This window comes from Oryza brachyantha, chromosome 6 (assembly GCF_000231095.2).
Source record: "Oryza brachyantha chromosome 6, ObraRS2, whole genome shotgun sequence".
In the NCBI taxonomy this organism is placed as follows: Eukaryota; Viridiplantae; Streptophyta; class Magnoliopsida; order Poales; family Poaceae; genus Oryza; species Oryza brachyantha.
In genome coordinates, this window is record NC_023168.2 from 15,865,454 (window position 1) to 15,987,349 (window position 121,896).

At 42.7% G+C, this 121,896-nt stretch overlaps 8 protein-coding genes, 1 non-coding gene and 1 pseudogene across 9 annotated transcripts; 4 read left to right on the top strand and 6 right to left on the bottom strand.

Moving 5' to 3' along the window:
* Positions 1 to 12,955: 12,955 nt before the first annotated feature.
* Positions 12,956 to 16,391, top strand: LOC102705731. Its single transcript, XM_006657031.3, has 6 exons — positions 12,956 to 13,102; positions 13,218 to 13,320; positions 14,822 to 15,179; positions 15,255 to 15,705; positions 15,830 to 15,873; positions 15,975 to 16,391. Exons 1-6 carry the CDS (start codon positions 13,066 to 13,068, stop codon positions 16,020 to 16,022), a joined length of 1,041 nt encoding a protein of 346 aa, XP_006657094.1. The 5' UTR covers positions 12,956 to 13,065; the 3' UTR covers positions 16,023 to 16,391.
* An 11,376-nt stretch (positions 16,392 to 27,767) lies between these two features.
* Positions 27,768 to 32,399, top strand: LOC102706017 (probable LRR receptor-like serine/threonine-protein kinase At1g14390). The gene is made up of 7 exons (XM_040525413.1): positions 27,768 to 29,257; positions 29,762 to 29,895; positions 30,733 to 30,976; positions 31,056 to 31,264; positions 31,347 to 31,396; positions 31,591 to 31,711; positions 31,853 to 32,399. The coding sequence occupies exons 1-7, from the start codon at positions 27,982 to 27,984 to the stop codon at positions 32,087 to 32,089; spliced, it is 2,271 nt and encodes a 756-aa protein (XP_040381347.1). The 5' UTR covers positions 27,768 to 27,981; the 3' UTR covers positions 32,090 to 32,399.
* A 5,467-nt stretch (positions 32,400 to 37,866) lies between these two features.
* Positions 37,867 to 41,813, bottom strand: LOC102706013 (LRR receptor-like serine/threonine-protein kinase RGI5). Its single transcript, XM_040525179.1, has 2 exons — positions 38,966 to 41,813; positions 37,867 to 38,497 (listed from the first exon to the last, which is right to left on the bottom strand). Exons 1-2 carry the CDS (start codon positions 41,811 to 41,813, stop codon positions 38,112 to 38,114), a joined length of 3,234 nt encoding a protein of 1,077 aa, XP_040381113.1. The 3' UTR covers positions 37,867 to 38,111.
* A 24,714-nt stretch (positions 41,814 to 66,527) lies between these two features.
* LOC102706292 (dehydrogenase/reductase SDR family member 12) lies at positions 66,528 to 70,135 on the top strand. The gene is made up of 10 exons (XM_006656131.3): positions 66,528 to 66,739; positions 66,881 to 66,942; positions 67,442 to 67,561; positions 67,672 to 67,771; positions 67,881 to 67,961; positions 68,122 to 68,171; positions 68,315 to 68,465; positions 69,233 to 69,289; positions 69,376 to 69,497; positions 69,584 to 70,135. The coding sequence occupies exons 1-10, from the start codon at positions 66,725 to 66,727 to the stop codon at positions 69,786 to 69,788; spliced, it is 963 nt and encodes a 320-aa protein (XP_006656194.2). The 5' UTR covers positions 66,528 to 66,724; the 3' UTR covers positions 69,789 to 70,135.
* TRNAG-GCC lies at positions 69,871 to 69,941 on the bottom strand. The gene has a single exon. It is a non-coding gene; the product is annotated as a tRNA-Gly (tRNA).
* Positions 70,136 to 72,205: 2,070 nt separating the features above from the next.
* Positions 72,206 to 73,388, top strand: LOC102706571 (syntaxin-125-like). The gene is made up of 2 exons (XM_006656132.3): positions 72,206 to 72,723; positions 72,810 to 73,388. The coding sequence occupies exons 1-2, from the start codon at positions 72,280 to 72,282 to the stop codon at positions 73,293 to 73,295; spliced, it is 930 nt and encodes a 309-aa protein (XP_006656195.1). The 5' UTR covers positions 72,206 to 72,279; the 3' UTR covers positions 73,296 to 73,388.
* A 5,802-nt stretch (positions 73,389 to 79,190) lies between these two features.
* LOC102706850 (glucan endo-1,3-beta-glucosidase 8-like) lies at positions 79,191 to 81,076 on the bottom strand. The gene is made up of 2 exons (XM_006656133.2): positions 80,715 to 81,076; positions 79,191 to 80,629 (listed from the first exon to the last, which is right to left on the bottom strand). The coding sequence occupies exons 1-2, from the start codon at positions 81,059 to 81,061 to the stop codon at positions 79,531 to 79,533; spliced, it is 1,446 nt and encodes a 481-aa protein (XP_006656196.1). The 5' UTR covers positions 81,062 to 81,076; the 3' UTR covers positions 79,191 to 79,530.
* An 892-nt stretch (positions 81,077 to 81,968) lies between these two features.
* On the bottom strand, positions 81,969 to 82,824 carry LOC121054723 (annotated as a pseudogene).
* A 13,402-nt stretch (positions 82,825 to 96,226) lies between these two features.
* On the bottom strand, positions 96,227 to 97,965 carry LOC121054753 (UDP-glycosyltransferase 90A2-like). Its single transcript, XM_040525348.1, has one exon. The coding sequence runs from the start codon at positions 97,910 to 97,912 to the stop codon at positions 96,449 to 96,451; it is 1,464 nt and encodes a 487-aa protein (XP_040381282.1). The 5' UTR covers positions 97,913 to 97,965; the 3' UTR covers positions 96,227 to 96,448.
* A 13,758-nt stretch (positions 97,966 to 111,723) lies between these two features.
* On the bottom strand, positions 111,724 to 113,306 carry LOC107304361 (UDP-glycosyltransferase 90A2-like). The gene has a single exon (XM_015838136.2). The coding sequence runs from the start codon at positions 113,275 to 113,277 to the stop codon at positions 111,814 to 111,816; it is 1,464 nt and encodes a 487-aa protein (XP_015693622.2). The 5' UTR covers positions 113,278 to 113,306; the 3' UTR covers positions 111,724 to 111,813.
* Positions 113,307 to 121,896: the final 8,590 nt, after the last annotated feature.

Below are 121,896 nucleotides of genomic sequence, written 5' to 3' on the forward strand. Positions count from 1 at the left end.
TAACCGGGGCACCCCAAGGCAAGGTACTCGGTCAGATGTAACCTTTCTGAAGCTGTTCATCCACTTGCTTCTTCACTTCTGTCATCTCATTGGCTGCCATTCTATAGGTTCTCTTATAGATCGGTGCAGTTCCCGGTACCAAGTCGATACGGAACTCGATCTCTCTTTCTAGCGGCATCGTCATGAGATCATCTGGAAAAACCTCCGGAAACTCACAAACCACTGGCATGTCTTCCAATTTCTTCAGATCTTTGACTGTTTCCGAGGATTGCTCTTCGGCTTCCATCTGATTCAAACTGGTCCCGATATGTCACAACTTCACCGCCTTCACTAGTTAGGGTGACGCTACGCTTGGCACAATCAATCACCCCTTGATGCTTGGTAAGCCAGTCCATTCCCAAAATGACATCTAGGTTTTTGGATTCGAGAAGGATGAGATTGGCTAGAAAGGATGTCCCTTGGATTTCTATGGGCACATTAGGGCTATAAAGATCCGAAATCATACTATGCCCTGGAGTACTAACCTGCATCGGGTTTCTTAACTCTTCCCTTCTTAACCCAAGCATTCCCACAAACTTTTTTGAAATAAAAGAGTGTGTAGCAGCAGAATCAAAAAGTACTGTAGCAGGTACGGAGTTGACAGGAAACGTACCCAGTATTACTGTCACGCCCGGAGTTTTATCCTAAGCCTAAATCGTGAAAAGAAATCCGTAAATAACAATTGGCTTAATTAACTCAGGAAGAATCCCTCTAAAAGGAATTAATTCAATTAAATCGAGGCTCGCAAATCGACTAACAGGATTTAAATTTAAATTGCAGAAGTATAAAATTTGGCCAAACAAAATAATTTAAAATTCGGCAAAAGTGGGGTTTTCCTTTTTCCCTCCTTTTTCCTTTCTTTTTCCCTTCCTTCTCAAATTGGGCCGAAGTCCAATTTTCCTCCCTTCCTTTTCTTTTTCCTTTTTCTTTTTCCTCTCCTCCTTCCCGGGCCGGCCCAGCCGAGCCGGCCCACCTTCCCCGCCCGGCCGGCCCAGCCGAGCCGGCCTTCCGCTCCGGCCTCCTCCGCCCGCGCGCGCCTCCGCCTGGGCCGCCGCCCGGCCCAGCTCGCCAACTCGCCCGCTCGCTCGCCCGCGCTCGCGGCGAAGTCCGTCTCGCCTCCCTCCTCCCCTCGCGCCACTGACAGGTGGGGCCCGCCTGTCAGCGACCGAAACCCCGCCTCCGCGCCAGCTCGCGCCCGCGCCGCGTCGCGCCGGCCGAGTCCGCTGCCGCCCCGAGTCCTCCGCTCGCGCCGCCACCGCAACCGCCGCCGCCGAGTTCGCCGCGTCGCCGACTCGGTCTCCACCGGCCGCCCCACCCTAGCCGGCGCCACCACCCTATAAATCCCCTCCCTGCCGCCGCGTCGCCGCTGTTTTCCCCTCTGCCACCAAGCCACCGCTGTGCCCCGCCGTTTGCCGCCGACGTGCGATTGCGCCCTCTGCCGCCCGTCGTCGCCGTCCAGCCGCGTCATCACCTCCGCCTCGGCTTTGCCGACCTTCCGCCGGCCCTCGTCGCCACCGGTGGTCGCCGAGCGTCGTCGCCGCCTCTTCGTCCCTCCCGCCGCCGTGCCCGTCGTCTCGACGCCGTCGGCCGATCTCGTCACCGCGCGTCGCCAGCCGCCGCGCGTCTGCGTCATCACCTCCGCCCCGTCCTCGCCGACTTGCTGCCGTCCTCCGTCGCCGTCGGTGAGCCCTCCCCTCCTCTCTTCCTCTGTTTCTTCCACTGTCGCTGGGTCCCCTCGCCGCCGCGGCCCCCCAAGCCATCGCTGCCGGCGCCCGCCATCGCCTCCACCTCCCGGCGCCATCGCCATTGCCCCGGACCGTGCGATGCCGCCCGTCGCCTTGCGTCGCTCGTCGCCGTCGCCCCTCCGCTTGCCGCCCGTTCCCACCTTTTGCCGCACCGCCGCGCTCGTCGCGTCACTGCCGTCGTCCTCCCTGAGCCGCCACCGCCCTGTTGCCGAGCCGTCGCCGGCCGTCGCTGCCTCCGCGCTACCGTCGAGGCCGTCTCTCCTCTCCTCTGTCGCTGCCACTTGGCCGCTCCGCTCGACTCCGCCGATCTCCCGCTCCCGGCCGCGTCGCCACCTCCGCCGCGGTCTCTGCCTCCTCCTCGCCGACGCCGTCGTCGCCCTTCGGTCGCCAGTCGATGTCGCCGACGTCGACGCCCTCGCGCCGCCGGTCATTGCCAATGCCACCTCCCCTTTCTCCTCGGCCCTCGCCGTCTCCGCCGCTCCCGCCGCCGCTGCTCGCACCGCCGATGTTCCCGCTTCCCCGTTGCCGTCGCCATTCGCCGCCGCCCGCCGGTTCCCGCCGCTCGTCGCCGGGCGCCGTCCTCCGCCGGTCGCCGTCCACCGCCGCCCGGGCGTTGCCGCCCCTCTCCCTCTCCCGGCCGGACCCCGCTCCCCTCCTCTCTGTCCCACGGTCGCCGACCGACGGGTCCCACCTGTCAGCCGTCGGCCGTTCCCCGCGCCCGCCTCCTCTCTCTCTCCTCCCCGGGCCCGCGTGTCAGCCGCCCACCTTCCCCTCTCTCCCACCGACAAGTGGCCCCCACCTGTCAGCCGTCAGCCTCCTCTCTCCTCGCTGACGTCAGCAGCCCCATTAATTGCGCAATAATTGATTTAGGACTTTTCTGTTTAGCTAAAAAACCCAGAAAACTTCTAAAATTCATAAGTAATTCATCTAGTCTCCGTTTAGGTCCATTCAAGTTTCATTAAATCCAGAAAATTGCCAAGAATCCATTAAAAATAGTTTCTTTCTCTGTTTCAGTAGTTTTTTAGCATGTTTTTCTTGTTTTGCCTTGTTTGTCGTAGGTTTTGACCCCGTCGAAGCGCCGTTCGTTCTCGAAGTCGTCGCCGAAGTTCCTCGTGGGTCTAAGCAAGGCAAGTGGCACCCTTCTTTGATCATATTGAACCTATGATTATAAAATCCCCCGCTTTTACATTCAAACGTGCATTGTTTTATGCAAATCTATTTACTTTATTTATCTATTGGGCATTTACCATTATATCCGTTGATCCCCATTTATTATTGTCATCCCAGGGTTAATTCGACTAGTATTAGGGTTAGTCAATGCTTAGCCATGCTTAGTTCAACTAGCTCACCAATTATTATTTAATTATTGTTGCACTTTGGTACACCTTCAATGGTTGTTATCATTATTCATTTTCCGAGGTGGATTAATACAACTAAAATATTGCTTATGGTGGGCAGTGGGTGCATGGTTTTGAGAGTCGTGCCCATGGCAATTAAGGACCGGTTCTCAGGAAACCCTGAAGGTCTTACACGTACTAACCACAAGCCAGAATGGGCAACGGTGAGACTCGTAATCTAGCTTGTCCCTATTCGACGTACCCAGGCAAGGGTAGGCGTGATGGAGTATGGACGGGCAATCGTGGTGTAACGAAAGCTTCTCCTGCTTCCGGATCTACCAAGGCACAAGAGGGGACTGCCCGACTTGGTGTAAAGGAGGGGGTGAAACCTGAAGTGTGGTGCGATTGTCTAGGGAGGGCTGGGTGAAAGGTCTTATCATGGTTTCTGTACTGAGGTATCGTGGTGATACGTTGGGGCATGGTAACATGCTTAGCAGCCATGTCCTGTGGGTAAAGTTGTACACCTCTGCAGAGTAAAACTATTCGAATAGCCGTGCCCGCGGTTATTGGGCGAACTGACAGATTCACTGGGATTAGTTGAACCTCTTTAATAATTTTGGAACTGGTTTGACCCTGCGCAATGTGGTGTAACGTTGGCAGTGGTTTGGGTCTGTCGCAACGTGGTTTAACGTTGGGCAGAGGGTTGACCCTGTCACTACGTGGTGTAACGTTCGACAGTGGTTTGGGCCTGTTGCAACGTGGTGTAACGTTGGACAGTGGATGATTATTTTAAATGTTACTTTACTTTTATTTCAGTCTATTTATCCACTGTTTTGCTAAATTACTGCAGCTTTGTGCAATTTAACCTTAGCCTATTCCTTGTTACCCTATTGCATTCATTATTCTCCTCTCTTGGGTGTTACTTGTTAAGTACGGTGGTTTGTACTCAGCCTTGCTTAATTTTTCCCCACCAGAGCAAGTGCCAGAGCCTGTGTCAGAAGAAGGTTATTCCGAAGGTTGAAGTAGGGTTCAGTCCGCCATCGAGAGTGCCTGTGGTGTGGAGCCGTCTTCACCAGCTGAAGCTGAAGATTAGATGGTTTAGTTTGTTTTTGTTTTTTCCGCTGCATTTCGATAGATAATTGTTTTTATTTGTTTTTAAGTCGTGGAACTGTGTATTAATTTGTCATAGTGTGTACTCGGACTGATGCCTGGACCGAGATTTAATACATGCTATTGTTCAGAAATTTGGTGTAAATTTCTGGGCGTGACAATTACTTCTGGCGCAACCTGTGCTTCTTCTGCAGTGGCGTGGTTGACACGGGCTTGCACGAACCTCTGCCCACTGCGCTTCGGCTTCGGGCACTTGTCGGCAAAGTGACCTGGGTCGCCACAGTTGTAGCACACCCCAGGCTTAGAACCCGTATCCTTTCTAGCTGGAGGAGGCTGAGCTGTTGGTGAAGATGCATTCTGTTGTCGGGGAGCTGGTGCAGGGAGCGCACGTTGTGGTGGAGCACGTTGAGACGAACCACTGTTGTTGAAATTATTGGGGTTGAAGGGACGGTGCTGGCGGACAATGAAGGTAGATTGCCCGTGCTGCTGATTTTGAGGATGAGGGCCGGTGCGGAACCGGGGCTTCTGCGGGTGCGGCTGGTTGGACCTAACTTGGGAGGCCTTCCTTTTCCTGTCCATCTGGAGGTGCTGGTCCTCCTAACGGATGGCCTTGTAGACCAGCCTCTCGAAATCAGCATAGTCGTCCGAAAGCAACTGCTTTTTCAACTCGTCGTCTAAGCCTCCAAGGAATTTCTCTTGCCTTTCGGCATCAGTGCAAACATCCTCGGGGGCATATCGCGCTAGGCGATTAAACTCATGGAGGTACCCTGTCACTGTCTTGGTACCTTGTTGCAAAGCGCGAAACTGACGCTTCTTCTGTGTGACTATCTCGTCAGGGATGTGAGCTTTGCGGAAGTTGAGACAGAACTCCGCCCAAGTTATTTCCGTGGTAGCAGTGCGAATAACCAGGAAATTATCCCACCAAGCAGAGGCGGGACCCATCAGCTGGTGTGTGGCGAATGAGACTTTCTCCTGGTAAGTGCACTGCAGTAAGTTAAACTTCTTCTCAATGGCATGGAGCCAGTCATTTGCCTCCATGGGGTTGGTGGTGCTTGAGAAGGTTGGGGGACGGACGCGGAGGAACTCTAGCAACTTCGACTACACCGGGGGTGGTCCATGCTGCTGTTGGTTGTTCTGGTGCTGGTTCAAAAGCTGTTGTAGCACTTGCTGGTGTTGCTGTTGCTGTTGTTGCATCTACTGCATCATGAGGGTGAGCATCTGTGTCTGGCTAGCGAGGATCTAAGCGAGTGACGGGTTCTCTGGTGGAGGAGGTGGGGGAGGTCCTCCGGTGCTGGACTGGTCGGTGTCGCGGTTGCCGTTGCGGGTGTTTACCATCTGTAGGAGTGGGAGGGAACAGAAAGAGAAAGAAGCAAAAGAAACGGCTAAGCAAACAGGGGCTTTATTTAATTAATGAACCGTAACCCCACTACTGCTATGGTTCACCACTAGCCCCAAGCGAAGCAAACCTAACACACCAAAACTAGCGCACAACGACTAAGAACGAAGGTCAAGATGACGTCTAGCGTGCGGAAGGAGAGCGACGGTCGATGGCAGAGGTGGGATCTTCTTCCTCGTCTTCAGAACGGCTCCTAGAGTTGTTGGGGAGACCGTCTTCGTCTTCACCAGAGGCGGACTCACTGCTGCTAGAGACTGAGACGGTGCTATTGCGGTTTCTTGCAGTGTTGAAAGGGGAGACACCTTCCTCGGGAACCGGGGTCGGAGACGTCGGCACCATCTGCATTAGTGGTCTTGGTTCATAGGGGTATCCTGCCGTGAAGGACACTTTTGCCAATTCTGCCACAAATCCAGCCATTCCAAGTCCACGATGAAACAAGGGGTGGTTGGCCATCTAAAGAACACAAGGGTTTATAATCAATCGATGCAAAATTTTGTTTCAAGATAAATAAATCATAAAAGAGACAAAGTAAATTAAGTTTTACCCGTAAATCAATTTACTCACGCTTTTCAACCAATGGGGGTTTTGTCTTTTTAAATGACTCACTCTTTTGAAAAGCACTAACCCATTTTAAAACACTCTGACTTTCGCAAACAATGCACAAACATGCAAAGCAGTGGCCTCCTAGGGTTTCCATTGAGCTGATCCTACGGTCAAAGAAGTCTCTGATACCAACTTGTCACGCACAGAAATTCCTCACACGAATTTCTGAACTTAATTGTGTATTAAAATCCCTATCCAGGACCAGCCAGAGTACACAAAAAGACAATGTTGATTACATAACCATTGTTCTTAGAAACAACTGAAAATAACACTTATTCTAACGAAAATGCAGCGGAAAGGAAGATAGACTAGCTCTAGCGGGTACGGCTCTAGTCCAAAGGCAAAGCTTCGACGGTAGGCCAGCTCACTCCTGAGAGTCTTCTCCAACGGACTCAACCTCTAACTCTGAAGGAGGAAATTGAGCAAGCCTGAGTACAAACCACCGTACTCAACAAGTAGCATGGAAAATAGGGTAATAAATGGTGCATAAGGATCAACAAGGACAGCCTTAGGGTTAGTTGCAATAAAGCAGCACTTAAATCAATAACAGAGAACAAACCAAATAAAGGTAATAAAATACGTTAAAGGAAAAGTAAATAACAGTTGTAAAAATACTACAACACTGTCCAACGTTACACCACGTTACGACAGGCCTAACCACTACTCAACGTTACACCACGTTGCAGTAGTCCCAAGTGAAAACCAGTTTACCCAAGTCATTAAAGGTTCACTAATCACAGTGAAGCTGGGAGTTCGCCCGTAACAATGGGCACGACTATTCGAATAGTTTATACTCTGATCAGAGGTGTACTACTGTACCTACAAGATACGACTGCACTACACTTGAACGTGCGCCGACATACCATCATGGTATACCGGAAAGGAGACCGTGATAGGACCCGTCACATAACCCTCCCTACTTAATCGTACCGTACTTCAGGTTTCACCCCCTTCTTTACACCAAGTCGGGCAGTCCCCTCTTATGCCTTGGTAGATCCGGAAGCAGCAGAGGCTTTCGTTACACCACGATTGCCCGTCCATACTCCATCACGCCTACCCTTGCCTTGGTACGTCAAATAGTTCGAAGCCACGCTCCAGATCCCACCTTACCCATTCGGCATGTGGTTAGCACTTAATTACTTCCAGGGTTTTCCGTGAATCGGTCCTTAATTGCCATGGGTGCGACTCTCAAAACCATGCACCCACAGCCCACCCTTATCAATATTTTAGTAGACATTAACCCGAACCGGGTGAGGAATCATTATTACAGCTATTCTGAGCTAATCATGATTATTAAATGATCCCATGAGCTACTTGATCTAAGCACGTCTAAGCATTAACCTAGGCCTAACTCTAGTCAAGTTACCCCGGGTCTTACATGAATAAAGTTGGATAATCAACGGCATAATAATAAGGATTACCCGAGAAATAAATACAGTAAATACTTTAATTAAAACAATGCATATTTGAATAAATAAAGCCGGGAATTTGCAATAATAGGTTCAATATGATCAAAGATGAGTGTCACTTGCCTTACTCTGGCCCCAGGGGTACTTCGGCGATGTTCTCGAAATAAACCGGCTCTTCGGTGGGGTCCGAATCTAAGCGACAAAGCATAAAAATAAATAAAACAGGCACAAACTCTACTGAAACAGTAAAAGAAAGTATTTTTAATGGATTCGTGACAATTTTATGAATTTAATGAAATTTTGAATGGACCTAAACGGAGACTAGATGAATTACTTATGTATTTTAGAAGTTTTCTGGGTTTTTTAACTAAACAGAAAAGTCCAAAATCAATTATTGCGCAATTAATAGGGCTACTGACGTCAGCGAGGAGAGAGGGAGGCGCGCCGATAGGTGGGGTCCACCTATCGGTGAGGGAGAGAGAGGGGAGGAGGGACTGACACGCGGGCCCGGGGAGGAGAGAGGGAAATGGGCGGCGGCCGGCGACTGGCGGGTGGGCCCCGTTTGTCAGTGGCCCCGAACAGAGGAGGAGGGAAGAGCGCAGCCGGGAGGGGAAGACGGCGGCGGCAGCGAGTGAGCGGCGACGACGAGGACTGACGGCGCGAGGGCGACGACGGCGACGGCATCGGCCGGCGACTAGGGGGCAACGACGGCGATGGCGGTGACCGGTGCAAGGCGACGAGTGGCAGCGCATGGTGTCAGGGCGATGGCGACGGCACACGGGAGGTGGAGGCGGGCGCCGGCAGCGGCGGCACGGCGACCGTGCGGCGACGGCGAGGTGAAGACGGTGGCGATGGCGCTAGGGCGGTGCGTCGGTGGCAGCGAACGGCGCGTGCGTGCGACGGCGACACGCATGCCGGCGGCGGCGACCGAAGAGGAAAAGGGGAAGGAGAAGGAAGGGGGGATGCTCACCGGCGGCGACGGAGGTGGCGGTGAGTCGGCGAGGAGGAGGGACGGGTGACGGCGAACGAAGCGGAGGCAACGACGGTGCGACGGAGCGCGCACACGCGCAGCGGCGATGACGACCTCGGCGACGGCCCCTGGAGAGGAAAAGGAGGGAGAGGGAGAGCGGCGTCGGCTCACCGGCGACGGGGAAGGCGGCGGCAGGTCGGCGAGACGGCGGGACACGGGGTGACGACCGGCGGTGAGGGTGGCGAGGCGCAAGCGGCGAGGTCGATTACGGCGGTGGAGGAGGAGGGTGCGGCGGTGGTTTGGGCGAATGGGAAAAGGGTGGCGGCGGCGCTCGAGCGAGGGGGTTTTAAAGGGGAAGAGACGCCGGCTAGGGCGGGACGGCCGTTTGGGAGGAGTTCGGTTCGGTCACGGGCGAAGGAGGTGGCGGCAAACGCGGCGGCGGTTGCGGGCACGGCGGCGCGACGGCGCGACGGAGTCGGACTCGGCCGGCGCGGAGAGGCAACGCAGACTTCGGCGGTGCGGGCGAGCGGGCACGGAAGCTGGCCGAGGCGTCCCGGCCAGGAGGAGGGGAGGGCACGTGGGAGAGGGGCGGCCTGGGAGGGAGGTGGGCCGACTCGGCTGGGCCAGCCTGGGAAGGAGGAGAGGAAAAAGAAAAAAGAAAAAGAAAAGGAAGGGGAGGCAAATTGGACTTCGTCCCAATTTGGGAAGGAAGAGAAAAAGAAAGAAAAAAGGAGGGAAAAAGAAAAGCCCCACTTTTGCCGAGTTTTAAATTAATTTGTTTGGCCAAATTTTATACTTCTTCAATTTGAGTTTAAATCTAGTTAATCGATTTGCGAACCTCGATTTAATTAAATTAATTTCTTTAGAGGGATTTTTCTGAGTTAATTAAGCCAATTGTTATTTACGAATTTATTTTACGAATTTAGGCTTGGGATAAAACTTCGAGTGTGACAGGGACTCGACCCGATGGGCGCGTGTGGTTAAATTTTTGCCCGTGGGTACACCCATCCGTAACCCAAAAATCTAATGGTTAGTAGTTGTGTCGGTGATATGTGCCCGGGGTAGGCCATATGAAGGGAACATGTCGCCCAACACATTACCATGTTCTTTTCGATGAAAGTAAGGTCAAAGTTGAATTGCAAGCCTTAACCTACAATCCTTGCTACACACAAGGAGCTGTCCTTGACCACGCGACGTGCCCCAAGAGGGTCGGGTCCAGGACCAAAGAGACAGACGCCTTCTGTGTACCAGGGGTTAGGTTGCCCGACCCCTGTCCTCTCGCCCCGCGTGCCACAGGACACATGACGCAGGAGGCTCCCAACGTATGACGCCCTGCCACCACATTTAATGGTACTTTGTTACCCGTAGGGCACCGCATTGAATGTGACGTGCCTGAGACGCAGTAAGTCATCTGATGGGACCGACAGATGTGACGGCAGACCAGAGGCATGTCAGAGCCCGCATGCACCTGCCCTTGGCAGGGGATGTGATTCGTGTCAGCCTCATCTCGTTGACCATTAATAGGAGGTTTTTCTCTCTCTCCCCCAGAGAAGGGCGAGCGCTCCGCCTTCGAGGCTCATCATCATCGACAGTCGCTCCGTGGAGGCGAAGGAACTGCGAGTCTCCAACATTAAATGAAGAATGACGTGGGTCGTCCTGTCCACGTCACAACAGGACGTTACCCACAACGCGATAAGGCACACGCCATCATCGCACGTCCTTAGATTTGATGGGCACTAAATGTCCACCAGAGATTGTTTTATTTTTTCCCTTAGAAGACAGGTCTAGGCACCTGTGGGAGCCCCTTACAATATAAAAAGAGGCACTTGCCGAAGGAAAGAGGAGAACTCCCTCGAGCAGACAACCAACAAGGGCTTAGCGCGCTTCGTCGAGCCCAGCTAGGGTATAATTTCTTGTGCCCCAAGCAACCACACATATGAGTAGAGTATTATGCTTCTCAGCGGCATGAATATGTATACTTTGCTTGCGTCTCTATCACACCCGGGGGGCTTGACCCTCTCCGTTTCCTAACGCTCACACTCTCACTCGCACCCCCAGTCCGAACCAACAAAGGGGGCTGCGGCTTCCTGCTAGAGGAGTTTCACTCTCCGACAAGCTAGGTTTTATATTTTACCCATGAGTAACGTATGCCTAACCCCAAATTCATGTAGAGCTTGATTTTGGTATATATCTCATACATATTTTCAATTAATCCATTAAAATCATAAACTTCGATGAAATTATGCTAGCTTGTTTATAATTTGCATAGCTCTTTTAAACCACTGACGATAATTTTATAATTTATTGATTTGATAGTCTTTATTTAATTATTTCTATATTAAGATATTAGTTATATAAAACCCATTGGATACCCACCGAGTATACCCGCGCACGACGGTCATGGGAACGGGTAGGAGGGTCTACCCACCAATCATATCGGATATCAATTGGGTGGGCAAAAGCATGTATCGTGTCGGGCACAAACTTGCTAGACATGCCTGACCTAACTCATTGCCATCACTACATCTATGGATCAATGTACATGTTTTATATATGAGTTCAAATTTATGAATTTATAATGTGGAACAGAGATATACTTCCTTAGTTTTTTTCATTGGATGCCGTTGAGTTTTGGACGTGCGTTCATTCGTCTTATTTAATTTTTTTTGTGTAAATATAAAAATTATATGTCATAGTTAAAGTAAGTTAAGTAATAAATAAAATCACAATAAAAAAATTAATAATTATGTAAATATTTTGAATAAGATAATTGACCAAACTTAAACCTAAAAACCAACGACGTCAAATTGAAAATGTTACGGGAATCAGGGGGTGTTTGAATCCCTGCTGTTTTTTTAGTCATTGTCACATCGAATGTTTGGACACTAATTAGAAGTATTAAATATAGACTATTAATAAAACACACCCCATACTTTGGACTATTTCGCGAGACGAATCTATTGAGCCTAATTAGTCCATGATTAGCGAATGTGATGCTACAGTAAACATTTACTAATCGTGGATTAATTAGCCTTAAAAATTTGTCTAATAAAATAACATTTATTTATGCAATTAGTTTTCTTATCAGTTTATATTTAATACTCCTAATTAACATCTAAACATTCGATTCGATGTGACAAGGGAAAAAAAAAGGCACTAGATCCAAACGTCCATTAAAGTAAGTCCTCAAAGTAAGCATGCTCTTCTTATCGTGCAGAGCTGCTCCTTGAAATTCTCCTCCACGAGAATACCTTGCAGACACGTGCAGTCACTAGTCTGTTTAGGCCGTATTCGGCTCGAGGGGAAGCTGGCTAGTTATTCGGCATAAAAAACATAACGATAGATTAGTACATGATTAATTAATTATTAATTATTAAAAAAATATAAAATAGATTAATATGATTTTTTAAAACAACTTTCATATAGAAAATTTTCGTAAAAAAATACACCGATTATCAGTTTCAGAAACGTGCTCGTGAAAAACGAGAAGGTTTAGATAACTTGCCGCCTGTGCCGAACGCAGCCTTAGTGCGTAAAATCAGACCTAGCCAGTATTTGAGAAAGGTAATCTAGACTTATGGAGTAAATAGTATAGATCGGCCGTGTTCATTGGCTAGCTATTCCTCTCCCAAATAATACACACCAATTTACCGATAACACTCTGTCGGCAAAATAAAGATGGATTTAAACGTTAATGTTAAAAAAGAAACCACGATTAAGACAGCCCAAAACAATAATAAAATTTAAGTTTTAGAATTCAAATTTTGACGATGGCATATCCATTTTTAGAGAAAAAAAGATGGGTCTTGAGCTGCCCAACGCCCAAACCGTAAAACAGTTCACAATTATTTAAAAAAAAGAATCCAGTAGAAAAATAAATAAAACACAGCGTACTATACCAACTCCATTACTTGGGTAGGGCACATGGGTCCTGATTACCAGCTAATTACACAGAAACGGGCCCACGGCCCCTTAAACCCCCCTTCCCATCACACTAATAACAACGCCATCTACGCCCCACGCACGCCACGCCCTCCCGTTCGAAATTTCCCGACTCCGCCAAGCCCGCCTTTTCCCGCCCGCCCGCCCCGCGATTCAAACGGCACGCCCCCACCCCTCCCCCCGCTCCCCCCTTATTCGAACCGCACGCAGCGCATCCCTCTTCCGGTCTTCCCTACCCCGTGTCACCGACACGCGGGCCCGCACGCCAACGGCCGCGCGCTGGGGCCCGCTCGTCGACTGCTCACGGGCCACGGCTCCTCGCGTGTAGGCTTCCCCCCTGCGACGCGCGGGGTGTTATTTATACGTGGGGATTGGCCGTCCGCCATTTTCCCCCGTCTCGAACGCACGCGAAGTTTCTGGAAGGCTCTCCATCCATCCACCCCGTCCGCATCGGCGGTTTCGAATTTGGGTTGAGAGGCAGGCGCGGCGGCAGATTCGTGCCCCGATCGAGTTCATGGCGACGGCTTCCGGCGATCAGTCGGCGAGCGGCGGTATGTGCCGTGGTTTTTCTTTTCTTTTTTTTTTTGGAGAGGGGTTTAATTCAGGTGGGAGATGCCGTGCGGGTGGTTGGTCGGTGGTGATGTGTGGGGGGTTTTGGTCGTGCAGGGTCTGCGGCGAGGGCGTCGAAGCTGCGGTACCCGCTGCGGTCGGCGAACCGGGCGAAGGCGGGCGGCGATGCTCCTCCGACGAGCGCCTCCGCGGCGCGGAGGTGTGTGCCTCGTACTCGAGCGTGCGATTCCTGTATTCGCCTGAAATTTAGGGATGTTGTTTGTGGAGTGCTTTCTTCACTTGGAATTGCAACGATTTCCCGTCATGCTTAGTCAGTCACAAGGAACTTCCATCAAACGTTTTTTAAGATGCCAGTCTTTGCTCGAAAGGTTCTCATCTAGTTCTACGTAGCATCTAGTACTTACTCCGGTTATTTTCTATTTAATACAGTTAACTTTTAGATCTATTGACTATTTGTCTTATTTAAACTTTTTGCGTAAATATGTAAAATTATAAGTCATGTTGCAAGTTAATCAAATCACAATAAAAAAATGGTAGATGCAAAAGTTAACAACGTCAAATACCTTACTTGTTGCAAAACAAAGGTCAGTAGGTCTGAATTAGGTGTGAATTTTTGTTGTGTGCATTAACGAGTTGTTCAAAGAATTTATTGTTCTGGAATATGCAGTACAGATTGAATTATATGCAAACACATTCTGTTCCTAATAAGAAACTTCAGCATAGCTAATAGATGTTTACGTTGTCAAATGGATGACGGATCTGGAAATAGTTTGTTAGACAAGACATACTTTTTCCAACAATAACAAACCGTTGAATGGAACACTGTTGATGCTATGTTATTTGTGCAACACTGTTGATGCTGCAGCTAAAATCTGTTCACAAGGGAAAGTTGGTGCTAGTTGGTTCCATACTTAAAGGTTACACATAATCCGCTTGGATTTTTATTTTTAGAAATAGCAAGCTAGAATTTAACTATTAATATCAATGTTACACATGCATAAATCTAACATCAGCTGACAAAGAAATAATACAGCTAAACACAGTACTAGAATCACAGAAACTTTCCAAGGAAACTCTTGTCAACCCACTTGCCATATTCTAATGCAAATTTGTTTGTTGAGAGGCTGGTAACCCAATGGTCCATATTAAAATTGCGTGTAAACAAGCTGATTTTGAAAGGATAACCAATACAGTTTCTTTCTACTTCTTGAACCATCTTTGGATTATGATTAGTTAAAATAATGGAGCAAGTACATCAAAATTGAACACAACCATAAATGCTTGGGCACAATATTGCTGAATTCAAAACAAAGTAAAGAAAATACATTTTACCTTGAATACATTTTCTCTCTTCATTTCTAAAGTTCTATAATATGTTGCTTAGGTCGTGTTAATATCCATCTTTGTGTTTGCATCTCAGTATCTCACCTAAGGATATAGTGTTATCCCATGACTTTCATGGTAGTCCTATATAGTCTGTTACGGAGGTTTAGCCATCACAAGATATCAATAATTCTCCAAGTTTCTGTGGGAAAACAATAGGCCAGCATACAGATATGTATTACTTAGAAACTAAGCATCTCATGGTTTGGTGCTATGTCAATGCAAAATCGACTAGCAACTTAATGTCTCTCAGGAACTATAAAATTTGCTGGGTACTAGCTCGGTCTCTAATACCACCTATAATCTATTCCTTACAGAGCAAAACCATCTTTGGATGTCAGCAAGAGCGTGAGTGGTCTTGATCTTTCTTTGGTGAAGGAAAATCCAGCCAAACCTCCACGGAGGCACTCAATACAGACCAAGCCAGGTGCTAGTCCAAGGCCAACTCCTACAGGAACTATCACTCCTGTGTCATTGGTTCGATCAAGGAGATCTGATATCCAAGGGAAGTTTGATACCCCCATATCAGAAGTTTCCATGTCGACTGCAAGGCGTAAGTTCAGCACTCTGTCCTCAATCTCATATTGGATGACACAAATCAGGCTTTCAGAGGCTGCCTCCAAACACTCTATATCATTGGGCTTCTTTAAGCTTGCCCTTGAATCAGAATGTGAGGTGAGCATCATGTGATCATTTCTAAGCAGTTCTGTTTCTTTCATTGATCATATTATCATGACTGCGTTTCTGCAGCCTTTGGATCGTATGAGAGAGGAGCTAAAGTCCTATGTGGTCCGGCATGGCCTTGCAACAGAGTTGGAGGAACCAGTGAAGGATATTCTTCAGGTTTACAATATTGTGGAAGATTTTGATAAGCTGACGATCACTGTAAACTCTTCAGAGCAGCCGAAAAAGACTGACAAGGCTGCTCATAGTGCCACCAATGTGTCACCCAAGGGTAATCTGAAGCCAAGGTCGTTGAATTCTGATGCAGCTCCAAGTAAGGAAGCAACAAAGAACATTCAGAAGAAGGCTGATGCAAAGGTTAGAGGCTCCTACAACCGAAATCCAGCCAAAAATCCTCCTGTGAAAGAAGCAATCTCCAAGAATGCTGGTAAGAAAGCCAAGAAGCAGGTCAAGGAGCAGCAGGAAGATTGCAATGGAGGCAGTGAGTCTTTGCCAGTTGGAACAGATCAAGAACCTGGTAAGTGCCATAATGTCTTCTAGATTTCCTTGTAGTTATCAGTAACTCTGTATCACCCCTGTAAAACCCCTAGAATCGCTATTTTTTTCTTTCGCTGGTGTGCTAATGGCAAATTATGTTTCAGTTGATGCGGTGAAGGAGATTACGAATGAAGATAAAGAGAACATGGTAAGGAGTGTGTAACAGCAATTGAGATAAACAATTCATTTTCTGGGAAAAAAAAATCTCACTATACTTTGTCTTGCTAATCATTTCACTTGTTCTTGTAGGGGGCCAGTGAAATGCCAATGGATGTTGGCATAGCCCAAGAAATCTAGAACAGCCAAACCGACTTCAGATTCAAACTTTTTTAATCGCTGGATATGAAGTAGAGTGTGTGGTGCTTGCTTTTCTCTCTATTTGTTCATATGTTGCTGGATCTTGTCTTTCTTATTGTCAAAACAGGTAAAGGGTTCTTTTAAGTGTGTAGTATGGCTTGCAGGGGTGGATGGTTGCTTACTTGCTTGTACCCCTTTATTAAGTTTGCAGCTCTGAAATTTTTTCAGTCGTGCATCTGGATATAATTGAATTCTTTATTTGTGTGATATTCTTGTGAAGAAATTCCCTCCTGGTCTGTGTAGTTTTCTCGTATGATACTGACATTGTGTCAGAGCATGGTATGCATATAATCTTCCAGTGCGTGTGTACTCTGATTGCATATTTGCAAATGGCAATCAGGGAACGAATTCTATCCATGTGTCCGCACGTTCTATGCTGCGAGCGTGCGATCACGTGGAGTCTGCCTGCTTGTATTATTGGATCTGTCATAGAATCCAGAGCAAGTCCGGTTTTCGTATTGATTAACTGCAAGTTATAAGCAACGTTTCTTTTGCCTGGGTTCTGGTTTGCAGCTTTGCATGAGTGATTATGATCTGTTCCTCTATCTCTAGCAGCATGCAGTTTTATCTGTAACTGTAGGTATTTTCATTTTACAATTCTGAAGTGATTAATGTGTTCCAACTGCATAAGATGCTGGCAAAGATGCCCATCTACATCACAATTAGTTGCAACATCACAGCACCAACTATATAATCGACCTGTGACTTGTGGTAGCATTCCCATCACATATGTGGGTACGTACGACCGGCTATATCTAGAAATAGTACAAGAAACTATTTCTTGTCATATCATATAAAGCCCTTGTTTAGTTTTCAAAATTTTTTTTAAAAATGTCACATCAAATTTTTTGACACCTTTATGACACCTAAATAAAGCATTAAACATAGATGAACCAAAAAATTAATTTCATAGTTATGGAAGAAATCTTGAGACGAATCTTTTAAGCCTAATTAGCTCATGATTAGTCATAAGTGCTACAGTAACCAATATATGCTAATGATGGATTAATTAGGCTTAAAAGATTCGTCTCACGGTTTCTAGGATAGCCGTGAAATTTGTTTTTTTATTCATGTCCGAAAACCTCTTTTGATATCCGGTTAAATATTTGACGTGACACTTCTCTCAAAAAATTTTTCAATCTAAACACCACAAAAATAATACTCTGAATCTATACAAAGAGTATCCCTACCGCCCAATCACTAATCCATTATTGTTTCCGGTGAACTGTCAAACACATAAAACTACAGCATTTTCTTGTGCAAAACCCTACCACTCTTACCTCTTAGCAATATACTTCATCTATAAAGTAGAGATTGAGAATGAATGATAAAAATATGGTAGCGATTCATCTAACACACCCTCTATTTTTAGCTATCATCCATATGGAGTGAGAGAAATTTTAAATTTGGAGTTTCTCTCTCCTTACCATAAATAGGATGCAAGACCTATTTCTTAAATAGTATATGTTTAAGAAAATGTATAGTTGATATATATCAATAAAATATAGTTGGATATGATATGGATGATTTGTTGGAGTACAAATAGATATGAAGGATAAATATTTTTTGGATGATAACTCAAATAGAGATATGAAATATCTAATTTAGATGGGCTGTTGGTATGGTCTTAAACAAGCTTTGGTGGGCATTCGGTCAGATCGAAGAATTCGGTCTCAATTTTTGGTCAACTAAAATTTCAGTCATTAGGAACTCATAAAGAATCAGTCTTCAGAAAAAAAAAGACCAAGCAATTCGGTCTTAGTCCGGACCATGACAAAAAAAATTAACGATAATTTCGCAGATGCAAATAAATAATAAATATTTTCAACAATTTTATAGCACAAAAATCATTCAAAAAAATCATGAGTGCAACAAATAAGTGCGGCGGCTGCCAGCCTAGGGTGAGTAGCGATGTGAAAATTGGGGTCTACGAAGCTGCATTTAGGCTTCTTTACTTCATTCACTCTATCTGGTTAACTGAGAAACCTGACCAATTAACCGAACGAAATACTGACTAAGACTGAGTTTCTTGGTCTTGGTCCCCCGTTTTTTCAATTCGGTCTTTTTTTTCCACCCCTACCGTCGGTTCCTTGTACTACCTCCATCTCATAATAATTTATTTTTTGATTTTGTTTTCAAAACTTGACCATTTGTCTTGTTTAAAAAGTTATAAAAAACTTTAAAAAATTAGTCACGTATAAAGTAACATTCATGTTTTATCATTTAGTAACAATAAAAATATTAATAAAAAAGTTTAAATAAGACAAATAGTTAAAATATTATATCTAAAAGCTAAAAAAATGAACTTACTAGGAAAAACTTTCTTCACTGTCATCTCGTTTCTCCACCTAAGATTAGAGATGACACCAGTGACATGTGTTTTTAACCGTACTGCTATACTGTAGAAGCTAATACAGGTTGTACAAGATTCTGACAATTGTGCGAGACAGGCAACGACAGGAAGCATATGTACCTTGCTGCTACACAAAATGACACAAATCATAATTGGTGGTCGCGCAGAAACAGATGCAACGATGCAAAGTTGAAGCAACAAAACAAATTGGTTAGGTAAGGTATAAGAACATCAGTTCAGACAGCGGCAAAAACCATCTATAGAATTTCTCTATATCCACTCCAATAAATATACATATGATTGACTTAAATCGATTTTCCACCGTTAGATATAAATATCCAATGACCTAAAATAATTAGAAATGTCTCTCTCCTGCAGTTCTACACACTGCAGTTCTACACAGGATACACCCCTCTAACCGCATCCTCCAGGCCGTTAATTAATCCTCTCCTCCGTTGTCCTCCGCACTGTCTCTTCCCACGAGCAGATCCCATCCACCGTAGGCCGCACAGATGATCCCGTCCGCCGCCAGCCACACCCACGCTCTTGTCCGCTGCCGCTGGCCGCCCCCGGCGCTCCCAAGCCGACGCTCGCTGCCTGCATCGGCCGCACACAGCAGCCACACTAACGAACATTGGTTGTACGTGAAATCATCCTGTATCGCCAATAATTAACCATTAGCTGATCGTCATCCCAGAATTGCGCACCCTTCTTTTTAGGTTCCCCAAATCATTAGCCAGTTCTTCAATCTGTTCATAAATGTTATGTTCTATTTCTTGCTTGCGTCTCAGATATCATGAATTATTTTGTCTGTTTTAGGTCGTGAGTCTGTTAATCTTTTTATGCCTCATCTTTTGGAGCTTACCAAGCCTGATCGGTCCCATTTCTTCATTTCACAATTCCCAATGTGATCCATCATCTCCCTTGGAATGAGTCAATTATCATTAGCCGAGAAATAAGGAGTTGATTGATCTACGTTTAGTTATTGCTCATCACGAGGTGGTCAGCTTCATTCCTTCCTTGTTGTAATGATATTCCTTGCTCTAATGCTGCTTATTTATCAATTATAATATATAAATATAGGGTCTTCTTCCTCTATTCCCTTGCTGTAATGTTGTTTACTTATCAGTTATAATAGATAATTATACCCTTTTTTTGTTGCAAGCATGTATGTAGCTATTATTTTTTTTTTGTCTCTAGCCAAACTCATCCCATGACGGACAACGTATTGATAATCTATTTATCAAATATTATCATAATGATTGGTTCAATAGTTTCGTGGATTCCACCAGCACACCTTCTAAAATTATGCAAATTTAAATGAAGCTTTAATTTCTGGAAATATCCTAGAGCTTAGGCTTATGTTTTTCTACTAATAATGTATGGCATATAAAATATTAAAAATTATGCCGTATTGTAATGTTGAAAAATTAAATTTATATTAATTGTAAGCATCTCTCTATATATATAATGTGTTCAATTTAATTTGTAATGGTCTCAATGTACCTTGTACGAGCACGATGACTAGTTAAGGGAAAGGAGCGAGTTAGGTTGCTGCTGCATATATACTTGCTCTGGAATTCTCGGTGTTCTTCGCTGTTTCCTTTTGTTACTTACTCCCACCGTCTCAAAACAAATCAACTTTTCAGTTCTTAAATATAATGTTTGATTGCTGTCTTATTCAAAAAAAAATTTCGATTAATAATTTTATTTTTATTAGATTATAAACATAAATAGTACTTTATGTGTGACTAATTTTTTTTAATTTCTTAAAAAATTTTCAAATAAGACGGATGGTTAAACGCTCGACACAAAAACCGAAAAGTTGATTTTTTCGTGGTACAGCGTGAGTATGTTCATTAGTCATTACAATACATTTTTTTCCACAAAATAGTTTGCTCATTTATTTCTAAAGTGCTTCTTCGGGTTAAAGAAATTTTATATGAATTCCATAGAAAAATAGTTCAATTCCTTCGTTTTTCCTCGAAACGAAATGTAGGGTAGTACCGTAGTAGTAGTATCTGTTCATGAGTTCATCGATGGTTTGTTCATGATTCGTTATTTTTCTGCAAGTCCGCACTAGTGCAGAACAGCAAAACTGCAGATTGTGCAGCCGTCAGTGCTCGGAGCCCACCATGTTGCAGGCGCAGGGCATGAAGGCAGACGTACACTGATGATGGGGGAGCCCATTGATGGCACTGGGAGCTTTTGCCGGTTGATGATGCAAGCCTGCAAAATAAAAATTGACATGGGGGTATCCTCATGTCCTTTTAACCTTAATCTGATCTTCCTGTGACTCATCAGAATCGTTAACATGCCCACATTGTCATGGTAATTTGCACACTTGCACTGACCTACTACTACTCCTACTAGTTAATCAGGTAAACCTAAAGAAAAAAACACAGTAACATACTTATATCTAAGATATTTTAGTCCAAATTACCAACAGATAATCCATAGAGAGCGATGTACATATCGACATCACACAGACAGGAAAAAAAAACCCAGAATTATGATAGCAAGCATATGGTGATAGGATGACTCACATGCCACATCACCATCACCATTAGTTGTTCTGGGGATCGAGTGGCACACATCCAGAGCACCCATCACCACTAGAGAGTAGAGACGAGGAGAAAGCGTTCATCCACGTGATCCCCCGGATTCCCAGTCTCTCCTCCCTAGCGCCAATCGATAGGGCTCGTTGATTCGCTTTTGATTATACTTATAAATTAAATTTAGAGTTAATTTTAGAGATTTTTCATCGCATTTAATCTTTTAGCGTTTACTTTTAAACCATTAGAAATATACATGTTAAACTTTTATTCACAGGTTATTTTCTATTTAATATATCGAGTGTTTTTTGGTTCGAAAAGCGAACGGATGACCCCTAAAGCCATATGACATTATTCTGTTCCTCATCTCAATCTACAGATGGATGCGCCGTGCCACCGTGGAGGTGGGCCCCACAGCACGCGTATGGGCAGAAAGTGCCGCGGTCCACGTCAGCGGCACCGACACCAGCACCGAAGTAGCTCCAGCTTTTTGGCCCTTGATTGATGATTGAGCCGGACCACGATTCCATGACCATGAGGGATGATGGTCTCCATGTTGGAATTCTGGCGCTCTAGGTCTTGGGTGGGGAGTGACACGTGGGGTCCACTAGTTTGAAAGGATTTTAATGATCGGTGGTGCGGGTGACGCGTGTCAAAGACAATGGGTTGATGCTGTGTTCTGTTACGCCCGTCTCGATAATTATTTATGACAAGATAATAAGAATGTAAACTAAAGTCAGATGAGTTTTATTAGAATAGAATTTAAATTCCTTTATTTAATATCTTGCCAAGTCAACAATTTTACTGACGTGACACGCTATTTAATATGTATGACATCTCCTTCGACGTACATTGAGACTAGTTTTAAATACGGCACTGTTTATTGTTCATGATATGCCGGGTAAAGTTGGACCGGACTATGGAGAGCGATAGACAGTAATGACAGTGCAGTGAAGCAATCGTGATGTCAGCGGGGTCTGCGTTAGGTGCTGTTTGTTTTCATAAGTTCTAGGAATAAAATTTAGTTCTAGAACTAAAACATAAGTCTCTTTTAGTCCTACGCTGTTTGTTTGGAGGGACTAAAAGGGACTAAGACCTTATTAAATGACCTACTCAATAGTACACAGCATGCACATATAACTATAGATTTAGAGTAGTAGAGTAGGTGCATTATAGGTATTTAGTCCCTTTTAGCACCTTCATTAGGGACATATGGACCTAGATAGTTTTAGTCTCTTTTAATCCCTTCTATTTGGTATTTTAGGGGCTAAAAGGGACTAAAGTGAAAGGACTTATGGATTAGTCCCTCCAAACAAATAGCCCCTTAGTTTCGGATGGTTTTGGCGTATGTTATCCGGCGCGGATAAAAGTAGATGGATACAATTATCTATACTATGAACCTATATTGAAATCTCTACTGACAGTAATTTATTTTATCTTCACATATTTAATCAACTCATATTTGTCACTTTGGTACAACATTTAAGTGATATGTTAGCCCATAAAATTGTGAAATGGTTTTTCATTGAGAACACATATTTCAGTCATCCATAAATATGTCTGGATAATTAAAAATAACATGATAAAATCATGCATTGAGAATGACGGGTTTAATGAGCATGTGATTGAGAAAATTATTTGTGTAATATGTGAATATAACTTTTACTTAATGACTGAAAAATAAACAATGATAAAAATCCTAAATTTAATTTTAAGATTAAAATTTTAAATTTTAACTTATAATCATAAGCATAACCGAAAAGCCATTACTCCACACGAATATGGTTGATTCGTCGGCTGAAAGACTGTTGGAACACGCTTGAATCAGGAACTCAAATAGACATTACTTCACACGAATGCATATATCTAATGGCCCCGAATACTCATAAAGACGGTGGCTACTGATAAATTTATAATTTTACTTAATCCAGCAATGAAAACATATAACTCTGTATACCGCTTATATTCATGCTTCTGCTTAAGCCAAAATTTAAAATTTTCACATTAAATCTGGAATTGATTTTGAGAATTTTCTTAATCATAGTTTATTTTTCAACCGTAACTTTTTAATAAAAAAACACACACGTGTGTATATATATATATATATATATATATATATATATATATGATTTTTTAAAAAAAACATACTATCACCCCCATGATATTTATCGATACTAGGTGAAGGGGTCATTTTTTTTTTCTTTCTGAAGGAAAAAATCAAACGCCATATTTTTGAATAGAAAATAATTTACGAATAAAATTTTTATTTACACGTTTTTAGCAATCTAAAATTCAAGGCTAAAAAATAAACCACAATAAAAAACCTAAAATCAACTTCAAATTTAATGTTAAAAATTTAAATTTTGGCTTATAATCATAAGCGAAAGAACTCATTTAACACTAGGCTTCTGATGTGGTGCTAGCTGAGTAATTGAAGCAAACAACCATCATTCATGGCCGTGTGCAGTCAATCACCTCCTTCATGGCGTGGCAACCAAACAGTCCTGGTAAACCTACGCAGCAACAGTCCCATACCATAAAGTTCCTGTAGCGCATTAATCAAAGCAAGTAATTTGTAATAACGGGTTCAGAAGTTAGCAGAGACTCACGGGCTCAATTCAATTCAAACGCCGTGCAGGGTTACAGTATTAAACAATCAGGGGTATGAAATGACGGGTAAATATTAAAATAGAGATTGGTTGACTGAGTTTCTGCTAGTGGTAGACTTCTAGTATTGCTGAACGCCGAGTGACCAATTTTTAAATTGCAACAGGCACGGACAGAAACTGCAAGGGGGCATATTCATTGGTATGTTTGCAGCCGCTCAATCTTAATTACAGCAGTTTATTTTAGTAATTAGTCAAAGTACATTTGGTAACGGCTGCATGTGGAGTAACCGAAGTCACAAGTACCACAATGGATTAGATTCCATTCTGGTTACATGGAGTATGTACCATCCTGAGATGGTACAGTCTACCAATACTCCATCCGTTTGTTTAACTGAATTGATACTGATACTAATAAATCTGAACTAAAATAAACAATTTAAATTAATCAATAAATAAATTTTGTCATAGCTAAAAGTCATATATCATGAAATTGATGGAGTAACAATTTCTACAGTTTCTCGCTAATAAATTCAGAAAATAAGACTAAATAAAATTCTGTAAACATTCAGTAACAAAAAGAAAGTGTATCAACTATCAAGCATGGATGTGCATGCAAAACAAAAGGAAACTGGATTGTTTTCGAACCAGAGATTGTCACTGCCACCAAACTATGCCGACAAATTAATACCGTTGGTTGATTGGTCGTATACATACACCACCGGTATAATAGCTACTAGCTATCTCTGCATAGTAGATACAGCCAAACAGATCTGTTCGTTCTTTTCCCCGTCCGCGGAACCGATGCGTAAGTAACCAACACATGCCACGATCGATGGCATCTCACCAAATCCACTCAACTTTCACTTGTCTTTGCATGGCTTGTAGCCAAATGCAATGGCCGGTTGCTGCTTGATTACATGGATTGATCCGGCTAGCCATATTTTTCGCTCCCTCAACAGATAAAGAACGAAAAAAAAATATAGACATATTCTCTCTGTTTTATATTCTAAAATATTTTGATCCTACACAGATCAGCAAATATATTTCATTTACGTGTCTAATTTTATTACATATCTAAGAAAAATAATAAAAACATTTAAAAGATAGATGATGATGGAAAGGTGCAACCGGTTTGACGGACCCAGCCAGCAGTGCGCGTGCAGCGACGGGCGCACTTGCGAAGCCTAACTTTTCGACGAAAGGTGGCAACGTCATAGCGTTCAAACCCTCAAAGACTGCACTCGATTGACCCGTAGCATCCAAGTTTGGTTAGGCACACTCCAAGCCGATGACTTATTTAGCGTCCTTCTCAATCATTATTCGTGCCACGATCTTGAATGTACCTGGCCGTTTCTCAGTTTCGTCCAGTTTAATTACTGTGGAAGATTTTCAATTTTTGTTTTTCCGTATCGATGCGTGGACATTTTTTGTGTGGATGGAACGAGATTTGGAGGAGAGGCAAAACGATAAATCTCGTCAATCTAGCACAACTGATAGAGAAAACATTTGTTTGTTGTGAAGAAAATAAAATGGAATGCTATATACTTCGCTAGACACATTTTTGAAGAAATCCGTGCCATTTTCTATACTCCAGGAGTCATCTTTTGACTTTTGAAAAGAAAATAGCAAACAACATATTTACAAATGATAAATAATTTATGAATAAATTTTTATATATATGTTTTTAGCGATATAAAAGCAAATATTAAAAAATAAGTTATGATAAAAGATTCACAAAATCAAGTATAAATTTAAGGTTAAAAAAATTAAATTATGACTCACAATTATAATCTGAAGAGAAAAAAAAGATGAGCCCATTGTGAATGTGGTGGCGTGTCCGAGTAAACCATCGTGGTCGGGTGTCGGTGGCGAGAGACACAATGAGGGGACAGCAATGAGAAGAGAGGGGTGAGAAGAGAGGGGTGGTTGTTTTGGTTTTTTATGGAAAAAAATCTAATGATATATTTGTAAATAAATAGTTTATGGATTAAACTTTTATTTACGTATTTTTAGCAATATGAAAGTCAATACTGAAAAATAAATTTTAGTGAAAAACACTCCAAAATCAACTCTAATTTTAAGATGAAAAAATTAAAATTTGTCATATAAGTATAAGCAGAAACGAAAAGATTAGGACTCCGTGCAAACCATTGCATTGTATAGGTGTCAAAATGTTTCTCGCCACCACCAAAGCAAGGCACATAACGAGCAAGGAAGGCAGCAGCAAGTTGATTGGCAGCATTGTTGTCACGACCGCAACTGCGTATAACCTAAAATTTAAATTTTAGAATTTAATTTTGAACTTGATTTTATGGTTTTTTATTATAGTTTCTTTTACATATTTCGCTTTTGAGTCGCTATGGATACGTATATAAAAGTTTTATCTGTAAATTATCTTTCATTTAAAAACATGTTTTCACTTATTCTTCCAAAAAACGAAACGATGGGAGCCGAGATCTCCACACCTCTAGCCCATAGTTAACATGCATCATTAACACGAGCCACAAGGATGAGGTGGTAGCTAGTCTCCACTATTGTTCTCCAGCACCATCGTCAATTTTAGAGCAGGTGACAGATCTAGATTCTACGACCTCTGTTCTAAAATAAACAAATTTTTAAGTTTTTATAGAATTTTTAACTCTTCGTCTTATTTAAATTTTTTTATAATTAATATTTTTATTGTTACTACATGAATACTCTACATATGATACCCGGAAGTTGTTTTTTTTTTTGGAACAACACCTTCCTATATACGATATCGCAGTAATCTTTCCATTGTACTAGGATCTTTGTGCTCCTAGATGGGGGGGGGGGGGTGATGTGAGGTATGTTCCACGTACACACCGTTTAGTCATTGATTTTAAAGATTACGTTTTTCAGTTTAAGATATATAGACAATGATTATATACGACTTGTAAGCCGTTCGATGGAAACAACGGCTACATAGAGTCTTGACGATCACAGATGGAAACAAAAGCTGCATCCATCTCAAATGTAACCATGTATATGTATTAATGTTAAAAAAACCATAGTGCCTTTAATAAAGAGGAATTGATGAATGTGAGAAGATAGATGGTGTTAAAATGAGAAAAAAATTAAATCTAAAATAACTGATGTAATAAATATAATTGTAAATAATAATATAAATAATTATATTTTGATATAAGATTTAAATCTTAGAAATAATTATATTTTAGTACTAATCGAGCATAAAAAAAAACAGTCTTAGACCATGGTCGGCGGCACCTGTTACTAAGGCTGCGTTCGGCTTAGGGTAATATATCCCGCGTGAAAAACATAATAATAGATTAGTACATGATTAATTAATTTATTAATTACAAAAATTTATAAAATAGCTTAATATAATTTTTTAAGCAACTTTCCTATAGAAACTTTTCGTAAAAAATAAAAATTGCTATGCGTACGTATGACTTAATTGATCGACGGCTACAGTGCCACTCACTTGACCTCTTTTGTCTAATCAATGTTTGCAATTTTTCAGTTGTTCGTATGTAGTATAGTTGGGTCGTAAGTATAGCTGGACTGGTAAAAAATATACCATTTATTAGTTCGGAAAACGTACGTGCGAAAAACAACAAAATTTGAGTTAGGAATAAGGGAATGAGCACAGCCTAAATTATAATCTCTTTTTTTCTACGTGTACTTTTGCCAAACTGCTAAATGTTTATTTTTAAAATTTCTAAAAAGAAAAGTTATCTTAAAAGTCATATTAGTCTCTTAATTTTTTAACTAACAATTACTTAACTAATTATATACTTATCGCGTTTTCCACGTTAACAAACAAACAAACGAGTCAGCTTGATACAATAATAATACGCGGGGGTCATGACTCATGAGTCCTGGTGTTCCGCACCGCACCCTGGCGCAGTGGCGCCTACCGCTTAGCCGCACCCGTCACCGCCACGCACATGCCATGCCACCTCGGCCCCACCCGCCAGCCACACGCCGCCCAGATGCGATCCACGCCGCCGTATCACCGCGCCGCCACGTGCGACCCCCGCGGAGGAGGTGACACTGACACGGACGGCCCACCCGACATGGGGCCCACGTGTCGGTCACACATCTGGCGGCAGCGTTGCACTCGCAGTGGAGTGTTACTACTAGTCTCCCCACTCCTGCGAGTTTGGCTGGCAAGCACTCGACTCGATCGCTCGCCGCTCGCCTCGCGCGCGTCGGCCATGGCCACCCACACCACTTGCCTCTCGCCTTTCTCCCTCCTCTTCCTCATCCCACCAATGGCCAACTAAGCACGCGCTCTCGGTTTCTGTCTAACCCTGTGTTCGCCATTGCTGACCAGAGTTCCAAGCTTCTTTTTTTTTCCTTCGATTGCTGGGTCGCCGTACGCCGTTGCCGCGGCGGGAATGGCTTCCTGTTCGTCGTACGGCGGGCGTGTCGCAGTGGTGCTCGTCGTGCTGCTGCTATGTGTTTCCACGCTGGCGGCAGCGCAGCCGCTCATGTCGTCGCAGGCCAAGACGCTGCTCTGGGTGCGCCGCCTGCTCGGGTTCCCGCCGGCGCTCGACGCGATGACGGGGGCGCCGGACCTCTGCGCGCTGCCGCCCACGCCGTCGCTCACCGTCGCCTGCGCGGGCGGGCAGGTCACCGAGCTGTCCGTCCGCGGCGGCCGGGAGCCCGACGCGGCGTGGCGCACCGCGCTGCCGGCCAACTTCTCCGCCGACGCGCTCTTCACCACGCTCACCAGGCTCCCGGCGCTGTCGCGGCTCTCGCTCGTCGCGCTTGGCGTCTGGGGGGAGCTCCCCGGCGCCAAGCTCCACCGCCTCCAGGCGCTGCGGGTGCTCAACCTCAGCTCCAACTACCTCTACGGCGCCGTCCCCGAGCACTTCTCCCGGATGTACTCGCTGCAGAGCCTCGTGCTGTCCCGGAACCGGCTCAACGGCACCGTGCCGCTGCTGTCCGGCCTCGCCTTCCTCGACGAGCTCGATGTCGGCCACAATAGGCTCGGCCCGGCGTTCCCCGATGTGGGGAATGCGGTGGTCCGGCTGGTACTGGCCAACAACAACTTCACCGGGAAGATTCCGGCGGCGGTGAGCTCGCTGGGACAGCTCCAGTTCTTGGACGTGTCCGGCAACCGGCTGCAGGGGTGGATCCCTTCCTCCATCTTCGCGCTACCGGCGCTGCGGTACATCGACCTGTCTCGCAACCAGCTCGCCGGGCAGCTGCCGGCGAGCACGGCATGCGCGGACGCGCTGCGGTTCGTCGACGTCTCGGACAACCTGCTCGCCGGGGCGCGCCCGGCGTGCATGCGGGGCAACTCGTCGGCGCGCACGGTGCTCGACGCGGGCAACTGCTTCCGCGACGCCAAGCTGCAGCGCCCGAGCACGTACTGCAACCCCGGGGCGCTCGCCGCCGTGCTGCCGCCGACGCAGGGGAGCGGAGGCGACCAGGGAGGCGGGAAGGGCGGCCAGGTCGGGATGGTTCTCGGCATTGTCGGCGGTGTCGTCGCCGGCGCGTCGCTGATTGCGCTTGTGATGATGGCGGTGCTGAGGAGGGCGAGGAGGCACCACCCAGAGGCGACCATCTTGCCCAGGTCGCCGCTGGCGACTCCGGCGAAGAAGGCGGCGGATGGCGGCAAGTCTCCGGCCAAGGTGACCCAGAGGATTGTCACTCCGGCTGATAAGAGTAAGAGGAGAAATGCAATTTCTTTGCTTAATTCGTTTCATTTATTTGTTTATTTTGCTTCATGCTTCAATTAGTACAATGTACTTAGTCTTAGTTCAATTAATTATGAAAAGGGGACACAAGATTATGCATGGGCTTCATTGAAAGGTATATGATTAGTGATAGAAAGGGGAAATACAAATAACTGAACTACCAATTAGAAGCAATTAAGATTAGTTTGTATTGCATTTTTTCTGCTTTGAATAAAGTTTACCCACTTTAGTGAGGTAGTAATTAGGTAGCTTTGAGTGAGCTAGCTAGTGTGGATCTTGCTTAGACTATGAGTTCTGAAGCATGGGCTGGATCTTATTCCTTAGATCAAAGAAGACTTTGAGAAAGTAAAAGTGGCAAAGTCAATTATCAAATTAGAAAAAGAAGAAAAGAACGAGGAGCAATGGCTTAGTGATCACTTAACAATCTTTTTTATTCTTTTTTGGCTGGCTAACATGATGTACATTGTCATAGGGCATGCATCACAAGCTGCAAGGGTGAATACATTGGAAGTGCCAGCGTATCGTGTGTACACACTTGAGGAGCTCCAAGAAGCAACCAACAACTTTGGTTCATCAAACTTGATCAGCAGTTCTCCTGTTGCAAAGGTATGCAGAAGTGAATCACTTCGAGCTTCAAAGAGGGAAACAAGACACGAAATGCACATACAAATGCTATTCTATTTGTAATAACCATTCAAAGAACAGTATGCATTTCAATAGTAGATTGATATGTGCCACTCACATTTTTCTGCCTTTGTTTTCCTTTTGAGTATATTTTGAACATGTCTATTTGCTAGTAAACTCAAATGGAAATTGTAAAAATCCATCTCCATCTTTTCAAACGGTTCACTGCAGGCCTTTGCATCTCAAGTCATAATGGAATAGAGTATACTTTAAGAATTTGGATAGCAAATCTTTTTTTTGTCACACTTTATACAATGAACAAAAGGGTTATGGACCAATATAAAAGAATGCATTTTTATTGGACTTAACCTTTTGCAACTAAGAACCATGGCACCCCCTGATTACTTTTAACCGTCAAGCAATTACTTTAATTTTAAATTTGAGGCATTGTAATTAGGATATAATAGTCTTCTCCCCTAGTATGTACAAAACTTTACATAAATGCACTTGTCTCAAGTATCATTTTTCTTCCAGTACATGTTGAAGGCATCATCTATACATTAGACATGCACTATTTTTGCAAAAGAGAGAAAAAACATACATACTGACTCACATTACCTTCAGGCTTCCTTTTTGACTGGTTTCCACAACTTTAGCTATTTATGCTTGTTTTGTTCATTTCCTTTTAAGTACCTTGCCACTTTTGTTTTTATCATCTATTGACCTCTGGCCATATTTTCAGCACAGTTTTCTGCTAGAAAGTTATGCTGGGACTAATTTTGTTCTTTATGTGTGCCTTATTCTCCTTTTTGCTGATAGTATTACAACGGTCAGCTTCAAGATGGTTCGCGAGTGTCACTGAGATGCCTGAAGCTGAAACCGAAGTATTCTCCTCAGAGCCTGACCCAATACATGGAGATAGTCTCTAAACTTCGACACCGCCATTTGGTTAGCATCATTGGTCACTGCATTGTTGAAGATCAAGAGAATCCTAATATTGCTAGTTCAGTATGCTTCGTTGCTGAACATGTAACAAATGGATCCCTAAGAAGTCATCTAACCGGTAACTATAGTTTATGACATTATGCACTATCACCAGATATCTGCAAGTATGTGAATTCATCTTTCTACTGGATGTGCAGAGTGGAGGAAGCGTGAGATGCTAAAATGGCCGCAACGTGTTTCTGCTGCTATTGGTGTTGCCAGAGGGATCCAATTTTTGCATGATGTGACTGCTCCAGACATTGTTCATAATGATCTAAGCATTGAAAATATTCTTCTGGACAAGACACTCACTTCCAAAATTAGCAACTTTAATCTCCCAATGATATCAACTAGCAAGAATGGCAAGGTAAGTTCGATATATAAATTATTGGGGAAGCTCCTAATTTGCCCACCTTGACAGCTAAGTTGTAACCATGTTTATCTTTCAGATATTCTCAGAAACCCCATTTGCCATATCTGAAGACAACGATCTTGGCAGGTACGGTGTCCTTTTAGATGGAAAATGAAATCCCCACTTGCTAAACTATAACAGTTGACAATTTTCCTGAACCTAAATGATTGGGTGTTGAAACTCGGAGATGCCACCCAACCTACCTTTCAGAATTAATGACAATCTGATTAATCTTCTCAACTTGTGAACTAAAATGATTATGATTGTTCCTGTGTTTTCAGCGTGCAAAGCACAGAACAAACGGACAAAGATGACATCTACCAGTTTGGACTAATTCTTCTAGAAGTAATCACTGGCAAGCCAACAGGGTCCCAAAATGACCTGGATTCCCTGAAAACTCAGGTAAACTGAGAATGGTTTTCACTTCACAATGAAGCACACCTCAAACCAGCAAGCACTCAAAAACTTTTTTTACTGCTACACTCAAAGCAAGATTATCACTGCCATGATTCTAAACCTGTGCACCATGGTGTACTCTCTCAGATAAGTGAAGCCATAGCTGAAGACCCAGACTTGCTGAAAGACATGGCCGACCCGGCGATCCGTGGCACGTTCGCCGTCGAGTCCCTGAGCACGGTGGCCGAGATAGCACTCAACTGCACTGCCAGTGACCCAAGCAGCCGGCCCTCCATGGAGGACGTCATCTGGAACCTCCAGTACTCCATGCAGGTGCAGGACGGGTGGGCAAGCAGCGAGAGCCTGAGCCTGAGCACCAGATGACAAGGCAACATACACATGCAAATTCACTTCTGAGTCGAGGAAAAAGATGCAATTTCACTTTCAGATTGGTTGCGATTTTGCTGTGCAGCTGTGTGGCGCTGCTACTTCCTTGTGTATAGCAGTTTTTTCTTTCTTTCTTGTTGCTCAAATTTGTAGCGTTCCAGCTAGAGCAATTAAGACCAAAACTATTGGACCAATATTACTTGATCTGGCCATCTGGGGACAGCATTTACAGCTCGACCAAACGAAAGTGGGCACATGAATTCATATGAATTCCATAGGAACCGACGAAAGTTAAGGATTCTGTATACCAAACAGCATCACCTATGTTCCAGCACAAATCACTTTCATAATATTTGCAGAAGACGCCATGCAAATTAATAGGAGTAACAACCAACACGACATTAAATAAAAACTAAACCTAAGTTTTGACAGCAAGAATCAGTCTGTAAGATAAGCATCCATTTCAGCAAATCCTAATTATCCATCCACGCACAGTGTACCCATGATCTGCGAAGGCAAGCTAAACCGACGACTGATGACTAAACAGTTAACGGAAGGTAATGGAGTATGCCCTAAACACACGACTTAATTAAAAACGATCTTCATCCAGGCACCACCGCTTAGGCGGCGCTGGAGAAGGATGGTGTGGCAGCAGGGTCAGCGTCGCCAGAGCTTGAAGCGGCGGCGGTAGACTCCAACACCTTCATGGCCGCAGTAGCCTTTGGAAAATTTGCTACTGGATATTTTGTTATTTTCCCGTGTTATTTCTCTTCAATTATAACAGAAATTATAAAATAATATCGCTAGTGTTTATTGGCTAATTGCCACTTTTTTGCTGGACCCTCCGGCCACTGTCTTCTAGCAAAGAATACAAACCTAACAAATACGGTGTCTTCTAGCCCAAGAGCATATAACTTGCCCTCTACCAAATTTTCCTAAGAAGCTTTCACCTTTGCTACGTGTTCGACGAGCGCAGGGCCGCGGTCGCTCATGGCCCCATAAACTGAAGGACCCCAAAATCTATCACAAGGGTTTAGCCTGTCTTTTTTTTTTCTTTTGTTTATGTTTATCGACTAAAATTTTAACCTTAAAAACATGTATATAAAAATTTAGGACTTCTGTAGTTTATTTTTTAGTCTTTAATTTTAGATCGTTAACAACACATATATAAAACTTTTATTTATATATTATCGCTTAGTTTTTTTTTATGAAAAAGCCAAACGAAGGGCCCATATTTCTAAGTTTTGATCCATGTCGGTTGGTGACATATGTTTACTACGTCCTGTGTATCTCACTTCTATTTGTATTTTAGGACATCCATTTACGGAAGAAAGCCCTGGACGAGCGGGAACAACGGGTCGCCAGGAATCTGCATATCAGAAAGGAAGGAACATTTGTAAGTTGCGATCGAACCTTCAATAAGACAGCAGAAATGCAATGCTGTCAAACAATATCAACTCGTAAGGATTCAACAGAAGAAAGAATTCCATATTCCATAGAAATCACAGTTAAGGTGGCTGTTCAAATATTGTCACATCCCAAAGCACCGCACTAGTTCCTCTTTAAATTGTACGTTCCTCTTTAAAGCACCACATTAGTTATAGGAGCTAAAAACCTAGAAATTGACATATTAAATATTAATCATAGTGAAAGAATAATGACAGTCGGTCTTTCTTTGTTATTATTAGTCCTAGATGTACAACGTCAGATGGAAATCAGTAACAGCACAAAGCTGGCATATACATGTACAACATCTGGAACAAGAGATATTCGGAACAAGCTTAGTACAGTTGAGAAGTGAAATTTTCTTCTGTTGGTTGTCTTTCTCTCTGTATGTTTACATATTCGTGTCTTGATTAGCTAATAATCCTCATAAGGATTTCTAACTAATATACACAGGCACAACTAATAATAGCAGGTAGTAAACAATTTGGCACGCTAATCATATTCACTAATCTTGTAATTTTTCTAGATAATAGAGTTTTTATTGAGCTATATCAATTTTATCAAGGCGATATAATTATTCTGAGAACATTTCTAGCCTCTGCATAGCTGAGATGCACATAGCCCAACACACCACCAGAAACACAAAAACAAATAGGGGCATTTATAAATTTGCCACTGGTTTTTTTTCTAAATTACAAGGATGCACTCGAACGACAGTTCTAGTGGTATTTTTATAATTTTTTAGTGATAATTTTACAATAACATTTTAAACCAGTGGTAAATTTGCAATTGTCTCAAACAAATATAACATAAGTTGGTAAGGACCATCAATCCTAAGACTAGATTGCCACTCATGTCTTTAGGTAAAACACTAACCGACCATATTCTCCAAATGTTATACGCCACCACCACCAAGTTCTGCGTACCAGGGTTCTGAAGAATAACCCATGCACAGAACTAGTGGATAATTAAAAAAGTAACCTGCAAAGAAAAAAATAATCTTTTTTATTAAAAACTGCATCATTTGCTACGTAACCAGATCTAATCTTGTAAATCAAAATAGAAAACAAAGCACCCTCCACCGGTTCGACTTTTCACTGCATGATCTATTTGACTTAGTTATAGTTTTTAAAATTGAAATTTGACAACGGAAATTACTGGGGAATGCTGTATGTTGGCACATAAATGATGATTTGCGAAGCACGTACAGAAAGCAGAGTAGGAGTTCCGTTGTCGCAGAAGCTACCCCGAAGCTAATCTAGACGAGTACTCCCTTCCCAAAATAAACCAATTTTTCACTTTTTACTTTTCACTTTTTGACTCTTCATCTTATTCAATTTTTTTTGCGATTGATATTTTTATTTTAATTAGATGATAAATCATAAATAGTACTTTACATGTGACTAATTTTTTTAAATTTTCTAAAATTTTTTTAAATAAGACGAATGGTTAAACGTTGGACAGGAAAACCAGAGAATTCGTTTTTTTACAGAGAGTACCAGATCAGTCGTGTTGTTTGTCAGTTCAAGTACTATCTTGCTACAGACCATAAGGCCCATCAGGCCCATTAATTCACAAATTCATAACAGCCCAAGGAGGTATTCAAATTCCCGACCATATCAATGCAGTATCTAAAAGAATAATATAAAAATGATATCTTAATTCACAAATTCTAAAGAGCATCCCAACCACTCATCTATCCTATGAATATTACAAATTGAGCTCCAACAGAATGGTCATCTATCATTTATGTTTAGATATCATCCATATTAGGAGAGAGAAACTTCATATTCAGATGATCTCTCTCCATCCTCCAAAGAAATACAGAGGATGTCACATGTGGATGATCTGATAGAGTATAAAGAGATATGAAGGATGAAACTATTTTAGATGATCATCTAAATAAAAATATGGATGATCAAATTTAGAGGAGCCGTTGAAGATGCTCTAACAGCCTAAGGATGTATTCAAATTACCGACCATATCAATGCAGTATCTGAAAGAATAATATAAAAATGATATCTTGCGTTGACCATTTCTATTTCTAAATTTAATTGATTTGTATTTTAACATATGACATTATTGATTTTTGGCATATGTCTAACCATTCCTCTTATTTAAAAATTTATGAACATGTAAGTTACAATTAAAATATATTAAGTAATAAATTCAATCAGAAAAAATAATGATAAATATGTAAGTTTTTTTTTAAATAAGATGAGTGGTAAAAAACATATGATAAAAAGTCGTATTATCTATTAAAATACAGATATGATAGTTTTCTTTAATGTCTATCAGTGTTGTATTCAAGTCACCACTAAAAAGTTAAATTGACAAATATGAAAACTTGAACCATTTTCATAAGAATATTATTAGAATAGTAACTGCTTTAGGCTGATCTTGAGGAATTGAAATCCATTGTAGTCTTAGTTAAAACTGCACATTAGATACAATATGCAATCGTAACCATCCATATTTTTTTAAGTAAACGGCTAAGATCTATTGCTACATTACACAGTATCTTCTATTTATAAACAGTACCACTTAAAATTTAGATCCTTAAATTTACGCAATAGTGATAGTGTGACTCCTTATACTAGAGTCCCACTGAAACCGCACCGGGTTTTCAGCCCTAAGGCATATACAGTCCAAGCTACTCGATGAAGGAGATTTAACCAAAAAAAAATGCCATGTAGGACGAAGATATTTCCCCCATAATGCACATGGTCCCACAAACTATTTTTTATTTCTTTTTCTCTCTCCGTCTCTCCAGAAAACTCCCCATCTCCTCTCCCTCTCCCGGCTCCCGGCGGCATGGCGACGGAGCTTGACGGCGCGGGTTGGCGGGTGTCTTTATTTCTTTTCCTCTCTCCTGGCTCCCGGCTCCTGGCATTGGCGGCGGCGCACGTCGGGGTGGCGCTCAGCGGCGGCGCGCATCGGGGGGGTGGGGGGCGGCGCTCGGCGGCGACCGACGGATCTCGGCCGCGCGCGTCGGGGACGGACCTCGGCAGCGGCTGGCGGCTCTCGGCGGCGCACAACAGGACCAGCGGGCGCGTCGGGGGGTGGGGACGGGGCGGCGCTTGGCAGCGGCCTGCAGATCTCGACCACGACATGTCGGGGGCGGACTTCGGCGACAGCTCGGCGGCTCTGGCGACGGCGCTCGATGGCTCCGGCGACGGCGCATCTCGGCCAAGATCTAGCAACCAAAGCTTCATCCCTCCACTGCTTTTTGGCCGGATCTAGCAACCAAGTTCTCTCTCCTCCCTGTGCTGCTGCTTTTTGGCTTGAAGCACCTGTGACCTCTGCAGGATGCGTGAAGCTTCATGAGGGCACGGTGCATGTGGATGTGGCGAGTCAGAGGTTCTCGCCACTTAGTAGCAATGTGCGTCCCTAACCATGACCACCCGTCACCATCTTCAATTCGTCGAGTTGACAGGTGGAATGACAGCAGTATGGGCAGGCATGGCACGTCGAGTCGAGTCCGAGCTCACTGCTCACTCACACGTAAGCCTGCCAGTAGATCGTAATCCAATCCAAATCCGTTTCAATCTATTTCTTTTCTAATTAGTCTACCAAATCAACCCATACCAATTATTCTTCATTGGGATCTAAACCAAACCAATCTAACTTTGACTTTAGTCCAACCCGCACTAACCCATTTGGTTAAAATGGATTTAATCCACTCTTGCAAAATAGATGCACTATTTGATATGTATAAACTCGGACCTAAAATTTTAAAACTCACGTTTACACTATAAAAGTTTATCAAATTTGACTAAAATTTAGTGAAATGATCCGTTATGTATAAAAGCAACTTTGTGCAAATTTTAATCGATTTCTACATATGGGTCCTACGTATATCTATTATTTTATCCATTAGCTATTCAATTAAAGTATCCATTTACCCTCTACGGGGTAAATCTATTTAGAATCTAAAATAACCTAATCAAATTCAGTCCATACCAATCTACAATCCATTTACACTCAACCAAACACAATCCAAATTAAAACCAACTCATTTAATCCATTAGCCAAATTAAAACCAACCCATTTAATCCATTACCATGCCTACTCACGCGGCCACCCAGCAACCCACTCCCAGCCAACGGCGAGAGCTTGACGCGTACCCCCGTGGGCCGCAGCTTCGGCTCCGTATATGCCGGCGTCCAGGGAGCACGGAGACGGCCGGCGATCATGCATGGGTGATGGGCCTGTCTATACTTTTCCTTTCCAGGAGTTACCTGGCTTACACTTGCAAATTGTAGGCTCACATCTCATCAGATTTTTGATGTTTCAGATTTCTGTAAACCGAAAAAAAAAATGCACAGGTGATGTATTGCAGGAGCAAACAAATAAACCGTGAGAATTCTGCGCATTTCAAAGTTCACCAAAATGAGCGCCGCGACGCCATTTGGAGCTGTACAAGAAATTCTTTCTTCCCCTAACTGAAAGCTAGCTAAAGGCTGCACCTCATCAAAATCCTACTCCTCCTTTTCCCCTTGCTGAGCCACTGAATTCTCCAATCTCCATTACTGCTTCTACACAAGCAGCATTGTTGATGATGATGTTCATGTCAGCCTTGCTGGCTCCCGGGCTTGATGAGCGGCTGCTGGGAGATCTTGCCCCACTCCTCGGGGGGGCACTTCACCTCCTTGAGGAAGGCCACCACCTCCTTCATGGTGGGCCGCTCCGCCGGCGCCGGGTTCACGCAGAAGATGGCGATGCCCAGCGTCTGCAGCATCTCCTGGACCAGCTGGTCCGGCATGCCGCGCAGCTTCGGGTCCAGGATGTTCACCGCCGGCTCGTAGCTCCCCATCTTCTTCTTCGCCCACTCCACGATGTGGAGGGAGTCCCCCACCACCGCCTCCACCGCGCTCCGGCCACTCAGGACCTCCAGCAGCACCACGCCGTAGCTGTACACGTCGCTCTTCTCCGTGATCTTCGTCGTGTAGCCGTACTCTGAAAAAACGGGGAGATTGTATGTCAAGACAAATTTCTTGTGTGGTTAAGAAGATCAACGTAATTTTGAGCCAAGCATTTCAGGCAACAGCTTCCAAGTCAATAATATGCTTCAATGGACATACGAGTAGATGCTTGTGATTTCAGAAACTTGTAGCTGGGTAAGTACATTGGCAGTTAATAGCTAGTCAGAGCGATCGGTTTCACCTGCTTAAACTACAAGCAATCAACTAGTCATGGTCATGGAGACATGGAATCAGAGCAAGGTTAAGATTACTAGAAGCAAAGCAACTGCAGGTCAAAGATTCTTTCTTAGATAACTGCATTACCCAAAGAGTCATTAAGCTATGGCATTAACTGTTGCTGTCTTTGTACACTACATTCTACTACTACTCATGTGTAGATTTTCAAGAAAAAAGAGCATGCAGATAATTGATAAATACAATATTAGAAGCAGAAATGACTTGCCTGGAGCAATGTATCCGTACGAACCGGCGATGCGTGACATGGCATGATGATAGTTGGGGGAGTTCATCAGCTTGGCCAGCCCAAAGTCAGCCAAGTACGCCTCATACTTCGAATCAAGAAGTATGTTGTTGCATTTGACATCCCGGTGGAGTATCGCCGGGACGCAATCGTGGTGCAGATAGGCCAGCCCTTGCGCTGCCCCGACAGCGATCTTGTAACGGGTATCCCAGTCCAGGCTCCTGTTATCCTTCAGGAGCTGCTGCAGATTACCATTGGGGATGTAGTTGTAGAGCAGGAGCTTAACAGACTTGTTTGAGCAGTAACCAAGCAGCTTGACGATGTTCCGGTGCCTGATGTGCCCCAATATCTGAATCTCAGCAGCGAACGCGTCGATCGGCTCCTCCTTTGACGTCTTCCAAAGCTTCTTCACGGCGATGATCTCCCCGTTCGGCATTTCAGCTCTGTACACGACACCTGAGCAACCTTTGCCAATCACATTCTCATCTCTCAGGCACTCCAAGATGTTATCAACGCTGAAGTTCAGCTTCTGGAACGGCGTAAATGTCCACGGGTGCGAGAAGTCATCGCCACCCGCAACCGACATGCTCATCGCCTTCCTGCCTGCAAGTGTTCTGCTCCTGTTGATCAGGATCCAGACCACAACGAGCAGCAGACTGATCGAGCCCAGGACCGCACAGACAAGGATCACGGTCTTGACAGTCTTCAGCGCTGTCCGGCGAACCATGTCCGAGGCGCAAGTGTGCCCATCATAGGACTCACATAGGTTGGGGTTGTTGATGTAGGAGCTCGACGACAATGTCTTGAAGAACGGCGTCACCGGGATTGCACCGGAGAAGTTGTTGTACGAAATGTTGAGAGATGTCAGGCTGGTGAGGGCGCTCAGCACCGAGATGCTACCATACAAGCCATTGCTAGAGAGATCAAGTGACTGCAGCTGCGTCAAGCTGGACATCTCGTCAGGCAGCTCGCCGGTGAACTTGTTCGAGCTGAGGTCGAGGCTAATGCTGAGGCTGGACAGTGCACCGATCTCCGGCGGTATCGGACCGGAGAAGCTGTTGTTGCTCAGCTCCAGCATGGTCAATTTCTGCAGGTTCCGAATGGACTTGGGCAATGGCCCAGACAGCATGTTGCCACTGAGGATGAGCTTGTTGAGGTAGCTGAAGTTGCCAAAGCTCGCCGGTATCTCGCCGGTGAGCTTGTTCATGCTGAGGTCGAGCTGCTCCAGGTTCATGAGCTCCCCGAACTGCGGCGGGATGACCCCCGTGAAGCTGTTGTTGTGGACGTCGAGCAGCTCCAGCACCGTGATGTTGGCGAGCTCGGCCGGGAGCCCGCCGGTGAACTTGTTGGAGTAGAGGTCCAGGAACACCAGGTTCTGCAGCTTGCCGATCTCCCTGGGTATCTCGCCGGCGAGCTGGTTCTCGCCGAGCCGGAGGCGGACCAGCGACGCGCAGTCGGCGACGCTCGGGGGGAGCTTCCCGGAGAGCGCGTTCCCGAGAAGCAGCAGCTTGCTGAGTTTCTGCAGCGCGAACACCTCGTCGGGGATGCCGCCGGCGAGGCGGTTCTTGGACAGGTCGAGCGCGTACAGCTCGGTGCAGTTGCCCAGCGACGGCGGTATCGTGCCGGACAGCGCGTTGCCCCAGAGGAACAGAACCTGCAGCGCCTTGAGCTCCCCGAGCTGCGGCGGGATCGCGCCGGCGAGGCCGTTCTTGTCGAGCTGAAGCGCCGTGAGGCTGCTGCAGTTGCTCAGCTCCGACGGGATACGCCCCGTGAGCTGGTTGTCCGACAGGTGTAGCTGCTCGAGCGCGCCGAGCCGGCCGAGCGCCCCGGGCACCTCGCCGGTGAGCCGGTTGCCGGACAGGTCGAGCACGACCAATGCCGAGCAGTTCGACAGCTCCGGCGGGATCCTCCCGGACAGGGCATTGCCCCAGAGCAGCAGGCTGGTCAGCTTCTGCAGCCTCCCGAGCTCCGGCGGTATCGGCCCGGTGAGCTTGTTCATATGGAGGTACAGGTTGCGCAGCTCGGCGCACCCGCCGAGCGCGGCGGGCACGGGGCCGGACACGCCGGTGTCGTACAATGCCAGCGTCTGGAGGTTGAAGAGGTTCCCGAACTCATCCGGGATGGAGCCGGACAGCGCGGTGGCGGCGGCGCCGAAGACGGTGAGGTTGGAGAGCGCGCCGAGCGAGGCCGGGATGGGGCCAGACAGCCCCGGGTTGCCGCCGACGCGGAACTGCTGGAGCGCGGTGAGCGCGCCCAGCGACGCCGGGATGGTGCCGTTGAGGAGGTTGTCCTGGACGCAGAGCACCTGGAGCGCGGAGAGGTTGGCGAGCGAGCGCGGGATGGTGCCGGTGAGGCGGTTGGAGTTGAGGAGCAGGTACTGGAGGCCCGACAGCGCGCCGAGCGCGTCGGGGATGTCGCCGTAGAGCGCGTTCGACGAGAGGTCCAGCACGCGGAGCGCGGCGAGCGACGAGTACGCCGGCGGGATGGCCCCGGAGATGTTGCAGGTGGAGAGGTTGAGCAGCTGGAGCGACGACAGCGAAGCGAGCTGCGGCGGGAGCGACGAGAGGTTGAGGAAGGTGTTGGGCAGCGACAGCGACACCACCCGGCTCTGCGGCGAGCACGTCACCCCCTGCCACGAGCACGGCGTCGCGGCGGAGGGGTCCCACGACGGCAGCACCGCCGACGGCGCAGCCGGAAGCAGCGACAGCAGCGCCTTCCCGTCAGCGGACAGCCCCTCCACCGGCCTGACCGCCGCCACCCCCAACACCACCACCACCACCACCAGCACCGCCGCGGCGACCTCCAAGAACCGGCCGCCCCGGTGCGCCATTACCCCCAACCGATCAAAACAAAACCCCCACAAGAACCAGATAAACAAAAGACCAAAACTTTCCCCACCTCCCCTCTAATCTAGACCTGCGAGTGCAACCTCACGACATGAGAGAACCTTGCTTGCTAATTACAAAAGCCCCAGCCGAAGGCCTGATGGCGAGGCATGTGTGGGGGGGGGGGGGGGGGGAGCAATACTAGTGCGTGAGGAACCCGCGAGGCAGGAAGACGACGACGACGAAGAAGAAGCAGCAGCACTGCAGCAGCTTGCTTTGAGCTGGAGTTGCTTGCGCCTCACCCCAACTCGCATATGGAGATCGATCCGCCGGGCAAGAAAGAAAGACGAAGGCGTCGTCGCTGCCACTGCCTCTGCTACACTTGAGCCTCACTTCACTCTCCTTCACTTCACTCTGCTTCACCAAGAAGCATTAGTAATGTGTTTTGCCTAAACCCCCCAAGTTGATTAGGGTTAAAACCTCGGTGGATTTGGTGTTATTGCGCGTCTCGGGGGGCTGGAGGAGTACTTAATGGAGGCTATGAGAGATCGTCTCAGATAGGTCGGGGCCTAGCTGCTGCTGATGATGATGAGTGTGTTTAGTTTTTTAATCGGAGTCTTGGGCACTTGCTGCTTGGACTTTTACTGCTAGTGTGAGTTTTTTTTTTTTCGTTTCCTGTTCTTGCGAGAACAAGTAAGCCGCCTCGTGAGTGTGCTTTGGAAGGATTTATAGAGGCGTGCTCGGTTGATTTAATTAAGGGTTAATTAGATTTGTGCTATTATAAAGATGTCACTCTAGAAATATGTCAATATAATTCTTCCTCCCTTAGAAACATGTCATTTTATACGCCATGAGAGCATTTGGACCCACATGCAAACTAATGTGTTTTCGTATTGACCAAAATACCCCTAATACTCAATGCTAGAGATGGCACGTGGCTGAGCAGAGTAGACGTCAGGCTGAGCAGAGTGGCCGGAGTCAACGGCAGCAGGTGGATAGCTATCACGGCGACGACTGTGGGTGGCCGATCCTCCCTATCCGGGACGCTGCCACCGCTGACCCAGAAGCATTGACCCTCTCCGGATCTCCCCGTGCGAAGATGAGCATGCCTTCTCCAGATCTCCCCATACAAAGCCATGGCCGACTGGTGGAAGCGACAGCGACGATCGTGACTGGCCGGTGGGGGCGGGGGCTGACCGGCAGAGGCGATGGCGATGACTGTGATTGGCTAGCATGGTGTGGCATGAGGGCGGCCAGCGGCCAGCGCAGCGACCTTTGGATTCGACGGCGGTGGCCAACCAACGCGACAACGACTAGGGCAGTCGACCGGCGCGGTGATGAGGATGGCCGGGGTGTGGTTAGGGGCATCCCTTCCTCTATTACAAGAGAAGAAGAGATGGAACAAGGGTATTTTAGCTGATAGGGAAAAACATTGGTCTATATGTGGATTCAAATGCTCACAAGGCGTATAAAATGACATGTTCCTGAGAGAAGAAGAATTGCAATGACATATTTCCAGTTAGGTGAACTGTAATGACATTTTTTTTAAACTATTATATTTGTAATGGGATGAATCTAATAAACCCTTTAATTAATTACTGGCATCACAAGGGGTAGATAGAACTTCAGCTGAAAAAGTCACGGTTTTTCTTGTGTAAGTATCTAGGAATGAATTTGTTGTTTGAGGATTTTCCTTGTACAAAAATTCGACAGTTTGATTTTCTTTTGAAAATCTTGTTCGAAATTTAGACCGGACAAAAATTTATTTTTAAAATGGAGCATGAGATTGACACTAGGCTTCGAGCTGAGGGCGTGTTCGCAAGTGACACATAAGGTAAAATTTTTCTTTTTTACATGCACATGCTTCCTAAATTGCTAAATAATGTACATCTTTTGTAAAAAAATAAAAAAATATATGAAAGTTGTTTTAAAAATCAGATTAATTTATTTTCTATGTTTGTAAAAGCTAATGTCCAATTAATCGTGTCTAATCATTTTATTTGTTTTACGTGTCGTATTAGACTCATTGGCACAGACAGCTGCGAACGAGCCCGAGGTTCTCCATCTCTTGTTTGGTTGTAGCGTGTGTACACAAATAACAAGCATGATGGTTTGGGACATGTTCCTCTTACTTACTTCTTATTCATGACATGGTCACTCATATATGGGTCCCACATCTCTTAGGCCCATATATCAGTGACCACTTCAGAGGAATTAATATTAGATGATCTCAATCTAATGGTTCTTACAGTTGAGAGAATTTGATTGGCCCTCTGCATTGCAATGGCCAATATTTTGGTGATGATTCCATATTACTTTCCATGCAAAGGTAATATTAAGGCTTGTTAGTTTTGAGAAATTTTAATGCATAGAAACAAAAAAGTAAAGAAATACTACCTCCGTTTCATAATGTAAGATGTTTGACTTTTTTGCTTGCGACGTTGGACCATTCGTCTTATTTGAAAAATTATAAAAATATCATTTATTTTGCTTGTAACTTACTTTATTATCAAAAGAACTTTAAGCACGACTTATCATTTTTTATATTTGTACTCAATTTTTGAATAAGACAAATAGTTAAACATTGCAACCGAAAAAATCAGGCATATTACATTATGAAATGGAGGTAGTAGAAATTTGTTCACACATCAATACATGGAGATTTTCCAAAAGATTTGGATAAATGTAAAATTTCATGTGTTTTCTCTTAGCTTTTGAAAAGAAACAATTCTTTGGTTTCCTATACTTCGTTCTTAAAAAAACAGATATCACTCATAGAAATAATCTTTTATTTGACGTGGCATAGAAATAATCTTTAGGGATAGAAATCATTTATTCTTCCTCGAAACCCAAACAAGCCATTTGTTTCCACCAATGTATAATCCTATTAGACAATCCTAGTATTCTCTAGGGCAATTAAAAAGCTCGAGGCCTGCGAGTAGCTCGAGCTCGAAACAAGCCGAGTTTAAGCCTAAGCCTAAACTCGCAAGCTTTGCCGAGTTGCGATTGAGTTTCTAATAAGTTTGACTATGCATAACTTATTGTTTATTGATAAACTAATATATAAATACATTAGTATGTATCTAATAACATATATCTATATTGTTACCTTGTCTAATGTTTAATTAATATGATTAACTAAAAAATAATTATATTTATAAAGAGATTGTCAGTAAAATATATATTATAGTGGTGACTACCAAACGGACTACTGAGCTCAAGCTCGATCGAGCTCAAATTGAGCTTGCTTAGAAGCTCGAAGGTGGAATAGGTCCAGCTCAAGCTCGAGCTTGAGTAGACAAGCTCTCTCGAACTCAGCTAGTTGACATCCCTAGTATTCTCCTTGCCTAGGATGAAACTCACCTGATCACCCCTATCAGCTGGATTCTAAGGACTGCTTGGAAATGTAAGATTGAAAAACTGGATAAATAGGAAAAATACGGTACTTTTGACAGATGCAAGTGTAAATCAGAGGATTGCAAAGAAAAAACCAATAATAGTCATTTGAATAGACCGTGTAAATTACATGAGATAGATAAACTCAAATGAAATTGTTAAGAGTTTTGAGTACTTGCTAACTTTTCAGCAAAATCTACGTGCATTGTGCCTTTCCTTAGAAATTTCATAGAGTTCCTTTGTTTCAAAGAGTTTCATAAACAGGAGAAAAAATCCTACAGGATTTGAATCCTATCAAATTCCCATACAAATCCTTTGGTCCAAAGGGACCCTAAGTAGCAACCAAAATTCACATATGATCCACCAAAAAGACTTTTCTCCACTAAAAAAAGATTATGTTCCCATACAAATACAAACTTGTAATAGACATGATTGTGTACGCTCCAAAAAGTATTTGGAGGTACTTCTCGCATGTTCCATTTTTTTTGCATGATGATAAACCTCTTTACGAAACTTACACCCTCATATTTTCACTTTCGCTTATGCCTATAAGTCTAAATTTAAATTTTTAAACTAAAATTTAGAGTTGATATTTGAGTTTTTTTTATCATAGCTTACTTTTCTAGTTTTTGATTTTAGATCGCTAAGAACACATATATAAAAATTTTATTCATATTTTTTTTGTTTGTAAACTTTTTTCTATGGAAAAGCCAAAAGATGAGTTCGTTTGCAAATATGTTTCTTTGCAACTATGATAGTAGAACATTGAGGGTAATTGTAACATTGAGGGTAATTGTTAAGTTTGGCTTTTTTTTGAAAAAAAGAAAACAAGACATATTTGCTTTTAAAAATAATTTATGAATAAAACTTTTATATACGTGCTATTGGCGATATAAAAACCAAAGGCTAAAAAATAAAGTTTAATAACAAACCTAAAATTAACTTTAAATTAAGATTAAAAATTTAAATCTTGACTTATAAGTAAGTATAAGCACAAGAAAAAGATGGGGGTGTATGTTAACTACAGTTAACAGGAAAGATGCAGGAGATCATGGCGACAAACACGTGAAAACCTCCCTAGTGACAAAAGGCATTGGTGTGGGGGATTGCATCCGGGATAAAATCTTACTCGGGCAAACCTAGGAGAGCCGTCAGCCGTGCCATGTGAGCTTGGGGCTAGCCGCACCCCCTTGTCCGTTCTCCAACCTTGGGGTGGGGCCTACATGTCAGCCTCCCTAATCGAAAAGAAAAAATGAGCCTTTCCTGTTGTGTTTAGGCCTTGAGGAAAGTTTCAGTTTCGCCTAATAAAAAGAAGAGAAAAAGCTTCTTGGTTTGGTCATTGCTAGACCTCCTTCCCTTTCCATATCCATGGCCGCCAATCACTGGAGAGCATAGGTCAAACCAGGGTTTGCTTAGATATCACGAGTGGATGAGTGATTATTGGCCATTGTTGGATCAAAGAAAACATGGGGTCCTACTAGTAATACCGTCTTCTAAACTTTTAGTCTTCTAAAAACATACATGTGTGGTTGTTTGGCTTTTGAAAAATCAAACGGCATATTAACAAATAAAAAATAAATTGTAAATAAATTTTTTATGTACGTGTTCTTAGCGATCTATAAGTTTGGACTAAAAACAAACTAAAGTGAAAAACCCTAAAATCTACTCTAAATTTAAGGTTCAAAATATGAATTTTGGTTGTAAATATAAGCACAAACGAAAAAGATAAGGTGACACCATTTAGTTACAACGGGGTAGTATTGTATCTGAAAAAGCACCGGAAAATAGGGGTTGTTTCTGCTAATTAAGCAGCACACTTTCACTAGATTGCCTTTTATTATTGCCATTACAAACTGCAATTGGGCTGTGTAGGCTAAATGATGCTCCGTCAACCCATTTTTATAAGATGTCCATGTGTAAATATTGATCAAGTAGACATATATACGCATATTTAATGTAATTAGTAGTTATACATATATTCTTATGCGATCCTTAACTACTCTCCCTCTGTTTAAGAGGGTAAGGTGTTCTGATTTTATCGTAAACTAAACTTATGCAAGTTTGATTAAGCTTATTAAAAGTTAGTAACATCTAGGGTTCTAAATTAATTTCATTAAGTATAATTTTTATAATATATTTGTTTGGTGTTAAAAATATCATTATTTTTCTATAAGTTTGCTAAACTCATATTAGTTTGGTTAATTTATCATAAAAACAAAACACCTTGCCTTCTAAAACCGAGGAAGTGGCACTCAAGACGCTAATAGCAACCAAACCTACTGTGATTGTAAATGTATTTCAAATTTTTATTATAAAGTTGTAAATACATCCCGCGACTATAAATACGTTCTCCTGCGGCTAGTAATAAATATGTTCCCCTGTGACTCTTAACGGTAGCAAGAAATTAGGTGTATGTATGTGTTATTTGGTATTTGGAAGTATGGTTAATTCTGCGTTTACTTTTCGTACAGTGGATGTGTTCGCAACTTCAGGATGCCGTTGGGCTAATTAGTGCACGCAAGGTGAGAAAAGTCATTAACGCATCATTATTTATGTGTTAGCTGTTATAAACTTGAAAAATATATTAATTTAATTTTTAAAGCAACTTTTAATATTTCTTTCTGCAAAAGCACATCGCGCTTAGTAGTTTGGAAAGCCTATACGCAGAAAAAACAAATAAAAGGGCTCAGTTATTACTCGTGAATGCCAGGGGCGTCCGGGATCCCGTGCGAGGTCGGCGACCGCATAAGGCCTCCAAAAATCATGGTGCCTAAGGTTTACAAAGTCGTACTAACTATATGTAATTGTTTTGGGTTTTTTAATTAGAGATCAGTCTAAGGCCGTGTTCGGGCAAGGGGGCTTAGTTAACTTATGTGTGGCATGGAAAACATAGTAATAGATTATTACACGATTAATTAATTATAAATTATTAAAAAATATAAAATAGATTAATATGATTTTTAAAACAACTTTCCTATAGAAATTTTTTGTAAAAAATATACCGTTTAACAGTTTGGGAAACGTGCGCACGGAAAATGAGGCGGACAAGTTAACTTACATGGGGGCAAGAACGCGGCCTAAGTTGTCTTATATAACAAGTATATATCAACGGTTTAGCTCTTCAAGATTGTATTCCACAAGAAAATAAAAGTCCGGTCTAAATTCTAAATTTCTTGAAGCGATATGAGTGTTTTCCTAATACAACCATTGCATAAGCGTTATTAGTTTTTTGTTTTGGTACTCGACATTAGGCCTCTACTTGGTGCTCTTCTGAACTGGGCCTAATATTTCACGGGACGCTGCAAGTGAATGCGCCCCTAATCCAAACCTATAAATGTTTCCTAAGCATTAGAACAAACCCAGTCCTGCCTATGACAGAAAATATTACTCTCTCTCTCTTTTCTTTTGACGCCGTTGACTTTTTATTTATATTTGACCCATCATTTTATTCAAAAATTTTGTCCAAATATACAAAATTGTAAATAATACTTAAAGTTACTTTGGTAATAAACCAAATCATAATAAAATAGTCAATAATTATATAATTTTTTTGAATAAGATAAATGATCAAACGTAGATCAAAAAATCAACGGCGTCAAAAAAAATCAGAGGGAGTATTAGCCAAAGGTTCATTGGGATAGTTATGTAGCCATTGACATAATTTTCTAAGGGAAATTATGTATCATTTAGGGGTGATTGTTTGTCTTATTCAAAAAACAATAGTCGTGGTAGCAATAACCAATCAACATTATCACTCGATGCATATGATAGAACAATATAGGGAAAACTCCATAGATCTATATATCATTGGCGGATAAGTTTTTTCACCAAACCAAGGATAGCCAAACTCCCCATAGTCCATTTAATTCTTGTACTAATATCGTCTTAGGAAACAATAATGTAGGGATTTTATCTGCATGAGAACGATGAGTGGTTGGCACACTGTGTGGTGGACCGACCCATTCATGCACGTCACACGAAACAAAGGGATGACACCATAACTTTCATAAAAAAAACTGTCTCAGAGACAAAATATGATACTAATATGACAACGTATAGATGAAATGAGTAATTGATTTTTCTCTATAAGTTCACATTTTAAGGTACGCAAGAGAAAAAACGAAGGGCCGGGCCTTTGGGTTAGCAGCCCCAGAGACCAAGCAAAAGCCCATGGGTACCCATCGGGATCGGCAACAACCAGCCCAACCCTCCAACCAATAACCTAAAACCGCTTATCGTTAATCCCAACTATGCAAATCCCTAAACTCCAACTAATTATCACATTTACCCTCCAAACCTAGGTCATGTATTCATGTTCACAGCCAGTTCCCCAAAACCCATGGGCACTATGGACAATACACAGCACCTGGGGTGAGATTCCTTGGGAAGGGCAAAAATTTGATGATATTGGGAGCTAGGCAAGCAAGCAGGCTGCCTGCTCATCTCATGGGGGAGTGTGTTTAAAGTAAAAAAAGAGGTTAATGAGAGAGAGAGATGGGAGGCAAGCAAGCACCCATTTCTAAGTTTTGGGATTCTTAAACGGTGATTAAATTTTTCCTAATACACTCCCTCTCTCTCATGGGTCATCCATCAGGCACAACCCCATTGGTTTGGTCTAAAGTGTCACACATGGGGTTGTGGTGGATGCCTTTGTTTTTATTTACTGTGCTTTCCTCTTTTTTTACTCTGTTCTTTCTCTTTTCTTTTCTTTTTTACCATGGTGTGTGTGAAGAAGGGTGAAAAGGAGAAGAGGGGTGGTAATTGTGCACAGGAGACTATGGGAGGTAAAGAAATTGGGAGCCTGGTCAGGAGGTGAGCTTTCCAAGGGGGTGGAGGTGGGTGGGTTTGGGGAAGTGGGTTAAAGAAAGGAAAAATTGCTGCAATTTGTACTTGCATAATGTGTTTGCCTCTTGTTTTGATGCTTTGTGTGTGAAGTTGGTCATCATCATGGAAAAAAATTGATGTGTAAAATATTCTTCTGATTAATTGATAAACTAAAGTGTTCAGCCTAGTTCAAGAGAAATCAGTCACCTGAAGCATTAAACTGCAAGATGATAAAAACTTGGATGAATATCAAGATTCAAGAATGCTATCGATTAGTGGGGGAAAATGTTTGACATGGTATGAACTATGGAATGAATTGTTTTGTTATAAACCACACAGTTATATCACCAAAGTTCGTGTCAAACCTATATTGTAGTAGTACATGACAGGTGGGAATTAATCAAATCAAATGGTGGGACTACTAATAAACAGTAGTTTCAGCAAACATAATAATGTCCATAAGAAGGAGGACATGTAGTCCCAGAAAAGAACATGATGGGGGAAGAAATAGGGAGGGGTAAAATAATTTAGATTGAATGGACGTGGAAAAAGAAAGTAATTTTTGGACGGGACCTATAGCTCGTAGCCCGGCGTGTCTGGCATCTAGAGAAATATTTTAGCCCGAAGTGACATTTTTTTAAGGTTGTTTTTATCCTTTTCTGGCTGTACCCGCACGGGACAAAATCCCGGGGCACGGGATGAGTTCTGGGCCATCCGATTAGTGGGCTGCATTGTTGTCTCTAATGGTGCAAGACCCGACCCGTTAATGGTCTAGTAGACCAGTACCCAGTGGACACTCCCTGCCGCCGTTGTTTTCGCTTTTGCTTATATTTATAATCTAAAATTTAAATTTTTAAATTTAATTTGAAGTTGATTTTATATTTTTTAATCATAGTTTATTTTTTAGTCTTGACTTATACATCATTTTTTTATTTGCAAATATATCATTTAACTTTTTTCTTCAAAAGCGAAAAGATGACCCCCATCAACCAATGCATCGTTGAGTTGCAAGATTCGATCAACCAAGCCACAGGAAGGGGATGAAATTATTCCTATGTGCCTGAGTATTCGGTGTCTTTTATCTTACTAGTAATATACCCATATATTGTAACAAATTATATAATTGATGATGGATTGCACATATCCATAGGGAAAATATATTTTTATATAAATCATTTGATTTTTTCTAGTCTTTTTTTTGTTAAAAACAGTGGTTTTTTATGTCATGGGGGTGGGTGTGTAAGAGAACGAAGGTCTCCGCTTTTAAGTTGGAGAGATTATTTTTGAATTGTTTCATATGTTGTTCTTGAGTGTACAAGACATAAATTGATGTTGGTCATGTTCTTTTGTTGGTTTCGTAACCGGCGCGTAAAACATAGCACTGGATTAGCATATGATTAATTAATTATTAGCTATATAAACTTAAAAAAATAGATTCATATGATTTTTAAGTAGCTTGCCTATAGAACTATTTTGCCAAAAAAACACATGTTTAGCAGTTCAGTGAGAGCAGGTACAATAGCAGGCTATAAGCCAGCTATAACCATATTTTAAAGAGATAAGAGAAGAGATATGAGCTACTAATTTGTAGCCAACTCACACGGGCTCGAAGACAAAATTTGTGTATGACATGTGCGACCATGTATTGATGTTTTGTAGATAACTATTATAATTGGCTATTAGATTGACTATAGACAAATTGGAGCCAGTGGCTATACTATTGAACATGCTCTAAGGATGCTTGCAGAAAACGAGGGAATATGAGTTAGTAAATTGGGGTAATGTACTCGGTCGTTATTGGTCTAATTGTTTGTTGTCAAAGTGCATCTAGGCCCACCGCCACAAATCTATTTAGTGATTAATGGCAATTATTAACGAGCATTAATGTTCATGTGAGTTATGTTAAGGATAAGATTGGTCCTCGTGAAGGTGAAGTCGTTGCAATGCCCGTGTTGAAAAGAGAACAAAATCGTTAAAATTGTGTTGTGATTTTTGAGTCATTAGGAATATCATTCTACGAAGAGGGTTGTTTTAATGAAATATAGAAATTCACTGCTTGAATCTTTTTCAAGTGTCTCTCTTTCTTTTTGAAGTCGTGTTGTGCTCACTCGAAGTTACAAAGGGAGCTTTGGAACTTCTAAAATAGTCTTGTGTACTTGGATTTCGGTTCTGTAAAATCGTCGGAAGTTCTGAAGAGTTGTGTGGCCTGAGTTTCAGTTCTATAAACCATTGAAAGTTTTGAAGGTCTCTTTTGAAAGTTCTGAAGAGAAGTAAAATGCTCCGATGTTTCGAAGGCTCCCTTCAGAAGTTCCGAAGGATTGTGGTCACTCGATTTCGGTTTCGTAAAATGGTTGAATAATACTTAATTAATCATTCTCTAATGAGATACCTTCATTTTGTATGATTATCCTGTTTTTCCATCACTTTCAAACCCAGCCATAATACTTAAAATCAAAGTAAGAATTAGACCGTTTACGACTATATAAGGATTCCGAGAAAAGCTACCGCCGCCGGAATCTCTTCTAAACACGGCCTTAATTTGGGCGATACATGGACGAGGCAGAGACGCTGTCGGTGGCTAGCCGAAGCCCCAAAATTAACCGGCACCCGACCCGGCCGTTCTGACGACGACGAGCTTAAACATTTGGGCGATGGTCGTACGGCAAAAGCCTTGGGAAATCCGGAGGCGCACGTGAGGGCCGCGTGTGGCCACCTTGCTAATCTGGTCGTCTCGTCGTCGGCAGCCCAGCTGCCCAGCGAAAGAGGAACAGCTGCGCCTCTCCCCCATCCCCACCCACGCCGCCTCGCCTCGCCTCGCCGCCCGGCCCCTCCTCCCAGCAGCTGCACGAGGTTTCACGCAGCTCTGTTAATTTTTTTTACCCTTCACCGTCGTGGTTAACCAGTACTTAATTACCCTGATCTAATACTACTTCTGGTACGGCCGTGTGCCTGTGTCAAGTTGCCGGAGTAGTTTATTAGTTAGCTGCAGCATCTATCAAGTGATGCTGAACTGCGTTTGCGTATGCCCCATCCATGAAGTAGCTAGCAGAGAAAATTCAGAACATGATCATGCGGCTGCAGTACGTACCATAATGTCATGAAGTGTGTAACACGGCGATAATGGCAGTACTGAACTGGAGATCGAAACAAACAACAGGACATGCATGCAATAACACCGCAGCTGGTTACCCTTGTTACCCTGCACAAATCTCGGCGGAACTGATTAATCAAGCCGGCCTAGTCGATCGTCGATCGATGCATTATGCATATGCCTCGATGTGTGCCGGACGATGCAATAGTACTGCAATATATATATATATACGCGTGAGCATACTATGCAGTTAGTCCACGACGCAGCCCAGGTGTAGCCAATGCAGCACATCGCTCCTCTTCTACGGCAGGAATCAAACCAAGTCCACACCTACAAAACGCACAAGTGGTAGCTACCGCTAGTAATTGAAATGCACTCTCCCTCTCCCTCCCCTCCCTCCCTAATAGAGTGATGCAGTTTTAACCTAATAATTTGGTTCACAATGAGTATGTATTTTAGGCTAAAGTTCACTATACCTCTTTAATGAAACTCCCTCGATCTTCAAATATAGACATCCTTCCTAGTACAAATTTAAACTATAAACTATAAATATTGCATTGTTTCGGGACGAAGGCAACAATTATCTTTTTCTTAGGCCATCCTCGATATAAGTTTTATGGACACGATTACCTAGAGTGACATGTTATCTAAAAAGTTTGAAATTAGGATAAAACACCCCTATCTCAATGCATAGTTTCATATATTATTGTTTCCTAGGTTACATGTAAGACATAAATTGTCTAGATAACAGTGCATAGAAGGTTTTATCTCCATAAAACTCATTTTATCTCTCTTCGTTAACACTTTGCCACATCATCAAAAATGTCTACATTGACATCCTATTTATTGCCCATAAAACTCCCATTGAAATTAGCCTTATTGTTTTAGCCCCCAACAGCATTATCTCTTTTTCTTTTTTTACTACCCCTTGTTCTCTTAACACATAAATTTAGTGCGTAAGTACAGTGGTTAACTCAACGAGCGGCGCTAATTAACAGTAATTATCCGGCAAGGCGCAGGCAGGCACAATTATTAACTCCACTTTTACTCCTCGTCTCCCAATACCGGCGCAGTGTGTACCGACGTGGCAGCGCCTGTTTTTCTATACAGATTGGGAAGAAACCAACGATGGCTAACTAGTTAATTATTTAATTCTTTGCTTATCTAAAGCTGCATCATAAAAAATGGATTAGTGGGAGTACTTGAGGCATCAGCTAGAGCAAACCAAGAATCCAACCCTATTATTTATACAGGATAGTAGCATTACTAAATTAGTTGGTAATTAAGCTAGGATTAATTGTGCTAGGCAGATAGTAGAGAGCTGCTTAATTGGGCTCTCTAAGCTAATAAGCTAGCAAAGCATCAGTGATCAGTATCCACTTGGCTTCATGTGTAGCTAGTTTGCTAGCTAGCTAGTCAAGCTATGGATTAATATAAGAAATGGTTAAGCATGTATAGCTAGCCATGGACAGCATGGAGCCCCAAACCCAAATGTACGTTCTTGCCTGTAATTATGCAGCCAGGGTTTGAAACGGGGCAGCATCATATCCCTCTGCAAGATTTTACTCCAACTTTTCCTGAAGTTTATGCATCGGAGTCACAAGTAAACACGCTGGCCGGAGTAGTTTTATTTTGTTTTGTTTTGTTTTTGGGTGAGAGGGGCGATTGACACCCTCATTTTTTTTTTATGTTTATAAGCTAAAATTTAAATTTTTAACTTTAAATTTTAAATTGATTTAGGTTTTTTTTCATCGTAGTTTATTTTTTAGCTTTGATTCTTAAATTGCTAAGAGCATGTATATAAAAGTTTTATCCACAAATATTTACAAACAAAAATAATTTATACATAAAAAATTTTATGCTTATTCTTAGCGATCTAAAATACAATGTTGGAAAATATACTTTGGTAAAAAAACCCTAAATCAACTCTAAATCTAAGATTAAAGATTCAAAATTTGGTTTATAAGTATAAGCATAAGCGAAAAAGTTAATAATTATAGCAAGCACAAATACTGTTCTTTCAAAAGATAATACTCAATCCGCTCCATATTATATAATTTTCTCGGTTTGCCTAATGTATATGTTTTGTACAAATGTCTAGATTTATTAGCATATAAATAAATATAGACAACGCTAAAGTCTTATAATATTGGACATAGTTAACATATAATTATATTGTATTGTAAAAACCGTCAGATTACCTGATTAAGGATAAGAATTTAGGAAAGCCTTGGGTTACGGCTGTTAATAACTCGCGGTCTTGGTCGCTCGATGTGTAACGATCTGGTAATAATTCGGACTGTACAAAGACTACAAGTACTGGGCTCCTAATTGGCCCGGCCTTATACTTTCAGCCCAATTGAAGACTAGAGGAAATATGGGCCGAGCGAGAATGAGAATTCTAGTTGGTGTCTAAATTTGGGATAGTACTTCTCGATTGTATCATTGTATTCGCTGCAATTAAATCTTGGTAACAAGATATCATATTATTATATTCTGATGAAAGAAAAATATATGTTTTAACAGTTGGATTCAACGTTTCATACTTGACAGCAAAATGTTCCAACGGTCATTTTTCTATGTTTCACAATTTTTTGAAATATTTTAATGACTTCTCTTTCACCACAACTTTGTGTTTCACATGTGGTTAGCTAAAACATATGATTAACCCTTTTTATATTGCAATAAATGGTTTTTCAATGTTGCACACGGTATTATTTGGATGTTTCAATACCTATTCCATAATGCTTCACTAGTTCATTTGCAAATGTTACATATGGTATCGTAAGAATGTGTGAACAAGTATTTTATGTTGTTTCAATAATTACAATTTGACGTTTCAAACGTGATATAAAACTGTTTCAATTAAGGACATAACCATACATTTTTTTCCAATTTAAAATATAATTATATGGATCCTGTTGTAAAGATTTAATTACAACGAATATAACATTGTAATCAGATCATAGATCGAATAAATAATTTAGAAAAAATATTTATAGCTTGTTAAAAAGGCTTACAGAGAGCATAAAAGGGTGGAGAGAGAGCTAGAAGCTGTCTTGAGGAAGCACACCAATACACATACACCAATCAATACGTGCAAAAGTAGGAAGCACGCCAATACACCAAATACATGCAAAGGCAGAGCAAGATGTCACGGAAGAGAGAGCGAAAGGAGACGCTGTTGCACGGGATGGCGTCTGATTTTTTGCATTTTATCGGCCGCCCCATCCTTAATTGCATCCCCTAGTTTTGTTCTTCCAAACATTACGAATGTTTGACAATAGAGAGCGAATGAAAGGGGCCTGCTAGCTGCATATATAAGACTCCACAGCTACACTACACCGCACAATTTTCTCAAGAACGAACTGGTACCTATACCATTTTCATTAAATAGTGTAGGAGAAAATATCTATATGCTGATTCTCGTCACCTTCGAAAGAACGAACTCCTACCATTTGATTATGGAAATGCTAGAAAACATTATCCTCTTGGAACAGCACCTGCTGATAAATAAGTGTATTATTCCTAATACCTAGGTATCAGGCCTATCCCGTTGTAACCGTCTACCATTTCGTAGCCTACCTCATTTGATTAAGTCTGAAAGTTGAGAATATTTTGTCTATTTGACTGAGATTTATTGATTCTACAAAATTTCAAGCTTAATTTGTACCAAACGGGCACTCAACTTCACTAAGGATCCTAGTCATGCTCTGTCACCGGATGGTTACCGTTAATTAAAAGTAATACCCTAGCCCACGTACTGGTAGTTTTCCAGCCTATACGTGTGTTCTGGTTTAAGTTTCGGTTCGTTAGGCCCAAGTATTTGGTTAGTGGGATTAGCTCACATGTAAAGTTTAGATATGTTGGATTATATATTTGTTTCACCTAACATAGTACCTCCAGATTAACCCTTTTACATGAATTAAGGACGAAAGTGTAAGTGTAGTGCTATATGAACATGGGCCCATTGAACATGTAGAGTGGAATCAGAGCCTCAACTCATGCGGCATAGGTGTTCATATGTGGTAACCCGTAGAGGTACATGTTGTAGCGTCGTGCCACCGAGAGAGATCCTGGGTATTCATCTGCCGAGTAGCTGTAAGTTGTTGAGGACATTAGCTCTAAATGGGGAGAGTGTAATAACCAATCCGTTGGTAGTGTTTCAGTCCGTATGTGTGTTCTCGTTCCAGCTCGGTCCTTTAAGCCCAAGTGTTCGGTTGGTGAGATTAGTCTTACATGAAATATTTAGATACACTAGCAAATTACCCGTGTGTTACAATAAAATTTTATATTTTAAAAATATCATTAATATATTATTATCAATACGTTATTATCAATTATCAATTAAAAGAGGAGGCCCACGGCCCCAAAATACAAATTTATAGATAAATTTAGCCTATAGACCCAACAACTTACAACATAGGCCCAACAACCTAAACTCTAACCCTAATCCTCTCTTTCTCTCCTCTCCCCCACCCACCCCACCCAGCTGCCGCCTCCTCCTCTCCTCTCCACTCCGTGCTTCCGGCGCCAGCATTCCTCTGCTCCTCTCCTCCCCCGCCCCGGCGCCGCCGCCCCTCCTCTCTGACGCCGCCGCCGGCCGCACTGTTTCTCAGTAGGGAGCTGGCCTGCGGGAGTGGCCGGTGGAAGGCTGCTCCTGACCTCCCAAGGGCGCGCAGGAGGGGGAGCCGAGGGGCCCGATGCTGGTGCGGACAGAGACGGAGATGGGAAGGCTAGGATCGTTGGGGCGGTACGAGAGACGGAGCGCTGGGCCGGAGGAGAAGGCAGTGGAGAGGTCGAAGTGGAGCTCATGGGGGTCGCCACCGACGGAGAGGCCGGACTGGAACGGCAGCCCGAGCCCCGAGCACCCCGATCGGCACCTTGGCCCGCATCAGCGACCGGTCGTCGTCGCGGAGGCTTGGTGGTTGGTGCGGTGGTGGCGGCTTGTGGCTCGTGCAGTACAACAGCACGACCCGGCAAGCAGCAGGCGAGGGTGCGAGGAGGCGAGGCGGGACCGCATGAGCCGGCCAGCCAGGAGCGGCCGAGGCCGCCGAACGCGAGCGGGGACGCCGGACCCACCTGTCAGCAATGCCACCACTGCAAACTTTATATTAGTAAAGATTGGGGCCACCTTATATACTCAATTCACCGTAAATATAGTGCTAACACTTTTTACATGAATTGAGAACGAAAATATAGATAGATGCTATATGTACGTGGGCACAAAGTGGTAGCACTTTTTATATTAATTGAGAACGAAAATATAGATAGATGCTATATGTACGTGGGCACAAAGTGGGCCATGTGTGTTTGGGGCTTTAGGTCTTGCATTAACTAAGCGGGCTACTTCTACAAGATCCCTATCCCATGGTTGGTGTGCGATCTTTTCTCCTGATACTTCTCAACCCTAGCATGAACTATTTTTTCCCCATGGCTTCAACCGACCTGCATTTGGGTCCTCTTGAAAGGAGGTTCTCTCACCATCTTCATTCTCTATCTAAGTTATTTTTTCATTTCAGAAATAGTATACACGATCACTACAGAAAGGTAATGGAAATAAGTTGAGATGATTTGTGAAGGAAATCCTCTCACATGTTGGGTATATATGGACATGGTTGTTCATGCCACTGATATAAGTGTTTTTTTGGATGTTGTGATGCATCAATTGCACCCACTTTTGATTCCGTGCCATTATTGCTTTTAGTAATATAGTGGTACATTTCAATTCAGTTGTTGCTTCATGTTGTATTTCATTCACCGATACAAAGGTATGGCTTCAGCAGAACCCATGTAAGAGTATCTCTAAGAGAATGATTAAATGATTCTCCTATACTAAACTGTAACAATTATATTGAAATAATAACTTCTAGAGACTATTTATTTGACTAGCTAGCTAGGCCATATGAATGGCTAAACTTGCTCCGTCAACGACCAAATTTAGCAAGTTTCTCTCCCACATAGCTTGATGGCTATATGTGGGTCTCATAAGGATGAGTCCATACTTTTGGCAGAAATATAGAGAGTTTAAATAGATAGTATGTTGAATATGTTAGAGTTTCTAAAATTAGCCATTAGGATTTAGAGAACGAGGATGATGATTCTATTGAAGCGCGCACCAATTTAGAGATATGATCTTTTCATATTAATGGTTAAACTAAGTTTTAGAGAGATAAATTTTAGTCATGCTCTTAGAGATACTCTAGTGGAGCTCATGAGCCTAGAGAACGAGTTACTGAGTGACAAGGGGCGAAAACCATGCTATGTACTTAGCGCATGTTTGGTTCATGCCTATTTCTAGACGTGCTATTTGTTTGGCAATAGGAAGAGTTGGCCATCGTTAAAATTTTTTGGCAAAAATGGCTAATCCTTGCCCCCTAGCTATTCAATCTGTCCAACTTATAGAGTTTAAACTTTGTCCCAGACATTACTGTGCTGAGGACTTCTCCCGAGTTCAAAAAACACACGGTAAGAGGCCTAAAACACCCGGGAAAAGATGTTCCTGTGCGTAGCACCCGGCAAGGGTCGCCCGGCCGGGAGTACACATTTTTACCGGCTACGCATACGAGTGGTCTTCACAGAAAAACTCCGGGAGGTTCAAAACTTTACGTAGTGGCAGTGCGAAATACACCCGGTAAGTTTCAACAAACGACACCGTGGCTCCGTTTAACAGCGAGAGAATCATGCGTATGTTTTCTAGATGGATTTTGTTACAATGCTCCAAACTTGTTTAGACCCTCCATTACATATTATTCCGATGGATAGTACGAGCCTTACCTCGTTAGTGGTAATAAAACATTAAAAAGGAAAGAGACAATTATGTCAAGCTACTATATAAAGTACTGTATCCAATATGGCAAGTAAGTGTCTACATTTTTAAATTTCAATTTTATAATACACAGAAGTACCTAAATTTAAACCTAAACTTTGAATATATAATACAAGAAATTTAAATTTAAGATCAAATCCATTAGGAAAATTGATAAGATAGGACATGAATATTCAGAATATGTAGTTCAAGTGATTATAAAGAAAATTCAAATGTTTTGAAAGCCGAATGTTACTTTATTTCACTTGCACGTTTATAATTTGGTAACTTGTGTGCATGTGGCCACATCCCACATTTATGCCAACCAAGCCATGTTGGGAGTGTTTTAGTACACACCCGGCATGTGAATTAATCTTGCCCTGTGTTTGGTGTCTAGCTCCCAGTAACATAGTCTGCTACTAGCTAATATGCTACTCATCCTCACTCTCTAAATTCTGGCAAGGGAGGATGACAAGAGGATCCCACCCACGTGGGACCACGGATAACAATTTTGTTAGTGGGGGATGAGTTACCAGATTTAGCCATTGAGGACTCAACTTTAGTCATTTAAATAGCATGGCAAGTCAAATAGCCACTCTATTGAAGGATATATTTTTTTTTTGCAAAATTACTAAATTTAAGTATGGCAAGTGAGAGGCCAATCTCTTAGAGATGCTCGCGATTAATAATTTTTTACATGTTTGACCATTTATCCCATTTTAAAAATATACAAATATGTAAAATTGAAGTTATAATTAAAATACATTTGGTAAAAACTACAATCACAATGAAATAAATGATAATTAAAGTTTATGTTTTTTAAATAAGAAGAATGATCAAATATGTCAAAAAGTCAACCATATTATATATTAAAATACATACGCAGTATATGGTTGCATTATGTTTATTTTAGTGGGACACTCGGTAAACATTACAGACCTGGTTTCCAACATACAATTACCAATTTGTTTTCTAATTTTGGTAAATAAAAGCATGTCATCTAGCAAGCATTTAATGAACACCACATATATCTCGCAACGGTGCCACTCAGCAGAGACCACAATGATCGGATGGGCTAGGCCTCACTTGCACAGGACTACGGAGAAGGTATGTGAGCGCTGCTGGCCATTTGGCAGCAGAAGGATGTTACGTCGTGAGTTTTGCCGTAGCCAAGAAATAATTAAATAATATTCTAAAAATAATTTATTTAATTAAAGTTCAAGAGAAAACTCAGTGTATAAATTTAATTAATTAACTGAAAGCTTTTTGGATGTTCTAAAATGTCCTAAAAGCATTTTAAATGATTAACATGATTTATATTTAAATTGCAGTCAATAAAATTTGGCTCAAATAAACTTAATAAAAAACGATAAAATTAGAGGCAATTTTTTTTTCTCCTTTCTTTTTCCTTTTTTTTCCTTCTTCCTTTCTCCCTTTTTTCCTTTTCTTTTTTCCCTTTTCCTTTTTTTCCTTCCTGGCCGAACTCCCCTATGCCCCTTTCCCCTTTGCACGATCTCTCTTCCCCTCCTTTTGGTCCCACAGCACCCACCTCCCCCTCTCCAAGCCGTGACCAACCACCTCTCCACCTACCTCTCTATTCTCTTTTTATAGGAGATGGATAACTAGATTCATCTCTAGCTCTCCCCTATAAATACCCCCACAGCCTTGTCTCTTTTCCCCCGTCCCCCTCTCCCGTGCACCTCCAGCAGCGAGCAGCAGTGCAACCGTTCGCCAAATCCTTCCCCTGAATCCCAGGTTCGCATATATTTTATTCTTGTGAATCAATCTAAATTAATCTACCGTTTAATTGTTTAGGTTTCCTAGCCGCACAGCGAGGAGCAACCACAATCCGTCGTTGACCTCTCCACCAAACCTTAGGTTCGCATACGTTTTACTCATGTGAATTAATCTATTTTCGATCTACTGTGTAATTACTTAGATTTTTCTAATCTATTAGCTAGCGTGAGATTGATCTGTAGTGCGGACTTCAATTTCGTACGCGTAGGTTGGTTTTACGTTAACGTAGTTTAATTTTAGTTTAGCGAGTCGTTAAATCTCGATTTAACGGGTCATACAATCCTGTCGTTGTTCTGCTAACAGTTTACGGGTTCGCGTTCCGGATCTTATTCGTTGTGTGAATCTCTGATTTGTGCACGTTTTAGTTCTGTTTCGCAAGTACACGTGCTGTTCGCAATTTTCTCGAGACGTCGTCTCCTTATGCAAACCGCGCTGCCGTCCCGCTCGCCGATCCCGAGCCGACCCGCTCCCTCTGTTCGGCCTGTCTCCCCTGCTCCCACCTTTCCTCCCTCTCTTTTCTCTGGGTCGGCCCAACTATTTTCTCGGCCCAGCTCGCTGCCGCCTCCCCCTTCTCTCTCCCCTCGCACCGCACCAGGCTGAGCCAAGCCGGATCAATTCCCCGCGCGGCCGAAGTTCTAAAGACCTCCCTCCTCCTCGAAACACCGATAGGTAGGCCCCACCTGTTGGATTCGTCTCCCCCCTTGGCCGGAACCGCTCTCCGCTCGTGCGCGTGGTCCACCACCGCACCGCACCACGCGCTGCAAATGTCGGCGTCGTTGCCGCCGTGCCATGCGACGTTGCGCCGTTGTCGCACCGACGCCGCCACTACTCCCCGGCTGCCGTCACCACGGTTTCCCCCTCCCTCCATCCTGCTCTGCCACCCCACGCACGCGCCACGCCGCCAAGCCGTCATCGCGCGTCGCTCCTCCCTCCCCTCCCCGGCCACGCTCGGCGCCGCCTTGGTCTCCCCTCTCCTCTTTCTCCCCTACCCTCGCACGCCGTCACCGCGCTGCCCAGGGTCATCGCTCGTCGACTCTCTGCCGGACGTCACCATCGCCGAGCTCCGTCCGCCCACACCCGAGCGCGCCCGCGCCGCCGGTCGACTCGCCACCGCGCCGCCCTGATCCCTCTCCCTCTCGGTCGTGTCTCCACGTCGACTCGTCGCCGTCCTCCACCGCTGCCGCTGTGCCGCGTCACCTGCTCCGCGCCAGCACCCGCGTCACCGCACTCGCCACCGAGAGCCGCCCCCTCGCGTGCCCGTCGCCGACTCGCACCACCACCCATCGCTGCCCTTCATCGCTGCGCTGCCCGCCTCCGCGCCGCTCAGCCGTCGCCCATGCCCGCTTGGCCACGCACCGCTCTACTCCCTCCGCCCGCGCTTGCTCCCCAGCTGTCGCGTAACCCCCACGCGCGCAACGTGCCGCAACATTCAACCGTCGCCCGCACATCCCGGCGCCGAGTCCCGACCGTGCCACTAACCACCTTCCCGCCCTACGTGCTGGCCGCCACTATAAATCCCCACCACCCCGCGTCGCCGCCCGCTTTCCCTTCCCACACCCGAGCTCCATCGCCTCTTGCCGCCGATCGATCTCGCTGTCCGCCGCCGGGATCGCTTGTCACCGACCGTCATCTCGCATCCCGCCATCTCACCGAGTCAACGCCGCCCTCAACGCCACCGGAGAGCCGCCCCACGCTCCTCCCCCTCTTTTCCTCTTTCCGCCGCCGCCGCGGAGCGCCCCTCGCCGTTGCCGGGCGTCGTGGGCCAACGGCCGTTGTGGCCGAGCCGCCGTCGGCCTCCGCCGTTGTCGCACCACTCCCGCCATCCTGTGTGGCGCTTCCCATCATCGGGCACCGTCGCCGTGTCGGTCGCCGTCATGCACCGCCACCCACCGCCTCGCGCTGCCTCCGCTCGGCCGCACGCCACCATGCCGGCCGCATTGCCTCCGCGCCGCTGCGCCAACGCCCTCGCCCGCACCGCCTCCCCTCCTTGCGCACGCCGTTCACTGTCACCGTCGTGCGCCGTTGCCGCCGTCGGCCATGCGCCTCCTCCCTTCCTCGGCCGCCGCCTAACCGTGTCGCTCCTTAGCGCCGCCCCTCGTCGCGCCGTCAGTCGTCGCTGCCGTTCGCTGCCGTCACGCCGACGTCGCCGGCCGCCGCTCGCGCCACCGCCCCGCCTCCTACCGTGCCGTTCGGCCGAGCGGCTGTGCTCTTCCCTCCCTCCTCTGCTCTCTCCCTCTGTCAAGTGGGCCCGGCCCATCGATCTCTCTCTCCCACCGTTGGCCCCACCTGTCTGTCCCTCTCCCTCTCTATCTTGTGGGCCCTGGCCCGTCAGTCCCCCTCACCTCTCTATCTCGTGGGCTCGCCCCGTCAGCCAAATTCCCTCTCTCTCCCCGTGGGCCCCATGGCCAGCCCCTCTCTCTCACCCCGTGGGCCCCCTTTGTCATTCTCCTTGCCCCGCTGCCAAGTGGGTCCCCTCTGTCAGTGTCCTCTCTCCTCGCTGACGTCATCACCTCCAATAATTGCGCAATTAATGCAATAAGGTTTTCTGTTTAGTTTAAAAACGTAGTTAAACCTCTAAAATTCATAACTAATTCATCTAGTCTCCGTTTAGGCCCATTCAAGTTTCATTAAATCCAGAAAAATGCCAAGAATGCATTAAAAATAGTTTCTTTCTCTGTTTCAGTAGTTTCATAGTCTATTTTTCTTGTTTTGCTCTGTTTGGCGTAGGTTTTTTGCTTGCCGAAGAGCCGTCCATTCTCGAAGTCGTCACAGAAGTTCCTCGTGGGTCTGAGCAAGGCAAGTGGCACCCTTCTTTGATCATATTGAACCTATGATTATAAAATCACCCGCTTTTACATTCAAACAATGCATTGTATTCAAATGTATTTACTTTATTTATCTATTGGGCTATTACCTTTATATCCGTTGATTTCCATTTATTATTGACATCCCAGGAATTTGACTAGAAATAGACTTAGGAAATGCTTAGCCATGCTTAGTTCAATTAGCTCACCAATTATTATTTAATTATTGATTAGACTTTGATAGACCTTTAATGGTTGTGATCCTTACCCATCTCCCGATGTGGATTAATGACAACTAAAATATTTCTTATGGTGAGCCGTGGGTGCATGGTTTTGAGAATCACACCCATGACAGTTAAGGACCGGTTCTTGGGAAACCCTGGAAGTCTTACACGTACTAACATAAGCCAGAGTGGGCAACGGTGAGACTTGTAATCTAGCTTGTCTCTATTCGACGTACCAAGGCAAGGGTGAGTGTGATGGAGTATGGACGGATAATCGTGTTGTAACGAAAGCCTCTGCTGCTTTCGGATTCACCAAGGCACAAGAGGGGACTGCCCGACTTGGTGTAAAGGAGGGGGTGAAACCTGAAGTGCAGTGCGATTGTCTAGGGAGGGTTAGGTGAAAAGTCTTATCATGGTTTCCGTACTGAGGTATCGTGGTGATACGTTGGGGCATGGTAACATGCTTGGGAGCCATGTCTTGTGGGTAAAGTTGTACACCTCTGCAGAGTAAAACTATTCGAATAGCCGTGCCCGCGGTTATTGGGCGAACTGACAGATTCACTACGATTAGTTGAACCTTTTATAATTTGATTAATCTTGGAACTGGTTTGACCCTGCTCAATGTGGTGTAACGTTGGCAGTAGTTTGGGTCTGTCGCGATGTGGTTTAACGTTGGACAGAGGGTTGACCCTGTTGCAGTGTGGTGTAACACTGGACAGTGGTTTGAGCCTGTTGCAACGTGGTGTAACGTTGGACAGTGGATGATTATTTTAAATGTTTACTTTATCTTTTATTCAGTCTATTTTATTTACTGTTTTGCTAAATTACTGTAGCTTTTGTGCAATTTAACCTTAGCATATCCTTGATATCCAATTGCATTCATTATTTTTCCGCTCTTGGGTGTTAATTGTTGAATATGGTGGTTTGTACTCAGCCTTGCTTAATTTTTTCCCCACCAGAGAAAGTGACAGAGCAAGTGCCAGAGTTCCAGTCAGAAGGTTGTTCCCAAGGTTGAAATGAGCCTCAGTCCGCCGTCGAGAATGCCTGTGGTGTGGAGCCGTTATCGCCAGCTGAACCTGAAAATTAGATGGTTTAGATTTTTTTTCTTTTTTCGCTGCATTTCGATAGATAATTGTTTTTATTTATTTTTAAGTCATGGAACTATGTATTAATTTGTCATAGTGTGTACTCGGGCTGATTCCTGAACCGAGATTTAATACATGCTATTGTTCAGAAATCGGTGTAAATTTCTGGGCGTGACAAAGGATCAGCTGAATTCACAGGGGACGGTAAGTTAGGGCCGTACGAAGTTTCCTTCGTCCATTCTGAGGATCAACGGATCAGATCGTGCGCTAGAGTATTCCGTGCTACGGTATTTTGTTACGGTATTCTGCTACAGTATTTTGCTACAGTGCGCCAGACTAATTTGAGCCATCCGTTTTGTATCTAATGGTGATATATGCAACTGCCAAAGTTACGATTACTATAACAACTTTAGCTGATCCGGATCCCATTTGGCACGCCTGTTTCAGGTGCACGCCAGGGAGGAGACTGGAAGAAATTGCTGTGCAACACGGGGAGGGTCCATGTACGGTTGAACACGACGAGGAAACAAGCTAGTCAAATATAGTCAATGGGAGTGACGAAATGCTGTCACGGCCTGGTGAAGGAAGCTCGAAATGCTGTCACAGCCCGGCCCATACCGGCCCAACACTGCCCCAACGGCACCGTGCCGGAGACGACCGAGGAGGAGGAGGAGGCGTGGCGAGGCCAGCCATCTCGCGCGGCGCACAATCGGCCAGCGAGGCGGCCGCTCGACTCCTTAGTCCCGCCCCCGCGCTTTCCTTCTCCCCCTTCCTCCCCTTCTTCTTCCTCCCCAAGCCTGGACCTTCCAGAAACGCGCAGTTGAAGAACCAGCGCCTTCGCCCAGCGACGGGAGCCACAGCATTCGGCCCGGAGCTCGGGAAGGAAGATGTTCATCCAGAAGGTGAGGAACGGGAGGATGGTTTCCGGCGTCCGTCTTGTCCCACTAATTCGTGGTTCGCGCGGAGATTCGGTGTCTTCTTGAGTTCTTGTATGCGTGCCTAACTTTGTGGGATTGCTTTTTTTTTTTGGGGGGCAAGCGCAGGCATGGAGGACGGCGGCGTTCGGGCTCTACGGCTTGACGCAGTTCACCAAATCCGGCTTCGTGTAAGCCTAATCTCCCGGCCAATCGTCTGGCCAATTTCCTCTTGTTTTGGTTTATCTAGCTCTCGCAATTTCGTATGATTTTGTTTCGGCATCAAACGAGAACTTCCTTTCTTGCAATCCCTCTTATGTTGGACTTGGTATCCATTGTATATATTCTGAATTTTTGATAGAAATGAACTGGCCATTGTTGATACGTGACTCATTATATAGGTATTATGCAAATTGTGAATAATTCTTGAGTGCCAATGTCCCAAGTAGTACAGACTACAGAGAACCCCTTTCCCTGGTACAGGAATTACTTTAGTTCTCACTTCAGCAAATGGTATCAAAAGATTTTAGTTCTTGTGATCTGCAAATGGGGAATCTATAATTTGATTGTAGCAGACCAACAGATTTCACTTAAATTTGGTATTGAATGAAATGCTGTCAAAGGACGCATTATTGACACCATAGTTGCTTTCTTTCCATGTTCCGTACTAATGAAGATTCATTTACTCAGCGAACATGCAAAGAAATTTAGAGAGGAAGATATGCTGATCAGGCTGGATGGGAAAAATTGCCTTGTAACTGGGGCAAATTCTGGCATAGGTTTTGCAACAGCTGAGGGCTTGGCATCACGGTATGAATTTATGTTTTATCTACTGTGATGATTTGTTCTAAACATGTTAGATTCTTGTGACAACATGTGATTATGTCATGTCACTGTAAACATATTTTGTATTCTTCCAGTGGTGCTACTGTTTATATGCTTTGCCGTAACAAGGAAAGAGGGGAGACTGCTCTTAGTCAAATACGATCCAAGACAGGCAACATGAATGTTCATCTGGAGGTACATGAAGCTTCAGAACCGAATTTCTGCCCGTAATTTTGCAAAAAACAGTGGTGATGTTATATGTAATTATGCCTAAACTAACACAGTAATTGTTATCGTGTTGCAGATTTGTGACCTTTCGTCTATTAGTGAAGTCAAATCATTCGCAACAAAATTCTCTTCAAAAGATAAACCACTTCATGTCCTGGTGAGCTTTGCCTCTTCAAAATTATTTTGTAATTTCTGCTTCTTGTCTCTAGCTGTAGCTGCTTTTATGCTATAGCCATATAATTCAGTGAAGTTTTTTAACAAATTACATTAATTATGTCATGGAATAACCAGCTGTAACAGATAGGATATTGTTATAGGTTAACAATGCTGGCTTACTAGAGCACAAGCGTGTGACGACACCAGAAGGGTGCGTGATACTCTGTTGTGTATTGTACTTATTACTCCCTAGTTTTTTTCAAACTTACCTGTCCGTTTATAAACCCTATGCACATTGTACATCATGTATGCTGTTATAACTTAAAGTGTATTTTAATTTGAAACATAAAATAGGTTGGAGCTTAATTTCGCGGTGAATGTAGCAGCAACATACACTTTAACAGAGTTAGTAATGCCACTGTTGGAGAAAGCAGCACCTCATGCTCGTGTCATTACGGTTTCTTCAGGAGGAATGTACACTGAGCCATTGGACAAAGATTTGCAGGTAAATTTGTTCTCTATAGTCTATACCCTTATTCCTCCCTTGAACAGAAGAAAAGTGTGCAAAGTAAGTGTGGAAAGGAAACTTAATCATTACTTGTTAGTTTCTAAGTTTGCACCTTTGTTGTTTTAGGACAAAAATAGCTAAATTTGCCAAGATGGTCAACTAGGGCCGCGTTCTTTTAGAGGGTGGTAAGTTAACTTACCCCGGCACGGAAAATGTAGTAATAGATTAGTACATGATTAATTAATTATTAATTATTAAAAATATAAAATAGATTAATACGATTTTTTAAAACAACTTTCTTATAGAAAATTTTTGCAAAATATACAACGTTTAGCAGTTCGGGAAGCGTGCGCGCGGAAAACGAGAGAGATTAGTTAACTTACGGGGCAACCAAACGCGGCCTAGGAGGTTAGCAAAAACAAAGACAATAATGTAGTGGGTGGAACACTTGTAATACAACAATTCACTTTGTGATGCAGTATTTAAGCATCTGCATTTATCTAGTTTTTGAATTGATTATCACTGAAAACGAATTAACTTTGGTGAACTCCAGTGAGTTTTGTACAATTGATGTTTTCCCTTGTTATTTCTTCTCACTATAATGATGTTATGACCTTCTTACACATGTCTGTAGAAATGGAAACCATATGAATCTTGCAGTGATGTTTGTTAGTGAAAATGAAGTAGTGTGTGAAAACTAAATCTTTTACTTCTCATCATGAGACACTGCAATAATATCCCTTTCACTATTGTTTATACTTCAGTTCAGTGAAAGCAACTTCGATGGGACACAGCAATATGCTCGTAATAAAAGAGTTCAGGTTTGTAAACCTTGCCGTGGTTTGTTTTTCTCAATGCAATTCTTTAGGTGGTTGAAAAGATATCACAATCTTGGAACTTCATTCAGGTTGCACTCACCGAATGGTGGACTGAGAAATACAGAAACAAGGGAATAGGTTTCTATTCGATGCATCCAGGATGGGCTGACACACCTGGAGTCTCCAAGAGCTTGCCTGGACTTTCAGAGAAGTAGGCCTTCTGCTGTCCTGACTGCCTGTTTTGATCCATCTGCCATAACATCAAACCATAAACTTGTATTACATTTTGTGTGTTAGGTTATCGGGAAACATGAGATCAAACGAAGAAGGTGCTGATACAGTGGTCTGGTTGGCTTTGCAACCCACGGAGAAGCTAACCCCAGGGGCTTTCTACTTTGACCGGGCTGAAGCACCAAAGCATCTGAAGTTTGCTGGGACTGCAGCTTCGCACGGGCAGATAGGCTCGATTGTTGATATTCTTGGCTCCATTTCTGACCTTTAGGGCAAAAGGATAGTAGCTCGATTGTGGATATTCTTGGCCTTGGTTCCATTTGTAGGATGCAACAAAATAAAAAATGGAAATTTGCACCAGCCGGGAATCGAACCCGGGTCTGTACCGTGGCAGGGTACTATTCTACCACTAGACCACTGGTGCATTGATGGTTAGGAAAGTTAGGTCATTAATACAGGTTCCTATTGGACAGTGGATAGCAGGATTTTTATTTTTTCAATGTCATGAGTGTATTATAACCAAGGTTAATTTCCCACTATCTACGGCTACAGATGTTTGAGCAGGATCTAGCTATTTGTTTTCGTATACAATTTATCTGCTATAGCTTCATTTAGTCCGCTATAGCCTCGTTGATTTATCCAACTATTAGCTGTTTGAGAAGATCAATTACTAAATATCTCATCCCGCTTTTCACTAATCATAACTATATATATTTTGTTTATACCCTCAAAGTATCGCCGTTAGCCTCTATAGCCTTATTTTCCGCGCTATTAGCTTTTTGAGGAGACCAATTATTACTAAATACCTTATACCTTATCTGCTGTTTTAAAACAATAATCATAAACACTGCACCTCCGTTTCATATCATAAGATTTTCTAGTTTTGTCTAAATTCATCGAATGATGAATATATATAATTTATGTATTTGTCTAGATTTATTAATATTCATATGAATCTAGATAAGTCTAGAAAGTTTTATATGGAGAAAGTATACCGTGGTGCGACATGGCTCGATAGAGAGGAGCCAAAGGAGGAAAGGCTGAGGGAAATGATTGCTTGGGGAGAAAATAAGGAACGGTGAGCTCGACTAGCTGGCGGTGGGGGATGGTGGGACGGTGAGCTTGTGCAGGATGGTCATGTGATGTGAGCTTGGGAAGCTGCAAATGGTGTACCCACCACTCTTTTATACTTTGTATAAATTTTGATCTATCCTACATATATCTTCTTTCTTAATAATTGGTTATCTATATTCATTGGATAATATCTATTTAGTTTGGATACGAGTAACCTCTTACTGTAGCCTAGGGACAGCGGAGAGAGTGAAGAAGTTTGAGGGAGAGCGGTCAGGCCGTGGGCTGGCCGGTACAAGAGTGAAGGCGGTGGGAGAGAGGGAAAAGGGAGGGAGTTGGTGGCTTGAGGGGGATTAAGGGAAAAAAGGTACTCAGAAGATTTAGAATTCTATCTGATTATTTTTAAGACGTTTTGGAACAGAAAAATTGTGGAAACGCGAGAATTTAGAATTATGACATGGTTTGCACACTTGGATAATTCTATTGGATGCGACCTTTGACAGGGAATCAAGGGAGGGGAGCCAAATTAAAAAATTTGGACTTCCAAACAAAGAAAAAAAATATTCTATAGGTTTGTTTGAAAGTTTCGAGGAGTGGAATTGAGATCCTTTTGGCACACTAAACCTAATTAAAAACAATAAACAATGAACATAAGTTTCTGAAATTACGTTTTAATTAAAAATAAGTTTTTCGATGCAGTGAAAATCGGGTGTTACACCAAACAATTTGACTTCCACCAGTTATGAAAAGATAGATGACTCTGAATATGCGTACATTAATCATAGTTTAATTAATTCTTTTTGTTACCACTTACATAAGTCAAATTCAAAAATACATGTTCGTGAATCAATATATCACTTTTTAAATTTATCTTATCAAGTATTTTTTTAATTCTGTTGTAACTATTTAGATAAAATGTAAAATTAATGGAACATCCCCTCGAGCGATTAGAATTTATTTCCGGCTTGTGACATAGCCGATGGTTTCATGATAGAGCAATTTTAACATATTTGAGATAAAATTTGGTACCTCTTAATATCTTAGATACTAGAAGGTACCAAATTTTATATACTCTCTTTAGTTCACAACGTAAGATTTTCTAGACTTGTGTAGATTCATATAGATGCTAATGAATATAGACATATATACAAATTATATACATTCATCAATAGAAAAATCTAGACAAGATTAACACGTCTTACCATATTAAACGGAGGTAGTAGAATATAGTGGTATCTCATGATACCTCCTCAAGGTATGCTCTTCATAGTATGCTGCACACAGTAATTGCTTCCTTAACAAAGGAAGTCACTAGTCAAAACATGATCTCGGCTATTGAACATGCAATTATATTTCTGTGGATCAGCTATTCAGCTTGCCCTGCAGTGTGTGTTGTGAGAACCAGCGTGACTAACCGAAGACAGGCACCACCTGCTGTACAAATGATTGGAGAGGAGACACACAAAGAGAGAAAGAAACTACGAAGAACGACGCGATCGAAGGCCGTGCTGCATGCATGCCCCAAATAGGCAGAGCGAGGCCCTACACTTCATGTCGATTACTAGTTTCATGGACGGACTCCATATATCCTTTCTTGGGAGCTCTCTCACCCATCGCCATTCTTTCAAGCTCCCGTGCGTCTGTCGGCCTCGACCGTCTCCGTTGCTGATCGGTCGGCGGCGTCGGTCGAGATGAACGATCTGTTCTCGTCGAGCTCGTTCAAGAAGTATGCGGACGCGAGCCCGGCGGGCGGCGGCGGCGGCGCTGCCGACATGGAGGCCGGCGGCGAGGGCGTGGTGAACCTGGACCAGTTCTTCGAGGACGTGGAGGGCGTGAAGGAGGACATGCGCGGGCTGGAGGCGCTGTACAAGCGGCTGCAGTCGACGAACGAGGAGACCAAGACGGCGCACGACGCCCGCGCCGTCAAGGCCCTCCGCTCCCGCATGGACGGCGACGTCGAGCAGGTGCTCCGCCGCGCCAAGGGCGTCAAGGGAAAGCTCGAGGCCTTCGACCGAGACAACGCCACCTCCCGCAAGGTCCCCGGCTGCGGCCCCGGATCCTCCACCGACCGCACCCGCACCTCCGTCGTCGCCGGCCTCGGCAAGAAGCTCAAGGACATCATGGACGACTTCCAGGTAAACACTACAGCATACCAATCATTCTCAGGTGATCGATCCACGCTTGCCATGAACACGCGGCGACGACGTACGTACGCACGCAGGGGCTGAGGACGAGGATGGCGGCGGAGTACAAGGAGACGGTGGCGCGGCGGTACTACACGGTGACGGGGGAGAAGGCGGAAGACAGCACGATCGAGTCGCTCATCTCGTCGGGGGAGAGCGAGTCGTTCCTGCAGAAGGCGATCCAGGAGCAAGGGCGCGGGCAGGTGATGGACACCATCTCGGAGATCCAGGAGCGGCACGACGCCGTCAAGGACATCGAGCGCAGCCTGCTCGACCTGCACCAGGTCTTCCTCGACATGGCGGCGCTCGTCGAGGCGCAGGGCCACCAGCTCAACGACATCGAGAGCCACGTCGCGCACGCCAGCTCCTTCGTCCGCCGCGGCACCGTCGAGCTGGAGGTGGCGCGGGAGTACCAGAAGAGCAGCCGCAAGTGGGCCTGCATCGCCGTCCTCGCCGGCATCGTGCTCATCGCCGTCCTCGTCCTCCCGGTGCTCGTCAACCTCCGCATCTTGACGCTCAGATGATTCATTCAATCCATTCCCATCCTAGCTAACTCCGTGTCAAACTAATTCATTTACTATTTTCCCCCTTCAAGTATGCTAATTTCGATTTCGTTTAAAAAGGCGTACATGTTTTTTATTTTTTGGTTTATGAAATGTTTTTGGTTAGAAGTTGTAGTGTTCAAAAGTTTGTAAACCTTCCTGACTGAGAAGTAAGAAGGCAGTGAAGATGTATATTACAGTGATATAACATGCATGCATGTCCCGATGAAATATGGTTTTGTTTCTTTTTTTTTTGATGAAACTAAACTGGTTTCTGAGACTGAGATCAGTAAAGTGAAACTTCTAGCTAGGAATTCTCATGTTTGATCAACGTTCTGCAGATTCGTTCATTAACCACTAATCCACTACTCGTATCGACCCTTGCAGGCAATTGCAGAAAATTAGTTGTCCAATCTTGCATCAATAATGTGCGTTAATGCAGTGCGTCCGGCTTGTTCTTAGGAAAAAACATTAGGCCATTTCATTAGCTAACTCCTGGATATGAAAACTAATTAATGATATGATAGTTATCTAGATACATATTAAAATATTAATACATTGGTCCTCCTATTCTCTCAAAAACTCCTAGGAAGCCACATATTACAACTGATTACGAATCTGCATATCGCTTATCTCTTTCTCCTCTCCTCTCCCTCTCGAAGTCACAATAAATATAAGGTTGTTTCTAAATCGCACAACACAATTTAACATAAACTCTATGGCTAATAGATGAAACCGTGAAATAAAACTATCAAGGTATTTGTTTTATTCATCAAACCAAACTTTTTGAGATGATGCGGTAGTTTTCAAAACCATAAAATAAAACTCCCCACTAGCAACAACCATAAAGCATTAACCAACATTAATGTCCACAAAATATGATGTGCAAGCTAATAATTGGAGAAAGGCAAAGAAACATATATGTCTTGTATAAGAAATAGTTTCTACATAATATCTAATAAATAATGAGAGAGTAATATCATTAAATTCAAATATGAGCTAATACCGTGTGCATTAAAATAGTAATGTGTAATAATATTTTCTCCTTGATGTGTAGGATATGAGAATCATGACCAGTACCTTGCATTGCGATTGTCCTTAGGCCTGTTCACTACCATAAAATCCTTAATAGTTGATAGCTCATAGGTGACAGTTTATTTAAAAAACAACACCTCTGGAGCCCCATGGGATGTAAAAATATTAAACTGATATCTTGGAGCAACTTTAAGTGCTGGTTTTATAAAAAAAACTAGTAACAATAATATTAATATCAATTTTTATAAAGAGCTAGCACCTATAATATACGATAGTCATCGGTATTTTTAATTAACTAACACCCATAATAAATTGAATGAGCCGATGGGGTACGTAGGTATTTCTTTTTTGCCACGCTGTCTCCTGTCCCGTCCTGTCCGCCTCACTCTCCAATGTCTGTCACCGTTGATGCCACTCTCTTTACCTGATAGCAGTAGGTCAGGCAACGACAGAGAGTGCCAATGTCAGTGGTTGTCTCAAATTCTAGCGAGCAACCGTCACGGTAGGAACATTATCTTCGTGATTGTTATTCATTTCCTAAGTTCGTGAATCAAATCTTTGGCTCGAAGCGATGAATGGAGCCATGCTTGGTCCTTTTTTTGGGCACGTGAACCCCATAGGTGATTGGTTTATTGGTGCGGGGCCACTATTAGATGCGACATTTAATTAATGTGTTTATGATATAGATAGACAGAGTGAGATATATAAACGTGATACTATAGCAGTGAATAAAAAAAAGAATGTCCCTATTGATGCCACCTTCGGGGTGTCATATGGGAATACGACAACTATGAGCTATTTCCAATTGGCACCTCTGGGGCTTCTTGCAGTAATGGTTCATTTTAGATGAATAAATAAGCTACTTGTTTTACGTAAGCACACTTTTTAAACTATAGTGTTCACTTGTTAAGTCTATAATAGAGTATTAAATTAATCATGTTGCTCCACCTCATTTTGTGTGCCAATTATAAGCTCAATTGAGGTCTTGTTTAGTTTGCAAAATCTTTTTACAAAAACTTCACATCAAACTTTTAAACACATATTTGAAGTATTAAACGTAGTCTAATTACAAAACAAATTTTAGATTCCGCCTGGAAAACGCGAGACGGATCTTTTGAGTCTAATTAATTCATTATTAGCACATGTTGGTTACTGTAGCACTTATGGCTAATCACATCCTAACTAGGCTCAAAAGATTCGTCTCGCGATTTCCTCTATAACTGCGTAATTAGTTTTAATGTTCATGTATATTTAATGCTTTATTTAGGTGATCAAAGATTCGATGTAATATTTTTAGAAAAAGTTTTTAGAAACTAAACATGGCCTGAATATGTCAGATCAAAGTCACCCATCACATTGTATTGTATGAAGCCTATACTAACTAGTACTCCCTCCATCCCATTATACAGGGCGTACTTGCCCATGACATAGAGACCAAGGAGAACTCAACGGTTTGCTCAGTTCATTAGAGACCTGTTGATGTCAAAAACTGATTTGATAACATGTTACACACGAAGGCCTAAGGCCTAAGAATCTCTTCTTAGATCGCTCCAGTGCAGGACCTAAATTATTAGAATGCGCAGGCGTGCCAGTCAGTTTGATCCTGCAACTGATAAGATAAAAATAAAATAAATCGATCGGCTATCAAGTCGATAGACATAGAATCCATCCGATCGGACATTGATGTAGCAGCAGTATTTAGCTAATAGGCTGAACAATGGGCCATGGAAAGCTTGGATCGGCTGGTAATCCAATACGAAATGAATAATAATTAAATAAATAGTGAATCATGTGTTACGATCGACAAAAACAACTAACGTGTAAATCTTATAAGCCGATGCAACACAAATTAATTACTAATCTCAATAAGCAAAGCCGATTGGTTCAGAAATAATGTGCAAAGCCGATTGATTAAGAAATAATGCAGATGCAATCGACTACTCTATTGATATAAATATAATAAGCATGTAGGTTGGCAAAATCGTCGGCTATAATCAACTGATAGTCGAATAAGACCTATAAAATATCTAGCCTAACTTATTGGAAATAATCTAAGAAGATCAAACCAAACCGAGATAGTTCAAAACTACGCTTAGCAATATCAAACTAGATACTAAACCGATCTAGATTGCTATCAAGCCGATGAGCCGATAATTGATAACTTATCGGCTGATACTCTGACAAAACGATGAGCAAGATACATCGACCAGATATAAACTATTTTATAAACACAATCTAATAGATCGGACCAAATCGAGACAATATTAGATTGAATATGTCAAATAACAAATATCAAATTGACCTAAATTACCCAAGTGGTCAACCAGATCAACCCAAGATACATGAGTAAATTAAGCTAAAACTGATATGATAACTAGCAATCGTGCAACCAGATTAGAAGATCGAACTGAACCGAGACAGTTCTAATCTAGCCGATACGATTACTAGGTGCCGATGGAACGTAGGACTTACCCCTCCGCCGGAGATCAAAGCGATGCGGCCCATGTCAGGTGCCAAGTTCTGCCGGTGATGAAACCTCGGTGAGCAGGGTGGCGATGCGCCGAAATTTGTGTTGGATTTGTGTATGTCAATGTAGATGATTTTACAATAACTCCGGGCATATATATTTATACTCACGGGTGGATAGTAGTTCATGTTGGACACGCCACACGATTCCTAACAGATAAAAAGAAATAACAAATCCTATTTGGACTCTAATTCTAGTTTCCATTGGATACAACACACGTTTCCTAATAGATAAAAGGAAAACTCCTGAACTAACTCTAATTAATAGATAAAATTAAATTGTCATGCATTGATCTTCATGATTCCTTGTGAATTCGGACTCTTTTGGATAAGATTTTAATTCGCTGGTTGCACCTTTACTTAACCAAATCCAATAAGAAATTTCACCAAATTTTGTTATTAACAAGATCACTTGTGCATTCATCAGCCTTCACATCCTACATGCAGCTATGCCCACAACTAGCGCTGTCAATGAGCCGAGCTCGAGCGAGCTGGCATGTTCAGGCTCGAGCCTAGATCGAATCGAGCCTAGCAAACCTTCGAGCTGTTAGACAGGCTCGGCTCGAGCTTGGTTTGAGTATATGATATAGATATTTTGATGATATTCGTAAATAAAAATAATAATTTTAAGTCAACTATATTAAATAAATTATAAATAAGATTTAAAATTAATATATAATACTAAAAAAATTAATTTATTATTTAAATATATAATAATTTATTATTAATCTACTATTTTACCAAATAAAAAATAAAAATAACATATATAGGTAAGCTCGTGAGAAGCTCGAGCTCGGCTCGAGAAAGCTCGCGAGCTTTAGACCAGGCTCGAGCTTGGCTCGTTAGAATCTCGAGCCGAGCTCGAACCGAGCTTGAGACGAGCCGAGCTCGAGCAACTCACGAGCTTCGAGCTTTTTTGACAGCCCTACCCACAACCAACTGATTATGCGGTACCATGATTTGCTTGCTCCACATGATGAAACCCATTCATAGAGCCATGCACATCATGGATGAAATTTTGGAAGGCACCATGGACAAAAATTTGAAACCCACATAGATGGAAATTTGGAAGGAGCCATTACAAAAATGTGAAGGAAATAATCTGGTCACCACCTTCTCATATTAATATGGACAGTCATCCCTCGCGTGATTCATCATCATGGAAGGTTTGGATTTGAATTAACCCATCAATTTGGATGAATTTGATGATTTAGTGGAAGGTGCACCTGACTTGAAGTACGATTTCATTTGGGACTCCGGCAATAAAGTTGTTTATGGTTTTATCTTTATTTTTCTCTTATGGACTCTATGTTTCTTCTTTTCCAATATGTACTTGTATGATGGTCTAGTTTTTTTATTGGTGGACAGATGAAAACGGTGCCAACAAGGATAACAACCACGTAGCTAGAGGCACAGATGCAGCTGAAGCTGGTGGCAGGCACGTTTCCAAGATCAAGTTGAAGCCACTGTTGGTGTTAACAAAGGAAATGTTGTGCTTCAAAGTGAAGTTACCACTGACAGAGGTAACGTGATAATGAATCTGACACAAGTAATTGCAACTTTTTGTTGCTCCTATTTTTATAGGACAAATCTAAAGGCCTTAGCATGTAGGCATGCTTGTACTGTGCCATGTATAGTAAAACACGAATGGCTTATGTTTTGTTTTTCCCTTTGTTGCTTGCACATATATATATATATACACACGTACTAAGTCAATATTCACAATCTATAGGCATCAATATAAAGAGGAAGAGGCACTACCATCTTGAATCATATATGTCATGTCTTTGTCAAGATTAGATCATCACATGTTGATTGAGGGAGTGACAACGTTTATTGCTAATGATAGAGTGGTGCCATGGAGAGTTGTCCAACACATTTGTCAACATCGTTGGCCGTGTAAGCTTGCATGAGATCATTTTCCGTCTACAGCCGCATACGAATGGCGTGGAGACAAACTATTCGTGCATAGCCGAGATCGATGTGTGCCTGTTACTACATGCAGACTACATCCTCGCATAGTGCTCCGGCATGGCGGAGCTCCTCTTGAACATATTGCTGCGTGCGGGTAGCGTGGTACAGAGTGATTGCGCATGACCGAACTCCGTATGTGCCTAGAGCCGCATGCATCGAATGCTTGTCTGCTGCATGATTAGTGTCTGCACTAGGGCCTCCTTGGGCATGGTCTACTTTGTTATGACCATTGTTGTCCTGTATGATGGGAGATGCTTGGAGCATGAGCGAGAGTGAGATGGAGAGGCTAGGAAGTCAGGCATTTAAAATAGCCTAAGGAAACAAAGAGACATGCATGTATATCTTTATTGTTGTATAGAACAAAATGCATTGAACTGGAGAAAAGGAGATGACGCCTTCTATATCAGGATGGAGCAAAAATTCCTATACGTCCTATATAATGGGATGGAGGGAGTACTATAGAATTATTACTTGGATCAGTTTGCCTAGATCGCCTATAACATCTCCAATTTAATTTTCTACCGAAACACGCTAAAATAAAAGAGAAGAGAAAATTAAGCACATGTACACCTTGCATGCATAACTTACAATTTCACAACATATTTGTACACTAAAAAATGGGCGATTCAATTCAGAACACATTTGTCTCTCTATGCATGTATGACACGCTCGTACCCTGTCCTCACACCAGAACCATCAACACTGCTAGCAACGCTGCAAAGCTAATGACGACCGGTGTCGCGATATGGTTGGCGGCACTAATGACTTGGATCGGGAACAAGCAGCCATGCGCGGAGGCATTCTTTTCGGTGATCTTGGCGAGGCCGTCGAAGTCACAGGCGCGCACGTCTTGGTCCTGCATCTGGAAGTACATGTTGAATGCATAGGAGATGTTGCTCTTCTCATCGAGGCTATTGCAAGAGCAACCATAGCCGATCGCTGTGCAGTCACCACTAGCACAGGCGTACTCAATGTTGCCCGGAAGCTTGGACTTGTCCTTGGCCTCATCGTCAAACACACACCATTGTTTTGGGAGGTACTGAACAGCAGGAACGGCGGCGAGCAACTTGTCGTTGCCGTGGCCGGTTAGGTCCATTGGGAACTTAGGCTTGCCGTCGTAGGTGAAGATGCCCCAGTGCCGCTCGAAGTTACCAGGGAGGATGCTCTTCATGTCCTCATCGAATAGGCCAAACATGTAGACATCCATCTTGCCTGGGCGGAGCGGGGTGCCTTCCTCCTTAGCAAGCTTCTTCAGGAGACCGTCATAGTAGCGTCGTGCGAGCTTGATGTTAGCGTTCTTGTCACCATCCGTTGGCCAACCGACCTCCCCAACGACAACCTTGATGTTGGGCACACCGGCCTTCTTCATCGCGGTGACAAGTGTGTCAAAGTTGGCGTCGAACACGTTGGAATAGCTGATGCCACCCTTGTCCTGGATGGTCTTGCCACCATCGATGAAGGCAAACTCAAATGGAAAGTCGTCGCTCTGGTACAGGCTGAGGAATGGGTAGATGTTGACGACAAAGGGTGCCCCTTGGTCATGTAGGAACTTCACCATGCCTGTCATGAGGTCCTCGATGTCAGGCCGAAAAACACCAGAGGACGGCTTGTTGTCCGGCGAGACGTACACATCGGCATTGAGTGGGACTGTCGCCTTCACCTTGCCACCAATACCAGCCTCGTTCAATGCCTTTTGGATGTTCTTTAGTGCCGGGAAGGTTGTCTTCATGAACGATCCATTGTACGCCTTGAGAAATGGCTCGTTCCCGACAGCGACATACCTGCTCGATCAATCAAAAGCATGATCAAAATCATCAACTATGACCATAGAGAAACACCTTTGTGTAATGCATGCGGCATGCCTACTTGATGTTGAGCTTGTCGCCGTAGCTGGTGACGTTCTCCTTGACCCAATCCTTGGCATTGCCATAGCTATTCATCGTCTCCAGCATATTGTTTGGGATACCGAGCATGACCTCGATGCCGGAGTCGATGAGCGCGCCGATGGGCCATGGGTCAGCGTCGAACAACTTCACCTTGGAGATGCCGTTCTCCTTCAACATATGTACAACAGACGATGGCAGCAGTGGATGCGACAGCTGCGATCCCCAATTCACACCAACGTCGATGACAGTGGCCATGCTTTCATGGGATGCCATGGCGAGTAGCAATAGCACGGTCGCGCCGGCCGGCAGCCGTAGAGGCCAATCCATGCCGGAGTCGTTGTCTTTGGCCTCTCCCTGTTTTGGATTGGTGGTAGCTCGAAGATGATTGGATTTGGTGGTGTCCGCGAGCCGCGTCATTTCCCCTCTGATGGAGGAATGGAGAGGAGAAAATGGCGGGTAAAACGGTTGGAATTTGACCACAAAGCATGGAGGAAAATCTTTTCACCTATATACCTTTGTTTGACCACATCAACTTTATGTGACAAAGTGAAACCATCATATATTTACATGCCCACATTTTATTTTTTGACAAACAACACAAATAATTGAAAACTGGTGGCAGCAAATGATACACATTTGTATTGTAAGAATAACATACATGTTCCTTTGTGAAAAACATAACTATATTTTTACTTGGATTTGGTTTTTCTGAATTTGATTTTGTATGTTTGTAGGGTGATATGTGATATAGTGAGTTATATTTTCTACTCCCTGCATCTTATTATATGAGGAACTCCTTTTTTCTTTGTCTTGGTATATAAATTGCACCTCCTTAACTTTGGTTCAATGCATCTAGGTTCATACAACATGTGCATGCAAGCAATAAAGACATGCATGAATATCTTTTTGTTTGGTTAACCTCTAAGTGTCTCACTTTCTGGCCTCTCCATTTCACTCTCACATACTCCAAGCCTCTCTCACCATACATGATAGCAGTGGCAATGGATGAGCAGACCACGTCAGAGGAGGCCCAAGTGCAAACGCGAGCGGGTGACAGACAAGCACTCGATGCATGTGGCACCGGGCTCATACAAAGTTTGGTCATACTCGATCACCACATATCCATGCAATTCACATGCAACAATATGCGTAAGTGGATATCAACTATGCATGACGATGCTATCTACATTTGGTAGTAGGTGCACATGGATTTCGGCTATGCGTGAAGATTTCATCACGACGCAATCCGCATGCAGCTGGAGGCAGAAGCTAACATAACATGAGCTTACAAGACCAATGATGGTGAGACTAATGATGATGGTGTCATGCGCGCTAGATTCGAAAGCTTCATTAATTCCACCTCCAATTTCTACATTGTGCCATACGCGAGGGACAATTATTCATGGCACCTCCGTACGTATCATTAGCAACAGACTTTGTCACTCTCTCCGTCAACATGCCATCATCTGGTCTTGACAAACACATGTAATATATGGTTCGTTTTATATCAGAAGAGTAATGTCCCCTGTTGAATTTGATGCATACAAATTGTTAATATTGCCTTAATAGATATGTGCATAAATATAAGAGAGCAATAACATAAAACAAACAAAACATGAGTTATTCATGGTTTACTGTACATGGCACAGTACAAGCATGCCTACCTGCAAAGGCCTTCAAACTTATCCAATTAAAATACGAGCAATAAAAAACTTGCAAGTACTTGCATCAAATTCACTGTCAGCGTCACCTCGGTAAGTGGTAATTTCAAACTGATCCACGACATATCCTGACCGGTAGCGGCTTCAGTTTAGTCCACGACAGGTGCACTACCACCGGCTTCAGCTACATCTATGCTGCTAGCTGTCTGGCCACTTTGTTAGCACCTTATTCATCTATCGGATGATCATCAAACAAGTACAGAGTGGAAAGAAAGAAACCTAGAGTACATAAGGGAAAAAATAAAGATAAAACCATGGACACTTCATTGTCAGAGTCCCAAACGAAATCATAGTTTAGACAGGTATACCTCCCACGACATCATCAATTTCATCCTAATTGATGGGCTGATTCAAATCCAAACCGACCATGATGATGAACTACTAGAAGGTAGATAAAGAAAAAAACGAAAAGGAGAAGTGAATTGTGAAAAATGATGGTCTATATAAATATGAGAAGGTGATGACTAGATTAATTAGTGCCTTTAAATTTTCGTGGTGATGCCTTCCAAATTCCATTGAAGTGGCTTCCAAATTTTCGTCCAAGATGCCTTCTAAATTTTCTTCCATGTCATGCATGGCTGGTTGCATGACTCTGTGAATGCGTCTCATCTTGTGGGGCAAAGCAAACCGTTGATTTTTCCTTTTGTGATCACACATAATCAGCAGGTCGCGAGCACAACTACATGCAAGATCCGGGCTGCATGCAAGGCAAGGAGGCTGATGAACGTACATGAACCGACGTATTTGCTTTGGTTTCTATATCATGGATTCGTCTTGGTTTCTATGTCATGGACATGTACGCCTTCTATAATAGGATAATAGGATAGATGGAGAGAGCTCCTACGCCATTCGTTCCAAGATATAAGGTGTAACTATTTTTTCTCTGTCCTACAATATAAGTAAGCATGAATTAACTAGTATATCATATTTTTCTAAATTTGATTTATTTTAAATTATTCACAATCAAATCATCCAATCATACTGCATGCATGCACACATGCACCAAGACAATCTAACTTTATCTTCACTTTTATATTGGTAGTAGTTACGTCTTATATTTTAAAACAGATGGAGTACTATTTTATCAAAATATCTTATTATTTATTGGACAACATGCAAGAAAACAATGTTTGCATTTTCGAAAGGCTTATAATTGGTTTTCCATTTTTGCTTGTGTTTTCTTTTTGTTCACCAAATAAATGGGTACTAGCTGTGTGTTTTTTTTATATTTAACTTCGTTCTCTTTTATGTATACGTTTAATTATATGTCTTATTCAAAATTTTATAAAAATATTAAAAGTTGATAAGTCAAGATAATTATAAAACATATTACAATAGAAGAGATAATATTACCTAATTTTATATAAGCGGAATAGTCACACATAGATCTAAAAGTTAACGGTGCCGAAGGAGAGTGTTTCTTTGAAAAATACTCTTCCAGTTAAGCTGGTTACAAATCATGATATTTTCTTACTTGGTCAAGTAATAATCCATCCCTCATGAGGACCCTGCATATACGAATGCCCACTTCATATCTAGCGGTCGATTTTTTATTTTCGTTGGCATGTTTTCTATTCTCCTAAACAATATGTTTTATGCCAAAAAATCTATATAAAAGTTTGTTGGAATACTTTTCTAAAGTAAAATTTTAATCATATAGCACTTAAATTTATTCTCTTGCACCCCTAAATAGTTATCACAGATTCTAGATAAGCAAGAAAAAACTCAAAAGCATATGAGAAACGATCAACGCCAAAGTGAGCTGAAGGGAGGAAAATGTGTCGACAAGGAAGAGAATATATTTGGGTTTGTGTGCACGAATCTTGGAATGTTACAGTATGATGGCCTCCAACCAATTATAACTTGACCATGGTCCGATGCAGATCATATAGTAATCCACATATGTCGAAAATATACTTCATATATAATCCTGCATTGGTGTGATGTGTGTGTGGGGGTTAGGGGTACAGAGAAGAAAAAGATGATCACATGAAACGAGGTATCTCATTATCGAATAAGTAGTTAGGTATTAGCTAGCGTAAATTTGAAAAATAAATTAATATAATTTTAAAATATTTGTTTGAAAATACACTACCTTCGTTCTAAAATTAGATTGATTTTCTATATCTTCTTTGCCCTCAAATAAATTTTATTTTTTAAAAATCATTATATCAGAGTTTATAAAAGTAGATAATACATACATTGTTGTAGAAAAAAGTGGAGAATGGTTGCATTAATATTTGATAAAAATGATTGCAGTACATAAAGTAAGAATGGTTGATTGTTATATCCCTAAGAACACTTAGATGTATATTTACTTAAAATTATTTTTTAATTGCTAATAAACAATTTTATTTTTATGTTTAATAAAACCAAGAAGATGAGAATCAAACAATCCTATCTTTTGACTTTGGGTCATGCTTATAACCCAATATTTAAATTTTTAGCCTTAAATTTGAATTGATTTTGAGTTTTTTCACTGAAGTTTATTTTTCGGCTTTGTCTTTTAGATCGTTATGAACATGCATATTCATAATTTAATTTTGCTCGTAAATATGTCGTTTTTAGAAAACCCTAAACACGACCCGAAGCAACTATTCATTGCGTTGACTTTTCTGCGAACAGTATACAGCATTTCTGGCTGTAAGCTCAGCCACGCCAGACGACTGTCAAATATATCATGTTCTTATCGGTTAAGAAACGCAACCCTCACTTGATCGTGTTGACAAATCTAATATCAACGCTTTCCAAATCGCTACCACTGTTAGTTTTTAAATCATACTTCTCTTTCTAAAACAAATTGAATAGCCAGCTAGTACACATCGCAGCATACATGCATCTGGCAGTATTTCTCAACATAGCTTAGGATGCATTTTAGCCACGCATTAATCATCCATAATCCTCATTGATTAACTGTTGGTACTGTGCTCGTAGGATCGTAATAGAGTAAAAGAACTACTAGAGAGGTGATACCAGAGGGGGTGAATGGTAGCTAGATAAAAAACCAAATCTTTTCGCGAAAACAAAAGATTACCTTCACAAAAGCCTTACCGAAGCCTCCGGTCGCACTGCGCTTATGCCACCGGTCAGACTGACGTTATATGACCGATCAGACCGCTCGCATAACCTCGGTCAGACTGACGTTGAGTGGTCGGTCAGACCGCCCGCATACCTACGGTTAGATCGTCGCGATCCTAGAAAAACGCCGATCGACAAAACTTCAAGATGTAGATTGAATCTCTCGACTTTTAGATCAACCAGTGTTTACAAAGTGCATAGAAAGCACTCCTAACCAAAACTTTCGATCTAATATCGAAATAGAGTCGAAATCCTAACTTTTTCTTTCAAACGGCACAAAAAGCCCACCGGGGACATACCCCCGGTACCTATTTATAACCTCGACGTGGGTATGCAAGACCCACGTATCTAGCATGAATTAGGACTTTCAATCTCGTGGGAAACATATCCTTATCCGTAACTAACCATATCTCTATCTCTAATACAACAAATCTTCTCAAATCCGGACTCTATCCGAACTCAACTTCCATATCCCATACGGACACAATATCTCCATCGTATGCCACATGGAATCTTCACCACCACGTGCATTGAACTCTAGCCTAAGTACCCCGCATGATATCTCGACCGCCAGACGTCAACTTATCTCCAAGTTGACTCCCGATCCATCACCGGCAACACTCTCCCGAGGTATCAAGTCACCTACACATGAATCAAACAAAGAAACCATATTCCGACACCAAGCTATCTCCAACTTGACTCATGATTAGCAAAACAACAGTACTCATACGTATAGAAACCACCTAGAAGTCGAATTCACGAAAAACAAATCCGAAACCGAAAGGAAAACCGAAAACTAAAACTTTCGGGGCTGACCTACCTGTCTGACCACCCAGTTGTCTGAAAGGTCTGACCGCCCATATACCTGCGGTCTGACCGCCCGGTCAAATATCCCAAAAACATTTATCTCGTAAACCACCAATTTGTTCATCACAAAACATGTAGATCATTCCTTGATCTTACAATCTCCCCCTTGATGAACACATTGGCAAACACTTCAAAATTGTTTATTGTTTTTGTGAAGAAACTCTAAAAAGCATTTAAAAGAAACATCTTTCACTTCTGAAAAGAAAAAGAAATTTCCAATTTTTTTCAAAAACATGCTCTCTCTTCCAAAATTCTTCTCTCCCTTTTGACAATGATTTCATCAAGTGTAGAAATTATGTCCATTAATGTTTAAGAGCTTAACATACACATAGCATATCAAGTCATGTGTTGCAATAAAAAGAAGATGAACTCATCTATAATATAGCAAGCATGTATTAAAGTATAATCATGAACCAAAGATTGTGCAATTAAGTTCAACTCAACAATAAAAATTCATGATTTCAAACGATTTATAATGCAACACTGTTACAAGCACATAGATTGAAGAATAAAAACTAGACATATATACCTACTGTATTTATCACTCTTTCTCAAATTAGCCTTAGCACAAAATTACCAAGAGAATTTTTAACACCTTTTTTCTATTTGAGCCTTTTTGCTCATATTTTTTCTCAATTATTCTGGGCACGTCCCTATCGTCAAGACTATCCAAGGATTCGGCACCTATTTTTTTTCTCACACATCGAATACGTCCTTGTCGTCAAGACTATCCAAGGATTCCGTATTCATTTTTTTCTATCATATTTTTATTCTCTTGTACAATGAGCAATTTAAAAGCTATTTGAGGAATAACAAATCAATGAAGCATATATACAAGCATTTGTAAATCAAACCATATGCTACCATCAATATTGCATAATTTCTTAATTCAAGTATAGAATTTAAGTGTCATGCATCATATCCCTTAAAAGCAATATCTAAGTTTCATAAGGAGACTAGAATACATACAGACTATACTAGATACAAATAAACCTTCATAATATTGCTAGCATGCACATGAAATACCATATGTATAAAACAAAGCTCTCTTGGTCAATTTTCTTATTGTTATTTTTGTTTGATAAAACCATGAGGTGCAAAACTCCCACTCAATCCATGCCAAAAGGATGAATTATTCCCAATTCTCTATGAAGAAAAGCAAAGCGAGAAGAATCCAATGGTTTAGTGAAAATATCAGTAAGTTGTAATTTTGTATCCAAAAATGTCAAATCAACATCTCCTTTCTCAACATGATCCCTCAGAAAGTGAAAACGAATATCAATGTGTTTCGTGCGTGAGTGTTGTACAGGATTCTTAGCAATGTTGATAGCACTAGTATTAACACAAAAGAGAGGTATTTTCTCAAAAGTAAGACCATAATCTTTCAAAGTTGATAAAAGCCAAAGAATCTGTGAACAACAACTAGCAGCAGCAACATATTCTGATTCAGTAGTAGATTGAGAACGCTAGACTGTTTCCTAGAAAACCATGCAATCAATGAAGTACCAAGAAAATGACATGTTTCACTAGTACTTTTTCTATCAATTCTACACCTAGCAAAATCAGCATCGAAATATCCACTCAAGCATATAGAAGATGATATAGAATACCATATACCAAACTCAAGTGTATGTTGCAAATACCTCATTATTCGTCTGACTGCTGGACGATGCGAAGCACGTGGAGAAGCTTGAAAGCGTGCACACAAACACACAGCAAATTGTATGTCTGGTCTAGAAGCAGTTAGATACAGCAAAGATCCAATTATACTTCTATACTCCTTTTGATCAACTACTTCTCCATCTTCATCAGGATCCAGCACAGTTGTAGTACCAATTGATGTTGAAATTGGCTTGCAATTCTCCATCTTAAATCGTCTCAAAAGATCCTTTGTATACTTCGTTTGATGCACAAACATACCTTGAGGTGTTTGTTTGATTTGTAACCCTAAAAAGTACGATAACTCACCCATCATGCTCATCTCAAATTCTCTGCGCATAGTATCAACAAACTCTACAACCAAAGCGTGAGATGAACAACTAAAGATGATATCATCAACATAAATCTGAACAAAAAGTTGATTATCACCATGCTTAAGAACAAAAAGCGTTTTGTCAACCTTTCCCATTTGAAAACCTTTCGCAAGCAAAAAGTTATTAAGCCTATCATACCATGCTCTAGGTGCTTGTTTCAAGCCATACAAAGCTTTAGACAATTTAAAAACATGATTGGGAAAATCAGGATTTTTAAAACCTGGTGGTTGTTTGACATAAACTTCCTCCTGTATAAAACCATTTAGAAAAGCACTTTTCACATCCATTTGATAAAGTTTAAAACCTTTGAAAGCAGCAAAAGCTAACAAAAGTCTAATTGCTTCAATTCTAACAACAGGAGCAAAAGTTTCATCAAAATCCAAACCCTCCACCTGGGTAAAACCTTGAGCAACAAGTCTGGCTTTGTTTCTCACAATTAAACCATCCTCAATTTGTTTATTTTTGAAAACCTATTTGGTTCCAATAATATTATGACCAGAAGGTGGTTCAACCAAAATCCAAACTTTGTTCCTTTCAAAATTTTTAAGTTCTTCATGCATGGCGTTAATCCACGATTCATCAGTTAATGCATGAGTAACATCTTTGGGTTCAAAAGAAGTAACAAATGCAGAATTTGCACAAACATCATGGGTTGTTACCTTAGACCTTTGTAGTCCGCTCACCTAAGTTACCAATGATTTGTTCTAGCTGATGTCATCGTTGAATGTGCAAAGGAGCAGCGACTTCTGAAGTTATTTCGTATTGTGTACTCTCACTGGTTGAGGTTGAAGTCTCCAGAGGACCATTGTGATTAGCACCAACAGAACCAGCACCCGACGACTCTGGCCGGTTTGACCGCAGTTCCTGTGTCGGTCTGACCAGAGGTGGGTCGGCGGTCTGACCGGCTTGGCGCCCGGTCTGACCGGCCGAGCCAGCCTCATCGTCGTCGTCGCTCTTGTCTTCAAAAATAGGACCATCCTCCCCCTGAATTTGTGACAATGTACCTGCAATTTCTAGTCTAGTACCTGGACTAGCTTCATCAAAAGTAACTTCATAGATTTCAATGATTTTGTTAGTTTCCAAAACAAGTACACGATAGCCACGGGAATGTGTGGGGTAACCAAGAAACAATCCATCGGTAGAGCGTACCTCAAATTTGTCCAAATTTCCAGATTTCAAGACAAAACATTTGCAATCAAAAACACGCAAATGAGAAACTTTGGGTTGACGACCAAATCGAAGTTCATAAGGAGTTTTTCTAAGTTTAGATCTCAAGAAAACCCGATTTGAAATATAACATGCAGTGTTAACAGCTTCAGCCCAAAATTTCCTTGGCATGTGATACTCATCAAGCATTGTTCTAGCCATCTCAACCAAAGAACGATTTTTTCTTTCAACAACGCCATTTTGTTGAGGGACACGAGGAGAAGAAAATTCATGTTCAAGACCTTTTTCATTGCAAAATTGTTCAAAAAAGGCATTTTTAAATTCACCACCATTATCACTTCGAATTCTATTCAAAGAGCCAGGAAGTTCAAGATTCAATCGAAGATACAAACTACGAAAGTGTTGAAAAGCCTTATCTTTAGTTGCCATAAAGTAAACTCAGAAGGTACAGAAAATAAGAGATTCTATACTAGAGTTCTGGGCATGTCGAATGTAAACAAAAAAGGAACAAATACAACAACAGTACATTACACTCCGAGCCAAATATATCGGAGGCAAATAAGACAGCAGATGGGCAGGGAAAGAGAACAAAATTACACCTCGGCTACACTTCTTTTGGGGGTTCTATTTTACACTCCAATTGCACAAGCATACAACAACATGAAATCCGGCTTTGCCAATGGAAGGAATAATTGAGGTTACATACACTGAGCTTTGGTTTGCAAGTCAGCCGGGAGATGCTGCCAAAACTGTGCTGACGCTAGAAAAATTGTATGATCATTCAACCATGGTCGAGTCCACTCTGATGATCACGAGATGTTGCCCAGCAGATCGAAAATGGCGCACGAATGTCAACTATAACTAACACATGCCAATTTCCTCCGACCGATTGCACTCTAGTTGGACCAACAGTGTCCATGTGTAACAGCTGTCCTGGTGCATCAGTCATCATAGAAACAATTGGGGCATGTGAAAAAGCAACCATCTTAGCACGACGACACGGTGTACAAACCAAATCAGGATCCTTCTTAAGTTTAGGCAAACCACGAACAAGATCCAAACCACTTATCCTCGTGAGATGATCAAAACCAACATATCCAAGTCTACGATGCCAAAACATCACATCTTTACTAAACTTAGCAACCAGACATGTTATCACAGGTGAAACTAGATTATCAAAGTCAGCTTTAAAAACTTTTCCATAGCGAGAAATATTCAGCAGAGAATCACCACAAGAATCAAATATTTTACTTCCAGTTTTCTTAAAATGAACCTCAAAACTCTCATCAACAATTTGTGAAACTGAAAGCAAATTATACTTTAAATCCTCAACCAAAGCTACATTTTTCAATTCAAACTTGTCACTTACCGTGACCATACCTGTAGCAAGAACGACACTAGTAGAAGCATCACCAAAGATAATCGACTCAGTCTTGGATGCCTGTTTAAGGGAGGAGAACCAATTTTTATCACCGGTCATGTGCCGCGAACAACCGGAATCCATGATCCACACGTTCTTCTTCCTCGCCACCAAAGCCTACACATGAGAGGATGTCGAAGCCTCAGTACTGAGGTTAGATAAAAGAAATTTAGGAATCCAGTACCGAGACACACGACAAGTAGATCCAATAGGCATATATTGTCATGCAAAAACAGTTTGAGAATTTTTAGAAAAATCTCTGCAAGGCCGGTCTAACCGAGGTGCAGTAGCCGGTCTGACTGGGGGTCGGTCTGACCGCTTCTGTACTTTCGGTCTGACCGGTGTCCGGTCTGACCGTGGCTAAGTAACTTTGACCGGTCCTCGATCTGACCATGCAACCCACTGCGGTCTGACCGGTTTCCTCGAAGAAAAAGCAGATTTTTGCAGCTTAAATTTTGCAAAAGCAATTTCTCTCTCTTTTTTCTGCTTACGAGCTAATCCGAAACAAAAACCAACAAGATGTTCATCTTTTCCATAGAAGGAGCAATTATATTTTTGTTTCGAAATAGATGGTTTTGAGACTTTTGTTTTTTTCTTTCTTTTAGTGTTTCAGAAGGAGAAGACATAAAACCAGCAGACTTAAACACAGTTTTTTCATTACTTGGTTTTGTCAAAGTCTTGAAACCAACACCCCTGTTGCAGCTAGTCACTTTAGATTGATCCAAAATCATGTTAAGTTATTTCTTACCATCAGAAAATCTTTTCGAAGAACTTTTCAAATAAGAAACCTTCTTTTCAAGATTAGCACAATTTTTGCAATCAATCTTGACATTTTTGCTATTACGACACTCGGGGCAACACAACACTTCATTAGTTTTCACAATTTCTTCCATGTACTCAACACGAGCTAAAGCAAATTTTAGCTTGATCTTATTTGATGTGCATGTTGAGCAATCCAAAACATTACGGTGTTGTTTTAACCTTTTAGCACAAAGCATGTTAAACATCGAACTAGCATAAAAAGCAGTTTGATATTTTTTCAGTATCTTTCTGGTTAAAAACAACTCATCACAAGTGTGTGTAAGCAAAGCAAAACCAAGACCAAGAGAAGATCTAGTTTTCAAATCATGTGAAACATTGACATCTCTAATTTTCGAAATTTCATACATCGAAACCTCACAATTTTTGCAATCATCATCATTAGGAATAAGAGATTTTAATCTAGAAATTTCAGCATTCAGAGATTCAATTATAAACTCTTATTTTTTATACATCTTCTCACACTTCTTATTTTATGCACTTAGAACATGAATAGATTCTTCAAGGGAACTCACCTCATTGTCGTCATATTCTGAATCTAATTCTCCACGCAACATGAGGCAGATACCAGAGATGTTCTTTGCTTTATCTTCATCCTTACTCTCTCCAACTACATCACTTAGAGACTCAAAAGCGGCGTAGACTTGATTCAGCATCTTCTTATGGTTCTCTTTGGTCCTCCTTCCCTGGTATGTGCTCTTGAACTTGACCTTATTGTCCTTGGTCTTGTCTTCATGATTATCTTCCTTTTTGCCGCTTCCGAGCTTACAATGCGAGCGGATGTGATCAAGTGCAACACACTCGAAGCAACGAGCTGGTCCTACTCTTCTACTGTACCTGACATTGTTCATAGCTCGAGAAATCTTGTTAGCAGCCAAAGCGAAATCCTCCTCCTCGAATTGTTCGAGTTGCTCATCGGACATGTCATTAATTAAAGTAAGAGCGGTAGAATTAGATGGTGAAACACCAACATCAAAAGAAGTTGAGGGAGAAACCAAAGCACTATATTTAGAATCAATCTTACGAGAGAGGATATTCATCTCGTGTGTTTTGAGTTTTGTGTAAAGAGAATCCAAAGTCAAAGTAGACATGTCAGCAGATTCTTGAATGCTAGTAACTTTCATCTTCCAAAAAGACATGTCGAGACCATTCAAAAAGTGACGAGAAATCTCAGATTGAGAATAGTTAACATCATAGGCAGAATCAACAGATCTAAGATTACTTAAAATTTTATTAAACTAGCAAGATAATCATCCAAAGCTTCTCCAGGTTTCATCTCAAATTTAATATAATCTTTTTTGAAAAAATCTCAATGAAGTTCTTTATGTTAATTGTTCCTTGATGAAAATTTTTCAAAACATTCCAAATCTCATTGGCAGTTTTAAGATGCGAAACGCGATCAAAATCCGAATGAGAAATCCCACTCAATAAAATATTTCGAGCCTTGTAATTGTTGCTAAACTCGGTTTTCAAAGCAGGAGTATTAGTCTGTTCAGGAATCTCATATGGCTGAGCATTTTTTTGCCAAACATCATAATCTTCAGCCATAATATAAGATTGCATCTAATCACACCAATAAGGAAAATCCAATCCATCAAAAACATGAGGCTTCGTTGTGAATTTGTGAGGCATGGCAAGAAAACTCTAGATTGGTTACAATACAAAAAAAAACTCTAGATCGGTTAAAATCCAAAGAAGAAAACGAGGCTCTGATACCACTTGTAGGATCACAACAGAGTAAAAGAAATACCAGAGGGGGGTGAATGGTAGCTAGATCAAAAAACCAAATCTTTTCGCGGAAACGAAAGATTACCTTCACAAAAGCCTTACCAAAGCCTCCGGTCGCACTGCGTTTATGCCACCGGTCAGACCGCCCGTCTACCTGCGGTTAGACCGTCGGGATCCTGGAAAAACGCCGATCGACAAATCTTCAAGAAGTAGATTGAATCTCTCGACTTTTATTGATCAACCAGTGCTTACAAAGTGCATAGAAAGCACTCCTAACCAAAACTTTCAATCTAATATCGAAATAGAGTCAAAACCCTAACTTTTTCTCTCAAACGGCACAAAAAGCTCACCGGGGACTTACCCCTCGATACCTATTTATAACCTCGATGTGGATATGCAAGGCTCACGTATCTAGCACGAATTAGGACTTCCAATCTCGTGAGAAACATATCCTTATCCGTAACTAACCATATCTCTATCTCTAATACAACAAATCTTCTTAAATCCGGACTCTATCCGAACTCAACTTCCATATCCCATACGCATAGAATATCTCCATCGTATGCCACATGGAATCTTCACCACCACGTGCATTGAACTCTAGCTTAAGTATCCCGCATGATATCTCGACTGCCGGAAGTCAACTTATCTCCAAGTTGACTCTCAATCCATCACCGGCAACACTCTCCCGAGGCATCAAGTCACCTACACATGAATCAAACAAAGAAACCATATTCCGAGACCAAGCTATCTCCAACTTGACTCATGATTAGCAAAACAACAGTACCCATATGTATAGAAACCAGCTAGAAGTCGAATTCACAAAGAACAAATCCGAAACCGAAAAGAAAACCGAAAACTGAAACTTTCGGGGTTAACCTACTGGTCTGACCGCCCAGACACTTGCGGTCTGACCGCAGTTGTCTGAAAGGTCTGACCGCCCATATAGCTGCGGTCTGACCGTCCGGTCAAATATCACAAAAACATTTATCTTGCAAACTACCAATTTGTTCATCAAAAAACATGTAGATCACTCCTTGTTCTTACAGTGCTGACTGCTAAGGAAATGTATAGTGGATAAGCGAGAACTACTACTCCGTAGAAAGTTTTCTCAAAACCCACTGCCCACTGGATCCAAAATACAAGTCAACTTGTCAAATTAATTGTAAATTTAAAGTACCATGGACTTTGAGAGCCATAGTCCATTGGCTAAATACGTAGAAAGTCACACATGCTGCCGTGGTAATCAAAGGTGTCACAAACGATCAAACAATACCAGGATATCTCAGCTTATTGATGTGTCATTTTCACATGAATAAAATACTGAAAATCAAATTTGTAGTAAAAATATGTTTCAAATATGAAATATGGGGAGCACAAAGATTTGTATATAAACACATTGCTCAAAGAAAACGACAGACCTCCAGTACCGGAGCACCCAGCCAGCCACAAGAATACGCTGCCATGGCCGCCTCCTCAGCCAATCACGCCGCGAACGGCATCTCCGCCGACAATAGCGAAACCGGGGCTGGCCGGCGCGACCACGTCGTCCTCTTCCCGTTCATGGCGAAAGGACACACGCTCCCTCTGCTCCACTTCGCCACGGCACTGACGGTGCACCACAAGAGCCTCCGCGTCACCGTGATCACCGAGTAGCGTCGACGGTGGATACGATGGGCCTATGCCTATTGACTTTCGTTTGTATCGTGTATCATAACGCTATTCAGATCTATTTTACTCATACGCCCTGAAAAATTTAACTATTTGTCACTTTTAGATTTAGCAATTAGCCAAATATCACTCTTATCGTTGCACTTATTTTTTTATATGGAAAAGGAAAACATTTTTAACTTTTTATCACTTTCTTTATTTTGAAGTGCCACGTGGGTATGCCAACATGGCAAAGACACGCGAAATTATCATGCTAGCCCTTATTATGATAGTATGCAATTAGCTGCATTATAAAATTAAAACAGAAGTAATATTCAATGATTAATTAGTAATATTGATTAATATTTAATTGATAATATTAAGCAATAATATTAAAAACAAAATAATATTAATTAATATTGTGGATATTAATCAATATTATTTAATATTATTAATAAATATTATGGATATTAATCAATATTAGTAATTAATCGTTGAATATTACTTCTGTTTCAATTTTATAATGCAGCTAATTACATACTATCATAATAAGGGGCAGCGTGGTAATTTTACGCGTCCTATTGGCATGCCCATGTGGCACTCCAAAGTGCACAAAGTAGCAAAAAGTTAAAAAAGTTTCTCATTCCTATGGCAAAAAAAATAAGTGCAATGATAAGAGTGTCATTTGGCTAATTGCCAAATCTAAAAGTGGCAGATAGTTAAATTTTCCAAAAAATAAGTGTAAGGATAAGAGTGGTATTTGGCTAATTGCTAAATCAAACAGTTAAATTTCCCTAAGTTAATACCTAGCCCACGTTTGAACTTTGAAGTACTTCCGGGTTGTTCTATCGTCAGCAGTTAGATCACTACCGATATAATCAACGGATCTCGCATACTCCAAGCATAAAAAACCTCTCTCAAGGCACTGGTTCCCTAATCTCTTAAGAGTGCTTGGAAAGGATATAGCGGAAATTTGAAACTCATTTCACATGTAACAGATGGTGGTTTGAAGAACCTTTATGCTCCAATTTCTTTTATAAGTAGCACAACCAGCACACGTTTGAACCGATAAATACTTGTCATCTAGCAAAAAAAAAAAAACAAAAGAGAGAGAAACACTTATAATTAACCAGCTATATACTCCAGTAGACATATTACATCACTCGGATTAATTTCATAATCTATCAGAAGTACAGACTGATGACATCATGACAGCATCACTCGGCTTTCATCAACGACGTACGGCAACGTCGTAACTTTTCTGTAGCTCACCAATCAGCTTCTGCAGCGCCACACGCGACGTGCCGCCGTCGCTCACCGCCGATCTCGCCGCCTGTCGAGCCCACGCGGCCCGCGCCCGCATCCTCTGCCCGGCCTCTCCGCCGGCGTCCATCAGCGTCCTGACCTTCTCCTCCACCTCCGCTCTCCCGACGACGGCGGCCCCGCCGGAGCCCACCCTGACCCCCGTGCCGACCATGTCCACGACGTGCTTCGCGTTCAGCTGCTGCTCGGCGATCATCGGCCACGCCAGCACGGGCTTCCCGGCGGCGAGGCTCTCCAGCGCCGAGTTCCACCCGCAGTGGCTCACGAACCCTCCCACTGCCTCGTGGGCCAGCACGCCGCGCTGCGGAACCCAGCCCCTGACGACACGCCCGTCGGGCCCCAAGTCCACCGGCGGCGACCACTTGTCGGACCGTACCGCCCACAGGAAGGGGTGGCCGGATCGGACCAGCCCGTGCGCCAGCTCATCGAGCTGCTCGTCGGCGACGTGCGCCTGCGTGCCGAACGACACGTAGACCACCGCCGCCGGCCGCGCTGCCCTCTCGTCGAGCCACGCGAGGCAGCCCTCGGGGTCGTTCTCCTTGTCCGGCTCCGGCGTGTCGCCGGCGAGCGGTAGAAGCGGACCCACCAACCAAGCGCGGGCTCCGTGCTCGTAGAACGACTCTACTGGAGCCACGTAGTCGTCGTCGATCGCGACGAAGCTGTTGACCAGGATGCCCCAGCTGCGGACGTCCGACAGGCCGACGTCGTTGATCAAGAACTGGGTCACCGGGTCGTCCAGGTCGCCCATCTTCTCGAACGTAGACGGGATCTCCGCCGCCGTGATTGTAACATGTTCCGGCATGCCGGAGACGTGAAAAGCGGCTCCGCCGTGCTCGACGCCGACCGACGGCAGGTTCGCGAAGAGCGACTTGCAGATGGCCGTGGAGAAGCAGGACATGCCGTGGAACACGACGCGACGGACGCCAGCGTCGGCCGCGACGCCGTGCGTGAACCCGAGGAAGAAGTCAGAGACGAGCACGAGCGGCGGGGAGGGAACCGACGCCATGAACTGCGCGAAGGGCTCACGCAGGAGCGTGGTGGCGCGCAGGAACGTCGGGTAGAGGGACGGGCTAGGGAGCGCGTCCGTCGACTCGACACCGGCCGGCAGCGGTGGCAGCGACGGGAACGGGAGCCTCACGAGGTGCACCGAGTCGGGCAGGCGGCTACGGACGAAGGAGAGGCTCGCCGGGGTGGTGAGCACGGTGACGCGGAGGCCCTTGTGGTGGACCGAGAGGATGGTGGCGAAATGGAGCAGAGGGAGCATGTGGCCTTTCGCCATGAACGGGAAGATGATGACGTGGTCGCGGCGAGCTTCTGGTCGTTCGCCGTTGCCGGTGGTGCCGTTCACGGCGTGGTTGGCCGAGGCGGCCATGGCAAGGCGTTCTTTGGCTGCTTGGCTGGAATGCTTTAGAGAAGTTGTCTCTAATCGATGTGTTTATATACAAAACTTCGAGTTCATTTGTTGCAAAACATAATCTAATTTTAAAACATTTCCATTTTGTGAAAAAAAAATTGCTGTTCATATTTTTATACATGTATGCGCAAGTGAATCATCATATAAAATGGTGAGATCCAGATATTATTCGTGACACCTTTAATTAACACGGTAGCAAGTGACTTTCAACGTTAGTGAATGGGGGTATGCATGGCTGTTGGTCTATTACTCTCTTGTATTTATTACATAGTGATAGTGAGTTGATAGAACAAATATTCCCCCGTTTGAAAGTTAAGACATATCAATATTTTATTTGGTACATAACCTTATTTCTTTTAACTATTATGGTAAACAATTAACATCTCCTATAAACCAAAATTTAAATTTTCAACTTTAAATTTAGAATTGATTTTATAGTTTCTGTACCGAAGTTTATTTTCCAACATTAGTTCTTAGATCGCTAAGAATAGGTATAAAAAATTTTATTTGCTTATTATTTTTCGTTTGCAAATATATTAACAACCCCTGAGTTTAGGAGGGGTGGCTTCAACAAATGTCATGGCGTTAAGAAAAGCAAATGTTGGAATGTGGGTAAGATGTATGTTTGGGTCATAAATAATGCGATGGTTAGGATTGTTTTTATGAATTAAACGAGTTAACACTTAAGATAAAAATGTTACGTACGAGATGACTAAACAAACACAGAGAAAAGAATCCCGAAAGGGATATGATTTCTTCCGGTTCACACCGTTAGATCAACTTAAATAATAAAGTTAACTTATTAGCTATAAGACTATATTAGAGTTAATACATATAATAGATATAATAGAGTAGCCGTACAGTTATCTCTAATATGATTTTTATCTTTTATCTGTTTCTCCCACCTATATATTGGATCGATGTTTTTTCTTTTAGTGTGCAGTGCTGGCTGTTGCATGAGAGCTGACCCCATTTATTTTTGGTTCACTCTCACATGACCTTATTGTCAGCTTATAATATATTATTAAACTTGCTCTTACTGAGAGAAGAGTGACAATAAATGCAAATATGAATTAACAATATTTGCATTAACAAGTACTCCATCCATTTCAGGACGTAGGATTTTCTAGCATTGGCTAGATTATATGGATGCTAATGAAATTAGATATATATATAAATTATATATATTCATCAATTGATGAATTTAGACAATGCTAAAAAGTCTTACAATATAAAACGGAGGTATTAGTATTCAATGATATCCCCATTCCAAAATAAATATATTTCTACCACCCATATTTTATTTTTCAAATGAAGTTATACCTAGCTACTCTTCTCGATCAATCAAAATCATTCTACATTTATTTTTCCAACTATAATCTTGCCACCATCGGTCACATCTACTCTCTTAGTCCTCGAGCACAATTTCAAAAATAGTTACATTTTGTAACGAAACGAGTACTATCCACGTTCAAAAAACCGAAACAAGTTCCTAGTCATTTCAACGATAAAATTTATAAAATTGACTCGTGAAAGATACAGCGGCAGAACTAGATCTAGGGCAGCTTGGCCTCCAGCCCCACTCTTACAAAAAAAATTAGTTCACTGGTACCTATATATTTTCCAAAAAAAAAAAGGCCCAGTGGTCCAGCCCTACTTATTTGGGCCAGCCCCACATTAGGCTTTGGCGTTTCGAAGCCCAATCACAAATTGTCAAATCTCAATAAGCAACAAGCAGCCCAATAGCCCAATAAATAACAACCTAACCCTATTCCTCACTCCTCAGCCTCTCTCACCGCCTCCCTCTCTCTCTCATCTCTCTCACTCTCCACTCCTGGCGGCGGATGGTGGGTCGGTGGCACTGCGGCAGCGGCTGGAGTTGCGCGACGGCGCAGCAGGCTGACGCCGGACGGCAAGCGCTGCAGCGGGGTGCGCTGCGGCGCTGCGGCCTGCGCCCTTCGGTGCACGGAGCCGAGGCGGTGGCACGGCACGGCGCGACAATGGGGCAGCGCGCCATCCGGCAGCTCGGCAGGGGGAGGCAGGGGCCGCGAGCCTCGAGGCAACGACGCCGGCGAGGGCACGAGGCCGAGGTGTAGGGGCGTGGTGGCCGGCGCTAGCGGGGAGGGTGGAGGGGGTGAGGTCGAAGACAGAAGGATGGACGCAGTGCTTGCCAACGTACCCGCCATGGATTTATGTTCGCCGAAGCCTGGAGACCTGATCTGTAGAACAGAAGGCTGCAAGTAATTTTTTTTCCTTTCTCAATTTTTACCTCTTTCATTTCTTACTTTCATCAATTGGTCAATTAGAAATTTCTTACTGTCATTATACTTCGTTGAATGAATTTTCATGGATAGTTCTTGCCTTTACTTTGAACCCTATGTGTGTAGAGAACCTGGTTCTGCCACTAGAAAGAAAAGACATGGTAGGATACGATTGATAGATATAATTAAAGGCATAGACAACAACAATAAAACGGAGCAATCATAGATCTATAGAATAACGCATGTCCAAGGCAATTCTTGGAACAAGGTGCCATGCACGATTCACCAATTGAACACGTCATGTACACTAACTCATGGATATCACTGACCCATGGATATATTCCCCCATCCCACTAGAATATTAACCTCTATCATTTATGCCAAATAAATTTACTTATGTTCCTTATCTATTATAGTCTATAAATCCATCAATTCCATTTTCAGTAGTCTTTATGTACACTTGCAATATTACTTCCCTATCAATAAAAATTATGTTGGTCATTTTCACTTACTTTTAATTTGTATCTGAAGAGTTCAGGTTGGAGTTATTTCGGCACTAAGGCAGTAAGTATTTTTTTTTATTTTATTGTAGATAATAACATAATTATGATAAATAAGAAAATATTTTAGTTGAAAGAAGACAGTCCACAGACAAAAACGAACTGTCAGTTGGAAGATGTAAAAAGAAAATGAACCAACGCATGTAAAATAGAACGACGTCAGCTGACGATAGGGAGTGTCATGTCCTTTTTACTGGTGAGGTACAAAAGTTGAGATGAAAGAGAGCATGCCAAACCAAGGCATCCTAACTTAAGTAGGAGCGGAACTAAAATAAAATAATACAGCAGATACCACTCACTTACTTTTAGTGTTTTGAACAGAATTAATAGGGTGTATATATGATGAAAATAGATAAATTCTACTTAAAAAATTTCTAAACCGGGTGGCTGGGAATCCCATGCATCACATAACTCCGCTCCTGAACATAAGACAAAAAATCCTTATAACTCTATATAGTCTACTTTACCATTATAAAAAGGTATTAGGAGATAAAATAGAATAAGCTAACTTTAATTATATAGACTATCCATATAAATTAAAATACATTATTTCTCTCATCTCTGTTCTCATCGATGGCATTACCAACTAACACATTATCACTTTTCTAGTGTTGTTCTTATAGCCGCTTTTTCGATAGGGGATATAGGATCTAGCCATTAGGCTAGATCCAACCGTTTCGCTTACCACCATCTCCGCTAATGAGCTCGTCGTCTTTCATTCATTGCTAATGAGCTTTGTCAGCGCTGAGGCAAAACGTCTAACGAGGTGATGGCGGAGCTTAACATGCCCTAATCTTATGTTAATGTAAACAAACCAACTATTCTATTACATGGAAGATTATTATGCTCCAATATAAAATTTTCCGAATAAACTTTTGCTGTTTCTCAAAAGGAACTTTTACAAAGGGGTCCCTGGGTTTCAACACCGAGTTATTCTCACCAACCATTAATTAATGACTAGTCAAAAAATAATCACAACTAGCAGCTAATATATGATGAACAATGTAGGCCTTATCGATGCAAATCTTGCAAATGGGCTGCAAAATAAGCTTATGTGCTAGTGCTAATTGGAATTACGTAGCTCAAAACCGAAAAGGTTAGGCAGCAGAGGTAGATTAGGATCGACGCAGGCCATCAAGTTATTGGAGACGGTCAATGGTAATCAAGCACGGTATTCGGTAGTGAATTTGAACCTATTAAGTTGGGTCGACCATGTAACAAATATTAGAAAATATTTCATATGTATCTACTCAGTTTAATTACAATTGAATTTGTTTGTGTGATGCGATGTGTGGTCGGAGATGACACCAATAACTGCGACATGCAAATCAAGTAGTTTGCATGCAGCAGCTAGTGATTAGTGGCTGTGTGTAGTATGATGAGTAGTTGTTTTGAGTAGTTGTCGGTGAGACCGGCGGCGAAGCACAATTTTATATCCAGTGCCCGGCACGGCCAGACGGCCGGTCCTCCGCTCCATGTATTAATTTCATCGCTAATATTTTAGCACACGGAGCCACTCAAATGCCCAGGCCAACTTCATCGATCCCCCGGTTTAAAAAAGAAGTTAATTTCAGTTTTGTACCACTATTATTTACCCAAATTTCAAAATAGACTAGTCCTAAACTCATGTTTCCAGTTAATACCACTTAATATACCTATTTTTTGCTCTTTGGACTAAGGTTTGCTACTCTGGGCCTCCACATCAGTTTTGGCCCATGCCTAATAGGCAGTAGCAGCAACCTAGAAGAGAGCTAACGTGGGAGACTCAGTTCACGGAAAAACTGCGCGGGAGTTCATGCGGTAGTGCGCGTAGCATGCCACGATTTGGCCCCAATTCTTGCCACGCTGAACTAGCTAGCTTAGTCCGCTTGACAGCAGCATCCTCGATGGCTTCGCTTGGCATCGGCATCGTCGATCCGCTCGGCATCAGCAGGCAGCAGCTTCGGACTGCTCCACTCGGCACCGACATTGGCCTGGGCCGCTCCGCTTGGTATCGGTGCTGTCGGCCATGGTGACGTCGCTCGATCTGCTCGAAATCAGCTCCCTCAACAACTCCGGTCGGCTATGACCAGTAGGCTGCATGCTCGGTGGAATCCTCTCACGGCATCCTTAGCTGCTCTACTCATGGCATCCTCGGCTGCTCTGCTCACGACTCTCCCCTCCAGAGCTGCTATTTGTCCCCTGTGACACAAAGAACAAGAGTGTCAATAGCATCTGCAACTGCCATCCCACTTGATCCTTGCAGCCATTCACAAGGTAAATCAAATAGAGTAGTAACTGGGATTGACCGGTTCAGTTGAATGCCTAGAATTTTAATCTAATACGTTGATTATTAATCACATCTTGTTCTTGTGCTAAGCATAGCTGCATGTTAAATTTCAAAATAATTGTTATCTATAGAAAAGGCTGAGTACCTAGACAACAACTTGTATAACGTGATACTAGATGTTATGTATTTTGTCTTTAGAAGGTAACATTTTATATTTTCCTACAAATGTTTGAACAAATGTACCTAAAAAAAGTTTAACTTCATGTCATAAAAGAAACATAGTATGTGTTTAAATTTTTTTCATGAAATAATAATAGTACTTAATGATTTCTTGTATATACTAGCATATCGTCTATGCGTTACAACGGAATTTTATTAAAAAATATCATTAGCATGTTAATAAGTAGAGTTAATAAAAATGATTTAATATATAGATCTGAATTATTTTTTTAAAAAAAATAGGAGGGAGTTGGTGGTGGGGTAGATAGCAGATTTACCATCACCACTACTCATGTTTATAGTAGTATAGATGTTGGTGATATAGGATGGCTAGTGAGTATTGGTCACTAAGGCTTTTCAAGCATGACCGGGAACGAAACACCGATATTGTGTAGAAGAAGATACATACAGATAATATATGCTACTCCAACTTGGTGAAGCTTTTGGAAGCGGAGAGTTATGAAGCATGCGATGACTTATTTTCACCAGTAGCGATACGTACTCTTGTGGCACTTTGACCAAGATTAGAGATGAAACAAATGTGAAAGATATGATCATGGAGAATGGAAACAACAAGAGGGTTGATTTGCACATGTTCAAGGCAATGCACACAACACCATTTTCTCCTCTAAAAATAGATCATGTTGAAGTTGTTGCCGGGTCATCTCTGGAGCAAGATGACATTGATTATAACACTGAACCAACAACCATGCATTGAGCACGATCGGCATAGCATTTCAATTGGTGACACAGATCATGAACAAGAAAAGGATGGTTATGTTGAGAAACTAAAGGAGATGAAGAGACAGAGGGAAGATCCAATGAGCCATTGTGAAGATGATACCGATATTGAGGATTTGTATGCCCAAGAGGATGATGGTAAAGATTTAGCTGTTGCGGAGGTGGTTGCTCTTAGTTCTATGACCTGTGAGCTATCTAATCCACCTAGTGAGGATGACGGATGAAGAGAACAAGCCACCATCAGGGAAGAGGAGGAGAGGAAAAGGAGTTCGAGTTCAGAGGATATATTTTGACGAATAGGGCTTCTGGTCATAATTACAGTGCTCAACTAAAATCCTACATAGATGTGTAATTAGTAGTCTATTACTATTTTGAACAATGTTGCAGCCATATACCTTGATCAATGAATCCTTGGTGTCAATTTTAAGTATTCCCTATGATATTATACCACTAGAGGCACATTTTGTTTCCTCCTCTCCGTTTGCAGACCTGGGCATTTAGTTCTCAAATCATGCTGACATATGAGGTCCGTATTTAACTCAAACACAATACGCAGGAGGGAATATACACACCATAGCAATATCATTGTATTTCAAAGCAGCTCCATACTGTGTTAACACCAAAATTTGATAAAATCTCTTAGTGGATTCGGTTAAGAAAAGGATGCGATCGGCCGACAGAAGATTATCTAAAAGAGTCCGAATCCAACAAGAAATCATGAAGACCATGGCATAAAGGTTAATTTTATCTATTAATTGGAGAGTTTGTGTCTGATTAGGACTAGATTTCCTTTTATCTATTAGTAAACTTGTATCGTATCTAATAGGGATTAGAGTTAGAGTCAGATTGGAACTTGATATTTCATTTTATCTATTAGGAAACGTGTGTCATGTCCAATATGGACTAGGATCTACCGATGTGTATAAATATGTATACCCAGGATCATTGTAAATAATCTACATCTATATACATAGATCAATAATACTTTCGGCGCATCGCCACCCTTTTCACCGTGGTTTCATTACCGGCGGAGCTTGGCACCTGACGCGGGGCTGCATCGCTTCGATCTCCAGCAGAGAGGTAAGTCCTACGTTTCGCCGGCCCTGGTAGTCATACCGGCTGGATCAAAATTGTCTCTGTTCAGTCCAATCTTCTAATCTGGTTGTACGATTGCTAGTTAATATATCAGATTCAACATAGGTTACTCTTGTATCTTAGGTTGATCTATTCGACCACTTTGAGTATTTTACGTCGATTTGTTATTGATGTTTGACATATTCAATCGTGTACAATCGTGGTTTAGTCCGATCTATTGGATTACCTTTATCAAATAGTTTATATGATGTTGATTATATTGTTCATTGTTTTATCAGAGTTTCAGTCGATAAGTTATCATTCATCGGCTCATCGGCTTGATAGCAATCTAGATCTGTTTAGTATCTATCCCGACATTTCTAGGTGTAATCTTGAACTGTCTTGATTTGGTCCGATCTTCTATGATTTTTCCTAGTAAGCTAGGCTAGATATTTTTATAGATCTTGCTCGGTAATTAGTCGTTTATAGCCGATGATCCTTGCCAACCTGCATGATTGTTATATTTATATCCTTGCCAACCTGCATGATTGTTACATTAGTAGAAGACTGATCATTCAACATAACTGATTTATTGAAGATGACATTTCTACTAATCACAACCTTTTGTGTTTCAGGACACCATAACTTGTAGGCTTTCACACCAGAAGGATAACCAAGAAAAATACACTTAATAGCTCTAGGCTCCAATTTACCATTATCAACGTGAGTATAAGCAGTACAACCAAATACTTTCAGGTCTAAATAATTAGCTGGGGAACCAGACCACATCTCAATTGGAGTCTTCTTATTGATGGCATAACTGGGTGAGCGATTAATAAGATAACAAGCAGTGGAAGCAGCTTCCGCCCAAAACCATCTAGGTAAACCTGCATTTGACAGCATACAACGGGCCTTTGAAATAATTGTCCTGTTCATACGCTCAACTACGCCATTCTGTTGAGGTGTATGAGAAACGGTGTAGTGGCGCATAATGCCTTCTGACCTGCAATATGATTTAAATTGCCTAGAATAGAACTCCATCCCATTATCAGTACAAAGGACTTTCACCTTCCTTTCAGTCTATCTTTCGACCATAGTCTTTCACTCCTTAAATACTCAAAAGGCTTCAAATTTGTGCTTTAGAAAATAGAGCCAAACTTTTCTTGAATAATCATCAACGATAGTCATCATATAACGAGCACCTCCAAATGACCTCTTACGAGCAGGACCCCATAAGTCAGAATGCACATAATCAAGAATATCTTCTGTAGTATGTGTAGATGTGTTAAACTCCGCTCTCTTGTGTTTGCCAAAAATACAATGCTCACAAAATTTCAACTTTCCGATGTTTTGCCCAGCTAGTAATCCTCTCTTGCTCAATTCTGCCAAACCAATTTCACTCATATGCCCGAGACGCATATGCCAAAGATCGAAATTTGATAATGAATCGATAACTGCAGCAACATTACCTACTATCGTAGTACCTCGTAGATGGTACAAATCGGCAGTTTTAATGTCAGCTTTCATCACAACAAGAGAACCTTTTGTTACCTTCAAAATTTCATCTCCACCGGAATATTTGTACCCTTTGCGATCAAGAGTAGATAAAGAGATGAGATTTCTCTTCAAACTGAGAATATGTCGTACATCTGATAATGTTCTAATGCAGCCATCAAACATCTTGATCTGTATAGTACCAACACCCGCAACTTTGCAGGGCGTATTATCACCCATCAAAACATTACCACCTTGTACAGGTTCATAGGTGGTAAACCAATCCCTATTAAGGCACATATGATAGGTGCATCCAGTATCAAGAAGCCACTCGTCACTGGTTTGTGCACAACCAGCATAAGCAACCAGTAATTCTGCATCTGGTTTATCATCAGTAGCAACTGCGGCTTTACCTTGCTCTTCTTGCTTACCTTTCGGTTTATAATTTCCCTTGTGCTTTTCTTTGTTCTGTAGCTTCCAACAATCAGAAATATCATGTCCACCTCTCTTGGAGTATTTCATGACTTATACTTGCCTCTGGACTTTGACCTTCCGCAGTAGCCATTAGAACTTTTGTCTCTTGATTTATTGTCTGTGTTCTTCTCTTGTTGCCTGCCCCGAACAACCAATCTTTCTGGTTGTGAGTTAGAACCTTCAGAAGGTACCATCTTCTTCATCTTTTTTTGGCATGCAAAGCATCATAAACTTCTTGTAAAGTTAGAGTATCATGACTATACAAGATAGTATCTTTGAAATTTGCATATGAGCTACGCAATGAGCACAACAAAATAAGGCCTAAATCCTTTTCATCATACTTTATCTCCATGGACTCAAGGTCAGCAACAATTTCCTTGAAAGTGGAGAGATGATCCATCACAGACTCATTATCTTGCAACTTGTGCAGAAATAACTTTTGCTTCAAGTGCATCTTGCCGGTCAGATCCTTTGTCATGCATATCTGTTCCAGCTTCAACCACAGCGCGGCAACTGTCTTCTCCTTAAGCACTTCCTGCAAAATATTATTTGATAGATGAAGATGGATATATGCCATAGCTTTACGGTCTTTCTTCTTCTCATCGTCGGACCAATCATTTATCCTTTTGTTGTTGAATCCATCAAGCGCATCATCTAGATCTTGCTGTGCAAGAATTGCACGCATCTTCATTTGTCACAATGAGAATCTTGTGTCTCGGTCCAAAAGAGGTAGATCATACTTTAAACTCGCCATTGGGAATAAATCCTGAATCTGTTGGTATTAATATGTTGAACCCAAGCAGATACGCGAAACTCCAGTGCTCGGAATGATGCACAATAGATGATCTGACAACTTTTGGGTACACAAGATCGGGTAAATGTAACAATTAAATCTGAAAAGAAAAACGATGATGTTACTGTAGCTGTACTGTAGCTGCTACAGTAGCGCGGATTGGACGACACGATCTGATGGCTTGTCCTTGGAACGATCAATTTTCCTCCCGCGTGCGCGCGTCTGCTCCTTTCTTTTTCTTCTGTGCGAACACGACGTCGAGTCGGAGTCGCCGCTGACTCCGACCTGATCTCGACGGAACGGCGATTCCGCAGATCACTGGAAAAGTCCGATCAGCGGCAGCAGCGTAGCGTAGATTAATCTTCACGGCTCTGATACCACTTGTTAAAGACAAAAGCACAGACGAGACACGAATTTAACGTGGAAAACCCTTGCGGGAAAAAACCACGGGTGCCAACCGGCAAATTGCACTATGAGGATATGATTACAATGCAGGGGAAACAATGAGAACTCGCCTCTTCCCGTGCAGACTACAAGAGTATATATAAGGAGAAAAACTAAGAGTCCTAATAGGATAAGGCGAAAGAATCCTATTAGGAAACTAAGCTAACTCCTAGTAGGAAACAACTGGGAGAAACCTACTAGGAAACTAATTCGAATATAATTCCAGTTAAAATTCGGATCACATATTTAACATAGAGGAATCTTCCCTTTATGTGAGCTGAAGCATTGTGCGTTCTAATGTCGTGCAGATTATCGGCGGGAGCGAAGCACGCCGGTGCAGCTTCTTTTCACCTTGCGAGCGCTAGAACCACAATGGTGAAAACCGAGTCGTCGATGAACTCCGCCTCCACGGTGTGACGGCTGTGCGTTTCTCTCCTCTCCTCACAGTGGAAAATCCATAGCGCTAGGACTTCTCTTCTCTGGGACCCTATGGCTGCTACCCTCTCTCTTCCCTCGATTGAATCCACTAGATGTTGCTCAGGTGGCATGGGCCAGAAACACCGTGACGGCCCAAGTTACAAAATCTGGTTCAAAGGGCAACAAATGACTAGATTAAGTGGTTTTATGTGAAAATATATGTTTGGGCCTAGTCCATGGTGAAACTAGGATAAATATAACTGGCCCAGACTAAAATTAACTCTATTTAAAATTTGGTATCAGACTTATATATGCTTAGGATATATATCACAAATTGTTACATGGCTGCCACATACATCAATTTAGACATATCTGAAATAGGAAGACACACATACTGTAAACTTACCATGTCTTTAGTACATAGTATCTCAGACTTCATGCACCGAACCCACACCTGCACAATGGCAGGTCATTATTTCCCCTCATCACATCTCCCTATACTTAGGGCATGTACAACAGTATAGACGATAGTTGTTTATTTGCACATAGAGACAACTAAGTAGACATATTGTACAACAGTTTAGACATATGCTATTTGCTTGGTTGTCTGTAGGCAGTTTAATACATACATGCATCCATCCATGATCAAGTGCGCATTGACTTTGTATGTCATTTTGTTGCTTCGTTGAAATAAGAAACTATGGGATTACTGATAGTTCTATCAAGTTGGCTTATTTGCAAGGGAACAAACATCTGGTTTCACTAGACTCAAAAAATGCTTTGTTGACCTGCTAACCCACAGAGATGTAAAGCACACTAGTCAAGATTCAGAAACAATGAGCATAGGTTTCAGTCAATTGTATTTTTGCAATTTTTATACTGAGTAAACGAGATCAACCCTACAACAAGAACCAAAGAACACTATGGGTTAGAACTAAGCGAACCAATCAACAAATATTTGTACCAAATCAAAGGATTTCTACCAAAACTAAGGGAAATCAACCAACAAATATTTGTACTGAAACAATTAAAATCATCATCCAGGAATCCACGAACTCGTAGCAGGAGGAAGAAAAAAAAAGGGAATAGGAACCAAATACTTGATCTATGAACAATAAAATGAACAGAGAACGTTATCAAAAGAAGCAACGCAAGAAAAGAAAAGAAATTCCTTTGACAGGACGTGACACCGACCTACTCTTAATCAACACATCTCAAACATGAGATTAATCCCTAATATTAGACCACAACACATGAGCTTAGCCTCTAGACCCAAGAAACCAACAACCAAAACCGTGACAGATGCACCAGCGACGGACAAGCAAGATCTTGCAGCCGAAGGAGTTTTCCCATTCAATCCATGAACACAACACAGCCACCCGCAGCAACAATAGGGGGCGAAGACGGAGGTGGAAGATGACGCTGGCGTTGAGGAATTTTGGTGCCGAGGTGAGCGGATGCGCAGGCAGCCGCGGGGAATTTTGGCGCGCCGGGGTGAGCAGCCGGGCGGGGAGGGGATTTTCTCGCATTGGCGGGCAGGGTGCGCAGGGGACCCATCCATGCTGACGACGACTCACAGCAAGTGATACAACGCGCGGTGGCGGCGGCAATTCGTCTGGGAGCACGAGCCCCATCCGTCGACGGAATAGAAGACGACTTTACTCTCTTTCCTCATTTAATGACCGCCACATCAGCTGTTTTTCTCTCCCACACGGGGTTGGCTCACCGTTGTATATGCCCTAATCCCTCTATCCGTTAAAGTGCAAGGAGCCCGGCTGCAGGCATCCTAAAGCACATGAATGATAGAGATTTCATGGGCATGTGAATGTACGTTCATATATGTATTTCCAATATATATGTATATACTAGCACAAAGTTTGTTTTTCGCTATGTGGCTTTAAAAATTATTTCATGTAAAATTTTATTAAAATTAATAATATGTTTATATATATCATATATATGTAATTTAATTCGTAGGAGAAAAACATAAGAAAGAGGAATTAATGATGGGATTACGCACATAAATATAGTACTATGATACTATCAATCATTCCAGTCCCAATGATGTACTAGAGCGAGACTAATAATATAGTCAATTTATTGGTTATATGAATTTTTATAGCCTTCTTTTAGCCCACATATATAAAGTAGTTAGCTATTTATAATTAATACATATCACATTTGTCTCTCTCACAGAGTTTCTTTGTTCTCGTGCCAGAGTTGGCTATAAGCTTATAGCTCGCTTCTTCTCTCTCCTTCCATCCTTCCTCCACCTCAGCATTTAGCCGGCTTATAGCCTCCTATTATACTTGCTCTTAATGGTGGTTTCTATCCTCACTAAATAGCTCTTAATGGTGATTTTCTCATGAAAAACCAAGTCTTCTCTTCACCCAATACAGCAAGAAACCATAAATTCACCATGTGTCAAGCTCACTATTGATGGAATATATAGAGTTAGAAGAGAGAAAGAGAAAAACTATTATTACTCAAAGAAATATCTATTATAAAAAATAATTTATATAGATATTTTCTTATACTACGACAACCGTACCGGTTTGTATCATTAGGACTGCCCTCAGCTGTCAGTCAGAGACCTCACGGCTCCCATGGACCCAGCTCACATGCGTGTGGTCGAGTTGGCGAACCAATTGGCCAAGCCACAAATAGGATAAAAGGAACAAGGCTTTGCAAAATGATTTTAAAAAATATCACATCGACGCGTACGGTCACACATTTTAAGTATTAAACATAATTCTAATTACAAAACAAATTTTAGACTCTACCTGAAAACCGCGAGACGAATTTTAAGTCTAACTAATGCATCAGTAGCACATGTTGGTTACTGCAGCACTTATGGTTAATTACGTACTAATCAGGCTTAAAACATTCGTCTCACGATTTCCGCCATAAGCGTATAATTAGTTTTAATATTCATATATATTTAATGACTTATTTAGGTGTCTAAAAACACATTGGAATTTCGTTTCATGATGTAAAATGTTTAACTTTTTTGTTGCAACCATTCGTCTTATTAAAAATTTAATATAAATATAAAAAATGACAAGTCGTGTTTAAATTTAGTAGAGAATGATGGCAACATCACTCGGCTTTAATCAACGACGTACGGCAACCTCGTAACTTTTCTGTAGCTCTTCAATCAGCTTCTGCAGCGCCACACGCGACGTGCCGCCGTCGCCCACCGCCGATCTCGCCGCCTGTCGAGCCCATGCAGCCCGCGCCCGCATCCTCTGCCCGGCCTCTCCGCCGGCGTCCATCAGCGTCCTGACCTTCTCCTCCACCTCCGCTCTCCCGACGACGGCGGCCCCGCCGGAGCCCACCCTGACCCCCGTGCCGACCATGTCCACGACGTGCTTCGCGTTCAGCTGCTGCTCGGCGATCATCGGCCACGCCAGCACGGGCTTCCCGGCGGCGAGGCTCTCCAGCGCCGAGTTCCACCCGCAGTGGCTCACGAACCCTCCCACTGCCTCGTGGGCCAGCACGCCGCGCTGCGGAACCCAGCCCCTGACGACACGCCCGTCGGGCCCCAAGTCCACCGGCGGCGACCACTTGTCGGACCGTACCGCCCACAGGAAGGGGTGGCCGGATCGGACCAGCCCGTGCGCCAGCTCATCGAGCTGCTCGTCGGCGACGTGCGCCTGCGTGCCGAACGACACGTAGACCACCGCCGCCGGCCGCGCTGCCCTCTCGTCGAGCCACGCGAGGCAGCCCTCGGGGTCGTTCTCCTTGTCCGGCTCCGGCGTGTCGCCGGCGAGCGGTAGAAGCGGACCCACCAACCAAGCGCGGGCTCCGTGCTCGTAGAACGACTCTACTGGAGCCACGTAGTCGTCGTCGATCGCGACGAAGCTGTTGACCAGGATGCCCCAGCTGCGGACGTCCGACAGGCCGACGTCGTTGATCAAGAACTGGGTCACCGGGTCGTCCAGGTCGCCCATCTTCTCGAACGTAGACGGGATCTCCGCCGCCGTGATTGTAACATGTTCCGGCATGCCAGAGACGTGAAAAGCGGCTCCGCCGTGCTCGACGCCGACCGACGGCAGGTTCGCGAAGAGCGACTTGCAGATGGCCGTGGAGAAGCAGGACATGCCGTGGAACACGACGCGACGGACGCCAGCGTCGGCCGCGACGCCGTGCGTGAACCCGAGGAAGAAGTCAGAGACGACCACGAGCGGGGGGGAGGGCAGCGACGCCATGAACCGCGCGAAGGGCTCGCGCAGGAGGGCGGTGGCGCGCAGGAACGTCGGGTAGAGGGACGGGCAGGGGAGCGCGTCCGTCGACTCGACGCCGGCCGGCAGCGGCGGCAACGATGGGAACGGGAGCTGCACGAGGTGCGCCGAGTCGGACAGGCGGCTACGGACGAAGGCGAGGCTCGCCGGGGTGGTGAGCACGGTGACGCGGAGGCTCTTGTGGTGGACCGAGAGGACGGTGGCGAAATGCAGAAGAGGGAGCATGTGGCCTTTCGCCATGAACGGGAAGATGATGACGTGGTCGCGGGCAGCCTCTGGTCGGTCGCCATTGCCGGCGGCAACGTTCACGGCGTGGTTGCCCGAGGCGGCCATGGCAAGGCGTTCTTTGGCTGCTTGGATGGAATGGTTTAGAGTTGAAGTTGTCTCTGATCGATGTTTTATATACAAAACTTCGAGTTCCGATGCATAAATCTGTTACAAAACATAATCGTATTTTAAAAACATTTCCATTTTGTGAAATATTTTTACTCTATGTATTTTCTTACATGTAGGTGCAAGTGAAGCATCATATAATTAAAACACTTTCGTTATTGATTAAACGTTTGATTTTTTCTGTCAAACACGCGTGCAATGCATTGGAGGCTGGAGAGCGCGTGTATGAGCTTTTTAACTTGCGTGTGTACGTCTTCAGATTATCATCCAACGACAGTGAGCATATTTGATGGATGAAATTAAAATTTTCAAACATTTGATCACTAGGTGGACCCTAATTAAAATGGTTAGATTCAGATATTATTGATGACACCTTTAATTAACACGGTTGCAAGTGACTTTCAACTATTAATTATGGCTGTTGGTTTATTGCTCCCTTGTATTTATTATATATAGTGATAGTGAGTAGAGAGAACAAATACTCCCGTGTTTGAAAGCAATGACATCAATACTTTATATGGTACATAACTTTATTTGTCCCTTCAACAAATGTTATGGTCCCCAAAAAAAATACATGTTAGAATGTGGATAATATTAATGTTTGAGGTATAAATAGTCCTCAAACACAAATAGTTATATTTTGAAACTAAAGAAATACAAGCCATTTGCACGATGAAGTCCATTCTTAATGATATATCTGCATTACAATCGCTCTGAAATTGACTCATGAAAGAGAATGCATGGTACGGTGCGAATTGATAGCCATAATTAGAGCAAGGCTAACAATATAGCCAACAAGCTGACTATAAGACTTCTTATAGTCAACTCTTAGCCCACCCATATACTAGTTAGCTCTTCATCATTAATGCAGAACCCACATGTCACTCTCACAGAGTTTCTTGGTTCTTGTGCCTGAGCTGGCTGCAAGCTTACAGCCTGCTTACATTCTCTCATCCACTCTCTCCTCCACATAAGCATTTAGTCAGCTTATAGCCTGCTATTATACTTGCTCTTAAGGGTCATGGACAACAACGAAAAACGGACCAATCATTGATCTGTAGGATAAAGCAGGTCCCAAGGCAATTTTTGGAACAAGGTGCCATGATTCACCAATTGAAGACGTCACATTTGACCGGATGTCGGAAGAGCTTTTAGATTCGAATGAAAAAAAATTAATATCTTGTTTGGAAACTACGAGACGAGTATTTTGAGTCTAATTAATCCGTCATTAGCACATGTGAATTACTGTAGCACTTATGGCTAATTATGGACTAGTTAGGCTAAAAATATTCGTCTCATGATTTCCCCCCTAATTTTGTAATTAGTTTTTTGTATCTATGCTTAATGCTTATTTAGGTGTCCAAAAATTTAATACGATATTTTTGGGGAAAAAAATTGGGAACTAAATGGGCCCTAACCCGTGGATATACAGGGATGAAAAGGCTTAGAAAACAATCTTTTTCATTTTTATTTTCATATTTTTTTCTAGAAATTGAAACCGAGAGTAGAGGTGGAAATGAAAATGATATCGACATCGTCGGAATTCCGAAAACGGAACCATCTAAATATAAATATATCGATATCAGTCGGTAGAAATGCATATTAAAAATAACGTTATATAGCATTGTATATTCAGCATGAGGATAAATGTACGAGATACTACTACGTACTCACGTCATGTCAATTTATACCCTACTCAGTATTGAGGATGGGAGAAGAATGATTGCTTAGAGTTTAAGTCAGATGAGCTGATAGGCACATTATGTCAATTAATACCATATTAAAGCTGCGTTCGATAGTACGGGTTAGTTATCCAACGCAGAAAATATAGTAATAGATTAGTATATAATTAATTAATTATTAATTATTAAAAAAATATAAAATAGATTAATATGATTTTTAAAACAACTTTGCTATAAAAAATTTTTGTCAAAAATACACCGTTTAACATTTCAGGAAACATGTGTGGAAAAGAAAAGGTTTAGTTATCTTAGGGCATTCACTATCCATGTTACTGCCCCATGTGCCAAGTGTGTTGTGGGCATGAGAAGGCCACAAGTTTCACGGTGGCAGCTCTTCAGGTCTGGGCTGAGAGCATCTGAAGCTATGACACACCCCGCGGTCGGTGTCCTTGGCTTAGAAGCCCCAGCCTGTGAAATTCTGGATTAACCACCACGTCTTGCCTCTAGTGTGAAAATCTCTAGTACTCACACACATAGATAGAAATATGGAGGAGAGGGCAAGAAGATATCGTCTCTATTTCATATTGCAAAACTTTTTAGTCTAGCTTAAATTTATCAATTAATAAATCTATATAATTTATATATATGTCTAGATTCATTGTCTTCTATATAAATATAGGTAAAGCTAGAAAGTCTACAGAGGAAGTAGCAAAGAACATACCAGCAAGTAAAGCATCGAGTTCCAGCGAGAAACAAAATTACATAATCTCATCTCAGCAGCCCAAAGCTCAAAAACGGAACAATGAAGCAGTGAACTCCCCATCTCCGCATAGATGCATCCAAGAACCCAACCATCAACACCCACCCACCAAGAATTAACTAGGGTCTAGGGGAGAGATAGAGCAGGTGAGAAGAGATGGTGGGAGATATAGAAGAACGCCAGCAGCAACAGTAAGAAATGGCGCCCCAATGAGTAGGCTATAAAAAGACTATAAGGAGCCTTACAGTTAACTTATTGGCTATATTATTACCCTTGCTCTCATGTACAACACAACTCGTCTCTGTGAGTTTTGGAACCTTCCCAGCACAACCATGACTTTTTCAGGATGGTCGTAGGTCGACCCGCAGGTATTTTAGGGTCGACTCTAGTTCAACTAACACTACAACAAAAACGTAACATAATGGCCTCTAAAATTAAGACTCCTATAGCATAGAGACATTATTTAGAGGCATTTTAGAAATTGCCTAGAATGTTTTTACTCTAGAGACACTTTAGAGGCAGCTTTCTAACCTAATTTTCTAAATTAATCTTATAGAGGCATCTTTCTGGCACTTTATAATTTGCCTCATATGTATTGGCATTTTATTGAGGCATTTTAATCTTCTTAAAGACACTTTATTGGAGGTTAATACATACTAAATAACTAAATATATGTAAGACAAGATATCATTTAACAAGTAATCACTTAAGGTTAAGATGGTTAGGTGAATGAATCTAAATAACTAGCATGTTAAGAGGTCCTGGGTTCAAAAGGTATGTTTTTTTTCATTTCTATTTTTCCACAATGATTTTCTATGGTGGTCATATAATTTAACGTCTCTATAAAAATACCGCAAGACATAGATACACTTTACAAATTGCCTCTTTGTTTGTAAAGACAAATCACCACAAGACACTTATAAGGTATTTTTTAAGGTGCCTCTATGTTGTTGTAAAGGCATTTAAAAAATGTCTCTACAGTATTTCTAGTATTTAGAAAGTGTCTTTACGGCTCACTTTTATTATAGTGTAAATGAACTAAATTTCATTTTATTAAACTAAAGCTTAACCACAGGTCGACCTATGCTTTTCATGAATTCATGTTCAGCAGCTGGCGACCATGGTTAATCCCGTTGGTGTGTTGGTGAGACGGGCGGTTGACTCATTAATCATTATATATGACTACGAATTAAAGCCAATTAATACGATTTCAGTCGACCTCGATACAGCTGATCTGAGCCACGACTTCAAACTTTTTTACCCTCTTTGATGAGCCCGTGTTCGGCGACCCTGTTTCTAATCACATTCTCTATTTTTTCACGCGCACGCTTAACTACTAAACGGTGTACTGTGTACGAAAACTTTCTATAGAAAAATTATTTTAAAAAATCATATTAATCTATTTTATATTTCTAATAGTTAATAATTACATAATCATGTACTAATCTATTACTGTGTTTTCCCGCGCCGGATAACTTACCTACCTCTCCCTCTTGCCAAAACGAGGTCTGAGTCTCGAAACCTTAGGCCACCACCGGCACTGCAAACAGGCATGATTGTTTGTCTTTTGCAAGCAAAAATCTAAATGACATATTTACAAATAAAAATAATTTATGAATAAAACTTATGTATATATATTCTTGGCAATTGAAAAGTCAAAACTAGAAAATAAAATTTGGTAAAAAGACCTCAAAATTAACACCGGATTTAAGGTTGAAAATTTAAATATTAGCTTATAAGTATAAGCAGAAGTGAACAATACTATAGAACCAGTTATCTGTGATGGGTCTAAACCCATATTTGTGACGGACAATGGTCTGGCCAGTGATGAGTGGTTACTGATGAGAAAAACCTATCATTGACGGGCCAAAGTCCGTCACCGATAGGCATCATCTTTAACGGGCCAAAAGTAAAGCCCATCACCGAGATGCTCATAGCTTGTCACGGATGACTCATCCGTGACGGACGCTTATTACAGCCCTTCATGGATAGTGAAATACATAAAAAAAATAATTTGATTTATTTTCTGGCCTCGATGTTACTAGCTATGCCCTCAAAAAGATGAATGAAACAATATATATATATATATATATATATATTAGTTTCAAGAAATTTTTCTGACCAGTAGTGCACTAAAATAATAACTACAGCCAAGTAAAATAGTAGTGTACTAAAACTACATCGCCCGCTGCCGTCGTCATCACTGTCACCGCGCCCGAGCTGGATCCGCTACGCCGCCCCTGCTCCCACCGCCCACTCCCGCCTATGGATCCGGGTAGGACGAGGCTCGCATCGCTGCCCACTCGTCGTCGTCGTCGGGGTCAGCGCCGCCGCCACCACCTGTGTCGTTGTAGTCACCCACTTGTTCTCATCACCACCCATCGTCAGGGTCGGCACCGCTGCGGAGGGGGCAGCCCGAGCGACAGGGCGACGTGTCGGCCGCCATGCGCACGCCGCCATCTTGAGCTTGGTGCCAAGAGAGGAAGATAAAGAGAGTGAGAGGAGAGAAAGAGTGAGAGAGAAAGAAAAAGAGTGAAGAGAAGGAAAAAATATTCAGCAGGAGGACAGAGAGAGGAGGAGAAAAGATAAAAATTTTGAAGTGGTGAGGAGGGAAAATTTTCACGGGAAATCTTTCATGTCATCTTTGAATTATGGCCCATCACAGATGACCCATCCATGATGGGCACTAATTTTGGCCCTCCACGGATGACTCATTTCATCTTTGACAGGCCATAATTTAGCCCGTCAGGATGACTCATCTGTGACGGGCCTTTATTTTGGCCCTTCACGGATGAGTGTCATCGGTGACGAGCGCTGATTTTAACCCTTCACGAATAAGTCGTGTCGGGCGTAAATTTTGGCTCGACACGGATGATATGTCATCGGTGACGGGCCAAACCGAACAGAGTCATCTATAACGGGCCTTATTTTGGCCCGTCACATATGAGTGTGGGTATAACGGGCTCTCCGTCACGGATGACCCATCAAATTTGCTAGGTTCTATAGTAGAGGAAAAGATAGGGGTTGAGAGGTCAACTTAGCACTTCTGCGTTTGGCACTCAAGAGATGTACAGAAAACTGATTGAGAATTAGATGGTGAAAATTTTTGTATGAGATGTTTGGTAGTAAAATTATTTATTAAAAATGTTTTAAAATAAACAAAATTCACTGTTTGAGGAGGTGTTGGCTAGGGACTGCCCGTCGACGGGCGTTGGCAAGGGCTGGCGTGCAGTGTAGCCGCTGCAGTGAATATCCCTTTGTTTCGTTCATAATACAATACTCTGTCTAAGTAGTTATAAAAATTTTGATACGATAAATTAATATGTGATTGATCACTGCACGATTAAATTTGACTTCTATAAATTACTCAAAAAGACAAATATGATTATGAATGCATGCATATTAGTTAGAATATAATTTGTTTTCTGGTCACAAAGTATAGAGATTGGATTTGGATATGCAAGTTTATGGAGTGATATATAGCATAATAATGTACTGCACTAGCTTTTTAAAATTCTACGTAACCATTTAGATAGAACACAAACAAATTGAGGCCACTCCAGATATTTGAATCCATTTTGAACGAGGTTTCCTTTTTTTTTCAGCCTAGCAGAAAAGATCAGGGTTGAATGAATTTAATGAGAATTCGAAGGCAAATGCAGGAATTCTAGACAGAGTCTGCATCAGACGTATCAGGCGTGAGTGCAACTGATGCGTTGCTAAAGTGCCTCCAACTTGAGATCTGGACAAGCTAATCACATGATCTATCACTATGGAATCTTTGTGAGGGCGCGTCCGCAAGAGCTTAATAGGGGCTAATCTCCCTTTTTTATATACTTATGATTCATAAACGGCTAAATAGTGTGTCCTTTCAAAGCAAATTTATATAAAAGTTGCTTAAAAGTCAGATTAATTTATTTTTTAAGTTTACAATAGTAAATACTTAATTAATCATATGTTTATCATATTTCTTATTTTGTGTGTTAAGTCAAACTCCAACCTACAGTGACGAACGACCCTCTGAGTACACATGTTTTATGTAGACGTAGAAAACACTTATATTCATATATATCTTTTTAATATGAGTAAATAATATAAGACGATCTCATGTATTGGGGTTTATTTATCATGAAATCCCACGACTGGGGGATTTTGAAAAGAGAAAAAAAAAACTATCCATCGAAGCAAACCATTTCACAAAACACTACTTCCGTTAATACTTGACAAAGAGGATCCACGGACCGGTCACTGGCTTCTACCTGCTCTCCTAAACTGCCTCGCCGCCTTTAGCACTATCGCTCCTGCGCTTCAAGCGGATCGATGAGTTTGCCGGCCCCTCTGCTTTGGCCTCGTTCCCTCTTCCCAGTGCCTTCCTCCCTCCCACCCACCTCTACTTTCCGCGCCTCATCTGTTTCATCCTTGTCACTAGCAGGCCAGGGCTGCGCTCGTTCCGTGAGTTATGTAAGCTAGATTATCTCCTTTTCCACGCCGGCACATCCTAAATTGTTAAACCGTATGTTTTTTAAAAAAAAATTATTGAAAAGTTACATTAAAAATCATTATTTTTTATTTTTTATAATTGATAATTAAACATATATTAATCTATTACTATGTTGTCTGTGCGGGATACTAGTACTATAGGAATAAGCTGACGGTAAGACTCTTTTCAACTTTCTCTCGGCTCATCCATATAATAGTTAGCTATTTATTAATAAGGAAAAAGTCTAATAGAGGTCTCTGAACTTAGAGCCGAGTTTGTTATTGGTCCTTTAACTCGAATACCAGAAATGTGTACCCCTAAACTTACAGAATCTGTTCAGAAAAGGTCTCTCAGTATTGACTTATTTTTTGACCGGTTTTTACTGACGTGGAGTCCAGGGGTCCCACATATCAGTTTTTTTCCTATTTTATCTTTTCTCCTCTTCTTCTCCCTTCCTCTCCTCTCTCTTTTCTTCCTCTCTCTCCAGTGCATCTAGCTCTCTGCTCTCCGGTGGGCCGCGGCGAGCGCGGATGGCGGCCGACGGCGGCGGCGATGATCGGCGAGCTGGGGCGGCGGTGGGCCGCGGATGGCGGGCGACGACGGCAGCAGACGAGCTGGGGTGCCGGTGAGCTGCGCGCAGACGGCGGCCGACCTGGAGGGCACGGCGCAGCTGGAGAACCTCTGGCTGGGGCGACGGTGGTCCGCGAGGAGGTGTTGCGCGACCTCCGGGGCATCGTCGACCGCTGGGTGAAGCGCCTCACGCGGCAGCGTGGGTACCCTGACGGCACGGTCGACCAGGCCACCGCCCTGGTACTCCACTTCAGCTCCTACCGCCTCGGCGTCCACGGCCGTGGCTCCGACATCGACGCGCTCGTCGTCGGGCCATCGTACGTCGACCGTGTCGGAGTTCGTCGGAAGTCAAAACACCGGCGAGCTCTCAGGAACGCACTCAGAACACGATGAACTTGAGTGTTTAGTGCTGCAAAAAATATGCAGCAGCTTTTCTAGTGTTCTTCGATTGCTATATAAAGAAACTACTAAGCTAATCATGGCAGCGATTCTGCCTACATGCGCAGCACGCACGCCACTACGAATCGTGCCATACTGCCATCCCACGTACGTACAGCCACGCATAACACCTACGACGCGAAAGAAAAGGGAAGGGAGAACGTGCCTTGCATGGACGCGGCATGTATCGGGCACAGACGAACACGCTAACAAACTACGACACAGTTCGTAACTATACCGACTCGATCATGGATCATATGTAACAGATCGTGACTTTTCTTCGACATGCTGGCCGGCGCACCGGTGGAGATGGTGGGGGTCACCGAGCTCCAGCCTGTGCCCGGCGCACATGTTCCCGTCATCAAGATGAGGTTCCACGGCGTACAGGTGGATCTCCTCTATGCCAGCGTCGACCTCCCCGTGGTGCCCGATGACCTGGACATGAGCGACTGGTCGGGGCTCCGCGGCCTCGACCTCGCCACCGTGCACAATCTCAATGGCGAGATTTTGTGGCTAGTCCTGGATGTCGACGCGTTCCGCACCATGCTCCCACGCTGTCCGCCCCAGGACGGGAGAGAAACAAAGAAGAGACGAAGAAGAGGAGAGAGAAGAAAAAAGTTTAGAAAAAA

Coding starts and splice junctions, on each gene's coding strand:
- LOC102706292 (XM_006656131.3), top strand. Junction 67,562..67,671: donor GCTGAGGGCTTGGCATCACG/GTATGAATTTAT, acceptor GTATTCTTCCAG/TGGTGCTACTGTTTATATGC. Junction 67,962..68,121: donor ATAAACCACTTCATGTCCTG/GTGAGCTTTGCC, acceptor ATATTGTTATAG/GTTAACAATGCTGGCTTACT.
- LOC121054753 (XM_040525348.1), bottom strand. CDS start 97,912: ATGGCCGCCTCGGCCAACCACGCCGTGAACGGCACCACCGGCAACGGC.
- LOC102706850 (XM_006656133.2), bottom strand. CDS start 81,061: ATGGATTGGCCTCTACGGCTGCCGGCCGGCGCGACCGTGCTATTGCTA. Junction 80,630..80,714: donor GGCGACAAGCTCAACATCAA/GTAGGCATGCCG, acceptor TTGATCGAGCAG/GTATGTCGCTGTCGGGAACG.
- LOC102706017 (XM_040525413.1), top strand. CDS start 27,982: ATGGCTTCCTGTTCGTCGTACGGCGGGCGTGTCGCAGTGGTGCTCGTC. Junction 29,896..30,732: donor GCAGTTCTCCTGTTGCAAAG/GTATGCAGAAGT, acceptor TTTTGCTGATAG/TATTACAACGGTCAGCTTCA. Junction 31,265..31,346: donor CAACTAGCAAGAATGGCAAG/GTAAGTTCGATA, acceptor TTTATCTTTCAG/ATATTCTCAGAAACCCCATT.
- LOC102706571 (XM_006656132.3), top strand. CDS start 72,280: ATGAACGATCTGTTCTCGTCGAGCTCGTTCAAGAAGTATGCGGACGCG. Junction 72,724..72,809: donor ACATCATGGACGACTTCCAG/GTAAACACTACA, acceptor GTACGCACGCAG/GGGCTGAGGACGAGGATGGC.
- LOC102705731 (XM_006657031.3), top strand. CDS start 13,066: ATGGCGACGGCTTCCGGCGATCAGTCGGCGAGCGGCG. Junction 15,706..15,829: donor TGGAACAGATCAAGAACCTG/GTAAGTGCCATA, acceptor ATTATGTTTCAG/TTGATGCGGTGAAGGAGATT. Junction 15,874..15,974: donor ATGAAGATAAAGAGAACATG/GTAAGGAGTGTG, acceptor TTGTTCTTGTAG/GGGGCCAGTGAAATGCCAAT.
- LOC107304361 (XM_015838136.2), bottom strand. CDS start 113,277: ATGGCCGCCTCGGGCAACCACGCCGTGAACGTTGCCGCCGGCAATGGC.
- LOC102706013 (XM_040525179.1), bottom strand. CDS start 41,813: ATGGCGCACCGGGGCGGCCGGTTCTTGGAGGTCGCCGCGGCGGTGCTG. Junction 38,498..38,965: donor GTACGGATACATTGCTCCAG/GCAAGTCATTTC, acceptor CCGTTTTTTCAG/AGTACGGCTACACGACGAAG.